Source organism: Anabrus simplex, chromosome 2 (assembly GCF_040414725.1).
Source record: "Anabrus simplex isolate iqAnaSimp1 chromosome 2, ASM4041472v1, whole genome shotgun sequence".
In the NCBI taxonomy this organism is placed as follows: Eukaryota; Metazoa; Arthropoda; class Insecta; order Orthoptera; family Tettigoniidae; genus Anabrus; species Anabrus simplex.
In genome coordinates, this window is record NC_090266.1 from 177,684,323 (window position 1) to 177,828,501 (window position 144,179).

The window sequence follows — 144,179 nt, forward strand, 5'->3', positions numbered from 1 at the left end:
TTGTATCGGTCAGGGTGGCTCTAATTAATGCCAGCAGTTTCAAATCAACTCCAAATTCATTTAAGATGTTTAGCAGGACTTCCCGGTCAAAGGAGTCGTACGCTTTCTTAAATTCCACAAAGACAGACACATACTGCTTGGACCTTAGTGTACAATATCTGATGATCGTTTTGAGATTCTGGATCTGTTCAGCTGTTGAGCGACCTTTTCTGAACCCTCCTTGGTATTCACCTATTGGATGTTCGACTTGTGCTTCCAAACGCTCCAGGATGGCAAGTGATAGAATTTTGTAAGTCACGGGTAGCAAAGATATTCCTCTGTAGTTGCTGATGTTCTTCATGCTGCCGTTTTTGTGTAATGGATGGATCAAAGCTATTTTCCAATCTTCGGGTAGGGTTTCCTTGTTCCAAATTTCTTCTATTTGCTTTTGCAAGATATCAAGTGATTCTTCTGGGGCATATTTCCATAGTTCTGCTACTACTGAGTCTTCCCCCGGCGCTTTGTTATTTTTGAGACGGGCAATGTGGCGCTTGATTTCATCTCTGTCGGGTGGTCTGGAATCTGGGTACCTGAGTAAGGGTTCCTTGGTCTCAATGGCGCTTTGCGGTTTAGAACAATTAAGTAAATTCTTGAAGTAATCTGCCAGAATGCTGCAATTTTCTTCATTTGACGTCGCCAGTGTGCCGTCCGTTCGCTCAAAGCATAGAGATGGTGGTTTATAGCCATTGAGTTTGCGTTTGAAGGCTCTGTAGTACTCTCTGCTTTCATTCTTCCTAAAGTTTTGTTCTATCTTTTCAATGAGAGATTTTTCGTATTTACGTTTCTCAGTTCTGAACACCCTTGCTGCTTGGGCACGTTGGGTTTTGTAGGTTTCCCAATCATTTTCTGATTTCGTAGAGTTGTACTGTTTCCACGCATTGAGTCTTTCTTGGAGGACTAATTCGCAGGTACTATTCCACCAGGCATGCTTTCTGCTTCTCTTGATTTCTGCAACGTCTTTGGTGGCTTCAACAAGGAGACTTTTGGCGTTGTTAAAGTCGCAGTCATTTGGTCTAGCCTTCTCCTGGAACTCCTCGACCCTTTGCCGAAGTTTATCATTGTCGAAGCGTGTGATCTGTTTGGTTGTCTTCCTTGTGTTTGCGGGAATTGGTTTGAATTTGATAAGAGACATATAATGATCTCAGGCCACATTGATGCCTTTCTTTACCTTGACATTCGTAATCTCAGGGCTGTTTCTCCTGGAGATCGCAACATGATCAATTTGGAACTCTCCGAGAGCTTGGACGGGAGAACGCCAAGTCATTTGCTTTCTGGGTAGATGGCGAAAGTGGGTCGACATGACCTGCAGGTTGTGATTTTCGCAAATGGTCACCAGTCTTTTGCCGTTGTGATTGGTTCTTTTGTGAGCAGGGTAATATCCTATAACTTTCTTGTACTTCTGCTCATGACCTAGTTGGGCATTGAAGTCACCCAAAAGAAGCTTGACATGGTGTTTGGGGATTTTGTTCAATTTTTCATCCAGTAGGTCCCAGAAATTATCAACTTCGTCTGGATCAGACTTGTTCTTATCGTTTGTAGGAGCATGTGCGTTAACTAGGGCGTAGGTTTTGTTCGCGCATTTAATTGCGAGTATAGACAATCTGTCATTCACAGGTTCGAAATTTGCAACCGATTTAAGGATCTTGGTTCTAACAGCAAACGCGGTTCCAAGCATCACAGCTCCATTGAGGATTCCTCTTTGCGCTTTGCTCTTGAAAAATCGGTAGCCTTCAGATTCAAAAATCTCTTCATCTGGGTACCTTGTTTCCTGTAGGGCCACTATGGATATCTGATTTTCGTGAAGAGCTTTGGTGAGGGTTTTTAGCTTGCCAGTTTGTGTAAGTGAATTTATGTTGAAAGTTGCTAGAAATGTTTTAGATTTTGGCCTGAGTTTTTGATTCTTCGGGGTACACTGAGACGCTCCGACTCGTCTCTTGCATGATGTCGAGTCTCCCCCAGAATCCGAACGAGACTCGTGCGCCGTGGCGTTCACGACGAGGGATTTATCCGAAGATTTACCACCTGGGGTATGTTTCTTGAAATGTTGTGCCATCATGCTTTTTGACTTGACTTTGCTTTGGACGGGTACCCATCCTTTTACAACTAGGGTTGTTAGCCCTAGAGGTTGCCTCAAGATGTTTTCTGGCTTCTGGTCATTTACCAGTCTTCGCCGTAAGCCTGGCAAGGGACCAGATTTTTTTTTTCATGGTGGTATTTTATTTCCCTACTACCCTCTGACTCTTCTGGCGGCAGAGCCAGCGAGCTTCCCCAATTCCAATGGGACGCGCCCGATGGAAGTAACCGGTAAATCCCCACACGGGATTATTATTATTATTATTATTATTACTTGTGAGGTGTGGCTATGAAGTTGTTAACGTCTATTAGTGTTATTATTTACGTAGTTATGTGGGGACTTCATTTGGTATATATCGTGGTCGTATCGTTTATTATTTGTGCGATGTATGCTCTGTGTTGTGTGATAAAACATGAGAGGTTATGTCACCATACGTCTGCTGTTTGGTTATTAATAAGACTTTATTTAATGTAAGAACACGTAATTAATAGTACATCATTTATTATTACCTGTAAATATTATGTATGAATCCAATGTAATATTGTGTAACACGAAGTAACAGTCCAGAACAACGCACCTTTCTCACTAGAGATTTACCTAGGTTATTGGAGACTCGAGAAGATACGAGAAAGCTTGTTGTGTCATACTTTTCTAGAAGCCCGGCCAGGCAAGGTATATAAAAGTCCGTCTTATGATTGACATTCTAATACGGCAGTCTTCTTCTTCTTCTTCTTCTTCGATTCAGTCAAGTGTTTTGTGTGTATATAATGTGCATATAATTTGTAAGTAAAACAGTGTACACACTTGACTGCATCGCATGTGTGTGTCTTTGTGAATACGATAATGCCTATTCGCTGGTTTACAAAGGCGCGTTAAAACGTTGTATATTTTGGATGTGAAGCAAATAGCAGTCATTTTACTATACACGTTCTATAGAAGGATGCATTTGTAAACACGCTAATGGTACTGAAAATAAAGTTTAATAACTCATTAATTTATGCATGCACACGCATTCCACACTACCACTACCATACCATGTGGTATGTGCCTTGAATGAACCGTTAGCTCTTAATTTCAACTTTGTTCGACGAAATACATGTATAGAAAGCAGTCGGCAATTCGGAAACTCCTGCGCAAACCGTCTGCGAACTTTCGCTGCATTCCGATCAGATTATCGATAGATTAAAATTAAGTCTGTGCATTCGCCATTGCTGAACACGCCAGCCATTTTCGATATGTTGACAGCAACCGTAGTACTAATGTACCAATTTCCAGGGTGCTACTGAGCTTTCGAAAAAGAGCTTACTAACGTAAGGGGGCTCATTAGACGGAAAGCGCTGAGGAATATGCAGCGAATGGTTGTTATCTCCTCATATCCTGACGTAAATAACATGCAGACAGTAATAACTCAGTGAAAATCAGTTATTAGACATCCAAGGACCTAGGGAAGGCTTTCATTCTCCTCCCCGAAGGGGATCGGCGGGCCACCTGGAAGGTAACCCCTTCTCACTAGTGCATGCGAGACGCTTGTAAGCACGGCGCTGGTGGGCCACCTGGTATAAGAGTAGGGGACAAGGAACCCCTGTTGCACAGTGAAGGTGTGTTTGCCTTACGTTCGTGCGCACTGACGCTGCACCTCATCGAAGAAAATGGCAGCCATTCCAGCAAGATTTCCTCTTGAACTGTGGGAGAAGTGTGATTTAACAAGACAGCAGATTATTTCCTCCTAGACGTTCGTGCTCATACTGAATGGAATATGGCCACAGTGATGTTAATGTGCTGAAAGAAGGACGAAATCACTGCTGTGAAAGATCCCAACAGGTCCGTCAAATAAATCTGTAAGAGGACAGATGTGTTTAGTTATTGTTAACTATGAAATCACTTCATAAGAATTCGAGAGTGTTCCATATCACTCGTCTCCCCATACACAGTTCTACAAAGTCTATGGCATCAGGGCTAATTTTCAAGGTCGGCCGGAACTTAGTCCCGCAAGATATCTTTAACGTGCCAGTAAATCTACAGACACGAGGGTGAAGTATTTGAGCACCTTCAAATACCACCGGACTGAGCCAGGATGTAACCTGCCAAGTTGGGGTCAGAAGGCCAGCGCCTCAACTTTCTTAGCCACTCAGCCCGACATAAATCTTTCTTCGGCGAGTGGCACCACTACCTATAACCAATTTCTCTTGTTTATTTGTGTATATTTGTGTTTATTTTATAGGAAGTGGTCTCCAAGGAAGTATTGATAACTGTCAATAGCGAATAACTTATTTTCCGTATGAAATAAAGAAATCTCTGAAATGGCCAATTCTCGTAGAGTTTGCAGTAATCACCAAGAAACCACATGCCTATGAGCAACTGAGAAGCTGATTTGACTCAATTAAAATGGCAGTTAGAACCATTTTCATGATAATAAATTTGTTGACGATCAACTGACTGGGAAACAAATGAAATCTAAATAAAGTTCAAGAAACTCAATCGTCAAAATTTACCAGTGTTTCGCCCCAGAGCGGCATGGTCTCATCAGTTGGATACCGCACCTTCCCAAGACACTGGCCGACTAGCACGGCGGTAGCGACACCACTGTCGAATAAGTTTCCATTCCCCGCCCGAAGGATGGGGCGGGCCCCTCAAAGCGTGACGCGCTCTCTCGGGCCAGGAGATGTGTTGTGAGAGTGAGGTGTGATGAAGGGGAAAGATGGGAAAACGATGTTACAAAGTCACGGAGGAGGAATTGTGGGGTCTCTTGGCTAGGGAGATGGGAAATAGAGTGGGTGTGTAGAAGGAGTGAAGTGTTAAACGGGAGTGCCAGGATGGAGGAATAGGTTGAGGACTTGTAGGGCTGCAGCGATGTGACTTAGGGAAGTTGTGAGGAGTCGATAGAGATCGGTATGTGGAGGTGGGTGGAAGAAGGGACAAGTTGCGAGAAGTGGTGCGCGTACGTAGTGACGAGACTGATAGGGAGGATGACCTGGCCGAGGGCGATAACGTGTAGCGATGGAAGGACGTCTGGGGAAAGGTCGAGGAGGGGTGAGAGAGAGTTCCACTGGATGATGACGTCGGTAGATGCGTGCTCCACTGGAGATGAGGCGGTGGGCTGGGTCTTCTGATGGTAGATGGAGGCGTACTATGATGGTTGGACCAGATGAGTTCAGAATGCGGAACGCCCGCCGGGCTGGGGCGCCTGCTGCTTGAAGTTCACGCAAGACTTCTTGTTCGGTGATGGTTGTGGCAACGCCGCGAATGACGCAGTAACATGGTGGGTTGAGGCGGTGGTGGTGGTGGTGGTGGTGACGAAGTTGGTTGTGCGGTGGTTGCAGTAGTTGAGGCTGGTTCGTCAGTGATGCGCTGGTGCTGGAAGTAGCGAGGTGGGATACGTAGAAGGCTGGGGCGTTCAGAGTTGGGTAGTATTGGAACAGATGAAGACATGACTGGTGAAGGATGGCAGTAAGTTAAAGTTGTGGGAGAGATGCATCGTAGGGTGAAGGTGGAGGTCGTGGTAGTTGTGGTGGTGGTGGTGAAGGACATGACGGAAGAACTAAGTGTATTACGGGATGGCAAACTTCCAGTGCGGAGTTCGGCCATGTGTTTTTTGAGGTCGGCAGGGAGTTGAAGTAAAGTTGACGAACAACCCGGCCGAGCAAAAATAGTAGGAGAAGCTGTAGAGATTGGCTATGTCCAACAACAGCAAGAAGATGGACACCGCTGCAAGCTATACATGTGATAAGCACAATGCAGTGCCGACGTACTATTGTAGGGGAGAATTGCATCTCCACTTGCTATATATTGCACCTGTCCAGGGTTCCAGTGCATAACAATTTATCTTAATTGGCTTATGAAGTGGCTGTAAGGATTTATTTGACGAGACCCTCGAACAGATCCTGGAATCGAAGACCATCACCCCTACTTGAGTCTTTCCTCGGGTGGCTCAAGAGCTTGGGTACGTGGTATGTCCGGAAAGGGGCTTAAACTACTTAATTCTAAGTAGGGGAAAGAGTCTCGGATATCAGAGGAATACGAATACACTACTAATGAGAAGGAAAATCATGTATTTTTGTACAAACACTTTTAATTAGATAAGGAAACACTTGTATATTATATTACATAAAGATATGCCGAGGTATTTACCGATATAATACATTGATTCATAAATTAGGCTTGAGCTTTGGATGTCTCTTTTCTGTCTATCTCAGATAAGCATCTATCACTTCATAACCTTCAACTGATTGAAAATATATCAAAAGGACGTCCCCTTTCAGAGCCACTTAACACACGGAAAAACCTTATTATAATTATATTCTATGATAACATTGTACACATATCTTTTCCAAAGGCATATCTCCTTTACGGCATGAATTATTTAATTCAGTTTATTCAGATCATGTTAATTGAGGTTTACTACAAAATTCCTGAGCGCATTTTAAACACATGATAGTTATGTCACATTGTCTACGTTGATGACCGTGTCTAACTTATCGTACGGAGTATTAACTCCTTCATAACGTCTGCTTCACTGGGATTATCTATATACTAATATTAATATATGACATTTCAACGATGTTCCTATAAACAGTGAATATAGCAATCAGCAACCAATATCTTACAGCATATGATACATGATAAACACTCACTAGAAGAAATAACATACCACTCTACATTGCATCTCCACGCAAAGAACAAGATCTTGGCACGATCCATCTCATTTGTCACTGATGGGCAACAGTCCTCGCCAGAATCTAGGACTTGAACCCAGGGACTTCGACATGTGGGGGTGTCACAACCTGAAAACCCTATAACGTTTTTTTACTTTAATAAACCAAAATAATAGAAAGGTGGGAGGATTTCATTCATTTATCACATCTGGGATCGATACGACAATGTTGTTTTGATTTTGTGCATGTCTCCGTTATACTAGAAGGAGAAAAGAGCGAACCAAATGTGTCTCCCTTCACAAAGTGGCAAACAAACTTTGCTAGAGCTTACCCTGATCGTTGCCTCATAAAAATGTCAGACGGGTCGGCCTGCTCGTTCTTTTTTTCTTTCCCGCAAAGCAAAGCCTCATACTTTACCTGCTATTCTTAAATATTCATATCATCACAAAGACAATCTCTTTCTTCGACTCATTAACATTATCAGCGTAACATCATATACTAGCCTACATTTGGCCTCAATTATCTTATTCTGAAGGCGGCATTCTACATCGCCCTAATTATATATATTCAGCTGGGGAACTCATATATTTAACACCACTACACTCTCAAAATTACGAACTTACATATCAGGTTCCGTCTTCTCATTCCTCATATCCCGAAAACATGCAAATTTAAATAGAAGATCATAACCTTCAAGAGGGAAAAATCACGGCTAATCGCGATCTACATAATTCACTTACACCCCCACAGTTGACCTTTGTTGTCGTCAAGTTTGCAGTCTTAAATCTAGACAGGAGTTTCTACCATTATGTGACGTGCAATCAAGAATGAATAATCGGAAACTCTTATGATGAATCATAGCATTTAATCGTATCTTCAAGACGACTGGATCATACTACGAAATTTCATCCCTTTACATTACGTCACGTCACCTATAAGTTATGCTAGGGTCTTATAACCATCATGCAATATTTCCCCATAATGAATGAAATAAGTGGTTCAACACCACGAAGAAAATCTCACAGAAAAATCTTACAAAAGACTATAATCCCTCTAAAGCACCGTTATGGCCAAATAGAATTCAGAGTATTTACATGCATGCGACATATTTACGTTACTGTGACTATCATGCTCATATGTTCAAAAAATTGTACTTAGCACTCAGATATCTGCCATCAGCTTTCCTCAGGAGGTACAGCCATGTATTTAAGCTGCCATCAGCATGCCTTCACTTGCGGTGGCTCCCAGAATCGTTCTCTGTCGATTCGCCTGCATGTTGGTTGAATCCTCGTCTGGCGTCTGAAGTTCTTGAATATCTACGCTGCGTTGGCGTAACTGTACGGCGGACTGCTCACAAGACGTCTTCAAACCCGGCACTCTCGGAGGTCAAATATGTAAATGAGGAAGACTTATTTGTCATACATGCATTAATTATGTCATGCATTATTACTCTGTTATGACTAAGGATACTTATAAACTCAAGCGCCGTATCTTTATATCGGTATTTGTCCTGTAGCCCGATATCGATACTTTCTTTTGCATACTCCAGTTCTCCACAAGTAATTTAATCTCGGAGCATCACGCACTAGCCGGTCACCACCACAGGATATGAATGTTAGGTATTAATATTTTTTACTGGTCATTAGTCGACCCACTCCGTTTCACTAATCATTGATACGATATAGCCGGGCTGAGTGGCTCAGACGGTTAAGGCGCTGGCCTTCTGGCCCCAACTTGGCAGGTTCGATCCTGGCTCAGTCCGGTGGTATTTGAAGGTGCTCAAATACGTCAGCCTCGTGTCGGTAGATTTACTGGCACGTAAAAGAACTCCTGCGGGACTAAATTCCGGCACCTCGGCGTCTCCGAAAACCGTAAAAGAGTAGTTAGCGGGACTTAAAACAAATAACATTATTATTATTATTATTATTATTATTATTATTATTATTATTATTATTATTATTATTATTATTATTATTATTATTATTATTATTGATACGATATACAACTCACTGCGTTTGAGAGAATACGGAGGATGCCGCCCGATCTACTAAAATGATAGCTAATAAGCCGCTCACTGTTATTGTAGGTTCAAGCCTTACTGTAACACTGCTACTGAACTATCCTTGTATTTAATTACTTCCTTCATTTAACCTCATTTATATAATTCGTATAATTTGGCATAATCCACCACATTCACTCAGATCAATTTTATAACTGTACACGTAATAATTCACTTCAATCGACCACCTCATTTTTTACAACCCCGTGCCGCTCTGGCACATAATCGAAGTAAATTTTTTTATCACATACGGGTCATAGCGAACTGAATTAAAGACGTAACGAATATTTGGTACTCAGCGCACTGTCACTCACTATGTGTTGTCATTTACCACTACACAATACTGTTCAATAAGAACCTTCACAATGTGAAACACTGAATATTGAAACTGACTGTTCACTAAAGAATGGGTCTGCTGATTAGACCGAATGCACTGGATATACTGTGTATACTACCTTCTTGCCACTCGCCTTTATAGGGAGAAGCCTTATTTTTTGGAGGGGGAGTCAGACCACGCCCCCTTGTCAAACAACGGTCCGTTGGAAGGTATATTTAAACGTTGAATTTGATATCAAATTAAAGCCTGTACATCCTTCTTTCCACTGATCAATTTTCGTTTCGAGTCCTTCGCGGGTTAGTCTGCAGTCATCAAAGCGTCAGTATCAATTCTCAGTAGGTGGAGCCTGACTCCTGGGATTTTTCAGTTTTCCTGGTCCTGTCAGAGTCGGGCATCTGGTTTCACTCTCTTCATGCCATCAACTATCTGCGTACTTCCTATTATTCTTATTATGTAGAATGGTTCTCGGCATGATAAATCCGCATAAAATCTCCTCATTCATCGAAGTCGTAACTCGAAATCCATCAAGTATTTCCGAGTTATTAATGTTAATATCATCGAAACAGTTGAAAGCTACGCATTGGTACCACTAGATATTTAGGGGAATATATGGGGTGATATCGTCTCATATGTTGAGACGACTTCTTTCAGGTTGTTTCGTGACCTCACTTCGCAGTCATGTGACATCTTTCTCGTTCCAGCTCTCTCGCTCAGAGAAAGAGCGAACTCCACTTACAAGCGCTTGTACTCCCTCTTTTTCCAATTGTGCGCAACGAGAGGAGGGGCGCGCGACTCTACAGCGGGCGGCTCGAGTCCCAGAACCGTCAAGAGTATCCTCGTTTGGCGTCTATTTAACGTAGAACTGCGCGGAAAACGGCATATTCTCCATGCAGGATTTCTCTATATACATATGACGATGTCATGAACGGTTACAATATGCCCTCCAGGGCTAGCATGCTCAACAATATGGCTTCCGATTGAGATAGTTAAATAAAGTTCAGGAAACTCAATCGTCAAAAATTACCAGTGTTTCGCCCCAGTGTGGCATGGGCTCATCAGTTGGATACCGCACCTTCCCAAAACACTGGCCGGCTAGCACGCCAGTAGAGACACCACTGACGACGACGACGACGACGATACGACGACGAAAGGTGTTTTATTCCCCGCCCGAAGGGCGTGGCTGGCTCCTAAACTGTAACGCCGTCTCCCGGGCCGGAACTGTGGGGTAAACTATGTGGTGCGTAGAGATGAGGAAGGGGGGTAAAGCGAGAGGGGAACGAGAAGGTTCAATTTATGTCGATGCCTGAAGAGCTATATACCGTTGGTAAGGAGATGGCGGACGTCTGCTTCCGTAGGTAGATGGAGTCGTACCAAGAATGTTGGTCCAGTGATGTTCTTGATGTGGAAAACTCGGCGTGCCGGAACGCTTGCTGCGTGGAGTTCTCGGAGCATGGCTGAGACAGAAATGGTAGGGTCTACTCCTCGGATGACACAGCTATACATTCCAAGGTGAGACGTAGCTGGCGTTGGTGGAGATGGTAGAGGTGCGTCGTCGGTCGTAATTTGTGGTGTGGCAGGTGTGGCTTGAAGTGGCTGACGTTGAATGTGACTGGGACGTTCAGGTGCCGTAAGGAGGAATGAGGACATGACCGGAGATTAATGGGAAGACGTAAGCGTGGTGAGAGATACAAAAGGAGAGACACAAGCGGAGGTCGTGGTTGTTATGGAGGTGGTGGTGGTGAACATTGTGTTAGGAATGGGGAGGCCAACTGCCAGTTAAAGAACAACATTAAATACTAATCTCGGCACGTACGGTTTTCACTTTTGGAGTTTACAGTGACTCAGCAAATCACATACATGCTTTTAACGAAATATGAGTATAACACCTCCTTCCAAGCTCTGAGTTGCCGAGGAGATCGTTAAGTGCTTTCAGTCTGGACAAAGTGTTACGAAAGCATGGCCGACTCCGAACTGGCAATTGGCCTCCCCAACTACAATCCTTTCCCACCACAATGTTCACCACCACCACCTCCACTACAACCACGACCTCCGTTCGTATCTCTCACCATGCTTACGTCTTTTCACCTATCTCCGGTCATGTCCTCATTCCTCCTTTCGCCACCTGAACGCCCCAGTCACATTCAACGTCAGCCACTTCAAGCCACACCACAATTTACGATCACCGACGCACTTCCACCATCGCCACCAACGCTAGAATAAAGTTACTTTATCAACAATTGACACCGCCCCGAGTCATACCCTACCGTAACACTTGGACGCTTTCGCTTACGTAGTAAGATCGCAGGTACGAACTGCGTTGCACATGTGGATTTGGCCATGTTTTACGGCCGGATGCCCTTCCTGATGCCAACCCTATATGGAGGGATGTAATCACTATTGCGTGTTTCTGTGGTGGTTGGTAGTGTAGTGTGTTGTGTGAACATGAAGAGGAGAGTGTTGGCACGGACACAAACACCCAGTCCCCGAGCCAGAAGAACTAATCAGGAGCGATTAAATTCCCCGACCCAGCCGGGAATCGAACCCGGGACAATCTGAACCGAAGGCCAGTACGCTGACCATTCAGCCGACCAGTCAGACTGCGTTGTAACTTCCGTGATACTCCTAAATTACAGTGGCCTGAGTATTTAAACTTTCTGATCATAGCGTAATGTTCAAATAGTGACATTTTATATTTCAGGCATGTGGAATCCTGATCTAAAGTCAGTTTTTCTCCATCACATCAAAACTGTTTGCAAAATCAAAATGAATATATAAGACTCTCACGCACATACATGATGAACACACTCTATCCTCATATGTACGGAATGTTTTTTTCTGGTTACTTTAATGGACAACCTTATATCACACTGTTATATTTATTAGAATAATATACAAATAAGTAACGTATTGCGTAAACACGTTTCAAGGAAACACTATACTAAAAGTATCTGTAAACACAGCTTTGCACTTACTGCTTTATCGGTAACATGTTATAGAATGACAAGTGCAAGTTTTCAATTTTATGATACCTTGACTTCCATTAACTTTTTTGCGTTGCTTTCCGCTTGTAAGATGTAGTCGTTTTTTCTATCTACTGTAATCAGCAGTAATCTGCCAGCATATGCGTACCATTTCCCTTAGATCCTAGAGGAATATTTATCCTTGCTCCGCGCTCAGAATTCCTAGATTTTCGGGGAAACAGCCCAAATGTGGATGCACCCTGTGCACATTTAAACTCATAGTGCAGTCTAAATCTTGGATAGAAGCAAGTATTCTGTACACCATTTGTTTGTAGTCTGAATCCTTTGTGTTGCCAAGGAAGTGTTTTACTATATTCCGGAATGCTTTCCATGCCGATCGTTCTGCTGCGCATATAACTTCTTCAGAATTAGTATAAATAAGTTATCTGATATCTGGACTAGTGAAGATATCCTCTTTGATTCTGGCATTACAGATGCTTACGAATCGATAACACAGGCACTGAAATCATTCACCTTCATTGTTTACATCCTTAACGAGTTGCTTCAAGAGACCTACCTAGTTCGGAGGTAACAATATATTCAACAGGACTTCTTTGTTTTATGGTTTTCGAGCCTACAATCCACTGCATGGGTGGCCTTTCCTTTCGTGTCCAGTGACGTGATATTGCTTGACTGTCCTACTCAAAATGAAAGTAAGGGTGCTTTGTGTAACCTGCTTATAGACCTAACGGAATACCTATCGCTTTAATGTCATCAGACACTTTCCACTTGTGTTCTTGGTATTTTATTCCACACATCATCATTTCAAGATTCCTGTACGTTCTTGCAAAATGATTGAATTTATAACGGAAGTTGATACAAGTTTGTTTTCGTTGCGAAGGACACACTTCAAAATACGCATGGAGCCATCAATGAAAAGTCTCCACTGGGTAGGATCATACTTTGGTACTTCTAGTTTCAACATTACCTCCAAAATGTTGTTGCAGTGAAGCGAAGCTCCCTCTTCAGAAAAGAAGGGTGCAAATTCTTCTTCGCGATTTCTGTACCAACAGTACGTACTCCCTGGTGCCAACATATTCCTTTCAGGGAGTCTAGATCGACAAATTACTTGGTAAGACCAAGATCTCGAGCAAACGCACTTTGCTTGAAAAGTTTGGGTTGATTTTCAAACACCTATTGACGAGAGGTCACAAGGAGAGGTACGGCCATTTTCGTGTCAAGTTCAGAACAGGAATAGTCATATAGGCCTAATTGTTGCGGACGCTGCGGTACTGGTTCATCAGGGCCATGGGGAACAAGTAAAACTGTGCATGAAGTATTTCTTGGATACACAATATTACTTCTGTCCCTACTGTTAAATCCCTTAACATTAACCGAGCAAAAGTAGCAGTGCGTAGTGTGGCCTGTAGGTTGTCACCACGCCACTGGAATTCCGAGTTGTAACGCTGTTCGCTCAACGTTCACCCACTACCGTAACTAATCTATACATGTACTCGAAGCCTTTAGTGGTGCCCATGGCTTGTCTTGGTCTCCCAGTTTGATGCTGAACTACGCACAGTAGGCCTTTCTCATGAGGTCGGTTATTTTGTGCCTCTGTTGTATTGGCATAAAACTTCCACACACACATAGAAGAATGTTTCGGGATTTTTCTTGCAGCCACGACGTTGCACGTTGATATATGTTCAATAAATGTACTAACACAGTACGTCACTCACGCATAGGACACTTACGAAGACAAAAATCTCCTTTCACTAGGAAGCGAAGTACGAATCAGACTGACGCACAACGCACTGCAACAGATGAGCGCTACTCAGCAAAACCTGTTATTGTTGTCGGCTCTAGGCTGTGAGTGTGATTATACAGGGTTGCCAGATGGCTGCAAGAGGCTTTATCTAAAACAACCCTTTTCTTAACAGCCAGGCTGAGTGGCTCAGATGGTTCAGGCGCTGGTCTTCTGACTCCAACTTGGCGGGATCGATCCTGGCTTAGTCCGGGGGTATTTGAAGGTGCTCAAATACGTCAGTCTCGTGTCGGCAGATTTACTGGCACGTTAATGAATTCCTGTTGGACAAAATCTCGGCATCTTGGAGTCTCCGAAAACAGTCAAAAAAGTAGTTAGTGGGACGTAAAAACAATAATATTCACTCATTATTAATCGTCTCCTAACAACATAGCGAGTGCATAAGTGCATGTGGCTTAAAATGTGAACAACGTAACATCAGATTTTAAATAAGCCTTATTTGGAAAAATTAATGTGATTCAGGAAGCAAAAATTGTCCTAGAAAACAATACAGGATAGCGGCAATGAAATCATCGCAGGTCATTTTCATCAGCCCATCGAGGCAAGTTGACACGGCACGTGAAAGAACTCCCGCGGGGCAAGATTCCGTCACCGTCTCCGGAAACGGTAAAAGTAGTTAGTGGGACATAAAACCAATTTCTATTAATCAACACGGTCATTTAAATACAGCCAGGTCACTGCCCCCATAACAACCCTCTGTAAACAAATAGATATTGCTTTCCTGAGAAAATCCCTCGCAGGTAACATTCATATAAACCCTTTCAAGCGCTTACAGCCGAACTATCGTTCCGCTCAAAGAGGTCGAGGTGTCTCCCTTTTCCCTCCATTTGCAAGAACAGCATCATATCAAAGTGGCTTCTTTAATCGTTCTGCTCGGCTGTGGAATGAACTCCCACCACAGATAAAAGAATTACCTGCTGAAAAACTTTGTAAAGAGGTAAAACGGATGTATAACGAAACCTTCTGTGCGTAACGTATTTTTTCTACTGTGTGAATGTTCAGTATGAGTGGGAGGACGGATGGAAGTTTATGGGATCCCGAGTGATTGAGACTGTATGTGGGTATGAATGAGCCGGCCTAGCTAAAGTATATGTGGGGATTCTAGAGATAGAGACAGAGAGAGAGAGAGAGTGTGTGTTTGTGTGTGTCGTATTACTTGAATGTTGAACACGTCTTGTGAGTACTATGTAAATATGCCTATGTAAATACGGTAACTGTATATAAGCACACTATGTAGAATGTAATTGTATATTTGAATATTTTAATTTTAAGTGGTGATGGAGGCACTTTCGTGTATTTGGGGCTATGCCCTTTCTCCATTCACCATTCCTAAATTGTACCTACAATTAGTGGAAAAAAAAAAAAATAAATAAATAAATAAATAAATAATAATAATAATAATAATAATAATTTCATTATTATTATTATAACTGTATGACCGTGACTCATCTCTCTCATCCTACTATACGGTGCGTTTCCGCGCATATTCTCAGCACTTTCTACGTTAAAGAATAGTGTTAAATGTTAGTCTGAGAACGTGTGGTTTTAACTTTTGGAATGGACAATATCTCAGCTACCAACATGGAAAATTTGAACCAAATCGGAAGGTAACGTCCCGAAGACTTCCCTTGTTAGTCGGGAGGAATAAATTTCCAGCTTTCTTTCATTGCAAAATTGAGTTTATTGAACGGTTTGGGCCGCATGAGGAAGGTGAGGAATCTAATTGGAATCTCAGTATAGCTGTTACAGATGCGAAATCAGCTCCCAAGCTTTTGAACTCTTACATTGATGCAGTCATAAGGAATGAAGTCTTGCAAAGCTGTACAAGTCCACCATAAGACTGAGGGAGGGGGCTCTAACTTCTGTGGTCCTTTCACATACAAAGTGTCTGCCGCCCGGCCCATGGCCTGTGAATTACGGGATACTGGATGTGAATGTAATAGTACTCTCAGTCACTAACCTCTACTTCATGTCTAACAACTTATAAAGTCAAACAACGTCCTAATTGTCTACGACAGACTCTATCAACCTGGCTGCAGAACTCTTACTAATTTTCATTTACAGTGAAGGACAAGAATTGAACTCGGGATCGTAATATAGCAGGTAGCAATATATTCTAAATAATGATAAAAAGATGGCAGATGTCCAAACACGGGCTAACTTTAACCCAAGTTAAGTATGACCTTACGCTGTTTATCAAACGGACCGTTAGCATGATAAACTGATATCAAAGGACATTTTGTGTAAATAACATATAGAATGTTTTCCATACTCTGAAAGAAGGCCATAAATGAATTTAAAAGCATGTACCGTAATGTGTACATATACAGAGTTAGTCTCTTCAATAACACTAAAACTTATAGTGACAGAAGAATCACAGCGGTCATAAACGTACCATGGACCGCACCTTCTCCAGCCTTAATACCAGTGGACTTTCACTTTCAACGAAAGTTAGAAGAAGTTTACAAAGAAGTACCGTAGAACTCCGAAGGTATGGAATAACGTATAACACGGGCATACTCTGTGACTAGTCCAGATGATTTCGACGTACACATTGTCCGCACATACACATTTTACAGCATTTATCACTACTTACAGTTACCATTTTTAATACATGATGCAAATCAATTCCCCAAATGTTTCACCTGTTCTTTGGTGACAGTATTGGTCATCATCAACCTTCAGTTATCTTCAATGACCTCCATCGCAAGCCTATTCAAACGCACTATTAAAATAATTACATTGATTTCCATATCATCTTTACCTCCTGGTTCCAGTCCACTTACCGACCTTAGTGAAGGACGACTCGGATGAAAAAGCTATTAATACAGTCACCCTCGAAGCAACTTTTAATATCAAGAATGTTCTTCTATCACTTCCCCCTAACTTCGATTTTTACAACGAGGGGAGAAACTATCGCGGATTATTAACTGGCAACAGTTGAAAAATAATACTCCTGTGAGATCCAGATGTTATCGCCCCTTCAAGATATCAATAAATCACTAGACGAATCCGTTCAAGTTAATGCTGTTACACGTGATTTTACTTTGATTTTGCTTCGGTTTTGCTTTGATTTTGGACCACTTCCATTCATGGCATTTATTAACGATTTTGCGGACAGCTGTCTAATATACATGAAAATCTGAAATTCTGGCGATAATGCAGGACAGATGTCTACACAGTTTGAGTCACGTAGCTGCCAGCTTGCCTTCCAGAGATAGTGCGTTCGAACCCCATTGTCAGTCGCCTTGAAGATGGTTTTCTGTGGTTTCCCATTTTCACGCCGGCCAATTTCTGGGGGCTGTAATTTAGTTAACCCATCGTCGCCTGAAGACCTGTCTGTATCGACACGACGTATGACAAATAGATTTAAAAAAGACAAAAGAGGAAGATGATGAAAAGATGCCATGTAGGCTAGCTATTACTATCTTGCTATCCTGGTAATACCGGGCAAGCTGACCGTGCGGTTAGGACCGCGCAGATGTGAGCTTGCATCCGGGACATGGTGGGTTCGAACCCCACTGCCGGCAGCCCTGAAGATGGTTTTCCGAGGTTTCCCATTTTCACACCAGGCAAATTTCGGGGATGTACCTTAATTAAGGCCACGGCCGCTTCCTTTTCACTCCTAGCTCTTTCCTCTCTCATCGTCGCCATAAGACCTACCTGCGTCCGTGCGATGTAAAACAAATTTTAAGTAAATACTACCCTGGTACAGGCCATGTAAGACAGACCCTCCGACAAAGGTGGGCAGCATCTGCCGTATATGGGCAACTGAGTGTTAACTGTGGTGGAGGATAGTTTTGTGTGGTGAATGGGTTGCACAGAAGTCGGTTACAGTACAAACAACCAGCCCCCGAGCGAAGAGAATGAAGCATTTTAAGGTTCAAACCTCCGACCTGACCGGAATCGAACCCATGCCCCAGGGATCTCTGAATCGAAGCCACTGTGCTGATCCGGACATAGACGATAGTAAATTATTGTAACGCGATCGAAAACTACTGTGTAAGTGGATACTCTGCAGAAAAATGAAATTAAGTGCACGAAAATGCGGCCTCATAACAATAGAGTGGAAACGAAGGCAAGAATGTGGAAAGGACGCTCTTGTGGAGAGTGACTCATCGAGGTGTCCGCGTAAAGAAAGGCTTGAAATGAGAAACTCACATAGGAAGTGTAATTAATAAAGCGTACAAGTCTGTAAGGCCAGCAGTTCCCAGACGACCTCGCCGTGCCATTCATCGCTCGTGAGGCCAATTTAGAGAGCAGTTGTATGGGATCCGGACCAAATACGGCTGGTTCAGCAACGTGCTTTCAATTCTAGAAGTACTGTGACGAGATTGATAGAGACACTTGGATGGTAGACGTTGAACGCTACGAGGAGAAACCAAGTGAGGTGGCTGAGCTATGCGGGGCCGTGCATTCGGGAAATGGTGATTTCGAACCCCACCACGGGCAATTCGCAAGATGGTTTACCGTGATTTCCCATTTGCACACCAGGAAAATGTGCGAGCTGTACATTAGTTAGGAACACGACCACTTTTTTCCTAGTCGTAGTCCTTACCTTTACCACCGTCACCGAAAACTTTTCTGCGAATTTAAACCACTACGAGCAAAAAAGGACGATAATGTGCCATGAACAGCTACAAGAATAAAGCAGCCTGGAGAGACCTTATCAAGGGACTAAAAATTGTAAACCTATCCCCATTCTGAGGTGGTACAGCTCTTTTCAGGAACACCCCCAGTGGAGGTGAGCTGCATGTAGCATTTCAACCACATACCAGCGCTGCTCTCAGTCCTACATTTCTGACAGTATCGGGAGCCGAACCCGGATCCCCAAGAAGGTGAGCAAATAACACTAACCGTTACGCTACGGAGGTAGACACCAAGGTGCTAGAATATCTCTGTTACATACTGAACACTTGGAGGTCCATATAGGATACCTACCTTCCTTACCTATCAGCAGTTAGCATGAGATCTGTCTCTTGGGTCGTTAAGGGGTTCTTCATCACTTGCTTAGGTAAATGAAAGATCAAATTTAAAGAAAATTTGTGGTTTATTTAAGAAATATGTAAATGAGGAAAATTCAGAAACACAATATTATAATTCGGACTTACCTTGTCCAGTCAACACAACACTAATTACAACGCAGAGGAGAGGTATACTGGTTTGAGAAGCTTTGACTTAACTGCCTGATGAGCATCCTTAATAGAAACCATTGTCACAACTTAAGAGTGAAGAAAAGAAAGTCTGGAAATCCTTAAATTCGGCTTCCATGTGAGACTACATGTACCATCATAATGATTCATGATGATCCAGGCCTCGTAACACGAACTCTGGACTCTTGGTATAATTAAGGCAGTCCAGTCGGTATGTGCCACACACTGGTTGTACGGCATGGACCCTTAATTGAATCGATGTGACCTGTGACTATATAATGGACTGACATCTAACTTTGTAATTTACTTTAAAGTCATTGTGGATGATGACCGCAAGGAAAATGATGCTATAATGGCATATGGCCTTAATCTAAGTCACTGAGGTTGATGACCCCATGACCATCCAAGTTTCTAAGCATAAGGCTGAACACAATTAAATTACATTGGTTGATGACCAAGGTTTCCACTTGACTAATAACAGCACACTTAATGCTCAATCACACAAAGTCAAATAATACAACAACAACAATGCCCACAATACTTTGCGGCAGTAAAATCCTTTACATTCAAACATGTCCCCTTAATCGTTACGTTGATTATTTAACTTTCCCAACAAAATAAACTAAGGGTACGAACATACCGAAGATGCATCGCAGCTCGCGGTCGCGGTTGAGGTTTACGTCGCGGTCGCGGTTTACGTCGTGGTCGATGGAGGGTGAACATACCGGGGAGGTTTACCTTTCAGTGTTCTGAGATGTGTTTACAGTGAGTGGACGTAATGTTTAGATCTCCGCGTTCAAGTTAAAGATAATTTATCCTCTACTACTGAGCTTTTACAAGTATAGAGTATGTATTCAAGTGACAGTGGAGATAGTGATTCATTGTGCATAAGCACACGGTGGTGGCTACTTTCAAATCAGTAAACCGCCGGGCTGAGTGGCTCAGACGGTTAAGGCGCTGGCCTTCTAACCCTAACTTGGCAGGTTCGATCCTGGATCAGTCCAGTGGTATTTGAAGGTGCTCAAATACGACAGCCCCGTGTCGGTAGATTTACTGGCACGTTAAAGAACTCCCGCAGGACTAAATTCCGGCACCTCGGCGTCTTCAAAGACTTTAAAAAGTAGTTAGTGGGACGTAAAGCAAATAACATTATTTTTTAATCAGTAAACCCGCCAGTGGAATGATCATCCTGTAATAAAAGAAGGCAGGCGCTGGGGGAATATCACAACTTATTTGAAGAACTTTTTTGCTATGGGCTTTACGTCGCACCGACACAGAGAGGTCTTATGGCGACGATGGGATAGGAAAGGCCTAGGAGTTGGAAGGAAGCGGCCGTGGCCTTAATTAAGGTACAGCCCCAGCATTTGCCTGGTGTGAAAATGGGAAACCACGGAAAACCATTTTCAGGGCTGCCGATAGTGGGATTCGAACCTACTATCTCCCGGATGCAAGCTCACAGCCTCTATGCGCACAGCCAACTCGCCCGGTATTTGAAGAACTGAAACACCACGCGGACAGATTCCATTCATACATGAGAATGTCCTTTGAGACGTTCCAATACATATACAACAATGTGGAATCAAAAATTGATACTGTGAAGTACAATAACTACCACACGAATACACACGCGGGCTCTGTGAACACCTGGATTAAGGGCAGAGTAGAACGGGGGGATATATCACGTGATCTCAAACCGGACAAGCCAATCAGGAGCAAGCTACATCGATGCCTCCCGTTCTACAGCGATGAGAACACAAACTTTCTTGTCATCGCGCTAGACCTCCTGGTAAATCGCGATGGTGAATGGAAGCGAGCATCTTTGACATGAACTGTTCCATTTAAAACTGTGTGTTTGTGTTACCAGGAGGTGACATCGAGGCATCGACCGCGGTGTAAACCGCGACCGCGAGCTGCGATGCATCTTCGGTATGTTCGTACCCTAAGATTCCAGAATATATTTCAAGTTAATCACTTGGATTTCAGTTATATCTCAAATACGGTTTCCACCACTGAGTTTAATAATTTAATAAATTGAACTGATTTTTGTCCGCCTCTGTGGTGTAGTGGTTAGCGTGATTAGCTGCCACCCCCGGAGGCCCGGGTTCGATTCCCGGCTCTGCCACGAAATTTGAAAAGTGGTACGAGGGCTGGAACGGGGTCCACTCAGCCTCGGGCGGTCAACTGAGTAGAGGTGGGTTCGATTCCCACCTCAGCCATCCTGGAAGTGGTTTTCCGTGGTTTCCCACTTCTCCTCCAAGCGAATGCCGGGATGGTACCTAACTTAAGGCCACGGCCGCTTCCTTCCCCCTTCCTTGCATATCCCTTCCAATCTTCCCATCCCTCCACAAGGCCCCTGTTCAGCATAGCAGGTGAGGCCGCCTGGGCGAGGTACTGGTCATACTCCCCAGTTGTATCCCCCGACCAAGAGTCTGAAGCTCCAGGACACTGTCCTTGAGGCGATAGAGGTGGGATCCCTCGCTAAGTCCGAGGTAAAAACCGAACCTGGAGGGTAAACAGATGATGATGATGATGATGAAATGATTTTTATAAATCCTAATTAACAACAAATTCTATCTCCGCAGACGAATGATTTCTTTAACAAGTCCCTACTCAAATTCATTTACTTTTATTTTAGAATGTTTATCGTCGCTTGATATCGTGAAAGCTGGAAAAAATTTACATATCATTTATTTCCAGTTTATATTTGTTTCATGACATCACACCATAAGTTTAATCTAACACAAGCAACTATTAACACTTGGATATCCCTAATTATTAAGTACTAAAAATCTGCATAAGTAAACTCGACGTGAAATATAAGCCAGTACTATGCCATCTCCCAACAGGGCCGATGACCTTCGATGTTAGGCCCCTTTAAACAACAAGCATCATCATCATCTCCCAACATGACAGTTAAATAAGGCTTTGTGCACCCCTCAAAACTAAAATCAATAATTACCACCAACACTCTATTTTGGACACCGTGGAAATGGTTAAATTCGCTCATTATAGTCTAACTTCCGTGGTTTCAAAATATACTTTCAGATCTCGGTTAAACAAATCAATATTATAGAATGCTATCTAATAACATACACGTTACTCACTGATAAAAATTTCAATTAATTTCTTGCAAAACTACGAACTCCATTCTAAAGAATACGGTCTGACTTTTAACACGTCGACAGACCACAAAGATACCGTTACTCCAATGGCGACCCCAAGTCAGCTGTGTGGCTGAGCCGCCCCTTCACTTGACAAGTTCCATATGTTCTCACTCGCGTTCAAACTGGTCTTAAAAGAAATGAAATCTACGATCTCACTGATAAAATTACAAATACAACCTTCCTGGCCCGAACAGATTATGCACAGAGATTTACGTTAGGATGTCATTTAATAATTATACACGTCACGAACTTACACTCATGTGGATCCCCTCACAATTTCCATCTCAAACATTATACAAATAACTTCTTCGGGTTCACGCAAAATCTCCCGGCATAATTATAGGCTTCCAATCACCTGATTCACAAAAATCCTACCTCAACTCACATCTTAACAAGACTTAAACCCCTTGCTTCAAACACGACAAATCTCAATGACAAAAAATGGAATAATAATCCTTAGGATCCACAACGCATAACCACACACAATAGGTAATGAAACATCTTCGCATAACATGACCTCGTATTTCTAAACTGGACTTAACAAACATTACTGACCAAATTTACTGTTATTTATTGTCAGTTATACGCAATTTAAACGGACATAGAAATAGCAATCCCTTCGTAACAGATATCCACCGATCTACATGGCTCAACACGACAGCACGCCTACATTCGATTGAAAATGGGTAACCACGGATTTCTTGCACAACTTTCGCCATAATTCAAACAGAAAAATTTTCACATCACATTAAAAAAATCTTAACTTGACACCACAAAATACAGGAAATAAGCTCACGGAAATGACAATCTACTTTAGACCCTCCTCTTCTTTTAACCCTCAAATTGACTATTTGCAACACATCTAATTTATAAATTGTATCCAAGCATGAAATATAAATGACCTTTCGTCATATTTTATGACATTTCACGAAATAAATGGGTGACAAAACTGCGTCATAAATACCCATTACAAAATATAAGTGTGACATCATAAAACAGATATATAGGTGGTGATGATGACAATTCCCCTACCTTAACAGTACGTCAGCTTCCATCATGTTAGCTCACCAGTAACCTTCTGGTATTTATTTTGCCATTTCAACTCTTCTGGCTTCACATTTTATTTTATTCATTATTGCTTTCCTGGTATAAAGGCACACACAAAAAAGAAATACCCTTCACTCGATATTTTTGCGGACCAAACACGACTGCTTGTACTGTCGACCGCACCTAGATACGTTTTACAACACAGTATTATTTAAATTTCACCAATACTACTGCGGCATTGATACGACCGTCTTTACATGTGATTAATACTCTCTAATGAACAAACGCTATCTCCACTTGGAGACAATACTCCAGCCACATCGACCAAAATCTAAGTTTCTGCTGGACTCGGTCTGTTACTTGCCGATCAATTTACCCAATAGTATGACCTCTCTCGAGCTCGAATGATTCAATGTAGGGTGATTTCAAGATGGAGCGCCCCTTTATTTATAGTCTCCATCTCCCCTCTTAGGCATTTTTCCTTGCCGCCAAGAAATTTTGCGTACATTTTCCGACCTTGTGGAAATGTATTTAAAGCAGTTTTTTCAGTAACCAAGTACTTGCTAAATTGCTAGTGATACTGTTCATGAACATTTTAAATTATCTCGTACCAAATAGACTGGTTAATTGATCTCGTTTGATAGGCACTATATTCTGACGACGTTGTGTGGGTTGAACAAACATGCGCGTCTTTCACCAGATTCCCTCGGAAACTACTTACCAACCTCAAATCTGTATTACTAAAGACCAATTGTCTCACAGATAATTACAGGACACTCATTACATTAGGTTCACTACTAATTCCTTTTAATAAATATATTTACTTAACCAACAGTTTATTTTGTATCCATCCACCTTCGGCACGTGCGAGTGACGTCACGTCTCACAGCGTGAGAAAGAAAGTGGCAACCTTCTCGCCTCGTGCCGCCTCTGCGAGATAAAAAAGGGTATTCGAGCTTCTCATTGCGATTTATATGGGGCCTCATGTGGTAACTTTAAGACTCTAATTTCTTGGGACACAAAGGTCATGGGTTCAATACGCATGGCCTATCATTCACGTAAAGTAAAAGGAATAACACGCAAAAAATGGTAAGTACTGGTTTGTGACTCACGGTGTTGATAATTGGAACGCATTACCTGGACCTGCTTTAGAGCCAAAGATGTAAGCAGCTAGAAGAATGTACTTGAACGTCCAGTAAATTTCCTTGTGGCGGTGTTGTATTTACGAGGTTAGGCCAGTAGTAGGTCCACCTCTGTGGTGTAGTGGTTAGTGTGATTAGCTGACAGCCCCAGAGGCCCGGGTTCGATTCCCGTCTCTGCCACGAAATTTGAAAATTCGTACGGGGCTGGAACGGGGTCCACTCAGCCTCGGGAGGACAACTGAGTAGAGTGGATTCGATTACCTCCTCTGCCATCCCGGAAGACGTTTTCCGCGGTTTCCCACTTCTCATCCAGGAAAATGCCGGGAATGTACCTAACTTAAGGCCACGGCCGCTTTCTTCCCTATCCCACCACAAGGCCCCTGTTCAGCATAGCAGTTGAGGCCGCCTGGGCGAGGTACTGATCATCCTCTCCATTTGTATCCTCCCGACCCAAAGTCTCACACTCCAGGACACTGTCCTTGAGGCGGTAGAGGTGGGATCCCTTGCTGAGTCCAAGGGAAAACCAACCCCGGAGGGTGAACAGATTAAGTCCAGTAGTAAGTCACTGTACCGCTCGATCTTAAATCCTGGTGTTAACGTACGATACTGCAATAATTTAGGTTGTCTGCGAATTTCTAAGCGATTAAATTGTAATTATTACGCTAAACTATCTGTAATGGAATATTTCAAGTCGTATTCTGTAAATCTTGTGCAAATATCACAACAAACGTACGTGCTATTCAGGTGGCGCATTTTATGGGCCTCATCCTTTACATTCGAAGTGAAGTATTCTTTTCTTTCAGAGGATATCCATAAAAGAGACCTCATTATTATTATTATTATTATTATTATTAATTATTTATTTCTTTCTTTCTTTCTTTCTTTCTTTCTTTCTTTCTTTCTTTCTCCTCCACTGAGTTAAGTTCCCTGAGTGGACGCCGTTCCTGCCCTCGTACAACTTTTGAAATGTCGTGGCAGAGCTGAGTATCGAACCCAAGCCTCTGGGGATGGCAGGTATTCACAATAACTACTACACCAGAAAAGCGGTTCATGGACACTACATTTCAAATTTTCAATCACAGTACCGAATAATTTTACAAATATTTTCTTTGTATGGATTTATGTATTTAAAACGCCTCACTCCTCTATTGCTTCAAAAATACTTTCCGCACCCTTGCACAGTAAAACAGTCCTCAACATCATTCCCCCCCCCCCCCCAGAAGGTGAACTCAAAGGGTTACTGCAGATAGGTGTAGTCTTTTTCGACCAGAAATTGGATATTTTTTTAGAGCACTTGTTTGAATTGATCAATTTTATTTTTGTATCCAAATAGTAATTTTCTTAATGTTTCAGTTCCAGACCTAATGTATAATATATGTTATATTCTAAGATGAGTTGATACCAGCACAAGCACAATACTAATGTGAACTTCTATCAAGTTTAATGGCTAATTTATTTAACATTATATTAATTTAGAAAGTATGTGTTTAGACCTATATGCTGTCTTACATAGACGCTAGGTAAAGGGCCATTTCAGCCTCATTCGCATGTAAATTATCAATGAATTCTATTCCTGGAGTGATGCTGGAAATTGGTCGGCTCATCGGCTTAATGGACACTTCAGAAGGCTCTGGTTTTGATCTTCGGCCGAATCAGAGATTTTAACCTCGTCTGATTTGGTCTGTCTGGTTTCGGAGCTGGTTATTTGTGTTACCCTTAATACACTCCTTTTCATTTCTGCACAACACACCACACTACCAACAGACTCATGCTATAATGAATAAATCCCTTCCCATAGGGATGAGCCAACGGCCATAGCCGTGTTGAAACACCGGATCCCGTGAGATCTCCGAAGTTAAGCAACATTGGGCGTGGTCAGGAGTTGGATGGGTTGCCACGCGCTGTTGGCGGGGGGGTAAGGGAATGGAGGAGTGGAAAGGAACTGGCCACCCTACCGCACGTAAACTCCGGCTCAGGAACACCTCTGCGGAGGTTCGGACCAGCCTTCGGGCAGAATAACCCTTACCTTACATAGCGATGACGCCAGGAAAGGAAACTGAGCTCAATCCAGATGAAATGCCAACCCGTAGTAATTGGGAAATTGAAGAAAGGGCAGGAAAAAGAATAAGATGATGATGATGATGATGATGATGATGGCTATTAACGCTAAAAACCATACATAGTGTGCCAGCTTTCCTACAAAATACCCGGTTAGATTCCATTGTCTCGACAATTTCTCATTACATTTTGTGGACCTTCTCTTTAATTTTTTGAAACGCAATATGATCAGCTGACATCAAGGATATCAACAATGTTCCTTTAAACAATTGTAAATAATTCACTCTAACAGACTCGCTTTGCCGGCCACGTGGTGTAGGGGTAGCGTGCCTGCCTCTTACCCGGAGACCCTGAGTTCGATTCCTGGCCAGGTCAGGGATTTTTACCTGGCTCTGAGGTCTGGGTCGAAATCTACTCAGCCTTACGTGATTACAATTTAGGAGCTATCTGACGGTGAGATGGCGGGCCCGGTCTAGAAAACCAAGAATAACGGCCGAGAGCATTCGTCGTGCTGACCACACGACATCTCATAATCTGCCATCCTTCTGGCTGAGCAGCGGTCGCTTGGTAAGCCATGGCACTTTGGGGCTTTTGTGGTATGGTGTTTGGTTTGGGTACTGAAAACCACCTAATACATTGAAAGTTTATTTCGAGAAGTTGAAACTCTCTCCGTCCACTCTGGACCGTATCTGACACCAGTGTAAGTTCTTCAGGTAGTGGTGATAGAAAAGAGGATGAGCATCTCTCCCGGCCCGAAGAACACTCCCACATTGTTGGCAGTGTGTATGAAAGATGTAATGACTTGCTATGTGACTAACGCAGCCAGATGAATAACAGATGTTGTCACACTCAGGTAGGAGAGATAACACTTCTGTTTGCTGAAGCCTGGCACGTAAAATGACGCGCTGCCGGTTACTACGTCAATAGCTTCTCATACTCAATAAATTTGGACTGCGCACAAGATTCAATCCGTAGCTTCTAATGGACTACAACTCTGGGGGATGTAGCAGCAGCTTATTGCTTGTAAGGAATTAAAATGTGGAAGAAACTGTTCTACGGTCAATGACTTAGGCATCAGAGGGGACTAAAATAATTGACCGGTAAAGGTGATAAGGCGAGATCAGACCCCCCCCCCCTACCGACAATGCTAATTTCTGTCATTTTTAACCCGTTATTTCTGAAACTATTGAAGATATCACTACCAAACGTTTACCAATCAGACAATTGGATTTATTTAGTTCACGGATCTGCAATGGGGAAGGTATACAAGTTGGGAAGTTGGATACACTTTTAATATGCCCTCCTTTTTGAAAAAAAATGTTTATACAACACAGCATCAATTATACAATTCTCAAAACACTTATTGTTGATCCATATAATTATCTCTGTTATATGAATTATTTCTGTTCCGGGGTATCTGTGGAACGCAGAGGTGAAAGAAGGTGCCGGGGTGAATGGGTCTAACTACAAAATTAAAGTTAATTTAAAACTGTAACAAAGGTTTTATATATTTATTTTTTTTAGAACTTCAAACTTAACAATCTTTCACTAGGTGAACACAACAATATATCAGGTACAATGGAAAGCAAGACAAGAAAGATCCCAATTTTGGTAATTTTGACACTCTTGGGCTACAAGCCCCAAGTTTTACAATTTTGAGCTCCTAGCTCAATTTAGCCAAAGCACAAATTTTAACGCAAGGGCAGAAAATCCCCAATACATGGAGCACTAGCTCCAACAGTGACAAATTCAGGCCTCCCAGAGGCACTATTACAACACCTGTAAAGTTGGAATTCAAGACGACAAACTGGGGCAAATATTCATTTATAGGAAGGGGAGTTAGGGATTGGAATAACTTACCAAGGGAGACGTTCAATAAATTTCCAATTTCTTCGAAATCATTTAGGAAAAGGCTAGGAGAGCAACAGATAGGAAATCTGCCACCTGGGTGACTGCCCTAAATGCAGATCAGTATTGATTGATTGATTGATTGATTGATTGATTGATTGATTGATTGATTGATTGATTGATTGATTGATTGATTGATTGATTGATTGATTGATTGATTGATTGATTGATTGATTGATTGATTGATTGATTGATTGATTGATTGATTGATTGATTGATTGATTGATTGATGGAAAAGAGCTGACACGCTCTCAGTTTTTCACGCCTATCCAAGGCAATATCAAAACCTTATAGTTAATTGCCATCAAGGCACAACTTGCAAAAATGAAACAGGGGTATCTTGTACCCAACCTACTGGGCCTTCATGGAACACGAATAATGGTTAAGTAAATGGCCTGTAACACCAAATAGAATGGAGGCGAGTATTTGCACTTCTAAACATGCATTCTTAAAACCTAAAGGGCACTAGGCCGAAGAAACAGGGGCTATTCCCAAACTATGGGGGTGACCCGTATAAGAAAGAAATTTAAAACATTAAGGAAGAGAAGAAAATCAGTTACCAAAACGTAGTCACCTCAAACCAAAATGAAGGGGAGCTCGAGAGGGTAAATCACTCTCTATCCCCGATTTACGGTTACAGATTTTATGAAGTTTTACATAAGCCGGCAGAAAATTACATTTTTAGGAAAGTAGGTTACATAGTAAAAGTTTAGGACCTTTCCCGCGAGTTATGCTGAGCTAGCAAGAAACAAAAATGTTAAACGGCCATTACCTTGCTGAAGACCTGCTGCCTGATGAAAGAGGCACCTCCCGCCTCCTGCTTCACATACACACACTTAGTTAGATGTTGATCAAGTGGCCAAGAGACATGAAAATCCGCAGTTTATAAACTCTCGGGGAAAGTTCGAGACCTTTCATGAATAATGAAGCCACACCCTCTTACTTTATTGGCGGATACAAGGTTACACACAAAATCGAAGAAGAAACCCGTGATTGGTTGGAAATTAATTACAGATATTAGGGATTGGCTGAACAAAACAGGCGGAAAGAAGAGATCAATATTACCAACCCAAAAATGAATGAACATAATTTAGTAAAGAACAAACTTATGAATACAAAATTTCTTCAAAGAAAATGCTTTCACTTCGAACCAGGGTGCATGATCATAGTTTTTGTAGTGATATCTATGAGAGAATGTCCACACTTATTGATCAATGGAAAACAAAACAAGTTGAAATTCGCACAGTACTGGCACCTTCATAAACACAAAATTACGGTAGTGACATCTTCTGAGGAAAAGTTTAAGTAGGTCTAGTTCCAAGTTCAGTGTTTCTCCCGAAGAGGAGGTTATAATTGGCGCAAGATTTAAATGTGCGGCGTAGAGGTGTACCTCTTGGTACAATTTCCACAAATTTTATGGTTATATCTCTATTAGTTCCTGAGAAAATGGGGCTTTTGTCAGACAATTTTCAGTTTTGAGAAGATTCAAGTTAAACAGTTGTTATATGGAAACATACATCTTTCTTCCTGAATAACTGGTGAAAAGCACCCTGCTTTATAGTCTGATCCTTCCTATTCATCTTTAAGGCATAGTTTTTCGTTCTTCTCCTTTTTCTTTCCTCTTTGGTCGTTTGATGAGCAGAAATTTCAGTCTTCCTCACTCCTAGACGGTCAAGAGTTTCCAATGTAAGTTACTTGCAGTATTCTGTCCTGTATTTATTCCCAGGTAATCCAAGACCTTTATTCTTCAGAATTCCCACCACTGAAGGAGATCACTGCGTCACACACACCTAATCTTAAAGCTTTTGTGCCTAAAAAGACATTTTTTGTATCCGAGTCCACACAAGATTGTTAAATGCCTCGTTTACATTCTGTGTTTTTCCCATGAAGGCATTTCTTTAGCAAGTTTTTCTTTCTTTTGCAAAGAATAATCACAATCAGTGCAGCCAATCTGTAATAAACAAATCCAAGGAGAAGCAAGCAAAACCAAAGCCTTCTAAATAATATACTATAGTTTCTGAGGTATGAACATAAATCTGAAAGGATGCAGACATTGATGTAGACATCTTGTTATGGCAAGTACAATTAAGAATTAAATTGAAAACACACAAACACTGATTTATTACAAAAATGATACTCCAAAATGTTCAGAGGAGTCCAAATATTTATATAGACCAAAGAAATGTAATTCGAATTCCTTGAAAAATGTGGGGTCTGATCTCACCCGCTGTGCAGCATACCACAAAATATATCAAACGGTTGCAAGCAAAACACATTTCCAGGGTTTTTTTTGCTAGGGGCTTTACGTCGCACCGACACAGATAGGTCTTATGGCGACGATGGCACAGGAAAGGCCTACGAGTTGGAAGGAAGCGGCCGTGGCCTTCATTAAGGTACAGCCCCAGCATTTGCCTGGTGTGAAAATGGGAAACCACGGAAAACCATCTTCAGGGCTGCCGATAGTGGGATTCGAACCTACTATCTCCCGGATGCAAGCTCACAGCCGCCTCTACGCGCACGGCCAACTCGCCCGGTTTTCCAGGGTTTTAAAAACATTTTCACACTACCCTACCTGGTTCTTTCTGGTCTGTTCATAATGTACGTCGTACGAGGTAATTTGCTTGCTGAATATTCTCGTTTTAATTTTCTTTCGAAGTTTAAAGACCGAAACTTAATTCATGTAAAATATATTAAGCGAGTGTGTTTAACCAGATTTAATCGTTATCTGAGCAGTGACATAGTTAAACTTATGTGTATTCTTCCTGTTAACGTTCATTGTTCTTTGAGACTTATTCGCAATATGGGCTTTAGAAGTCTGAGTTGTCTTGGTGTGGTGAGAAGTAGTATTCTTTGTGTTTATTGTTGGTAATTGTTTTTAGTTGATGGTGCCTTTCTGAATCATCTATCGCATTTATTGGTAGAAATTTAATTTATATTTTAAAATGTAAATCACCTTTAGAACAGACTAGCAAATGTTATTTTAACTGCTGTAAGTGTTGTACTTGGTGAAAAGCAAACTAGGCCAAATATGCTAAATCTACATTAAGTTAAATAATTCAATTTTTCTTCAACTACGTAAGACACGTAAAACACATTAAGTCAATAAGTCAGTGACATGGTCTGAAAAAACTGTTAGTTAAAATTAGACAGTCACGAAAAGTACAATTTAAGCTACACGTCGCTCTTCTAGTTAAACTGCCTTCACAAGCACCACTTTGTAACTACAAAACGGTGGTGCTTGAGTGGTTCGGCTGTGGCTACAATCGACCACTCTTAAGATCGTATCGACCACAAATTTTCCAACCACTCTACAGCCGTAAATATACAGTATTGAAATGGATTTCGAAGAGGAAACACTGCTGTGTTTCTTGTTACGTTGACGAATACGGCGTCATCAAAGTAAAGTTTATTGGGTTCATCCTATAATAGAAAACATGAGCTTTTCCATTTCTATTCGGTTGCTATAAAGAGTTGTATAATCCCAAATATGTATTTGAGGAGATACAGTAGGTGGTGGAGAGAAGGCAAGCGGTGGGGTATCCACTCATGTGGAAGCAGAATCATCGTGGAATTTTGACAGTACACTGCTTATGTGTTGAAACGGAGTGTGTTTCGGAGTGTCTTGGGATGTGAGTTACGGGGCCTCAAAATTTTCTTCCGAACATCTCGCTGATAGCTTATAGGCAACTCTCCAGTCATATCTATTGCATCCACTGAGGATTTCTTGATTTAATAACATAGATCAGTGTCCGCTGATGTAGGTATGAACAATAATGAAGTAGATGTAGATGAACACATTACTTGAAAAGTAATAAGCACAATTTAAAAAATTTAAATACACTTAATTTGCGGTTGATCAATATTGTAAAGATTTCCAAAATTACTCACAGTAGCGCGGCGCCCTCACACGTAGCCTGTAAGTTATATATTCCATAACACAAACACAAACCAAATTGATTGATAGCATAAAAGTGACTGGGGTATGAACAATGCTAGGAACACTGTTCCCTATGCAGCCAGTGTCTGTGATGAATTACACAAAAGTAATTGCAAAAGTTAGCTGGTGTATACATTTTAGAGGGTTTAGCAGACTGATCTCAAATAGCACATTCTGGTCCTGTGACGAAAGCAACGGGAAATTAAGTCATTTCTCATCTCATAGATGCCTGGGTTTGTACGACAGCTGATGGAACCGTTGGGAATAAACAATATTTTAGTTGAATTCACAACAAACAAATTTTATTTCCTTCAATCGATTTAACGTCGTGCTCTGACTCCATGGCTAAATGGTTAGCGTGATGGCCTTCGGTCACAGTGGCCCCGGGTTCGAATCCCGGCAGTGTCGGGAATTTTAACCATAATTGATCAATTCCTCTAGCACGGGGGCTGAGTATACGTGTCTTCTTCATCATCATCATCATTTCCTCCTCATCACGACGCGCGGGTTGCCTACGTGTGTCATTTCTAAAGACGTGCACCCGGCAAGCCGAACTTGTCTTCGGACATTCCCGGCACTAAAAGCCATACGCCATATCAATGTCGTGCTAATGCATTCGCTTGATAAGGAAGGGATAGGACTGAGAAGGAACCGACCGTGTCCCTCATTCATAATAATAATAATGTTATTGACTTTACGTCCCACTAACTACTTCTACGATATTCGGGGACGCCGAGGTGCCGGAATTTTGTCCCACAAAAGTTCTTCACAGTGCCAGTAAATCTATCGACACGAGGCTAACGTATTTGAGCATCTTCGAATACCACTGGACTGTGCCAGGATCGAACCTGCCAAGTTGGGCTCAGAAGCTGTGGCCGTTATAATGTACGGTTCCAACATATTCCTGGTGTAAAACTGAGAAACGTGGAAAAGCCACCTTCAAGGCTGCCGGAAGTAGCATAATAAATAAATAAATAAATAAATAAATAAATAAATAAATAAATAAATACATAAATAAATAAATAAACATACGTACATATTTGCCTACATCCTGGTTTAAGGTTTATTAACAATAATGCTATTGTTTATACGTAGCACATTTTTTGACGGTTTTCGGAGACGCCAACGTGCCGAAATATTGTGTCTCAGGAATTCCTTTACGTATCAACAAATCTACCGACACGGGGCTGGCGTATTTGAGCCAAGGTCGAACCTGCCAACTTGGGCTCAGAAAGCTAGTACCTTAACCGTCTGAGCCACTCAGCTGGCTGTTTGTTTGAAGAGTTACCCGACCTACAGATCATAAATTATGTTCTACTTCACGGAATGGCGCTGCCTTGCCTACCATACTCCATTTGCAAGGTTGGACCTGGTCCTTGAGAGCAGTGAATGATAATATTGATCTCAGGCATTCGATCCGATACTGATCAGACTGGTCAGACGTGTCCGGTATCAGTAAGCTGGAAATAGAGGAGACCGCTTCGCCTGCGGTGTGCTATTCTCCCACCAGAAGATATCTTATCTTCTGCACTTGCACGCGGCATCTCCAACAGAACAGCTATTTGTGTATCCACTATCTTACAAATATTAGTGCCGAGTGATGAATAATGACATTATTAAATGATAGCAGTCATCCTTCAGTCGATATTTAAGAATAAGAATAAGAATAAGAATAAGAATAAGAATAAGAATAAGAATAAGAATAAGAATAAGAATAAGAATAAGAATAAGAATAAGAATAAGAATAAGAATAAGAATAAGAATAAGAATAAGAATAAGAAAAAGAATAAGAATAAGAATAAGAATAAGAATAAGAACAGTCCGCCTGTGCAGTGTAGCGGTTAGCGTGAGTAGCTGCCACCCCCGGAGGCGGGGGTTCGATTCCCGCCTCCGTCACGAAATTCGAAAAGTTGTACGAGAGCTGGAACTGGGTCCACTCAGCCTTGGGAGGTCAACTGAGTATAGGAGTGTTCGATTCCCTCCTCAGCCATCCTCGAAGTGGTTTTCCGTGGTTTCCCACTTCTCCTCCAGGTAAATGCCGGGAAGGTAGCGAACCTAAGGCCACGGCCGCTTCTGTTCCTGTTCTTTTCTTTATCCCTTCCAATCTTCCCATCCCCACCACAAGGTCCCTGTTCAGTATAGCAGGTGAGGCCACCTGGGCGATGTGCTGATCCTCCCCTCCAGTTGTATCCCCCTGACCCGAAGTCTCGCGCTCCAGAACACTGCCCTTGAGGCGGTAGAGGTGGGATCCCTCGCGGAGTCCCAGGAAAAACCAACCCTGGAGGGTAAACGGATTAAGAAAATAATAATAATAATAATAATAATAATAATAATAATAATAATAATAATAATAATAATAATCGAGCAAGTTGGCAATGCGGTTTGGCGTTGAGCAGCAATGAGCTTGTATTCGGGAGATTGTGGGTTCGAGTCCCTCCATCGGCAGCCTTGAAGTTTATTTTCCGTGGTTTCCCATTTTCACACCAGGCAAATCCTGGGGCTATACCTTAATTGAAGGGTCAGGGGATAAAAGCATGAGAGTCAATATTTGTACAACTTGAGAAAAAGCAACTTTTGTGCTTGACTTCCCTCGTTCTTTCCCCTAACAGCGAAACTCTGAGTGCTAATTTCTCCTGACTCGCCTGCTTTTTTTTTTCCCCATTTCTGACCTTTGAATAGATGCGCATGTCACTCTGAAGCGGACTGTAACAATATCTCAATTTCGATGAAAAAGTGACTTACCTGGAATTTTCCCCGATCCTTCAATTAAGCCACGGCCACTACATTCTCAATCCCAGCCTTTTTCCCATCCTTGCGTAGCCTAAAACATTCGATATGTTATTGCAACGTTTTAATAATAATAATAATAATAATAATAATAATAATAATAATAATAATAATAATCCACGAACCTACTACAGTGTCGTAGCAGGCGGAGAAGTGATACTCCGACGTGGCGCGTCCCAGGTGGCGGATAGGAGGTTCCTCACCGGTTGCCGGCGGACTTGAGCGAAATAAAATTGCTCTCGTGGACCAAACACACAACAACATCAAGAAATCCACTAATGTCTCTTCTGGTATCCAGCGACTAGGGGTCTGCGTCTGTTCACCTAGTTGGTGCGGCAGTGAAATATGGCTTGATCTCAACAATCCAGTCTGTAATTACCGTGATTTTTATCAATAATCACCACAACCAACTTCAACTTGAAGTAATCATGATGGAACTAAAGGAAAGAAATCCGCTATCCCAGGCCCCAGTCAACTCACTGGACTTTCCTGGTCATCGGATTCTGGGGGACCAGGAACATTATGAGGAGAAGGAGTCGGAGCTTCTTAAAATCTCTTCGCAAACACTACATTGGCACTCTCAATGCAAACACTGTCTTCAAACTTGGAAAACTAAAACAACTCACAGACATGCTTGAAAAATTTCACCTTAAAATTCTTGCAATTCAAGAGACACGCTTCATAGATGAAAACCATTTCGACACAGAAAATTATAGGGTTTACAAAGGTAAGCCTGCTGTCAGAAGAGGCACACCATTATTGTTTGGTACAGGATTTGCAGTACACAAATCAGTCGTGGATAACATCATAGACTTCAATTCCATGTCATAACGTATCTCCATACTCTCCTTCAAATCAGGTAATAAAGCATACACAATTATCAATGCACATGCACCTACAAATGACCATAACAGAAAGAAGCCAAAAGGAATTGAAGACTTCTGGGAAGTCATGGAAGAAGTAACCAACAACGTACCAGAAAGACATGTGAAAATTTTAATGGGAGGTAAATAGAGGTAGGTAAAGAGAGAAAATACAGACAAATAAGAGGCCCGTACTCGGCACACATTCACACAAATAAAAATGAGGAACACCTCATTAAATATTGTCAAAATTTAACCTCAAAATTATGTCAACGCAATTTCAAAACCCAATACGAAAACTTACAATATGGAAAGCACCCAACACAGTGTGGGGAGAATTCCAGATTGACCTTGTGGCCATTTCCAAGAAACTTACGCGGGAAATTTTAGATATCAGAACGCGTAAAGGATTCTTCGAGTCTGATCATTATTTACTACAAGTTAAGATTAGGCCAATGCCAGGACAGGAAAAGACAGCGCAAAACAAAATAGTCAAACCTGATCCGGAATACTTGAAGACAAACAGAGATAAAATCGTTGAAGAAATTCATAGGCATTCAACAGACACATGGGCAGATCTTGCGAAGGCAGTTCAGAAGGCAATGCGCTGGGAACAACCTCCTAGAAAACGAAAACATAGATGGTGGAACATAATTTGTGATCAAGCCATTGAGAGAAGAAAACAAGCATGGGAGAAGTTCAGTAGTAACAGAACATCAGAAACATGGAAGGAATTTCACTTAGTTCAGAAACAATCATCGAAGGAAATCAGAAGATAAAAACGAGCATACGACAATAACAGGCTAAAAGAAATTGAGGAAGATTTCAAGAGAAATAATGCAAGAAATTTTTACAGGACTTTCAAAGAAAATAGTAAGGGCTATCAACATCCTAGACTCTGCTTCCGTAGAACAGATGGAACCCTGGAAATAAACATGAAAGAGAACTGTAAAATTCTCAAACATTACTTTGATGAACTTCTTAATTGCAAGAAACCCACAGAAAACTAACATTCCAAAGAACTACATCCGACCCCAATTCTAATCTACCCACAATGGAAGAGAAAGAGGAAATCATAAAACAAATGAAAAATAACAGAGCAGCAGGAGAGGATGGTATTATCGCCGAGATCTGGAAGCTCCAAGATGAAAACATCACCAAAAAATCCATAAGATTATCACAGAAATTTAGGTTATAGAGAAAGTGCCAGAGGAATGGAAATGTGCATTAACCCATCCATTACATAAAAAGGGTAAAAAGGCATATCCAAATAATTACAGAGGTATTTCGCTAGTACCAGTTGCGTACAAAATTTTCTCTAAGGTGCTATTAAACAGGCTAGAACCACAAGCAGATCCACAAATAGGGGAATACCAGGCAGGCTTCACAAAAGGGAGATCATGCATCGAACAAATCTGGAACTTGAGAACACTTTTGAAAGTCAGACAAACAAGAAACACTATAGTTACCTTTGTGGACTTTAAAAAAGCGTACGACTCTATAGACAGACAGAAGCTATTTGACATCCTGGACGAATATGGCATTGACAGAAAAACCAGAGCACTTATACAACAGGCGCTTACAGACACCACCTCCAAGATCAAGTTCATGGGAGAAATTTCGAAACTCTTCCAGATACACACAGGTGTCCGACAAGGAGACGGGCTCTCACCAGTCTTGTTCAACATGGTGTTAGAAAAAAATTATCAAGCAGTGGGAGGAACAAGTTAAAGGAATACAGCTGGGAAGAACACGTGGAACAAAAACCATCATAGAATGTCTGGCATTTGCATATGACATAGCCATACTCAGCAATAATACACAGGAGGCAAAGGACGCACTGGAACGCTTGCATGAAATAGCTACCAAAACAAGTCTACAGATATCTTACGAGAAAACCCAATACATGGAACGACGGAACAACAATATGCATACTGTATATGGATCCGTAAAAAGAGTCGAAAAATTTAAATATTTAGGGGAATGCATACAAACAGGAGGATCAAACAAGGTGTCTAACATAGAACGAACGGAAAAACTCCAGAAAGCATACAAACTCACATGGTGACATAATAATAAGAAAAGCATATCAAGACAGGCCAAACGTAGACACTACAAAACAGTCGTATTACCAGGAGCAGTTTATGCATCAGAAACGACCACAATTGGAGCATCAGGCATCGTAGAGACAGAAAAAATAGAACGTAAAATTTTCAGAAAAAGTATATGGACAATACACAGAGATGGCATATGGATGAAACGACCTACCGAAGAGCTGTACCACGAGTTTGACAGACTCACGGACATGATCAGGAAACGCAGACTAACTTTCTATGGGCACATACAGAGAATGGACAAAAACAGACTTACAAAGAAAATCTTTGATGTAGTAAACAGTTCAAGCAAGAAAACAAATTGGTATCATGAAATAGAGGAAGACTTAAGGCAGGTGGGGATCAACAGGCAAATGATAGGAGACAGAAAAGAACTCAGAAACAAAATTAGGAATACAAAATTTATAGTAAATGAGAAGAAGAAGAAGAAGAAGAAGAAGAAGAAGAAGAAGACAGGAACATTGTGGACAGAACAAAGGAAAAAGGAGCACAGCCAAAGGATGAAGAGATTTTGGGAAGAGAAGAGGAAGAAGGGAAAAAAGTGAAAATTGTGTCATCATGAGATATTCGAGTTCAAACACTGTCCATAAGGGCAAAAATGATGTGGATGAATGAATGAATGAATAATAATAATAATAATAATAATAATAATAATAATAATAATAATAATTTGCCCTCGGCTACCGTGTGAGGTGCTTTGATTTGACGACTTATAGGCTGCCTGCGTATCAATTTCTGTTCCACTTTACCACATGACAGGAAAAGGAATCTCTGCAGGGCGATCTTTGACTGTTTTAATTAATTTTGTCGTGTTAACATCAATGTGTTACAAGAGATATTTTACATGCCGACGTCGACATGGATGGTCAAATGGACTTTCTTCCACCGTTCAAAAATCTCTGCCAGATTTAAATGCACGATCTTTGGACCACTGATTCACAGAAGGAGCTTTATAGTCGATTTAGTCGTTTTGCTGTCTAAGCTTGGAAACTATTTTTGTTTTGCAATGGCAATTTCAAAATGCATGAAATTATTATGCGTACTGTACATGTTATGAACTTAGTATATCATTCTTAGACAGTCCATTCTTATCTATCCAAAGTCAAGTCACGTTCGTACAGACCATGAAGGTCCGTGGAGGAGTGAAAGGTGTGCGAGAGAGCGTTTCTCTCTAAGTTTGGCTGCCTTATTTCCGCTAGGAATTACTCTGGTATTCTTTTTTGTGCGGCCGTCTTTTTTCCCCTCAGGAATCAATCTGGATTTTGTGCGGCCATCTTTCTTCCCTAAGGAATTAATCTGGTATTCTTTTGTGAAGCAGGTTGAGTGAACCGCTCCAGGAAAGGAAATCTCATTCCTGGCTGGGAATTGAGCCGCCTCCTTCCAGGTGAACTGAGCACACCTTTGCTGCCTCGAGTAGGCGTCCCTTTATCTACAGTAAGCGTTAAACGTTGTTACACGTCCAGCGCTGGATATCAAGACAAGGCAGCTCTCTTTCCCTCATCTGTGGTTCTTAATCCCCTTCCTGTACCTAGGTGGTTTATTAACTCAGCCCAAAGTATCTTTCTGCACATGAATTGGACCCCAATAAGAACATACCTCCGTCTCCTTCCCCATTCCCATGCTGTCCGTATGAAGTGTTTTATAAATACATTGTTTTCCTACAAAAATATGAATTCGGCCCTAACTGTCCGATAGTAGAAATTGCCTTCCCATTTCGACCTGGCGTGTGTCTTCCGGAATGTAATTGTCTGTATGCAGGGGCGTAACTAACGGACCCGCAGAGCCCCCCTTGTGGGGCCGGGGAGCACGGGCTAATGGGCCCCACTAAGCCAGTCTCTAGTACAGTATACTCGAATACGTAACTTCATCTATATTTGAAACTGAAACCAGCGAGCGTATTCTGTGCCACATTAAATTATGATCTCTTTTTTTCTTTTTGTATTGACGTAACATCTAAACAGCTAGTTAGTGATGTGATTCACCTTGCACACGATGATGTACCTCTCTATGAGAACGTTGCGTGTACTGTTGCGACACAGGGTTGGTGCAGATTAGTGAATCCCCGAACTATGTATTAACTGGCTGTTGGGTGCACAAACCTGATAGTGAGTCAGTGTTGCCAGGTCTCCCGATGTACTTCCCTCATTCATTTTAGGTTGCAGGCTCGAATTACGTTATCTCTTCTTCTGTTGAACGCGAAACACACGCTTTATTGCATTGCATCATTGAAAGGGGACTCGCAATTTGAATCAGATCAGGATGGTAATTCACAGTCAGTTGTGATCAGTTCAGTTGGTGACTTAGTGTCGTGTGCATAAGTTTATACTGATAAATCTAAGTATTTAAGCTGTTTCCAAACACGCAAGGAAGAACGCGAAAATATATAATCTGTTAAAAAGTTCTAAAAAATCTATTATTTCTTTAAAACTGTACCAGAAGATTCCTTGCCACATTCCAATAGCGATAGTATTATAATAATAATAATAATAATAATAATAATAATTATTATTATTATTATTATTATTATTATTATTATTATTAATAATTATACAGTAGTCTTATAATAAATCCGAGTCCGGCGTGTGAGCGGAGAATGCAGCATATAATTCAAGGGAATGTTATGTTTGTGTTAGTGATATTTCAGCCCAGAGTGATTTAGAAATTTGTGTTAGTGACATATCACAACAACAGAGTGATTTTCAAACTTATAGTGCGAAAATTACAACCGGTACAGGGGTCAGTAAGATAAAGATTTGAAAATAAAAATTCGTGACCTTTCAATTGTAAAAGAGCTGGACGAACTTCTGGTAGTAGAAAACTCGATTATTGCTTGTAGTGTCCCTGATTTGAGTACACTGCTCTAACTTTATCTCAGTTTACCAGTCACAACAGCAACCGCCGAGCGATCGTTGAGCGAAAAAGAACGTATTAAAGTAGACCTGCGCAGTAGTTAAATTCATTGGCTTTACTCTCCATTGAAAATTACGAAACAAGCAGTGCAAAGTGTTGTTAACGAGTTTCTGTCAACGAAACGACGCCGCTTCGGAAAAGAATGATGGAAGGCAATTCTAGTGGGTTTCAATTAATTTTAATATGTAAGGATGCAGTAATTAACGGAGGAAACATCATTGGTACTGCACCCGCTCACCTCCTGAGTCCCAGTTTCCCATACTGATTAATCGTGTACCCCTTCCTCCTAAACCGAGTGAGTTGGTCGTGCGGTTAGGGTCGCGCAGCTGTGCGCTTGCATTCGGGAGATAGTGGGTTCGAACTTCACTGTCGGCAGCCCTGAAGATAGTTTCCCGCGGTTTCCCATTTTCGCACGAGGCAATTGCTGGGGCTGTACCTTGATTAAGGTCACGGTCGCTTCCTTCCCACTCCTAGCACTTTCCTATCCCATCGTCGCCATAAGACATACAGCAGATTGTGTAATCCTACCTCCCAAAATGCCACTAACATTTCCTTCAACATTCTGTCAGGGTTTGATGTTAAAGTATAATCTTAATTTTCAGGAAACTCTTGAGCACATGAAAATTATAGGTCATCACTTTGGAAACCGTTTCCCACTAAGTCAGAATATCTACGCAAGCTTACTTGTGCAGTTTAGCTTCTGAGCCCCAGTTTTGAACTCCCCTCCTTCGGGTAGGTTTGTGAGTTTGCAATGTTTCTAGAGCAGTTGGGGATATCGTGAACTATGTGGGTCGTAGGAAAATACGTTTAATATGTGTGAAATAACCCCCACCAAGTAAAGTTTTCCAAATTTGTTGAGAGAGAAGCCATATTTTCCAATGTAGACATAGTAAACGTAACTTCAGTTAGCGTATATTATTTACAGGTATGTTATAGTGGAAGAAGTAGATTATTTCAAGTATTTACGATGTGTGTTCTCCCAGGATAGTAAGTGAGATTGAATCAAGGTGCAGTAAAGGTAATGCAGTGAGCTCGCAGTTGCCAGCTCCCGGACGAAACGATATTTACTTCTGTCTGTTTTCAGAAAAACTTTGCTTTACGGAAGCGAGAGTTTGGTGGACTCAGTATATTTTATTCATAAGTTAGAAGTAACAGACATGAAAGTAGCGAGAATGATTGCTGGTAAAAACAGGTGGGACCAATGGCAGAAGGGTACTAGAAATGAGGAGATAAAGGCCACTTTAGAAATGAACTCGATGGATGAAGCTGTACGCATAAACCGGCTTCGGTGGTGGAGTCATGTGGGGCGAATGGAGGAGGATAGATTACATAGGAGAATAATGGACTCTGTTATAGAGGGTAAGAGAAGTAGGGGGAGACCAAGACGACGACGGTTAGACTCAGTTTCCAACGATTTAAAGATAAGAGGTGTAGCATTAAATGAGTCCACAGCAGTAGTTGCAAATAGAGGATTGTGGCGACATTTAGTAAATTCACAGAGGCTTGCAGACTGAACGCTGAAAGGCATACCGGTCTATAATGATGTATGTATGTGTGTTTTAGTGTTATATGTTTAGTAATTAGTGTTTTCGACAGACTTAAAAGCTTTTAAATTACATTAAGTTATCCAAATATAATTGCTTCTGTTTGACGTATACGTGAGGCTGCAGGCACTTCATTTCTTAAGCTATAAACTTTTCAATATGGGTTGTGCTACACTGAATGTCTCCCAAGTAACTTCTTATGGGACTTGATAAGTGACAACTTTTAGCATTAATTCTTACTCCACTTACTGAATTTGCTCTGTATTGTGTTGATTTTTTAAATATTATATTACGTAACTTGAAAACTCTGCCTCACGAATTTTGTCCCTTTCGATGCTTTTTTTCGATTCTGTTTTATAACTTTGCTAATTTTGCTAGGAAATATCAAAAGGGACTTCAAGAGAGCCGACAGTTGCTTTGCCACGTAATATTTCTTGCATACTGGCTCGATCCGAATCCCGATTATCACTCGGACCTTCAGCCCAACCCTCCCTTTTCGGGTCCTGCGGACGCACCTGAGCTATGCAGGTCTCTAGCAACGAGTTTGTTTTGTTCTTTCTATGGACTTTCTATGGATCGGACCAAATTCCTTAGCTTCTTTCATGGTCGTAAAATATGGATCAATTGGTGCGAGGTGAAGACAGGATGGTCCAGTAGCCTTTCACCCAGTGATGGTTTCTCTTCTTGGATAACTGTCCAGAGAGCGCTCACGGTTAGTATACGTTGATAATTGTGACGTCTGAGCTCGATCATCCATGGGACTGAAATGACCTCTCTTCGTCGGTACTTCTTTCTACTGGTTTAACGTCGCTCTAACACATCGAAGGTTTCCGGCGACAGAGGAATGGGAAAGGGCTAGGTTTGTGAAGGAGTCAGCCGTGGCATCAATTAAGGTAGAGCCCCAGCATTTGCCTGGTGTGAAAATGGAAAACCACGGCTGACAACGGTGGGATTCGATCCACCATCTTAGGTCGGTAAATATATATAGGCGCAAAGGGTATAACAAGGATACTGCAATAGGTGGTGAAATGGTTTTTGGCGCAGCCTGACATCAAAATGTGCAAGTTAGGCCTACACATCACTCAGTGTCACCATGGATGGCTGAGCCAAAGTTGGAGTTCGATCTCGGCTCAGTGCGGTGGTGTTTGAAGGTGCTCAAATACGTCAGCCCGATGCCGATACATTAACCGGCAGTTATAAGAAGTCTTTTAGGACATAACTCTGGTACCCCGGCGTTTCCGAATAGTTAAAAAATGTTAGTGGGGCGTAAAGCAACAAAAATAATAATAATCATCATCATCCCACGAACCTACTACGCTGTCATAGCAGGGGGGAGAGGTGATACTCCCACGTGACGTGTCCCAGGTGCGAATAGAGGGTTCCTAACTGGCTTGCCGGTCGACTTGAGCGAAATAAAATAGTTCTCGCGGATGAAAAGAGAGATATCCCAAGCGATATCGCGAAATCTATCAAATTACTGCTTTTCGCGAACTCGTACTATCCAAATTCATTCCCTCTCTTGCTCTCCAAACACATATTAGAGGTAGCTGACAAGCAGAAACCTAGAACAACCAGAAACCATCATGAGGCAACCTCTAAGGCTCATTACCTTAGCTGTAACATCGAGATCGACAATTGGCAGTCTCCCCATTACCTTCAACCTTTTAGCATGATTGAAATGTCAGCTGACAAAGAAACTACTCCAGGTCCTAGTAATTGCACTAGGTTTTATTGGTCATCGGATTCTGGAGGACCGAGAACATCATGCGCGTATGAATCGGAGCTTCTCAAATCTCTTCGTCCCAAACGCAATCATTTTATTGGCACCATCAACACCAATGCACTTCTCAAAACTGGCAAATTGAAGCAATTAACGAACATGTTGGACAGACTAACTATCCAAATTTTAGCTCTTCAAGAAACCAGATATACGGATGAAAATCACTTCAACTCAGGCAACTACTATACAAAAGTAAAATTATAAATTTCAGGCCTTAACACACCATTGCAATTTGGTACTGGGTTTGCAGTAAGAAAGAATATCATAAATTCAGTTATGAGTTTCACATCTCCCTCTGAAAAACTTTCAGTGCTAGCAATCAAGTCAGGAAACAAAGCCTATTCACTAATCAATGCTCATTCACCTACAAATAACTACAACCAAAAAGACCCAGAAAAGGTGGGAAAATTCTGGGAACTTCTAGAACAGTAGCCCGAATTCCTAAACATCATGTAAAATTTTTGTGGGAAATTTCAATGCACAAATAGACAAAGAAAAGAAGAACAACGCCACCCTAGGACCCTACCCTGCCCATAAAAAACAATAAAAATGGAGAACGGTTAATCAACTTCTGTGAGATCTTCGATCTCAGACTAATATCAACTCATTTTTAGCACGCCCCCCCCAGAAGAGAAAAACCTGGAAGTCCCCGAACATACATTCAGGAGAATTTCAGATAGACCATGTGGCTATTACAAAGAGAAACCTAAAGGAGATCATGAATGTAAAAGTCAAGAGGGGTATCATCAACTCTGATCACCATCCATCTCTAATCTAAGTGAAGTTTCAACCTAACAGACTCAAATGTACATCAGGGTGAAACCCACGAATCGACCCAGAGATTCTGAAGCAAAACTCAAGTTCTTTTCTAGCCAGTATCTCTGAGCAAAATGCTACTAGTTGGTCAGAACTTAAAGATGAACTTGTAAAAGCAGCCAAGTGCACTAACATGCCACCGAGGAAACGTAAACATAAGTGGTGGAACGATACCTGTGATAAGGCGTTAGAATAAAATCATGGCAAGGCTGGAATTCGCAGAAAACCACAGAGAAGTGGCATGCCTTTGTTACAATCCAGAAGAAGACATCAAAGATTACAAGATTCCGAAAACATCACTATGGGCAGATCAGACTGGTAAAATCGAGCAAGAGTTCAAGAAATACAATACTAGGAAATTTTATAGAACCTTTAAAGAAGAACTGACGAGTTATAGGGCACCCACTCTATGTTTTAAACGACCGCATGGTACTTTAGAAACAATTAATGAAGAAAACTGTAAACTTTTGGTACATTATTTCGAAGACCTTCTACATTCGAAACCTACTACTGACCAATTCACTTTTGAAACATCATAATCAAATCCAGATTCAGAAACTCCAACAATAGAAGAAGTTGAACTAATAATAGACGAGTTAAAAAACATCAAAGCTCCAGGGGAAGATGGTATAATTGCCGAAATGTGGAAACTAGGGGGTAAAAATCTGGCTCAAAAAATCCATAAAATTCTTACAGATTTCTGGACCAGTGAAACAATTCCTGAAGCCTGGAAGTATGCATTAAATCATCCATTACATAAGAAAGGAGATTAACCTGGCATAAATAACTACAGAGGCATTTCCCTGATAACAGGCACCTACAAAATTCTTTCAAACCTCCTCCTCAAGAGACTTGAAATGCAAACATATCACTTGATTGCGGATATCAGTCAGGGTTCAGGAAAGGCAGGCCATGCGCAGAACAGATTCTTAACCTCAAGACCATCCTACACATTCGTAAAAGCAGGAAAATGGTGATTACTTTTGTGGATTTCAAAAAGGCGTATGACTCTATAGACAAACACTTTTCTGTGTACTGGAAGAATTCAAAGTAGACGGGAAAACAATAGAATTAGTCCTGCAAACACTAATAGGCACCACTTCCAAGGTTAAATTCTTAGGATAATTAGCTGAACCATTTGATGTTACAACAGGAGTCCAACAAGGAGATGGGTTGTCCCCTTTAGTTTTTCATCTTGTTTTGGAAAAAGTTATTAGGACTTGGGAAAAATAAGTTAATTGGCAGATTAATTGAAAACAAAATAAATTTGGCCTTCGCTGATGACTTAGCAGTGTTGTCCAATAGCAGACAGGAAGCGACTGCATCCATTGAAAAACTGCATGAAATTGCATCCAGAACAGGACTGCAGATCTCATATAAGTAAACTCACTACACGGAAGGATCTCTTTGGTACCTAGGTGGACAACCAATTAAAATCCAATATGGCAAAATGTGTCTAAATTCAAATACCTGCGAGAATTCACCCAACTTTCTGCAATGAACAGTGAAGCAAACAAAGAAACGGTCCCTAAACAGACTCACTTTGGACAGATATAATAAAAAAATAGACATCCCGAAATGCAACATTAAGACATTATATCACTGTAATCAAGAATGACGCACTGTATGCATCTGAAACAATGATCACTGGGGGCAGATAATTGATTAAAGATGTAGAAAAGCAAGAAAGAAAATCGCAAGGAAAATGTTGGACCAATCTGTACAAGGGGAATTTGGATGATAAGGAAATCTCATGACCTATACCAACACTCAGAGAAAAACTCAGGAACATTCAGGAAAAGACGTATTAAATTCTATGGACATATTCTCAGAATGAGTAATCAGAGACTGATCAAAAGAATTCTGAATATTGCCCTATCAATGCGAGTAAAAAGCAATTGGCTGCTCGAAGTTGGAAATGATCTTCAGGAAATAGGCATCCCACGTCAAAAAACGTCATCCAAGTAATATAACCAACAAAACCTGGCCAGAAGATCGCAAGAAAAGCCACAAAGAGGAGATGAAGAGATTTTGGGATAAGGAAAAGGTAACGACGTCAGCTAAATAACTTCATTCACGCTCCTTAGTTGGGCATAACGAAGAAGGAATAATAATAATAATAATAATAATAATAATAATAATAATAATAATAATAATAATGATAATAATAATAATTGTACCGGGAGGTACACCCCAGAGCCGCGCATTTAAATCTAGCGCCTAAACGAACCCCTCTGCTGGTGAAGCAGTGAAATTAAAACCAATACCTACTTAGAACTTTACTCAGAAGACGTCACCACTAAAATCTGATGTAATTTTGTTATTGTGAAGTTTCCTGAACTGTGTAAATTTCTACTTATTATGTTTTCCATTCATCAAGAAGACTGTGATTGGTAGAAAATTAATTACAGAAATTAGGGATTGGCTAGATTCAAAACTGGCAGAAATAAAAAAGGAAATATTGCCAACCCAAAAATAAATGAACATCAATTAGAAAAAAGTTATGAATACAAAACTTCTTTAAATCAAAGGTTCTTTGGACATTCTCTCATAGATGACACTACCAAAGAACTATGATCATGCACCCTGACGTTGTAGCGGATGGACTTCGCCGCATGTTTGCTCATGATGTGGAGACCTCTGAACAGGAAGATAGTTCTTCTCTTCCCACACCCATACCTTCGGGTGCAAATGCCACTCTAATTGATGCCCCCATGTTGTTTAGGGATATTGAAAAATATCAACGTGAAGATCCATTGCTGGCCCCTATTATGGAAACCCTTTCTTCTGGGGAACATGTCGTCCCTTATGTGTTGAGGTACAGGGTTTTGTGTTGTCCGTCGAGGCATGACTAAAAGATGAAAGTAGTCGTTCCAGCCGTGCTTGTACCTATGATCTTCAAGTACTATCATGAGACCCCAGTAGGGGGGCATTTAGGCATCTTCAAAACTCGAGGAAAAATCCGAGAGATGTTTATTTGGAAAGTTATGAACGGCGAAATTCGAGAATTGGTAAAAGCTTGTAAATCTTGCTTGCTTAGTAAGCCCACCTTGTCTACTGAGCTAGGTCTACTATCTTCTCATCAAGCGTCGCGCCCCATGGAACGCATCTATATAGACTACGTCGGACCCTTCCTACAATCAAAGGGGAAAGCCAATAAATTAATTCTAGTGTGTGTAGATGGTTTCACTGGGTTTTCCTGGTTATTTACAACCAAGCTGGCAACCGCTCAGTCCACTATTTCTTGTTTGAATGCCATATTTGCTTCTTTTGGTCCGTGTAAATATATAGTTTCTGATAATCCTAAGGCATTTACATCCAACCTCTTCCGTAAATTCTGTTTTGATCTGTCTATATCACATGCAACTACATCGGCGTATTATCCTCAACCATCTCTGGCGGAGCGGTTAAACCGAAACCTTAGATCAGCTGTCATCGCATTTCATCATGAAGATCATTCCAGGTGGAATACGTCCCTGCATTGGTTGGCCTTTGCTTTGAACTCGGCAGTTCATGAGTCCCATAAGTTCACTCCTGCTTCTCTGATGTTTAAATTTGTTTCTAACACGCCGCTCTCTAACCTTTGGTCACTTAATGATATCTTACCACAGACAATAGATCCCGATAATATTAGAGATCTATGGAAGAAGGCTAAGGCCAATCTTAAGGTGTCACATGAAAAGGTTAGGGAAGGATATGATCGTGGACGGAGGCCCACCAATTTAAAAATAGGAGATCAAGTCATGGTTAGACACTTTGTTCCCGCGGGCAAGCTTGCCCCAGATTTCATGGACCGTGCATCATATTGGATTTCCTGACTCCCGTTACATTATTAGTGAGCAATCCAGCCACAGAGAGGCTCTTTAGAGTCCATCTCTCTCAGATTAAACCCGTATAATTAGTTTTTCTAATATTCATCGCCGCTAATATTTAGCAGGATTTTGAAGGTTATATTTTTTAAAATTAATCTCTCGAGGCCTTCTGCCCCGATTATCGTATGATATTTTGTATATCATCTGCATGTACGATCTTCCCCTCTGGTTTTCCTGCTGTCAATTCCTTTGTGGCCATTCCCAAGCCCCCGTCTCCTGCATATTCACACCATTGGTATAAAAAAGCTTTCCAAGCCGCCCGCCCCTCAGCATCACCAATATAGATCGTACCCTCTAATCTCAAGTCTCCAACAACACTTTTCTGTCGCCGAGATCTTACTGTTTCAGTGCCCCCGCAGCCGTTTGCCGTCGTACTGCAACAGAAGTGGGGTACGGGCCCACTCCACTCCCGTGAAGACTCTTTGGGAACTTCTCTACTGGTGAAACAGTGAAATTAAAAATATCTACTTAGAACTTTACTCAGAAGTTGTCACCACTAAAATCTGATGTAATTTTGTTATTGTGAAGTTTTCTGAACTGTGTGAATAATAATAATAATAATAATAATAATAATAATAATAATAATAATAATAATAATAATAATAATAATAATAATAATGGGCCGATGACCTTCGATGTTAGGCCCCTTAAAACAATAAGCAATAATAATAATAATAATAATAATAATAATAATAATAATAATAATAATAATAATAATAATAATAATAAAAGTGATAATAATAGTGATAATAATAATGATAATAGTAAAGCAAAGTCACCTCCGTACAGGCCATGAAGGCCCTTGGAGGAGTGGAAGGTAAAGACTTCCACCATTGTTAACCTCGGCACGTGATGGGGTAGAGTGGTTAGCTCTAGGCCCGGCCACCTTTGCCCCCAGGAATTAACCTGGTACTCATTTAGCTAACCATTTAGCCATGGAGCCGGACAATTTCAGCAATAATATCCATTTATAACATAGTGTGGTCGATGCTCGTCTGACAGTAAACTAATTAGTATCAAAGAGACTTAAATCACAACTCGGAGCATTATTATTATTATTATTATTTTTTTTTTTTTGCAAGCTGCTTTACGTCGTACCGACACAGACAGATCTTATGGCGACGATGGGACAGGGAAGGGCTAGGAGTGGGAAGGAAGCGGCTATGGCTTAATTAAGGTACAGCCCCAGCATTTGCCTGGTGTGAAAATGGGAAACCACGGAAAATCATCTTTAGGGCTGCCGACACAGGGGTTCGAACCTACTATCTCCCGAATACTGGATACTGGCCGCACTTAAATGACTGCAGCTATCGAGCTCGGTCGGAGCATATCAAGCCAATCAAAGGCCTTCGTCTGCTATGACGACTGCTGCCCAGCCAAATGGAGAGTCTTGTACTTCGCGCGATAATATCCTCAGTCATGCCCATGTCCGCTGTCTCTTATATCTGACAGCTCCTCATCGGGTCTCACGAGGCTGACTTAACCCCGTCCCAGTTCTCACTGCTGAATTAAAGTCTTTGGATTGGGCGAGAATCGCATTTGCGTCCCCCGGCTGGGTGGCAGGTATGCTACCCATATTCCAGGGAACTGGCTTCAATACATTAAGAAACTCCCGAAATTGTATAAAAGGAAACTGAAGAGACTGAAGACCGTACTCTCCCAAGTCCTGGAACAGAGCGTCACTTTGATCCAGCGCTCTCTGTAAGGGCAGTTTCCAGTAGAAACTTCAGACACTTCACACTAGAAAATCCCTTGTTGGAGAATGTAGTTCTTGTAGTTAAGGGAAGTGACGGGCTGAGTGGTACCGCCTGAAGGGAATGAGGTGACAGCGGGAGATTGACCTCGGTTGCTTGCATATCAAATTGGCATGGCGGCGCGTGGAAGGGCTTCTCATTCCGCGAACTCTACATTGTAAGGTACAACGAAACAAGGCATAAATACTGCTGCATAATGTGGAGATATGAATCTTAGTGAATGTCGTAACTGTCATCCAGCGACATGCTTGCCTCTGACCTTACACAGCAAGCAGTCAGGAAGAAGCACGTTTAGCAGCAATAATGGTCCTGAAAAGCAGATTGAAGTCATCATCTGCGGTGTTCCGTGAAAACCACCAGTTCTAGGCATCTCGTCTTTGCAATGTGTGGTAACAAAGAAGGACGTGATGAGTAAGTACCTACTTGTAAATATAAGGAAAGATCTTCATTCGGGTAATCATATAAATGGGAGTGTAAATAAAGGGTAAAGATCTCTGCAAATGGTTATGAGGGTATTTAGGGGTTGTAGTAAGGATGTAAAGGTGGGGGCATATAAGTATCTGGTAAGACCCCACCCAACTAGAGTATGGTTCCAGTGTATGAGACCCTCACCAGGATTACTTGATTCAAGAACTGGAAAAAAATCCAAAGAAAAGCAGCTCGATTTGGACTGGGTTATTTCCGACAAAAGAGTAGCGTTACAAAAATGTTGCAAAGTTTGGGCTGAGAGGATTTGGGAGAAAGGAGACGAGCTGCAAGACTAAGTGGTATGTTCCGAGCTGTCAGTGGAGATATGGCATTAGTGACATTAGTAGCCGAAAAGTTTTGAGTGGTGTCTTTAAAAGTAGGAAAGATCACAATATGAAGATAAGGTTGGAATTCAAAAGGACAAACTGAGGCAAATATTTGTTATAGGAAGGGGAGTTAGGGACTGGAATAACTTGCCAAGGGAGATGTTCAATCAATTTCCAATTTTTCTGCAATAATTTAAGAAAAGGCTAGGAAAACAACAGATAGGGAATCTGCCACCTGGGCGACTGCCCTAAATGGAGATCAGTAGTGATTGATAGAGGTGTGATTGTCAAACATTTGTTGACCATCATCTCAGTGCGAGGTTATCTTCCACTCTGCCACCCTAATGCTTAGAAAATGTGGGCCATATTTCCGTAGACTGGAGGGTAACAAGATACAGAAGGGGAGGTAGGAAGAACATGGCTCTAGCATTGGTAGAAATGGGCAATAATAATAATAATAATAATAATAATAATAATAATAATAATGTAGGCATCACACATGATGATATACTGGAGCGCAACCCACTTAGGAAGAAGCTTCAAGACCACAAGAGTTTCCAAGAAAAGCCGAAGCTCAAAACAGGGAAGGCGTGGACCGAAGATAGAAAGGAACAACACCAGCAACGAATGCGGGAGTACTCGGCAAATGTTAAAGCCCAGGGAAGGAGACAGTGGAAATTACGTGGTCCTTAGTTGGCCGAAAGGACAATAATAATAATAATAATAATAATAATAATAATAATAATAATAATAATAATAATAATAATAATAATAACAGTAACAGTAACTTTTGCTGCTGGTTCTACGTCGTTGCGACTTAGGCGGGTCCTAGGGCAACAATGGGATAGGACAGGGCTAGGATCGGGAAGGAAGAGACCGGAGCCTTAACTAACGTAAAGCTCCAGCAATTATCTATTCTGAAAATGGAAAACAATAGACAATCATTTTCAGAGCTGGCGCCAGTGGGATTCGAACCCACCATCTCCCGAAAGCACCCTCACAACTACGTAAACAAAATCGCGCAGCCAACTCGCTGGAACATCATAAATAATAATAATAATAATAATAATAATAATAATAATAATAATAATAATAATAATAATAACTAGCAGCTGGGCTTGGAAAGATAGTAACTGGCAAACAGGCAATTAAACAAGTGACGATTGTCTGTTCAAAAGGTGCTATTTCCACTTCGTACCCGGTCATGGTACGTTCCATGGCCCTTTTGTTCTATGATTTATGCGTATTTCCCACGATTCTCTTATGATTGAAATAGCACCTTTTTAACAGACACTCCTCAAGTGTCCACTTTTCATAAAGCAGATGCGATCTGTCCTCTAATGGTGCTAACGACTTGGAGAAGAAGTTTCCCCTATTTCAGTACTATATATTGTACTATTATATTTAACCGCGAAAATGGATATTTAACGCAGTAAAAATTTTGCAGTAGGACGCCGCTTGTGAGAGCATGATGCTATATGGGGCGCGGGAATCGAGAAGGTGATTTCCCGAGGCAAGGCGTGGTCATGTGTGACGAAGAAAGAATATCTGAGGAAGAAAGAAAGAGAGATGGGATTTTGTCTGGGGGAGAGACCTGCCATCTTAACAGAGATTTTTAGCGGGAGCAGACAGGCCCACCACATTACGGAAATTGAGTCGTAATTCCCGTAATTGGAGGTTTCTCAGGAAAATAAAAAGATGGAAATAATTGCCAGAATTTTATGAAGCTATAGATACCTCTAGGTTTATTAACATAGAATTAGATCAATAAATATGTAGCAAGCAGAACCACCGTGGGAAGCTCTGTAGTGGCCACATTCCAGACTTAAGTTGTTTCTCGGGGCTTTCCCTGGCGTCCTTTGGTGTGTTGCCTCATATAAAAGCTGAGTGATATGGGGGGAGATCATCCAGTCGACGATCATATTGCTGCCAGTACGCGTCGCACGTCTGCCTAGATTGCGCCAGAAACCTTTTGTTCAGAACAAAGACAGTGTGTAATTATTACAGTGCGATAACTTTGATCCAGTGGATCGGTGACTTACAGAGTTACAGGTGGTGGATTTATAGGTGGGGCGATGTTCAGATACCTATCAGTGAGATCGCGTGTGGTTAATTGTATCAGCAACAAAAGAACGCCGTACTTATAGACTCTGATAAATAGCGGTAGGGGCGAAGCTCCCGAGGTGCCGAGGAAGAGCGGACGATCGGCTAAGGAGGTCTATATTTATCCTCTGATAGACTGTGGAATCCAAATTAAGCGGGCATAAAAACACAATAACCGAGTGGATAGTCTCTAGAGCAGAAAATAGTTTGTGGCATAGTGCACAAGTTAGCGAGTATGCAGTTATACGAGAATGGAGGACGAGGAATGTATATTGCAAAGTGTTAGCGCTGTGTGCTAGCTCAACCTAAATGAAGTCCAGAATGTTGCGTTGTGTTTAAAGTGAATATCTCATTGTAGTAAGAAGTCGATATATTCCGAGGGAAGTGAGGTGCAAGAACTTCAGAACGTGGCTTCGAAGACGCTACCTTGAACGAGGCATCCCTCAAGAAGAAGACAGCACCATGGACGAGCGGGGCGGGAAGACCGGACTCCAAGAATGGACCCTGGCCGAGACCTCTACCATGATGGGCTAAATCATGATAGCCTACCCGGAGGGAGAGGGGAGGAGATCCTCATAATAAGATAAGTGGACCATGAGATACTAGACATGTAGTAGAGTTAGGGTGTCACGCAGAGATGGTAGAATTAAACTTGTAAATATTAACATAGGATTTGATTGTGGCCCATCAGGCTGCATATTAAGATAGTTTGGATATATCTAAAGGGTAAGTGTAGATAGGTTTTCTTTTCTTTATGTAAAGCAGACAATGATGTAAATTTGTTAACGCGGCAAGAGGTAGTGTGCCTAGTTGATACATATTGTTTGAGTACGATAGACCGGACATTTTTCTTTTGGGTCGGTTAGTAGTATACATGTCCCTTGTAGGATTAGGATCACTATGTGTAATTCCCATTATATCCCTGGGGGAAGGGCAGTCATACCTGCGTAAGGTAAGGCATGCATGCTGATGGTATTTATTTAGTTAAGTGGCTCTATTTACGTGCCTTAGACGGGCGTAAACTATAGCGGAGGCGCAGGTTTTAACGGTATTCGACTCTGTGCTACTCTGCCAAACGTTGGGTTTGAACCTCTGACCCCCAAGGTTACTGTTGACGCGCCGCATATTGACGGTGATGGTTTGATGTGATAGTATGGTAGAACACTTCATGTGATTCAACTGCGACCCGTGTGGGTGGTTAACTGAAGTCAGGTGCGTAATGTGAGATGTGTCTTTCCTCACTTATTTTGTGGCCATTTGCTGCTATGAGTAGAAGCTTGAAAGTCCCTTTGTGAAAGAATGTAGGGTAAGACGTCGAGCGGTAGTTTGTGTACAAGTTTTTTTGATATAGGGGAGGCTCCAGACCAGACTGTGGGTCAATGTTCGCCTGCTCTGTGTTGGGGTGAGCTCGGCCATTTTTAAATCGCTCTGGAGGTAGGTCATTCTCCTTTGGCAGAGAAGCATTTTGCAAACACAGTGCGTCATTTATTTTAACCATTTTACCTCCTTTTCCTTTCTTGTTTGATTCGCATTCTTAGGGTTGCGTATTTTACTAATGTGATCTTGGCACTATGCTACTGTTATGATTGCCCTGTTGACACAAAGTTCTGCCTGGTGGACGTGGGTTCACGTCCGTGTAAATATGTCATTGAGGGCGCTAGAGTAGGTTATCTGAGATTATTCTTATCACTTATTGTGCTGCTATTTTTGTGTATATAAATATCCCGATATGGGAGGAAACTTTCATAATAGCGGTAATCTCTGCGGGTATCCTTAATTCTACCATCATGTCATTTTATGTCGCAGGCATAGTGATGATGTTTTCCATGTTGGGGACACATCCGTTTCGTTTCCTGGTTCACAGATCGACAAACTTCAGCACAACGTCATAAGCCAGATTATGTTTTCTTTTGAACTGTAGACGTGATTAATAATCTTGACCATGATGGTCGGGATTGGATCCGTATTGACTTAGTAACAGTAAATATGTTGGAAGATAGTCCGCCTAGTCAATACTATTCATTTATTTACCTTTCACCTTAACATCTAGTACATGTTTCGAGAATATAATGCATTCTCTTCCTCAGCTAGTAGATTAAAATTCATTATACAATAAGACCTGACTAAAATACGGGGGCCCCCATTAAAATTCAAAACAATGAGTATGACTATGTGACATTTAAAATTTTTGGATAGTACAAACATAGAATTAAAATCCCATTTTGTCAAGTACAAATTAAAAACACAATATAGTCTAATTAATGTCTAATTAAATACAACGTCTTGTGATGGTATGAATTCACAGTGTCCTTGAAGTTGCCTTGCGTAGTTCAAAAATGTTGAGTTAAGGATGAATAAAATTGCATTAAAACGTGAAGTCCTGCCGATATCCACCGTTAATGGGTGTTAAAATGATGTCTATTTAAATTAAAATATTGGACACAGCGTCGTATAATGATGTGAAATTACGGTGTCCTAGGAATTATAATACTATCTTGCGTAGTTCAATTGGATTTGTACAAGAATAAATGAAGTTGTGTTAAAACTTGGAGTCCTGCCATTATCTTCGGTTGATAGATGTATTATGCAGCCAGGTTGAAAATAGGTTAAAATGGTCTATAAAAAGGAAATGAATTGAAAATTAACAAAAGGCTCCGACATGAACAAATGAGAATACAACGGGGTAAAAATATTAAACCTTACCAGTGTGATGATGTAAATATTACGTGTGGCATGCATGTGTTAGATAGATGTGAAGGCACCTGATGTTGTATGGCAACTGGTTACAGAATTACATTGGGTTGCGTGTTGGATGGAAGGAGGAGTGGAAGGAACCGCCCCTGATACTACAGTCATACTTCCCCCCTTACACGCCTGACATCATTTGGCCTCTTACTAGGGTATTGGGTTACCAATTTAAACAACTGATTGTCTTCTGCAATGTGTTCATTTAGGTTGTTCTCATAATCAAATTTTTGCAATTTGTATATTTCTAATTTCTCTAGGGCATTCATTTGTTTGCCTTTGCTTAATGAATGTAATAAAGTCATATCACGTTCAATATTTGTGAAATGATGGTTGCTTTCATGCATGTGTTCACACATTGCAGAGTATCTAGAATGTTTTCGTGCATTGACATGCTCTTTATACCGTACCACCACACTTCTACCTGACTGTCCGACATATTTTTTTCCGCAATCTTGGCACGACAGTTTGTATACTCCTGATTTACTGAACCTACTGTTGGTGTTTACGCTATTCGAATTGAACAATAAATTATTATTATTATTATTGTCTGTCCTAAAGGATACATGGATATTGTGTTTTCTAAATAGTTTAGCCAAACTATATGATTGTTTATTAATGTAAGTGAATGTAGCGAATTTCTTTTTTTCTTCCTTATTTACAAGTAGGGTGTTAGGTCTATTCACGACCTTACTCTTTATCCTATTGACATAGCTTTTGGGGTAACCGTTTCTTTTGGCAATATCTTGTATAATGTTTATCTCTTTATTAAAATCATTTATGTTTAATGGTATTCTTACTGCTCTATTGATGAAGCTGTAAAATGCCGCTTTCTTATGTTCTCCTGGGTGGTTCGAGTCTTTCCTAATAACAACATCTGTGTGTGTAGGTTTTCTAAATACTTGGTACATCAGGTTTTTATTGTCTCTAGTTAATGTTACGTCTAAGTAGTTTAGACTTTTATTATCTTCCGACTCGATTGTAAACATTATATGTTTATCAAGGTTGTTTAATTGGTCTAACAGTTCGTTTGGCTTGAGTTCTTGTTCGTTAATGATAGCGAACGCGTCATCAACAAACCTTAACCATAAGTCTAATCCTTTTATTTTACCGATTATTTAATTAGATTCCATATGGTCCATAAATATATCTGCAAGGATACCAGACGCTGGTGATCCCATGGCCAACCCATTAACTTGTTTGTACACGTTGTTGTTGAAAGTAAAAAAGTTGTTTTCTAATATAAACTTTAATAAGTTGATGAATTCATCAATTTCTACTTTACTCAACGAACTATGTGTGTTTAAGTTGTTCTTAACAATGTTGATAGTCTCCGTGATCGGAATATTCGAGTACATATCTTTCACATCAAAGCTATGGATAGTATTATATTGCGATAAAATTAATTTTTTGTCCTATCACAAAAATCTATGGTATTGCGGAGACTTGTATCTACATTAAATCTGTAATGTTTCTTTAAAAACGTGTGTACAAATTTGGCCGTTTTATATGTAGGACTGTTTCTGAAGTTAACAATCGGTCTAATAGGTATGCCTTCTTTGTGTACCTTAGGCATAGCCCTCAATTTCGGTAATCCTGGGTTCATATTTACCAAGCGTTTTGTTTCATTCGAATTCATCAAAAAATTAGTGTTAGCTAAAATTTGTTTGAAAGTCTTTTGCATGTTGTTAGTGGGGTCCTTCTTTATCTGACGAAAGTTGTCTCCCTTCAGGAAATCATTCGTTTTACTGATGTAATCATCTTTATTCATTAAAACTATAGTGTTACCCTTGTCAGCTTTCGTGACAATTATGTTATTATCTTTAATCTTCTTATTAATCTTTCGGAGATTGTTATTAGTGTGGGTATCTGTGATGGTTTTATGTTCCATTATTTTACAAATTTTATTTTTAGCCTCGAACCTCATGTTCTCTTGTTCGTCTATGGGTACCTCTGCAATTGCTACTTCAGATTCCGCTATCAGTTTCACTAGTTCTCTATTTTGGACAGTCTTACTCGTGTGTGGCCAGTTATGTTTGGGACCCTTATTTAAGATTTCGACTTCGTCATCGTTGAAATCAACGTTGGTCAGGTTTTTGAGTGGCGGATAAAATGTGTGTGTTGTCGTGTATGTGTTGTTATTTCGTATTTCATCTTTGGTGATGCATTTGTCTTCAATGAACCTCTGGTATTTTCTATCTAAAATATCTTGTTTTTTCTTTAATATTGTAAATAATGAGAGGTCAATGTTAAATTGCGCCTCCTCCCATTCCAGAGTCGAAATTTGACTAGTGATGAGTAGGTGTAATTCATAAAGCGTGTTGTTCAGCTTCGTTTTTTTAAGGTGTAAGAACCTGATTTCATTTTTAATCCACAAGTGATTTACTTTCCGCTGTGTTTTCATTTCATGACGCAGCAATCTACCTCTCTTTTGTACAGAATTCAAATGTTTAGGTATAACGTCACTTTTAATACATTTCTTAAGAAAGTTCAGGTCTTTTGAAATACTAAGAATTTTAACCTTGGTGTTCTTAAATTTGTTTATCATTTTTCTAGCCTGGCTGGCATAATCATTATTAATAATCTTGACCATGATGGTCGGGATTGGATCCGTATTGACTTAGTAACAGTAAATATGTTGGAAGATAGTCCGCCTAGTCAATACTATTCTATGTTTGTACTATCCAAAATTTTTAAATGTCACATTGTCATACTCATTGTTTTGAATTTTAATGGGGGCCCCCGTATTTTAGTCAGGTCTTATTGTATAATGAATTTTAATCTACTAGCTGAGGAAGAGAATGCATTATATTCTCGAAACATGTACTAGATGTTAAGGTGAAAGGTAAATAAATGAATAGTATTGACTAGGCGGACTATCTTCCAACATATTTACTGTAGACGTGAGCCTTTGGGGCATTTATTTTGGCACTACAGGTGCAATCCTTGTAAATAACTTGTGTTGTGAATACAAACTAATGCTCAAAAATTCTGATCACAGCGAAAGTGTTCCTCAATTCGTAGTTTAATGTAACTGTACTAGCCCCCATGATCCTCTCGTCACAAGAACCCAACTATCGACCATTTCTGCCGACTGCAGCTGAGCTGGTGCCCGTATGCAAGAGCAGGTGAGCAGGTAGGTATGATCCTGCAGTGTTGATGTGCCCTGTAGGGTACAATATATGCGGGAATGTGAAACTAAGCCTAAAAAATCAAGTACGACAAGAAATTTTTGATATATTATAACGCTATGGTTGTGCCAAACTCTTCTTTTTGGCAGAAAATTAAGAGAAAGACAATGAAATGAATTATCGGAATAAAGAACAATAATCGGAAATGGTAGGCCTATTTCTTAGATCCTTAAAAGGACACACCCTACAGGATAAAATAAGAACTGAAGACATAAGGCAGCACTTGCATAATTATACGTGTATTCTCACTTCCAAAGAAAGTCTTGAACAGTAAGAAAAACCATGAAGTGTGGATAAAGGAAGACAGAATTTCAAGCCTGTCAAAGAAGTTCCGGCTGTAGAAACTGTAGACTGGAACCAAAGTGTATTGGTTCGGTCCCAGGCCACTCCAATAGTATCCAAAGCTGCTCAGATACGTAAGTCTAGTGTCGCTAGGTTTACTGCCACGGAAAGAAACACATACAGGAGAAAATTTCGGTAATTCCGCGCCGAATAAAATATATTATTATTATTATTATTATTATTATTATTATTACATGCGAATAAGCCCATTAAGCCTACGCAAGGTACTTACAGGCGTGCATCTGCCTTCATTTGTACCCATATTTCTTTCATTTTTTTTTACAGTGGTCTTCCTTCCTGTCTTCAGACCAGGTCGTTCCAGTCGTCTTCTTTGGTTTTCCCCTCGGTCAACTTGCCATTTGCGAATTTCGATCGGAAGATTGCCCTTTTTTGGACATCTGCTCGTGTAATTCCTGCCTGTTTCAAGTCGGTTTTGATTTCGTCAATCCATTTCATTGTGTCTGTTGTAGCTGTACTCTTGTTTTCACTCAATTCGACACTTGTCTGGTAAGTCTGTCTGGATGAATTCTTTTAATATTTCCGTAGAATCTTAGCCTGCGTGTTTTAATGTCACTGTGAATATTTGTGCATTCTTTTATTTCCTGTCTGCCTCTACAAAGTTGATATTGTCCGTAGCTGAGTTTTGGGTCCAGAATTTGTCTTATGATTTTGAGTTCCTTTTTCTCAGTGTTTTCAGTGTATGCTTTCCTGTTCAAAATTAGTGTCTCTGATCCATAAACACATTCTGGTTTAATGACTGTATTGTAATGTCTTAGTTTTGTTATATATATTTTGGGTTAGTCGATATGCAGTTTCCATCTTTCGGCGTCTAATTTCATTGGCTTTCGTTTCGAGTCCATTTTCGTGAATTATTTCCACCACGATACTTAAATTGTGATAATCGTCTAATTTTGCCATATTTTGTCTCCGTGAATTTTGGTGCTAGATTTTGCAGGTTACGTATTCTTCCTTTTCAAAAGATATCTGAAGGCCGACTCTTTCCGCAATTTCATTCAGGAGTTCAATCTGATTTGGGCCGTTGAAATGTCTCGGGTTAATGATGATGATGATGCTTATTGTTTAGAGGGGCCTAACATCTAGATCATCGGCCCCTCTCTCGGGTTAATATTGCTAGCTCGTCCGCAAATGCTAGGCAACCTATCGCTAGTTTTCCAGTGCCTACAGTGATCGGTTGGTGAATTTTAAGGACCAGTTTCTGTTATGCCATTCGTGTATAACTTTTTAAAAGACGCAGTTGAAGAGTAAAGGTGACAGTCCGTCTCCTTGTCTTACTCCCATTTTGATTTCAAAGTGATCTGAGGTTTCCTCCATGAAGTTAACATTTCACTTCGTGCCTGTCAGTGTTTGTTTTATGACTGCAAGTGTTTCAATGTCTAAATATTGTTCTTTCAATATTTGGAAGAGTAATTTGCGATCAACTAAATCATAGGCAGTTTTGAAATCAACAAATGTGCAGACTAAATTTTTGATACAAACCCTCTGGTGTCTTAGGATTAGCTTTAGGTTAAAGATTTGACTTGAACACGATGGGCCTGGTATGTTTCCTGCCTGATATCCTCCGATTTGTTGTTCTAGTTGTTGTTATGCTCTATCAACAAGACATTGGGATATAATTTTGTATGCAACCGATACTAGTGAGATTCCTCTGTAGTTTTTTTTACATCTGTTCTGTCTCCCTTTCTCTGTAACGTGTGAATTAATGCATTTTCCAGTCTTCTGGGATTTTTTCTGTTTTTCAAACGTCTTGTATGATTTTTTATTTCTTTTATGGTGTTTGGGCCTGCTGATTTGAGAATTTCCGCTTTGACTCCGTCTTCACCCGATGCTTTATTCTTTTTAAGTCATTTGATCTGTCTTGTGATTTCTTCTTCATCTGGTGGTAATGAATTTGGATTAGTATTTTCATGTTCTTGTGGAGAGAATCTTCGTGTTCATTCTTTGCTGTTCAGTAATTCTTTAAAATACCTGGTGAGCTCCTCGCAGTTTTCTTGGTTGTTTAGTGCCAGCTGTCCATTTTCTTTCCCGAAGCAGAGACTTTGTTGTTGACATCCTGCAAGCTTGTGTTTGAAGTTCTTATAGAAATTGCGTGTGTTGTTTCTTTCAAAGTCTTTCTCGATGTCAAGCAGTTTATCCTTTTCAGACTTTCTTTTGGTGTGTCTGATCAATTGAGCTGTCTGTTTCCTCACTGCCAGGAATGTTTCTAGTTATTCTCCCTCTTTTTTTGCTGTTCCAATTGCTGTATGCCATCTGTCGAGATTGAATTGCTTGTTCACATTCCTCAATACACCAAGGGTATCTCTTTCTTATCTGCAGAGGAATTAGTGTGTGTGCTATTGTAATTAGTTTGCTTTTGAGTTGTATATATTTGCCTCCTTTCTCTCTAATTCTTCTGTGAGAGATGGTTGGATCCTAGTGTGGTTATATTTTGGAAATAGTGGCTTCTTTCTTTGTGAACCTCTGATGTTTCAACTGTAGTTCGATTCGTGTCAGGTAATGATCTGAGTCTATGTTTGCACTCCTTCTGACTTGAACATTCATAATGTCTCTGTGGTTTGAATAAAGGATTGCTACATGGTCCATTTGGAATTCGCCTATGAGTGTGTTCGGTGATCTCCATGTCATTTGTTTTGATGGTTTCTTTTTGAAGGGTGTTGAAATGATTTTGTGGTTGAATATCCTGCAGAGTTCGACTAACCTTTGTCCATTTTGGTTCGTCCATTTAAGTTCTAGGTATTTTGCAATTGTTTTTCTGCGTTTTCTTCCTTTGCCTACTTGTACACTAAACTCGCCTAGTAAGATTTTGACGTGGTTTGGAGGAATTTTGGATATTATTTCTTCTAGAGTTTATTATTATTTTTATTTCTGACCCGATCTTACCGCTACAGTAATACAGTAGACTGTACAGCCAGCGACACTACGCCGAGTGAAGGACTGCGGGAAATAACCTGACTCCCTAAAGGTGCCATTGCCTTCGGGCGGATGAGCTCCCTTAGGAGGATGATGGACCTCAGCGTAGGACATGCCACTGACAACCATCAAGTAGTATCTATACTCCAGGTTAAGGGCGACTATGAACAGCGTCTGCACCCTATGTTAAGGGAAGCACAACTGTATTCTGGAATTCACAACTCCAGTTTCAACAAAGAAATGAGAAACATAATTTCCACCTCTTGAATTTCATGTAACTATGCATGATGGAAATATCGTGAAGAAGAGCTACTCCAGAAGGCAGCCTGAAAATGACATTTTTCATCACCTTGAGCGGTGCAATTTGGTCTAAGGTCTCTGGAAAACCCAAACCGACATGCAAGTGGAAGTCGGAGCCTTCTGGTAACCCCCTTCAATATTCAAACCCAAAACGAAGTATCTTGTTTGGCTCATTAACTGTAAATACCCTTTTAAAAGTTGCAAAATCAGCTTCTTCTCAATAGTTCTTCAAGAAACCAAGTTCACTGATGAAAATAAAATAGAATCTGGAATCTACCGCATCTTCAAAAGCAAACCGGGGAACAGTCACATCCAAGTTACTCCGCACCTAGGAATAGCATTTGCAGTGAAATGTCCTATCCTATATTCCGTCACTAATTTCTATTCCCCTTCAGGAATATTATGCCTTCTAACAATACGCCGTGTGAGGAAAAACGTTATTCTCTCTCACGCTTGTACAAATGAGGATAATAGAAATGTATACGATATTTGGGAAACTTTAAAAAATTAAATTTCCAGACTATCTGAAGCAAACATAAAAATACCTTTAGAAGACTTTAACGCAAACATTGGGAAAGTAAAACTTTTAGAGAAGTCGTTTGGGCATATCCTGCCCACAGAAGAACAAGCAGAACAGGAGGGAGACTGATTCCTTGATCGAAACTTAATTTAAAATTTATTTCCAAACACTTTAAGAAGTTTCCTACGAAACAAAAGACTTGCAAGCTTAATAAAGGAGAATTTCGAATTGAACAGGATGAAATTTCCACAAAAATTGAAATAAATAATGAATATCAAGGTTAAAAGCAGCACACATTGAAAGAGTAATTACATTAACAAAATTAGGACTCAAAATAATGATACTCTAAACATTAGCCCAGAAAAATTATTGAACAACAAAGTGGAAGGAAACATGAGTGGAAGTACCACAGCACAAAAATAACAAAGGCAGGTAAAGAAATACTACCAATGGAAAAGAGAAGGCAGCATAGATGGTGGAACGAAGACTTCGAAGGCGCAATGAATGAAAGACTGCAAACAAAGAAAAAATAGGTATTCTACAAAGAAGATGATTACAAAAACTTCAGAAACGAAGGGAGCTAACAGCAAAATTTATAAGGTCTACCAAGAAAACATTTGAAAAATATCTACTGAATCAAACTGAAGATGATTTCCAAAAAATAATACTCGAAATTCCTAAGAAAAACATTTGACATTAATTCAATGAGATATTAGCAACATAGTTTGTGCTTACAAAAAAGAGGAGAACTCACTTTGAATAATAAAGAAACTGTCAATATTTTTTAAAATAATTCGTAAAGCTTCTCAGGTACGAAAATCCAAGACTAATGTTTGATAAACATGAATCTCAAAACACATTTCCAAATTCAGATACCCTTAACAAAACTTAAGTAAGAAAACAATCAAAGCACTCAAAAATAACAAGGAGTCCAGAAATGTGTCAGCACGAAATGATTGAAGAAATCCTACGTCTCCTAGAAGAAATTTGAGAAACAGAAAATGTTCTCGTTCACTCACTATACAAAAGGGGTGACTGAAAAGTTGCCAATAACCGCAGAAGGATCCCCTTGCCACCTATAACATACAAAATATTATTTATAGTCCTGTTGAATTGTTCATAAGAACACTTTGAGTGTCAAATTGGTGAATACCAATCAAGTTTAGGAAATGAAGGTTTTGTGCAGAACAAATTCCAAATGTTAAATTCATAATCAGAAACCACTGGCTTAGAAACAAACGTAAAAATCTTCGTAGACTTCAAGACACCATATGACTCTTGAGAGTAGTGCACTCTTCCATGTGCTGGAATAATTTGGCACAGATAAATAGACCTTAGCAATAATTCAGCAGACATTAACAAACACAAAATTCAAAATAAAGTTCCTCGGGAAAATTTCAAAACCGTTTCGAGTCAAAAGTGGAGTTAGTCAAAGTGACGGTCTTTCTCCAATACATTTTAACTGTGGTTAAGAGAAAGTGATCAGATAATGGAAAGTCAAACTCCAAGAGTAAGATATTCAAGAAATAAGAATTGGATGAAGAACTCCGAAATTATATTGAACTATTTAGCCTTTGCAGATGATTTAGCTATTTATCCGACAACGGAACAACTCAGACTTTTGAAAGAAACAGCGGAAACAAATCATGCCTGTTTCTCGGGAACTATTTCTGTTTCTATTTCTTCAATCAATCAATGAATAGTGATCTACACTTAGGGCAGTCGCCCAGGTGGCAGATTCCCTAACTGTTGCTTTCCTAGCTTGTCTTAAATGATTTCAAAGAAATTGGATTTTTTTGAACATCTCCACTGGTAAGTTATTCCAATCCCGAACTCCCCTTCCTATAAACGAATATTTGCCCTAGTTTGTCCTCTTGAATTCCAACTTTATCTTCGTACTTTTAAAGACACCACTCAAACTTATCGTCTACCAATGCCATTCATCGCCATCTCTCCGCTGACAGCTCGGAACATACCACTTAATCGAGCAGTTCGCCTCCTTTCTCCCAAGTTTTCCCAGCTCAAACTTTGCAACATATTTGTAACGCTACTCTTTTGCCGGAAATCACCCAGAATAAATCGAGCTGCTTTTCTTTGGATTTTTTCCAGTTTTTGAATCAAGTAATTCTGGTGAGGGTCCCCTACACTGAAACCATACTCTACTCGGCGTCTTACCAGAGACTTATATGCCCTCTCCTTTACATCCTTACTACAAACCCTAAACACCCTCATAACCAACCCCACAGATCTGTATCCTTTACTTACAGTCCCATTTATGTGATTACCCTAATGAAGTTCATTCCTTATCTTAACATCTAGGTACCGGTACTTACAATGATCCCGTAAAGGAACTTTCACCCCTATCAAGGCAGTAATTAAAACTGAGAAGACTTCCCCTATTTGTGAAATTCACCATCTGACTTTTAACCCGTTTACCATCATACCATTGCCTGCTGTCCATCACACATTATCGAGGTCATTTTGTAGTTGCTCAAAATCTTGTAACTTATTTATTACTCTATACAGAAGAACATCATCTGCAAAAAGCCTTACCTCTGATTCCACTTCTTTACTCACATCATTTATACATATATAAGAAGATATACAGGTGCAATGATACTGCCTTGAGGAATTCCCGTCTTAATTATTACAGGGTCAGATAAAGCTTCGCCTACTCTAATTCTCTGAGATCTGTTTTCTAGAAATATAGCAAGCCATTCAGTCACTCTTTTGTCTGGTCCAATTGCACTCGTTTTTGCCAGCAGTCTCCCATGATCCACCCTATCAAATGCCTAAGACAGGTCAATCGCGATACAGTCAATTTGACCTCCTAAATCCAGGATATCTGCTGTATCTTCCTGGAATCCTACAAGTTGAGCTTCAATGGAATAACCTTTCCAAAACCCGTACTCCCCTCTATCGTCCCAGTTATTAATTTCACAAACATGGCTGATATAATCAGAAATAATGCATTGCCAAAGCTTGCATGCAATGCATGTCAAACTGACTGACCTGTAATTTTCAGCTTTATGTCTATCACCCTTTCCTTTATACACAGGGGCTACTATTAGCAACTCTCCATTATGCAAAAAATAATCAAATAAGTACTTCAGATATGGTACTATATCCCAAGTCATTGTCTTTAGTACATCCCCGGAATACTTATCAATTCCACCCGCTTTTTTTTCAAATTTTGTATCTTATTGTAAATGCCATTGTTATCATATGTAAATTTTAATACTTCTCTAGCAATAGTCACTTTCTCTAGCTCAACATTATCCTTGTAACCAATAGCCTTTGCATACTGCTGACTGAATACTTCTGCTGTTTGAAGTTCCTCACATACACACTCCCCTTGTTCCACTTGTTCATTAAATGATTCCTGGAATGTCCTTCTTGTAACCTGTTTCTGCCTTAAAGTACCTATGCATACCCTTCCATTTTTCACTAAAATTTGTATGACTGCCAATTATGCTTTCCGTAATGTTATCCTTAGCTGACTTCTTTGGTAGATTCAATTTCCTAGTAAGTTCCTTCAATTTCTCCATACTTCCACAGCCATTCCTACTTCTATTTCTTTCCAATCTGCACTTTCTTCTTAGTCTCTTTATTTCTCTATTATAATAAGGTGGATATTTACCATTCCTTACAACCTTTTAAGCTACAAACCTATTTTCACATTCTTCAACAATTGCTTTAATCCCACCCCAGAGTCTGTTTACATTTGAAGGGCCCATGGGAAGAACTTGCTAAGTCCATTTTTCTTTTTTTTTCTGATATTACAGCCACCTTGTGGCTTTAATAATGTAGTTTCAATCCTCTATCTAATAAATGGAAGGAACCTGTTCAGATGTGAGCGGTTTTTGAAAATCATACAGAGGTGAAGAACATGGAATTATAAATTTTTAATAATGCTCTTCTGCAAAATTAGTAAAGTGTGACTTAGCATATTCTTCCCCTGGACCTTTCATTTTTATTTACCGTTTTCCACCGATCATAGTTACTTTCTAAAAACTCCCTCATGCCTGCTTTATCAGCCAAATGGTACTGCCTAATAGTCCTGCTTTTAAGACCTTCCTTTCTATCACATTTGTTAACTACGACAAAACAGCTTCATGATCACTAATACCATCTATTACTTCGGTTTCTCTATAGAGCTCATCTGGTTTTACCAGCACCACGTCCATGATATTCTTTCCTCTAGTTGGTTCCATCACTATCTGAATCAGCAGTCCTTCCCATATTAACTAGGAGATGTAGGAATTCTGCAATAATATTACTGCTGGCATAGTTCCACATTTCTGCAATAATTGTGTTCTCGAGAAGTCTTGTTGTTTTTGATAAGAGAAACATTAAAAGTGAGCCAACATCTCTTAACACGAAATATGGAAAAATTAAGTAAACACATCTAAGCACCTAGGAGAAATATTTCATCCTAATGGTCTGATAAAGATGCAAACAAAACGAGATCACCAGAGAATAACTAGCTCATCAATAACTAAAGATATTTACAACAATACAGCAATTTCAATAAAAGCGAAATTTCATCATTACAACACCGTCAAAAAACCGGAGTGCCTATACACAACAACAGAGAAGGAGGTACCACAGTTGAAGAAGAAAAGTAAAAGAGGACAAAAAGCTTGAAAAGAAAGGTCTCACCTATGCAGCAGGTGAATTCAATACTTTCAAATTGGAACAAAGAGGTCGAATCACAACGCAAAACGTACAACTAATTTACTCAAACAATAATGATTCAAGTTCTAATTCAGCTATCTACCTCGATATTGTCTGAAATTAAAGATCATCAAATTGTGGATGTCCTGTTATAAAACTGAAAACCCACTCGAAAACTGAATAAGTAGAAAAATGTGTTATATTTCCTGGGATAATTGTGATAAACTAAAAAATTTAGTAAAGGATATCAGGGACACTAATGCTAATCGTTATGTGAAAGACACATTAAAATGAATTCATTTTAGTCGTTGCTAGGTGATCTCAAAAAATGCCAATTTTGTCAACAAACGTGTTTTGATCACTGCTTAAATTATAAACTGAGCATTCTGATGGCACAACCGTCTTTATTTGATTTCCATTTAACTACTAATAAAATGTTAAAAGGTTCGGTTTAAAGTTGTGATAATTTTCTTAAAAAGGTATATGAGTAACTTACGGGAAGTGTGGCAGAGTTATTTATTTCCAAATATACAATTGAACAGGGTCAGTTTCTTATGCAGTACCTGAATATCTTTCATTGTATCATTCTTCTTCAAATTTGTGATGTTGCCAAGAATTACAAGGAATGTTTAACCTAGTTCTCTGTTCTTTTTGTTTTTGATTTTTTTACAACTTGCTGTACGGCGCACCGGCACAGGTAGGTGACGATGGGATAGGAAAAGCCTAGAAGTTGGAAAGAAGCGGCCTTGACCTTAATTAAGGTACACCCTAGCATGTGCCTGGTCTGAAAATGGGAAACCACGGAAAACCATCTTCAGGGCGCAGACAGTTGGGGCTCGAACCCACTATCTCCCGGATGCAAGCTCACAGCTGCGCCCCCCTGACCGCACGGCCATTTCGCCCGGTCTAGTTCTCTATGGTGGTGTTCCAAAATCGAAAACAAAGATAAATACATAACCTAATTGATTTCGTACAAGAATATACAGCGAATACTTAAAGACAAAATAAGTGCATAAAACTTAGAGTGTTAACTGGTTAATAACTGATGGAATATAGTTGATGTCGTAGATTGATATTGAAACTCTCAGTGGATGGACGTACTAGTTAATGAATCTTTAATTCCGTACCGAGCACGCGTTATTGGACAGTCTGAATAGGCTACTCCAACATACTACAGTATTTTTCGTGAGACTGGAGGAACAACTAACTTCTTCAAAGATCTCGAAAGAAAGACTGAGAGGGATTTTGGGAGCAAGTAGAAGAGCTGCTAAACTAAGTGGTATGTTCCGAGCTGTCAGTGGAGAGATGGCGTGAAATAACATTGGTAGACGATTAAGCTTCAGTGGAACTTTTAAAAGTTGGAGAGAGATCATAATATTTAACGCTTTAAGGTCCTTCGAAGGATACCTACCTTCCTTACCTTTCAGTAAATCGCCATGAGAACTCTCTCTAGGATCGTTGATGGGTTCTTCGTCACTTGCTTATGTAAGAGCCGGCTTGCAGTAATTTAAACTATTGTCTACAATGAGAGGACTCCCGTTAAAAGAAATGGGTATTTTATTTATCACTGATACGAAATCCGACAACTTGTGACCTTTCACAGCCCCTAATAAACGAACTCAGTACTGTCCGTTTAAAAAATAATAATAACGACGATTATGAGAGACGCTGGCTTTGGAGACATTAACTCAATTACCTGAGGGGCATCCTTACTAGAAACCACCGTCTTAATTAAAGAATGAAATAAAGAAAGTCTGGAGATCCGTAAGATCGGTTTCCATGTGAGACTGTATTCACCACCATAATGATTCATGATGATCCCGCCCCCGTAACACGAGCTCTGAACTCTTGGTATAATTAAGGCGGTCAAGTCGGTGTGTGCCACACAGTGGTTGTACGGCATAGACCCTTAATTGAATCGATGTGATCTGCGACTGTGTCATCGACCGACATCTAACTTTGTGATTTACGTTAAAGTCATTGTGGATGATGACCGCAAGAAAATGATGCTATACTGGAAGATGGCACTAATCTAAGTCACTGAGTTTGATGACTCCATGACGATCCAAACTTCTAAGCTGAAGGCAGAACACAATTAGTTACAGTAGTTGATGACCAAGGTTTCCACATGAATAAATCCCCAGCACATCTGATACTCAACAAATCAAAATCAAAATAACAACAAACTCTCACAACACTTGTGACAGTAAATTCCCTTGCCATCGGACATGTCACCTTAATCGTTGCGTTAAAAAGTTGAAATTTCCCAGCAAATAAAACTAAGATTTCCAGAATACAATTTCAAGTTAGTCACTGGTTTTGAGATAATTCTCAAAATACGGTTCCACTGAAGTTAATAAATTAATAATTGAAGTAATCTCATAATCCTAATTAACAACAAATTTATCTGTCCCGGACGAAGTGGTTTCTTTAAACTCCCTAACTGTTTTAATTTCATTTTCATTTATCATTTGGACATGTTTACCAGAAATATTCCTTTGAAGAAAACATTTATTCTGCTACTCGTTTATGTTCATAGTTTTCTTCACCATAGCTGAAATGCAAATACATTGTCATAACTACCGGTACCATTTATTTATTTCATGATGTCACTCAACAAGTTTACATTATAACACTAAAAATGATTAAGAAACTAGTTTGTATAATCCTACCCTTATATCTTTTAATCTGTATAAATTTTACACACGACGCAAATATAAAACAACACATGCCAAATCGCTTATAACGCCTACGGTTATCCCTTGACTAATTCCGGCACATCCTTCGATATGATTTCAGACCGATGAGACCCAAGTGTCGTAATGCGCCTCACCCAACTCTAGGGTGGATGGACTACTACACCCCATGTACTCCACAAGCATGGCCTCATATCACATGAACCTACATTTGTGCTTTGGTAACCAACAAAAACACAACACAATAATCCATCGCGAATTGTATGGATTGACATTCAAATAAAATAATCGCAAACTTTGGACATCCCTCAACAACACGAAGCCACCTCACTACGGATTCTCAAATTTTGACTGACACCTCTGAAAATTGTTATTCACAAAATAACACAACAATCGTGTAATTTCTGTCGCATGGATAATGAATCTCGAGTCCTCTACTAAACGATTCTCTTCTAAAGTACAGGAATGAAATCTAATTCCAAACATTTATTATAAATGACAAAATCTCAGTTACAATTTCTTTCTGACAATGAACTGGCTCGACCGCCCAACAGCTGGCTCACTACCTGGAACAAGACCCCTCCTCGCTATCTCTTAAAAAGCACATGTTATCTTGACCTGCATCAAATGACAACCTCGCCTCACTGACAACTCGCTTGAAATACAATTCTTGACCAACACAGAATATGCGAAGAGATTGAATTTAAAACGTCACTTGAAATAGTCTTACCCATCACGGACCTACGGTTTCACGTGGTATCCTAACTATGGAATGACCCTATTCCCATATCATTAAATTACACAAAATAAATCCTCGGGTTCCCTACAATGAAAATCCAGGCACAAAGTTTCTTCAAAACTACAGGATTTCAACAACCTCATCCACATTCCTTCCTGTTTCTGCAAGACTTGAACCACTTGCTACCATAAATTCTCCACACGAAAATAACATGGAATATCTCTTACGTGATCCACTATGTTGTTACATAAAACAATCTGTGACAAACTAACCATCTTTCCTCGCATATCTGAATTTGACAACACAATATTTCCGAAACCGAAACTCACAACTTAACTGACAAAAATGTTACCGTTATTTTCCTATCATCATTTCTACACAGATTTTAACAGACCTTTGGAAAAGCACTTCCCTTCCACAAATCACACACCGGTCTCGCCTCGTACCTTCCCTTGACAAATTTACATCGCCGAACAGATGACGGTGTGGCTTCCGCAACAGCTGACATTCCGTCTTTATCGCGCACTCGCTCTGAATGGTAAACCACGGATTATCCTTACAGGAAGTTCATCTTTGCACAGAACAGAATTTCGTGATAAATGAATATCTTAACTTTGGCAAACAACAACTATAGGAAATAAACGTACGGAAATGGTACTTTGCTCTATACATTATATTCGTTTTACAGCCATCCAATCTACTACTGTACAACATTCCACACGCTAGTTTCGTGGCTTTCCCGATTTATCCAAGAAACATTAAAAAAATGACCTTTTGTCGTATTCCTATGACATTTTCACGAAATAAAATGTTGACCAAAATGCGTCACAGATACACAAATAAAATGGTGACTTAATGAAATAAACAAGTGCACTTTATAAAAAGGCAGGCTGCATACCTGGAAGTCGTACGTGATCTTACATCATAACAGGCCCACCAGCCTCTCTCAATATTTATCTAGCCATCTCAGTAGATAGTGGCTTTACAAAATGTAATCCTCCTTTTATTGTATTTGGTATCATTCACCTGAAAATAGAGCCTCCGTGGCTCAGACGGCAGCGCGTCGGCGTCTCACCGCAGGATACCGTGGTTCAAATCCTGGTGACTTCATGTGAGAATTGTGGTGGACAAAGCGGAGGCGGGACAGGTTTTTCTCCGGGTACTCATGTTTTCCCTGTCACCTTTCATTCCAGCAACACTCTCCATTATCATTTTATAGCATTTATCACTCATTAATAAAATTATCTTGAGAGTGGCGACCCCATAGAAATAACAGCCTATATAAGTTTCATTCATTACATTCCTGACCCGGTCAATGACTGGAAAACAGGTTGTAGGTTTTCATTCACCTGAAAATAACGACATTAAAAATGCCCTTCACACGTTCTCTTCCTCGCGAACCGAACACGTTCGTCAAATCACCGATCCGCACACGCAATAAAGTAAAACAATGATATTTTCTAATTCAACTGCAGGACTTCGGCATTATAATGACCGTCTGTTGCCTGGGTGTGAATATACATGACGGTTCCACATTTCGGAATACCATTAATTTTACTGCAAATCTATCTCCACTTGGAGATGACGTTATATAGCCACCTTTGGCCAAAACTGCCTTCCCTTCTGGAGACTTGGTCTCCCCAACAAGTTTATAATGTTATTCTGAGTGACATGCGGTCGCTTCAAATTCACTGGAAACAATGCGAGAATTGCAAATGGCGTGGCGTGCTTTTATAAAAATTTCTCCCACTACTATACCATCCGCATTTACCGCAAAGTTTACTGATACTGTTTTCACCTCACAGAAAATGTAACTTTTTTGCTAGTGGCTTTACGTCGCACGGACACAGATAGGTCCAATGGCAACGATGGGATAGGAAAGGCCTAGGAGTTGGAAGGAAGCGGCTGAGGCCTTAATTAAGGTACAGCCCCAATATTTGCCTGTTGTGAACATGAAAAACCATGGAAAAAAGTCTTCAGGGCTGCCAACAGTAGATTCGAACCCAATATCGAAAATGTAATTATGGTTAATTATGACAAAGCCCCTAACACAGAGTTGCTTAGTTTATTGGCGGTGTTTACGATAAGCATTAAGGGCTTCTCTTAACAAACTGAGTCGTTAAATTAACTCATGACTAGGCACTATATTTTGGTCGATGTAACAGGGTTTAAACAAACAGGCGCGTCTTTCGGCATTTTCCTTCTGGAGCTATTTAACGGTCTGAAGTCTTTACCACTAACAACCAAATTGTTTCACTTCGATTTCCTGACGTTTACTACGGCGGTTTCGTCGCCAATTCTTCATGAAATGAACTTTAGCAAAAAATAGTTCCGCCAAATTACTTCGTATCCCTGCACATTCTGCACTTGTGGGTGACGTAATTTCTGTAGCACGAGAGTGAGAATCACTCCACCTGTTCTCTGGTCAGAGATAAAACTGCAACTAGGGCTCCTCATGACTTGTAATTTATATGGGGCTTCATGTGATGAATATTGGACTCTGGCTTCTTATTACTCAAAGAAGACAAATTGGGGCAAATATTCATTTATACGAAGAAGAAATACTGATCGAGGGAAATTTTCGATAAATTTCCAAGTTCTTCGAAATAATTATAGAAAAGACTATGTACACAAATGATAGGGAACCTGCCACCGGGGTGACTGCCCTAAATGCACATCAATGACGATTTATTTATTTATTTATTTATTTATTTATTTATTTATTTATTTATTTATTTATTTATTTATTTATTTATTTATTTATTTATTTATTTATTTATTTATTTATTTATTTATTTATTTATTTATTTATTTATCACATATTAGGCTACCTTAACCATAGCGCACTTTCAAGACATAACCTCACTTTTGTCCATCAACACCTTGACTTTGTACTAGCAAATCAAAGCATAGCGCCGGACTGAATAGCTCAGTCGGTAGAGTGCTGGTGTTCTGAGTCCAGAGTGGAAGGTTCGATGCTGACTCAGTCCGGTGGTATTTGAATGTGCTCAAGTACGTCAGCCTCGTGTCGGTACATAAAACAACTCCTATGGAACAACGTTCCGGCACCTCGGTGTCTCTGAATACCATAAAAATGTTGTTAAGGGAGCGTAAAGCCAATAATATTAGTATTAACGAATAGTGTGCCGATGACCTCGGTGTTTTGCCCGTCTAACCAACAACAAGTATCATTATAAAAACAAAGTAATCTCCACACAGAACGTCAAGGTTCATGGAGGAATGGAGGAGTTGAAGATAAAGACTTCCAAAAGCCACAACCTCAGTATCAAGTGCGAGAAAGTAATTCATTTTTCCATGCCCAACCATCAGTTTCGTCGAGACTGGTATTCATTTCTGTTATAGACTGAGTGAACCCCAGAATATTGCAGTGAAAATATTGTACTCTTCCAGCACGTCTGGTATCGTAGAAATATGGTGTTATACGATACCTGAAGTAGCAGAAGGGGGGAGATCCTTCTTTTATGCTCACCAGGAACCCATCAACCCACCCCAAGAATTATTCCTACTTATATAGAAAAGTTAAAAATGAGGCAACATAAATCTGCGAAATACGATAGAGCTCGCATCATGTCTGAACACGGGGCTGCCACATTTGGTGAAAATAAGAATGCCTCGAAGTTTGAAACTCTCATAGCGTTTGACGGATGAGGATCGTTATACCACTAATGAAGGTAAGTCGTTTATTAATTTAAATTTTGTCCACTCCCGAGCATAGAATCGCTAATGTCACTTATTATTATTATTATTATTATTATTATTATTATTATTATTATTATTATTATTATTATTATTATTATTATTATTATTATTATTGTTGTTATTGTACCGGGAGGTACGCCTCAACACCGTGCATTAAACTAAGCGCCTTAATAAACTCATCTATCGGTCAAAAGGTGAAACTGATAACGCAACAAGTTGGAACTTTAATCAGAAGATGTCACCACTGAAAAATTAAGTAATTTTGTTATTGTGAAGTTTCCTAAACTGACTGAATTTCTTCTTGTTTTGTTTGCTATACATCAAGAAGTTTGGACATTTTTCCACAGATGACACTACCAAATACTCTGATCATGCACTCTGGTGCAAGGTGAAAGTCCTTATCACTTAAAGAAATTTTGTATTTCTGGGTTTTCTATAACTGATCTATGTTCATTTATTTTTGGATTGGCAGTACTTTCTTTTCTCTCCGCCTATTTTGCATCTAGCCAATTATGAATTTTTGTAATTAATTTTCAACCAATCAGGCATTTCTTGTTCACTTTGAATCTGCCAATCAAAATTAAGAGGGTGTGTCCTGATTAGTCTTGAATGCTCTCGAACCTTCCTTGAGGGTATATAAACTGCGGCTTTTCACGTTTCCTTGTCAATTTATCATCGCCAATATGTGTGTGTGTTAAGGCAGGAGGCGGGGTCGCCTCTTTCTTCGGTCAGCAGAACATCTATAAGGTAATGGCCACATAAACTCATTCTTTCTTGCTACCTCCGCAGCTTTATTCGAGGGAAATATCCGAATCTTTAATTATGTAACAATACTTTTCTAAAATGTAACTGTTCTTTCAGCTAATGTAAAAACTTCATAAAATCTTTAACTGTAAATCGGGGATAGAGAGTGTGTTACCCTCTCGAGCTCCCCTTCATCTTGGTTTGAGGTGACTGCGTTTTTGTAACTGTGTTCTCCTGTAATGTGTTAAAGTAATTTCCATGCGAGCAACCTCAGTAGTTTGGGAATAGCCCCTGTTTCATCGGCCGAGAGCCCTGTAGGATTTTAATTTCTTCATTATCTCGGAGCGCAGTGTACACCGCCATTCAGTTTGTGTTCGGGCCGTTTAATTAACCTGTTCTATTTCGTAAAGGCCATGTAGGTTGGGTACTAGATACCCCTATGTAAAAACCTGTTTAATTTGTAAATTGTGGCTTAAAAGGCCAGAGATTTTAAATACCGATGTAATGTTGCCTTGAGTGGGCCGTGAGAAACTGAGAGACTGTTAGCTCTTTTTTCAAGTTTTTGTGATAGTAAAGAGTGCCTCTGGGAGGCTAGATATTGTAGTTTGGGAGCAAGTGCTCTTGAATTAGGGGGTTTCTGCCCTTGAGTAAATGATTCTTTGTTTGAATTAAAGTTGTAAACTGGATCCGGTGTCCCTGGAATTGTAACCTAGGGGCTTGTAGCTCAGAATTGTCAAGGTCTGAATCTTGAATTTTCCAATTTATGAAATTTTCATTATACCTGATGTTTCATTGTTATGCAAAATTGTTATGTTTGAAGTTCTAACAGAAATATAACCTTCAATTCAAGTTCTAAATTAATTTTGATATTGTAGACAGACCCATTCACCCCGGCACCTTCTTTAACCTCTTTCTGCTCCACGGGTATCCCCGTAGCAATTATTATTATTATTATTATTATTATTATTATTATTATTATTATTATTATTATTATTATTATTATTATTATTATTATTATTATCATTATTATGCTTTGCTTGCCGTGAAATTGTGGTAATCAGTACAAACCAATGGTCTCTGTCTGCTCGGCAAGAAATGAATTCTAATTTTAGCCACTCTCGAACATAGAATACGCTGTGTTGTGGCATGTCGCTTAATGCGCTGACGTTGGCAAGCCTTGCTTCGTGCATTGATACGCCAAGTTGCATCTAACCCACTTTTTAGGAGAAGCTTTATCGCAGTAGTTTCAGATTTCCTCGATTTCCTTATCGGGAAACAATCTCATATCCTGTTACGTTTCAAATCCCGTTACAAGCATTCATCTGTATTATTAACATTTTGTTTGTATTATTATTATCATCATTATTTGTATTATTATTATTATTAGTATTATTACTATTATTGTAACTATTATTATTATTATTATTATTATTATTATTATTATTATTATTATTTTTATTATTATTATTATTATTATTATTATTATTTGATTCTGTTCTATAATATTATTTCGCTGTGTATTGATTAATTATCGTTTGCTTCATTGTATTTAATTTATTATTTATGTGTGTGTATGTTAGCATTAAAATAATGTAGAGTGAGAGTTGCTGCCTAATATCAGATATGGATATATTATTTGTGAAACTACTTCTAAAACATTACAACATGTGGTGCAATACCGTTACAGTAACTGTCGATTCATCGCTCTGTCATTGTATGCATTTAGCAGCATGCGATAATTCAAGAGTTCCTACCTTGCCTGAGGCTATTTCATCACAGTCTGTAAATCTTTGGAGCTGGGTGGGTGTGATGTCATGTACTCTTTTAGAGATGACGTGGGTGTGACAACTTGTGCCTATATATAGAGGAGTATCCTATAGCGGCAGTTCAGTTGGAAGGAGAGACTTGTCATGGAGTGTTGTAGTCAGATGGAAGTGGACTCTCAGTGAGTCGGTCAGTGAGACGGGTGGTGAACAGTGAGATAGTCAGTCGTATGCAGAGTGAAGCCACAGTTGGTCAGTCAGTCAGTTGAAGATAGAGCAGTGGTATGGATACGTAGTCGTCAGTGACCAAACGGATTAGTGGTTCGGACTGTGTTTCGTGTATCTGTTCGGTCGAGTTTTTGTGTCAGTTCGGTGACAGCCGAATATTGAGTAGTCGTAATGAAGACTAACAGTTATCAGTGAATTACTTGTAAAGCTGATTGTGAAGAGTGAATATAATTTCACGCCATGCTATATCTCGTTTGTGAAACTAAAACGATACTTCACCAAATTAGGTTTGAGATACCTACAGCTGATACCAATTCAAAGGACTACGTTGTAATAACACTCAAAGTGTTCATGGTACAGTCAAGTGAAACAGTGAGGGATACATTTCTTGTACAACTTTTAAATGTCCGGTCAAGAGGATTTCAAATTTAATGCGTAGAGTTTCTTTCTGTTGTAATGTCAGAATTTGATATTATCATCTGAATTATCGCAGGAAACCTCACCATTTAAATGATAAATTTAAAGAATATATTTTGTTTAGTATCAAATACAGTTAATTGTTCTATTTCAATGGTGGATCAGATAACCTCAAGTGTTAATTGGGAAACCAAACGACCATGTCCTTTTCCCGGAACCTATGTGTTATGCTGTCAAAGTAAGTTTATTACTTCACACCCTAGAGCTTTTCAAGATTCTCATTCATATATCGTTATATTGATTCGTAGCTGGCGCCCATCAACAAATGTACGTGTAAGTAATCAGGTAAGTACTAAGTGAGACTACATAGTCCGACGATTAAATATTTTATTTCATGAATATTTTAATTATGTTTAATTCTAATTAATGAGTTAATCACAATCCTTCCGGGTGAAACAAGCAATTCTTTAGTATTTCACACCCAGGCAGCTCCGCTGATCTTGTATTAGGATAGATAGTATTCACAAAATCCTGCTCCTTGGCTGAATGATCAGCGGGTTCAAAGCGTCTCGCGTTTTTTTTCTCGGCCAAGTCGGGAATTTTAACCGCGGCCGACTAAGTTCTCTGGTTCAGGAAGAGGGTGTCTGTGTTTGTGTCGATATACACCGCGAAATACGCGCATAACATATCACACTAAAAAATTATAAATAAAAAAATGAAAATTGTAAAAAAATAAAACATAAAGAACAAAAAATAAAACATAAAAAATAAACACACTACTAGAAAAACTCAATAGCGAATACATACCTCCACTTGGAGTTGGTATCAGTAAAGATATCCGGCCGTAAAACAAAGCCAAGCCTACATGTGCGACACAGTTCGGCCCCGCCACCCTATCATGGTACTGGAAACGCCGCGGAAAGAGAAGAAAAAGAAATTCGCAAAATATATCGTATTTGACCTGCGAAAACCGTTATGTGATAATGCTGAGTGAGAAATACTGACCCGCAGCACATATGTTATGAGGAAGGAGAATTCTCTTACAATATTCGCACAATATTGAATCTTAGATTACAGACCATACCAGCCAAAGTTCTAAGCCGAAATATTTCACAGAGCGATTTTCGCAGGCACAAGGACGATATCGTAGGGAGAAAAGTTAGTTTATTTAAGAGTGAGGAAAGCATGTTCACTTCTCAATTCCGATTTATAAGCGCAAAACAAGAACATGTACAATTATAAAAATTGCTAATCTCAGTGGAGCAGTCGGTTAATCCTTGACTTTCTGTTCTCAAGATAACTATAGTGTTTTTCTTTTGAGGTTTTCGGAGATGCCGGGGTGCCAAAAATTATGTCCCCCAGGAGTTCTTTTACTTTTTTACAATTGGCTTTACGTCGCACCGACACAGTTAAGTCTTATCAAATCAATCAGTCACTAATTATCTGCATGTAAGGCAGTCGTCCAGGTGGCAGATTGCCTATCTGTTCTTTTCCTAGCCTTTCTTTAATGATTGCAAAGAAACTGGAAATTTGTTGAACATCTCCCTTGGTAAGTTATTCCAATTCCTAACACCCTGTAATATAAACGAATAATTGCCCCAATTTGTCCTCTCGAATTCTGACTTTATCTTCAAATTGTAATCTTTCCTACTTTTAGAGACACCACTCAAACTTATTCGTCTACTAATGTCAATTCACGCCATCTCTCCACTGACAGCTCGGAACATATTATTTAGTCGAACAGCTCGTCTTCCCAGCCAAAACTTTGCAAAATTTTTGTAACGTTACTCTTTTGTCGGAAATTACCCAAAACAAATCGAGCAGCGTTTCATTTAATTTCTTCCAGTTCTTGAATCAAGTAACCCTGGTGAGGGTCCTATACACTGGAACTCTAGGGGTCTTACAAGAGACTTATATGCCCTCTATTTTACATCCTTACTTGCTTACTTACTTACTTACTGATCGGCGCTACAGTCCTTGTAGGTCCTTGGCCTCCTTTAACACCTGCCTCCATTCATCTCGGTCCTCAGCTTTTCTTCTCCAACGTTTAACTCCTAACTTTCTAAGGTCGTCCTCAACATCATCAATCCATCTTTTCCTGGGTCTTCCTCTCCTCCTCCTTCCATCAAGATTTCCTATAAACACCTTTTTAACGGTGCAGGTTTCTGCCATTCTCTGAACATGACCGGCCCATCTAATTCTTCCCTGCTTAATTTTAGTAACAATATCTGGCTGGCCAAACAGTCCTTGCAGCTCTACATTTGTCCTCATTCTCCACCCATCCTGCTCTCTTACTGCACCGAATATCTTTCTCAATATCTTCCTTTCCCACCGTAACAGCCACTGTTCTTCTCTAGAGGTCATCACCCAGCATTCTGATCCATACATAACTATTGGTCTTAGTACTGTTGTGTATATTTTAATTTTTGTATTCCTGCTGACATTCCTGGACTTAAACATATTTTGCAAGGCGTAAAAGCATCGGCTTCCACTTGTTATCCTCTCCTGTATTTCCACGCAGGTTTTATTGTCCTCTGTTATTATATAGCCTAGATGTTTGAAAGATGTGACTCTTTGATATTCCTTCCCATTTAATCTTACTGTGGTCCTTCCTCTTACTCCCTCTGTATCTCCCATCTTCATATACTTTGTTTTGTTTATATTTGCTTCTAGTCCTAAGTCCCGTGCTTTCTCTTCTAATACTGAGTAGCTCTCTCCAAGAGCTCTTTCATTTCATGCGATTATTGCTACATCATCAGCATATGCTATCATTTGTACTAATCTGTTCAAAATGGTTCCCCCTGAGTTGATGGGCAACTGACGGATTACTTTTTCCAATGCTAGGTTAAAACGCAGTGTGGAAAGTACATCTCCCTGTCTTAGTCCTCTCTCCACTAAAAACTCCTCTGACAGATCCTGCTCCGCTCTCACCTTACATACTGTTGTTTTCAAGGTCATTTCTGTTAATCTAATCAGTTTCCTCGGGATTACAAATTCTTTCATAATCTTGTAAATTTTACCCCTATCTAGACTGTCATATGCCTGTTTAAAATCAACACACAGCTGATGTTAGCTGTTTGTCATATTCATAAAACTTCTCTAGCACTTGTCGTAATATAAATATCTGATCCAGAGTAGAGCGATGTTTTCTAAAACCTGCTTGGTAATCCCCTAATATTCTTTCCATCCATAATTCCAATCTTAAGGCTAGTACCTTACCAAAAATCTTGTACGTTCCATCGAGCAAGGTGATCCCTCGATAATTTCCACATACTGCCTTATCTCCCTTCTTATGTATTGGGTAAATTATACCCAATGTCCAATCCTTGGGTATTTCCTCCTTTGTCCAAACCCTATTAATCAATTCATAAACAGCCTTTTCTATTCCCTCTCCCCCATATCTCAACAGCTCTGACTCCATTCCATCTTCACCTGGGGCTCTATTATTCTTTAATGCATTAATTGCAGCTTTGACCTCTTCTATGTCTGGCTGTTTTACTGATTCCTCTTCCAATTCTCTTTCTTCCCCATCAACATTTATATTTTCCTCCTCTCTATCATCTTTATTATTTCCATTGAGTAACTCGTAAAAATACTCCTGCCATCTTCCAAGTACTTTGCTTCTATCACCCAGAAGGTTTCCATCTTTATCCTTGAAGAAAACAGCTCTTGGTTGAAATCCTCTCTTAAGGTCTTTTCTTCTTTCATAGAACTTTTGTACCTCATTTCTATCCTTCATTTCATCTAGTTCTTCAATTCTCTTTCTTTCAAAAGCTCTTTTCTTATATCTACAGATCTTATCTGCTCTTCTTCGTTTCTCTCTATACTCTTCTACTGTTTGTCTTGTTCTCCTTTGAAGCATTCTGTTCCTAGCATCATTGCTCTCTTGGATTAATGTTGAACATTCCTCATCAAACCATTCTGCTCTCTTTACCAATTTCTTCTTTCCCAGGGTACTATCTGCAACTTCACTTATAGTTGTTTTCAGTATCTCCCATTTATCATCCAATTCTCCTTTCTCCCATAATTCCATTTTTATTTCCAAAGATTCAGTCATTTTCTTTTTGTATTTCTCTTGCAATTCCTCATTTTTTAGACCTTCAATATTGTGCTTTGCCTTTCTTCTTACTTTTTCCGTTCTTGCGAATCTATTTTTGTCTGTACTTGACTCTGACAAGATAGTGGTCTGTATCTGCATCAGCACCTCTGCAGCTTCTAACATCCATAATATCTGATGCATGTCGCCTGTCTATGATAACATGGTCTATTTGATTTCTTGTCACACCATCTGGTGAAATCCAGGTCTCCTTGTGAATGTTTTTCCTAGGATGCCAAGTACTTTTAATTATCATCTGCTTTCCACTCACAAAATCAAACAATCTCAATCCGTTATCATTACTTACTTCATGCAGGCTTTCTTTCCCTACTAAGTGTTTGTACACCTCTTCTCTTCCAATTTTTGCATTTAAATCTCCAAGGATAATTTTCACATCGTGTCTTTGAGCTTTATTAATTTCTTCCTCCAAATAGTATAAAATGAATCTTTCTTCTCATCTTCTGCCTCCTCAGTAGGGGCATACACACAAAACACAGTTACGTTGAAGAATTTTGCCCTAATTCTCACAGAGCACATCCTATCATTGATTGGAGTAAAGTTGATCACGCTTTGCTTTACTGACTTATGGATGAGGAATCCTGTGCCATTACTGCCTGCTTCTTCTCCACTGTACATCAAGATATGTTGTCCAGACATCATCATCCCTTGCCCCTTTCTATCTTAGTTCCTGTAGAGTTGCTATTTTCACTCCATACTTATCCATTTCATTCCTTAATTCTTGCAACTTGCCAGGTCTCTTCAATGTCTTAACATTCCACGTTGCTAATATAATATCCTTTTCCCTTCTCTTTAGCCGTTTTTCTCGCCGGTTCGTCACCAAGTTTTCCAGTCCTGCTTTTTTCATTCTTAAGGTATCCGTAACAGTTGTTTTTCACGAGGTAGGGGAGTTAACCTTACGCTCAACCCCCAACCTGGAGGACCAGGGTATCACTCTTAGTCTGGATCATCACCTTAGACCTGTCCAGCTTGGGTGGCCCTACCAGGAGAAGATGCTCCCGCCGGCATAGCTCTAAGGATCATTTGACCACGCAAGCCTCCAATAAACACCCGGCAAAATACATTTTGCCTTCGTCAAGGTGGCGATACCTTCGGGAGGTTACATCCTTACTACAACCCCTAAATACCCTCATGGGCATGTGCAGAGATCTGCACCCTTTATTTACAATCCCTTTTATGTGATTACACCACTGAATTGGTTCGAATGGGTTCGAACCCCACTCTCGGCAGCCCTGAATGTGGATCTTCGTGGTTTCCCCATTTTCACACTAGGCAAATACTGGGGTTGTACCGTAGTAAGGCCACGGTAGATTCCTTCCCAGCCCTGGCCCCTACCTGTCCCATCGTCGCCATAAGCCCTATCTGTGTCCGTGGGACGTAAAAAAAGTTAAATAAAACTACTCTCGCATATGAAAACAAGTGCACTTGAGCATAGCAGCATACCTCTCACCTTTAATTCCAATTGATTAACCATCACCCAAAAGCTTAACAATAACAAAACCGCACAAATATTAACTCTGTAATGGTTGGTGGTGCTCATGAGAACCAATTTCGTATTAAAACAGTGCTAACAACTGTATAATACAGAAGTGGACGTATATATCACCACAATCCATCCCAGAACATCCCAACACGTCTATAAGGGTCATCTCACGTTAACTAAAGCATGCACTGTATTTTGGCACTTAAGGTAAGTGGCTGCTCAATGAACCACTATCCTATAAAGGGATAAACTGATGTTGTGGAGAACCTCGCCAACCCCCGTTTTATCATCGCATCATTTCGTCCCTTCCATTTTCACACTAGTTCATAGTCCGACATCTCTAGGTCAATAGAAACTGAGGCTAACCATCCTCAAATTGGTCTACCTCTACTCCTCTTGCCCTCCACAACAGAGTCCATTATTCTCCAAGGTAACCTATCCTCCTCTATTCACCAATATGACTCCAACACCGAAGTCAGTTTATGCGTACAGCTTCATCCATCGAGTTTATTCTTAACTTAGCCTTTACCGCCTCATTCCGATTTCTTCTTGCCATTGTTCCCACCTTCTCGTACCAGCAATTATTCTCGCTATTTTCATGTCTGTTACTTCTAAATTAGGAATGAGGTATCCTGACTCCACCCATCTTTCACTCCCGTAAAGTAAGGTTGGTCTCAAAACAGACCGATGTAAGGATAGTTTCGTCCGGGAGCTGACTTCCTCCTTACAGAATACAGGTACTGTTGATCGCAACTGCGAACTCACTGCATTATCTTACTACACCTCGATTCAATCTCTGCTGCTATACTACCAACCTGGGAGAACACACATCCTAAATACTTGAAATTATCTACCAGTTCCAGCTTTGTATCCCCAATCTGACATTCAATTCTCTTGAATTTCTTATCAAACACATAAATTTAGTCTTGGAAAGGTTAACTGTCATACCATACTCATTGCACCTTTTTTTTTCAAGATCGGCACAATCTGCCATTAAGACCAATTCGTCAGCATAGGCCAGACTACTTACTATATTTCCACCTAACCGAATCCCTCCCTGCCACTTTATACATTTCAGCAGATGATCCATGTAATATTTATGAACAAAAAAAGGTGAAAGATTACAGCCTTGCCTAACCCCTGTAAGTACCTTGAACCAAGAACTCATTCCACCATCAATTCTCACTGCGGTCCTATTGTCAACATAAATGCCTTTGATTGATTTTAATAATCTTCCCTTAATTCCATAGCCCCAGTACGGCGAGCATCTTTTCCCTCGGTACTCCGTCTATGCTTTTTCTATATCTATGAAACATAAACATAACTGTCTATTCCTCTCGTAGCATTTTTCAATTACCTGACGCATAATGAAAATCTGATCCTGACAGGCCTCTGTGGTCTGAAACCTCACGGGTTTTCATCCAACTAACTCTCAACCACTGATCGCACCCTCCCTTCCAAAATACCAGTGAACATCTTGCCTGGTATAGGCCTACTGATCAATGAGATACCTCGACAACTGGTGCAATCCTTCCTGTTCCCTTGCTCATAGATAGGGGCAATTTCTACTTTTGTCCAATCAGAAGGTATGTTACTAACATTCCGTTCTAATCTTATTACTCTAAGAAGCCATTTCATTCTTGCCTTCCCAATAAATTTCACCACTTGAAGCCTAATATCATCTATTTCTGCTGCTTTATGACAATAGAGTTCATTTACCATTCTTTCCACTTCATCAAGCGTAAGGTGTCCTCCTCCCGATGAGCTCTGTTGTTCGCGACGTCACCAGGAAGATTTCCTTTTACGTTGAGAAGCATTTTCAAAATATTTCTTCCACCTGTTCAGTGATTCTCTCGGATCTATTATTTCACCTGAATCACCCAAAACACTGTTCATTGCCTTTTCCTTACTTTCCTCAGATTCTTTATTACTGTCCAGAAAGGCTTCCTTGCTGCCTGACATAGCCTTTCCAGTTTATTACCAAAATTTTCCGACGACTTTTTGGATTTAACAACTATTTGTTTCGCTCTGTTTCTTTCAGCTACGTACAGTTCCCTGCCTGCATCAGTCCTTGTTCGGAGCCATTTCTGATACGATTTCTTTTTACGTTTAGAGACTGCTCTCACTTCATCATTCCTCCATGATGTTCGCTTTTTCCAATCTTTACACGCAGTAGTTCCTAGGCATTCCCTTGCTGTTACTACTACAACATCCCTGTTACTTCCCATTTTCTTTCTATATTCTGAATCTGCTTACTGCCCACTGTTTGGAATTTTTCACTAATCGTATCCATGTACTTCTGTCTAATTGCCTCGTCCTGGAAATTTTCTACCCTTATTCGTCTGCTGACAGATTCCACTTACCTTAACACAGTAAAAGCTTGAAGTAGTATACATAAAATAATTTTAAGATACAAATTTCTTCATGTTTCTCTTAATAATACCTAGACTCCACAGTCCGGCTCCTTGGCTAAATGGTTAGCGTGCTGGCCTTTGGTGACAGAGCTCACAGGTTTGATTCCCAACAGGTTACGGAATTTTAACCAAAATTGTTTAATTCCCCTAGCACGGGAACTGGGTGTATGTGTCATCCTCAGCATCACTTCGTCCTCATCACGACGCGAGGGTCGCCTACAGGCGTCAAATCTAAAGACCTGCACGTGGCGAGCCGAAGTTATCGTACACATCCCAGCACTATAAGCCACACGCCATTTCATTTCATTTTTTCTCAAATACACAAAAATACCGATGTTTTCGTGACTTGAACGAACGTATAGACAAGAATAAGTATTCAGCACAGCGGCCCCAACGCTCATTCTTACCCTTGAGTAGAAGAAATGCGGTAAGTTCCCGAGCACTCTAGTTATGGCAACCAGCTGATTTGTCAGCAGTGAAAAGGTTAAGAGCGACAACTGCGTGTTGTTGACTTTCTGTGGGACACCTCGGCGTCTCTTAAAATCTATAGGAATTGAGAAACATTACACAAATAACAGCCGGGCTGAGTGGTTCAGTTGGCGGGATCGATCCTGGCTCAGATCGGTGGTATTTGAAGGTTTTCAAATATGGCAATGTCGGTAGATTTGCAGGCACGGAAAGAACTCCTTTCTCTCTCTCTTTCTTTCTTTCTTTCTTTCTTTCTTTCTTTCTTAGTCCGTTTACCTTCCAAGGTTGGTTTTTTACCTCGGACTCGACAAGTGATCTCATCTCCACCGCCTAAAGGGCAGTGTCCTAGATCGTGTAAAATTTGGTCGGGGATACTACTGGGGGGAGGACCAGCACCTCACCCAGGCGGCCTCAACTGCTATGCTGAACAGGGGCTTTGTAGGGGATGGGAATATTGGAAGGGATAGGCAAGGAAGAGGGAAGGAATCGGCCGTGGCCATAAGTTAGGTACCAACTCAGCATTTGCCTGGAGGAGAAGTGGGAAACCATGGAAGACCACTGCGAGGATGTCTGAGGTGGTAATTGAACCCCCCCTACACAGTTGACATCCCGCGGCTGAGTGGGCCCCGTTCCAGCCATCGTACCACTTTTCAAATTTCATGGCAGAGCCGCGAATCGAACGCTGGCCTCCGGGGTTGGCAGCTAATCGCACTAACTGCTACACCACTGAGGCGGACACTAAACAAATAATATTCTTTTACTATAAACATTTTAGTCTAAATTGGTTCATCCGTTTAATAGTTCGTTAGAGTTTGGTAGTCATGTTTCAGACATTTATACCATTACAGTTTACAGTGACGGTGTTCCTGTGATGTTTCTTATACGTAACTGATTCATCGACCCTATAGACCAGTGTCCACCAACTGGCTGAGGCGTGATGATCTAGGGAGAGCGCCATTTTCAACGTTGCGAAACGCTGGATTTCTATGTATTCGTAGCCTTGGCACGTGGAGACGATTATTCTACGTTCTCACGGCAGGGACTCTTTCGAAACGCGTGGCGGAGTGATATGAACGTAATTAGCTGATTTTCTTGTCTTAATCATGTCCAACGAAAGAATTAGAGGTTAATTCACGATCTAACAATTTTTCTAGTTGTTATAAGTGCCATCTCAAAAATTAGGTCCCAAGAGGAGGCGAAATGCAATTTCTGTAAAATATCTTCTTCTTCTTAATCTGTTTACCCTGCAGGATTTGTTTTTCCCTCTCCCACTTCTACCACCTCAAGGGCAGTGTCCTGGAACGTGAGACTTTGAGTCGGGGGATACAACTGGGTAGGATGACCAGTACCTCGCCCAGGCGGCCCCATCTGCTATGCTGAACAGGGGCCTTGTGGGGGGATGGGAAGATTCAAAGGGATAGACAAGGAAGAGGAAAGGAAGCGGCCGTGGCCTTAAGCTAGGTACCAACCCGGTATTTGTCTGGAGGAGAAGTGGGAAACCACGGAAAACCACTTCCAGGATGGCTGAGGTGGGAATTGAACCCACCTCTACTCAGTTTACCTCCCGAGGCTGAGTGGACTCCGTTCTAGCCCTCGTACCACTGTTCAAATTTCGTGGCAGAGCCGGGAATAGAACCCGGGCCCCCGGGGGTGGCAGCTAATCACACTAAGAACTTTTGTAAAATATCATATCATCAAAATAGGCGGGTAGGTAAGCCGAGATTCATCGCTGGTCAGAATTTGAAGACTGAGCACGTCAAATTATAGGAGCTCCGAGAAGAGCCTGAGATATTTTTCAGTCACCTAGGGTGAACATTGAGTGAACTTAGACTGTGGAACGAGTTGTTCCCAGTCAAGACACGAAGTCAGTTGTAAAAGTTGTCTTTTTTTTTTTGCTTTACGTCGCACCGACACAGATAGGTCTTATGGAACAGGAAAGACCTAGGAATGGGAAGGAAGCGGCCGTGGCCTTAATTAAGGTACAGCCCCAGCATTTGCCTGGTGTGAAAATGGGAAACCACGGAAAATCATCTTCAGGGCTGCCGGCAGTGGGGTTCGAACCCACTATCTCCCGGATGCGAGCACACAGCCGCGCGCTCCTAACCGCACGACCAACTCGCCCGGTTTTAATATTATTAGGCAAAGTAATAGCCGAGGAAAAAACATTATATACTGCCTTGGCAGTGGCCATCGATATTTAAACAGATTAGACAGAAAGAAGGACGTCTACAATTTAGCGAGGTTTAGCAGCGCTAACTGCTATACAGTAACGACGGTGTGGTCATTTGTCTCTCTTTTAATAAACTATAGTATGCTCAGCCAAGCGGAGACTCCGTGGCTCAGGCGGCAGTGCGCCAGCCTCTCACCGCTGAGTTCCGAGATTCAAATTCCGGTCAATCCATGTGAGATTTGTGCTGGACAAAGCGGAGACGGGACAGGATTTTCTCCGGTTACTCTGGTTTTCCTTGTCATATTCCATTCCAGCAACACTCTCCAATATCATTTCATCTGTCATTCATTAATCATTGCCCCAGAGGGCAATTATCGGTGTGAAGAAGATTTGAATTTAAAGGTATATTTTTATATGTTCTATTTCAGATTCTTAATTGTAAGCAAAATATTGTAACAGGGGAATGATCAGAATGCCGAATATTTGGTGGAGATGTTCATAAAGGATGTCTGCAATTTAAAGATGGCTTGCTAAACATTTAGCAATGGATAGAAATGGAAAGTGGAACAAGTCTACAGTCAGGTTTGTGCATTATGCCATATTATTAAAGTAGTCCTGTGTATTTAAACCACGTCATTATTTGTTGCATGTGGGGATGGTTTATGCCCAGTTTATTTTTATTTGTGGAATTTTTTCCACATTTGATAGCTAACTTGTGCATTGAAGGACTCATGGGGAATTTTGGGATGTGTGCGTGGGTTAAAAATGCCTCTAGGTTATGCAGAATTTCGTATTATATTTGTATTCCGAAAGAGAATGTTAAATTTAGTTTCTTTCCCAAGAAATTCGTTCAAACGACGTAGAGAGTACGCTTGCGGTTGAATTGTAAATGTCAGAGTGTTTTTCAATGTATTCTGGCGATGGGGGATTGTAAACATGTCATTTTGAGTTATTTCATGTTCATTTAAAAGTTCACGAAAGTCTGTTAAACTTTGGTCATCCTTTATTCCGAATGTTGTTTATAATAATAATAATAATAATAATAATAATAATAATAATAATAATAATAATAATAATAATAATAATAATAATAATAATGGCAAAGGTAATGAGTAACGAGACGCTTCGAGGTGAATGTCCGTGTGATGAATGTTATTGTTTTTGGAGATGATAATTGGTGAAATTATTGTCAAGTAGTGGTATTACGGCGAAGATTCTCTTGAGTATGGCTTGGAGGTGTCGTAGTTTCAATGAGAGGTCCCTTCAGGTGTTCGAAATTTGTTTATTTACTGTCCATATTGTCTTTGAAGAAGCGATGTTTTGTCCATGGGGTTGTGAGACCACGAAGCGCAGAGAATGAGAGATATTCCTCGCGGGTAGTCCAAATGTAGTGCATGCCTGGTTCGAAATCCAGATGTAGTGTAATTGATACCGGGTTTATGGTGTAGAAAATCCGAGAAAAAAAGTAGTAGGACAGTGGGTTTTAAATGTGGGATATCCCAGGGTTTGGATTCCACGTGAAACTCTAGGAGAGGATTCACTTGTAAACTCCAGTAACTTATGTAACTGAGGCGAGTCTCATTAGACGTAAGTTTCTTAGTATGGGATAGACTGAGAAACCTAGTTACTATTAAAATAATGTAAGAGTTAGGACATTATAATGAGTGATTTAATCTGGTTAGGAATAGATTTCGTCACGGGCTGACGAGACAACCAGATTCCAGGTAGACGAACCCTTTCGCGAACAGCAACAGATGTTTTGTTTTATTTTTCACGCAAGCAGGGTCGGTCGCTGCAGAATTAGAATGGATGTCTTAAGACGGGTTGTGACAACAATTACGTGTTGAATTTATATTATGGAAGATTGATTTGAATATCATTTGCTAGTGGCTTTACGTCGCACCGACACAGATAGGTCTTATGGTGACGATGGGCTAGGAAAGGGCTAGAAGTTGGATGGAAGCGACCGTGGCCTTAATTAAGGTACAGCCCCAGCATTTGCCTGGTGTGAAAATGGGAAACCACGGAAAACCATCTTAAGGGCTGCCGACAGTGGGATTCGAACCCACTATCTCCCGGATGCAAGCTCACAGCCGCGCGCCTCTAACCGCACGACCAACTCGCCCGGTAAAATATCATTTGCATTCACCAGGCAAAGTTTTGAGTGGGGTCATTAGTAAGTCAGGTCGTCAAGACGTAATAGTTTACCTTCCGAGTTTGTTAGCTTAACACTCAGCGGTCGCATCCCCAGTGTGCATTTGTTGCCTTTCAATTGATGGTGAGATGAGGTTGTTATTATTTGAGAAGACGTTCATTAATTTCTGTAATGTATTTTGTTGTAGATAAGCCTTGTAGAGTTATCGATAGTTTGTGACAATGGTTAATGGTTGAAAGAATGGATAGTGTTCCTGGGATAGAGGTGCCATATACAGGACTAGCGAAGTGGTACAGTTAGACAATTCCCCCTGAGAGCGAGTTTGCTAGTTAGCACATGGGATTAGCACCATATGGAATTTCATACAATGGTGTAGTAACCAACCATTTAGTCGGAGGGATGTTATCGAGTGGTAAAAATTGTGTATATAAATCTAGTTGTGTAATTTTTATTATTCGCGTTTAATCAGGGTTATGATAGTGCAGTTGTACTTTGCGTTCGTGTTGTAGTAAAGGAGTGTCCATGAGTCGGACTAATTTAAATATTTTATTTTAGAGTTACTTTTAAATTGTGCAGTATAATGGTGACATGGTTTATTTCCTTATGTCAACACTATGATAGCACAGGATTTCTCTCAAAAGGTTTTTTTCGGATTGTATTCCGAAAACTTATTCCAATGAAACAAAATGTGTTAGCGTCAAGAATTGTTGATTGAGACGGTCACAAGAAATTAATTATTGTTGAAAACCACTAGCTAATACGGGTAAATACATATTTTTTTCACCCAGCAGGTGTTACTTGAATATTCATTCCGCGGTTTAGATAAAGTTAATACTGATTTGCGTGTGTTAACTTAAAGGCAAATATTCACTTGAAATTAATCTGGAAGACGTTTTTGTTGTTGTTGGTTGATAATTAATTGCATTTAGTGGATTTAATGGGATAACAGTCATGTCATGACACTGTGGTCATCAACCAAGTGTACTTAAACTCAGTAAGCTTATCATATTGTGTTCTTGCTTTGGACAGACACGTCGGTCATCAACCATGTTCATTTAACTTTAATTTAGTGGATGGACCCTGTAGTCATCGACCACGCAAACTTAACTCAGCTTAACCTCACTGGGTCAACAACCATGTTCACTTCACTCAACTTCAGTGATGGGACACCGCGCTCATCAACCATGGGTGCTCGACATTATTTTCATATTAAGGGGTGATGATGATCGGTCCATATTGTTAACTAGAGGTTAGTCATCCTGTGTGATCGTCAGTTAGTGGACGGCCTTAATTCAGAAATGTTTGGAAATCAGTTCGTGATGTTCAGGCATTTCAGCAATTGGAAGCTTACATCTCAGTTATTTATGGATTGCAATAGTAATACTTCCAGGTTGTTGTTGGTCTACGTTTAATTTAAGGTGGATTTTCGACAATGGCCCCTCAGGCATTTTATAGTAATAGTATGGCATCGCACCCTGAAATCGTCCAGCGCCATCATAACAGTAAGGTCATAGACCCCAGATATTTGGTCATAGTCGTTTGATAATTTTTTGTTGAATTTTTCTTTGTTCTTTCCTTAAATAAATAAAACTAACTTACCCACGCATTTGATTTCATAGTTAGTTTTTCTCTTGATACCCTAAAGTCATGTCAGCAAGTTACGAAGACCCTGTAACACACCCTGAAACAGAAGAATCTACTAAACTTACTCGAGACCTAGAATAGGTATCTTATTAATTAAGAGCTGAGTAAACGGTTCATTAAATGTTAATTGAAATTTCATAGCCATCGAAAGTTCATAGCAATAAATGTTATATAACTCGTCCAGAGCAATTAAAGTAAATGACGTAATGAAATCCATTCGAAATTGACTTTTGATGTTTCAGCCACCATCCAATCTACAAATGTTAGTTACTGGAATTACAGCGCCAAGTTCAAACAATACTTAGTGCGTGGTATGGCAGCAAGTTTCAGTGAGTGAGGAAACAAGTTGCTCGCATGCGAAGAGGCCACGAATAAATAGTATGTTAACTCATTAATGCTGATTGATGTTCATAATTAGTTCTCCTCATAGACTCCTGAACTTGTTTGGTTTTCTGAGTCCTATGTCTGTTACATACATACATACATACATACATACATACATACATACATACATACATACATACATACATACATACATACATACATACATACATACATACATACATACATACATACTGTACCGGTGAAAGAGCCCGACTCTCAGATTATATTTTAAAGTAAGTGAGAATATAGTTCTCAGGGCTAAACTGGGTGACTAGTAGCTAGGGCTCGGTACAGGAGGTAGGGTCCTATCTACAAGAAAACTTTGACTCTGACTGAACATGAGTTTATTCATATAAGACATGAAATTACACATCACCTCCAGGTAGATATAAGTTGTCTTCCACATAGTCCTATAATATGGCTCGGATTCTCCAGTTCACAAAGCCGAGCAGGTTGGAACACGTTTCAGAAGATTCCAGGGACTCCGTACAGAAGCATCTGGACTGTCTGGGTTGGTAGAAGGTAGAGATGCCTCGAACTTTCGAGGCCCAGGTTGAACCCCGATGATCCTGGTGATGTTGCAGATGATCATTTATTACCTCAGTCCAACATGACTGAGAGGGTTGATGTCTCCAAGGTCACTCGCAGTACTGATAAATCTGAGTTCATGAAAACCTTGGGTGATTAACCTATTAACGAAGTCACTGGTAATTATTTGTCAAGACTTTCAAAATTTAACACTCGTAAAATGATATGTCTCTGTATACGAGGATTATGAACACTTTCAAAGTTCACCACTAGCAAAGTCCTCGTCTCTGAATAAATGCTGGCAAACAAAACACAAGTCCCTTCTCATGAAACTATGACCAAATTTAAAGTTCATCACTGGCGAAGGTACAAGTATCTTAATGAACACGGACGAAAAACGTAAGTCCATCCACATGAAAATCTGAATAGATTTAAAGTTCATCACTGGCGAAATTTATAAAGTTTTGAATCAACACTGGCGAATGTACAAGTCTTTGTGTGAACACGGACGAAAAACACAAGTCCATCCACATGAATAAATTTACAGTCTATCACTGGCGAAATTTATAAGTCTTTGAATGAACATGGACGAAAAAACAAGTCCATCCACATGAATAAATTTACAATCTATCACTGGCAAGGTATCCAAGTCTTTGAATAAACACAGGTGAAATCCTAAATTTATGTTTTAAAGACGTTGACTGAAGTTAGAGTTCATCACCGGCAAAGTTTATAAGTCTTTGAACCAGTACCAGCAAAATCACAAATTGATGCTTACGGGAACTTAAAGCACATTCGGAGATCATCACTAGCAAAGTTTATAAATCACTGTTTATTAGAGGAATGAGTCTCTTAACACTCGCAAATATTGCAGATTCAATTTATGAAGAATTCGTTCTTTAACACACGTAAATAATACAAGTCCAATTATAAATTTAGCACACGTAAATAACACAAGTCCATTTCATGAATAATTGGAAAAATTCCAATCTCGAACACCCGTAAATATTGTAAGTTCAATTATGAAGACTTAGAAAATGTTCTTTAACACTCGAAATATTGCAAGTCCACTTGAGAATACTTGGAAGAAGTCGTTCTCCTACACTCGAAGAAAATACAACTTCACTTTATGAATACTTAGAAAATTACAGAGTTCCTTGTCGGGACTGTCACTACACGACGATAGTAGCAGCGAGAGTGTCCACGCTGACTACTCAGCTGTAACTGAGTGAACAGGCTACAGTGGGCCCTCCTTTTATTCGATCCGGGACGTCTACGTCACAATACGGCTTGACTGAATATCTCCTGAATCCCTCGATGGATTTACTTAAAACTCGAGCATTGCGATGTTCAGGTGATCCCAAACAAGATGACATATCGCTCAAGCCGCTAGCATAATTATTACGGGAGTTACAAAATTTTCCCCGTCGAACATTCTGGAAGATGTGACGTGGAATCTAGAATATACGAGTCCAGGCTGGGAACACGTGGTGTGACGGGCGGGCGGTCTAGCTAGCCCCTGTGGCTACGTCACAGCTCACAGCTGTCCTTCAGTCGCTTGCTTGCCCCGCTGACGGTAAACAAACCAGGCGTGCTCAGAACATCACGCGTGATAATTAAATGTTATTTATACTCAAAAAATACTCATGTACAGGTCGTAACCGGTACAATACATACATTATCATTATAGACTGTTATGACTTTCAGCGTTCAGTCTGCAAGCCTCTGAGAATTTACTAAACGTCGCCACAATCCTCGATTTGCAACTAGTGTTGTGGCCTCATTTAGTTCTATACCTCTTATCTTTAAATCGTTAGAAACCGAGTCTAACCATCGTCGTCTTGGTCTCCCTCTACTTCTCCTACCCTCCATAGCAGAGTCCATTATTATCCTAGGTAACCTATCCTCCTCCATTCGCCTCACATGACCCCACCACCGAAGCCGGTTTATGCGTACAGCTTCATCCATCGAGTTCATTCCTAAATTAGCCTTTATCTCCTCATTCCGAGTACCCTCCTGTCATTGTTTCCACCTGTTTGTACCAGCAATCATTCTTGCTACTTTCATGTCTGTTACTTCTAACTTATGAATAAGATATCCTGAGTCCACCCAGCTTTCGCTCCCGTAAAGCAAAGTTGGTCTGAAAACAGACCGATGTAAAGATAGTTTCGCCTGGGAGCTCACTTCCTTCTTACAGAATACTGTTGATCGCAGCTGCGAGCTCACTGCATTAGCTTTACGACACCTTGATTCAATCTCACTTACTATATTACCATCCTGGGAGAACACACAACCTAAATTCTTGAAATTATCGACCTGTTCTAGTTTTGTATCACCAATCTGACATTCAGTTCTGTTGAATTTCTTACCTACTGACATCAATTTAGTCTTCGAGAGGTTAATTTTCATGCCATACTCATTGCCCCTATTTTCAAGTTCCAAGATATTAGACTGCAGGCTTCCGGCACAGTCTACCATTAAGACCAAGTCGTCAGCACAGGCCAAACTGCTTACTACATTTCCACCTAACTGAATCCCTCCCTGCCATTTTATACCTTTCAGCGGATGATCCATGTAAACTGCGAACAGCAAAGGTGAAAGATTACAGCCTTGTGTAACCCCTGTAAGTACCCTGAACCACGAACTCATTCTGCCATCAATTCTTACTGAAGCCCAATTGTCAACATAAATGCCTTTAATTGATTTTAATAATCTACCTTTAATTCCATAGTCCCCCAGTATAGTGAACACCTTTTCCATCGGTACCCTGCCATTAGCTTTCTCTAGATCAGGGCCATCCAAACAGCGCTCCCCGAGCGCTAGCGCTCTGGCTGCGCTCTAAGCCAGTGCTCCGAGCTCTTTGGGGGAAGGTAGTTTTGGTAGTGGTGGGTGAAGCTTGGCTGGCTGAACGAGCAAACGATCGCTCAGCCGCTAGTCTAGTCCAATGCGCTTTGTTGACAGCGTTTAACTAAATCAGTTTCGCAGTTGTCATGACTGAACATCATACAAAAAGAAAAGGAGTGGTGAAGCATCAGCCTTTAAAGCAGAATGGGAAATTCCATTTTTCTGTACAGCTTATAAATGGTATGCCAAATGTTTAGTGTTCCGCCGAGATTTAATGTGTTTAAAAAAACACAATTTGGAACGGTACTACAGTGCCAACCACAGGGATGATTACGGTGATTTGACAGACGCCAGTCGCCAATCGAAGTTGGAAGAATTGAAAGAAAATTTCAAGTAGCACTATTCCGTAGGTATTATTGTTTTAATTTGAAAATGCTTGTTTACAAACGGGAATGAAGAAATTATTGAATTATCTGAAGAACACTAAAATTGTGACTTGCCGTATTTTTGTCTGACAGGAGATAGAGGAAAGTGAGGTCGGTGGAGCAAGCTACAAATGTTCGCTGCGAATCGCCAAAGCTGGGAAACCCTTCACGGAAAGGAATGTAATCAAGGAGTGCCTAATGGACGCGGCGGCATGTATTTGTTCTATGGAGCTAGTTGAGAAATTTGACAAAATCTCTCTTTCTCCTCAAACTGTTGCTCGCAGAATAGACAATATGGCCGTTGATATGGAACAGCAATTAATGGAGAAGGCAGCAAATTTTGTATCCTTTACCATTGCCCTCGGCGAACCAACTAACATTGCGGACACAGCTCAGTTCGTTATTTTCATTCGACGGGTGGATGACGATCTTCGGATCACAGAGAATTGCCTAGACTTGGTAGCTCACAAAGACACGGCTACCGGTTTCGATATTTTCCAAACTGTGGAGGATGTTTTTGAGTCAGTGGGATTAAAATGGGAGCGGTAAACGAGCGTAACGACGGATGGAGCTCCTGCTTTACGTGGTATACGCACGGGGTTCCTCCGCTATGTAAAATTAAAAATGGCTGAGGGCGGTAGTACCCTAATGGCGGCGATCCATTGCTTGATACAGCAGGAAGCAATCTGTGCAAAAGTTGCCAAGCTTAATTAAACACGTAATGGGAACAGTTGTACGAATGATAAATTTTCTTCGCTTTCATGGACTCACGCACCGTCAATTCAAAGAGTTCTTGGATGACATTGAAGCGGAGTATCCGGATATCCCGTACCATGCAGACATAAGATGGCTGAGTGAGGCGAAGGGTGCTTCATCCTGGTTTATTTGTTGCTTGTGGAACGCAATAGATAACTTTTGTGACATGAAAGGGCGGCCGAAGTTCTTTTACGTGATCCTAAGTGAGTGGAGGACTTGGCATTTTAAGTGACATGACTGCCCATCTGAATACTTTGAACACATCTCTTCAGGGCGAAAAACACAATATCTGCGATTTGGAGGAAAAAATTCAAGCGTTCAAAAGAAAATTGATTTTATGGGAAAACCAGTTGCGTGCAAGGAATACAGGACAATTTCCAGTGCTTGAAACAGTGAAAGAAGGTGTCGACTTCGATGAGTACTTGCAGGTAATTCGCCAATTACAAGAACAGCTTGAAAAAAATTTTCAGAATTATCAAAACTCCAAGCGATGTTAGATGTATTTGTTTGACCATTTTCTCTTAGTGCAGACAGTGTTCCACAGCTATTTCAATTAGACTTGATTGAACTGCAGTGAAATGTTCGTCTTAAAGACCGGTTTCAAATGTCACGAAGTTTAGACGAACTTTACAGCAGCTTTCCGCAAGAAAAATACCTACAAACATAAATGTGAAGTTCTGTCAATGTTCGGCTCAACGTACATTTGTGATCGTTTCTTTTCGGTTCTTAAGTTTACCAAAAGTAAACATTGTGCAGCGATGAGCGATAGAAACTTGCGCAATTGTTTAAGAATAGCTGTGTCCAGAAATATTGTACCCAATTTGGGGAAGATTGTTTGCTCCAAAACTGAAAGCTCGTAAAAACGACTTAGCAAAAGTGACAAAAGGTCTGTATTATCTGTTCGTATTGGTAAAAATTTTGTTGAATTTTCCTCTCAGAGATGTTCAAATTTCAGTTTTGAATAAATCACACTATTCTTTACTTGACACTTGATTTCGTTTCCTGCATATTCCATACATCGGAATACCTTTCGATTTGTATATGCGGCATATTTGTTATGGCAAAACAGCCATATTAATATGTCAATAAACCCACAAAAGCCATCGACCGCACGACTCTACGTACGTATCTAGTCGGTGCGGTCTGAACATCGTCCGTCCGTCTCAGTTCTCCTCGCTGCCACAGTGTAGTGGTGATAGGAGAAGGAGCGCTAGTCTGACTGTCTAGTGCCCCCCGAGCGCGGGCGCGCTCTCGGAGCGCAATTGGTGGATGACCCTGCTCTAGATCTACGAAACATAAACACAACTGCCAATTCCTCTCGTAGCATTTTTCAATTACCTGGCGCATACTGAAAATCTGATCCTGACAGCCTCTCTGTGGTCTGAAACCACACTGGTTTTCATCCAACTTCCTCTCAACGACTGATCGCACCCTCCCTTCCAAGATGCCAGTGAATACTTTGTCTGGTATACTAATCAATGAGATACCTCGATAGTTGTTGTAAACCTTCCTGTTCCCTTGCTTATAGATAGGTGCAATTACTGCTTTTGCCCAATCTGAAGGTACCTTACTAACACTCCATGCTAATTTTACTACTCTATGAAGCCATTTCATCCCTGCCGTATCACTATACTTCACCATTTCAGGTCTAATTTCATCTATTCCTGCTGCCTTATGACAATGGAGTTTATTTACCATCCTCTCCACTTCCTCTAGCATAAATTCACCAACATCATTTTCCTCCTCCCCATGAGCTTGGCTGTTTGCAACACCACCAGGATGATTTCCTTTTACATTGAGAAGATGTTCAAAATATTCCCTCCACCTCTCCAGTGATTCCCTGGGATCTATTATGAGTTCACCTGAATTACTCAAAACACTGTTCATTTCCTTTTTCCCTCCCTTCCTAAGATTCTTTATTACTGTCCAGAAAGGTTTCCCTGCTGCTTGACCTAGCCTTTCCAGGTTATTACCTAAATCTTCCCATGACTTCTTTTTGGATTCAACAACTATTTGTTTCGCTCTGTTTCTTTCATCTATGTACAAATCCCTGTCTGCCTCGGCCCTTGTTTGGAGCCATTTCTGATAAGCCTCCTTTTTACGTTTACAGGCTGCTCTCACTTCATCATTCTACCAAGATGTTCGCCTTTTCCCATCTTTACACACAGTTGTTCCTAGGCATTCCCTTGCTGTTTCTACTACAGCATCCCTGTATGCCACCCATTCACTTTCTATATCCTGAACCTCTTTACTGTCTACTGTTCGAAACTTCTCACTAATCATATCCATGTACTTCTGTCTAATTTCCTCGTCCTGGAGATTTTCTACCCTTATTCGTTTGCAGACAGATTTCACTTTCTCTACCCTAGGCCTAGAGATACTTAGTTCACTACAGATCAAATAGTGGTCTGTATCATCGAAAAGTCCGCGAAAAACTCGAACATTCCTAACAAATTTCCTGAATTTAAAGTCTGTTAAGATATAGTCTATTATGGATCTGGTACCCCTAGCCTCCCATGTGTAGCGGTGAATAGCCTTCTGCTTGAAGAATGTATTCGTAACAGGCTAAACTCATACTAGTACAGAAGTCCAGCAAACGATTCCCATTCCCATTAGCTCCATATCTTCCCCACATTTACCAATCACCCTTTCGTATCCTTCAGTTCTATTCCCAACTCTCGCATTGAAATCGCCTATTAGCAAGCACTATTCTATCCTTGCTGTTCACCCTGACCACGATGTCACTCAATGCTTCATAAAACTTGTCAACTTCATCCTCATCTGCACCCTCACATGGTGAGTACACGGACACAATTCTTGTCCTAATTCCTCCAACTGACAAATCTACTCACATCATTCGCTCATTTACGTGCCTAACAGAAACTCTGTTGCGTGCAATGGTATTCTTGATAGAGACCTACCCCGGACTCTTCCCTTCCCTTTCTAACACCCGTCAAGTACACTTTATAATCTCCTATCTCTTCCTCATTATCTCCCCTTACCCGAATATCACTTACTCCTAGTACATCCAGATGCATCCTCTTAGCTGACTCAGCCAGTTCTACTTTCTTTCTTCCATAACCCCCATTAATATTGATAGCTCGCCATCGAATTCCATTTCGTTCGCCAAGTTGTTTCCAAGGAGTCCCTCGCCTGTCAAATGGGAGTGGGACTCCATTACTCCCATAGGTCCGAGGCTTGCTTAAAATGTTCTGACCGGGCGATTTGGCCGTGCGCGTAGAGGCGCGCGGCTGTGAGCTTGCACCCGGGAGATAGTAGGTTCGAATCCCACTATCGGCAGCCCTGAAGATGGTTTTCCGTGGTTTTCCATTTTCACACCAGGCAAATTCTGGGGCTGTACATTAATTAAGCCACGGCCACCTCCTTTTCTACCCCTTTTCTATCCCGTCGTCACCATAAGACCTATCATCTCGGTGTGACGTACAGCAAATTGTAAAAAAATCTAAGGAATTTGTGTAATGTTTATTCAGGTTAGGCGTTAGAAACCCCTCCATTCAAACTTCTGTTCTTTGAACAATGCAGCTTCTTAAACTATCATGGAGCTAGCTATGAACTGTACGGGACGCTAAGACAATGGTGGTTGGAATACTGGTCATTTAAGTTTTAAGATCTTCACCTTCGTCCGCAAGAATGTATTAGATCCGTCTTCTTTTTCTTCTTCTTCTTCTTCTTCTTCTTGTTTCTGAATCTTTTAACATTTCTTGACGTCGGCATTGAATGTGGATTAACCCTTAACCATGGACGCATGGTCTGTGTGACCGGTGTACAAGAATAAACTAATCATTTCCCTCATTTATCCCTTCCAGAGTTTGCTCGTTTATAGTACATTCATGGCTTAATCAGGTCTGTCACCCATGTTCATCTTGCTGCCGTTACTATCAATATGGGCGTGATAATAAGCAGTTACGTCTTACAGTGGTTCGAGTGATTGCACGTCTATGGCTTGTACAGGCTGCGGCAGAAATACCTGAAGAATTTCAGACGTAAATAACTCAGGAACGCAACAAGCCATTCACAATTTTGTTGCTCAGTTTAAAAGAGCAGGTTTTCCCATTTATGTCAGATACAGTAGATTGGAGCGAATCAAAGGCCGTATTGGCCACAGCTTTCAAACAAGTGTTATTGTCGTGGTGCGCGCGGTCTTGGCCTTCGCCTTGAAGAACACGTGCATCGTCTCGTCCGGGCTAGTCAGTCAGTCAGCCAGCCAGTCGCTAGCATTGCGTGGAGTGGTGAACACCGAGGTTTCGTGATTGAGACTTATTTAAAAAATGCCGACTCTGTTACCACAACACAGCGTTTGTTTCACAGACTTAGGTCGACATGAGGAAGTTCCGAGCAGGAACACCATTCTGTTATGGGTGAACAGTTTGAGAAACGTGGTTCGAGTGTGAAAACGAAGCCGCCTGGTAGGTCTCGTAGCGTCCGAACACCAGAGACCGTCCGTGCAATGAGACACGCCGTTACGCAATATCCTCAACGTTCGGCGCGTGGGCATTCATGTAGTCTACTATCAATCAATCAATCAATACTGATCTGCATTTAGGGCAGTCGCCCAGGTGGCAGATTCCCTATCTGTTGCTTTCCGAGCCTTTTGGACCCTCGGATCGCACCGTAAGGAGGATTTTACACGCAGCCAATCCTCAACAGCTCCATGAAGAACCTCTCCACAGAGAGCGTGTTACTGTTTGGTGCGCTGTTGCTGATTTCGGAATTGTAGGCCCTTACTTTTTTGAATACGAGGACAGAACTGTAACAGTAACATCGGATCGTTACGTACAGCTGTTACGCAACTTCCTGCAGCCGACACTCACCAACTTAGAGAATTCTGCTGTGTGGTTCCAACAAGATGGTGCCACTACACACACAGCTAGGGCGTCGAAGAGGTCTCCTCAGAGAAATGTTTCCGGGACGTCTCATCTCCTTACGGGGTGACGTTCCATGGCCAGCCCGTTCCCTTGACCTCGCCCCATGCGATTTCTTTCTCTGGGGATATTTGAAGGATCGCGTCTTCCGACGTAAGTCGCGAATACTACATGACCTGAAAGCTGCTATCCGTGAAGAAATCGAGGCATTACCACAAGACATGCTCAAGCGAGTCATGCGGAACTTCAGGGAAAGGCTTCAGAGGTGCATCGAACAGGACGGTCGGCGTTTGGATGACATTAGTTTCAAAACCTAGTGTGTATGTGTATGTGTACGTGACGCAAATGGCAAACACTACACTTTCAAACTGTGCAATAAATCTTTAAATGGCTTGTTGCGTTGCCGAGTTATTTACGTTTGAAATTCGTCAGGTATTTCTGCCGCACCCTACTTGTAGTAGTCAGGACTGTTGTAAGTAACATTGCGCCAACAAGCAGGAACATCAGCACATGATACGTAAATTAAGTGACATGAATTATGAGGACATAGCTTGCACTCGGGAGACAGTGGGTTTGAACCCCACTGTCGGCAACCCCGAAGATGGTTTACTGCAGTTGCACATTTTCATACCAGTCATCTATTGTGGCTGTACAGTAATCAAGGCCACTGTCGCTTCCTTAGCACTCCTAGCTCTTCCCGATCCCATCGTCCCCATTATGACCTATCTGTGACGGTGCGACGTAAAGCAACATGTAAAAAAAGAGGATTATAACTATACAGAGTTTTGAAGAAGATATAGGTGATAGGGAAGAGACAACGAAATAGAAAGTGATCATATTACCAAAACAGCGACAGAAGCCGAGGAAGAAAAAGTGGTGCTTCACCACCAGTAACCGAGAGTATACGAGCTTAAGATTTTTATTTTTATGAGAGGAGCAGATACAGATGGCAAAATTAAAGAGAGATATTTTAAAATAAAAACAGGCTCTGGCTCTTTTTCCTCCACCGGTGGCATAAGAATAGCGAGCCTGCTTCTCACCCGGAGGCCCAGGGTTCGAATTCCGGCCAGATCAGGGATTTTCACCTGGATCTGAATACTAGTTCCAAGCCCACTTAGCCTTTCGTGAGAACAATTGAAGAGAGTGTGGCTCCGGTCTAGAAAGCCAAGAATAACGGTCTATAGGAATCGTCAAGCTGACCTCGTAATCTGCAGGACTTCGGGCTGAACAGCAGTAGCTTGGTATTCCAAGGTATTCTTAAATGAATGCAAAGAAATTGAAAATTTATTGAACATCTCCCTTGGTAAGTTATTCCAATCCCAAATTCCCCTTCCTAAAAACGAATATTTGCCCCAATGTGTCCTCTTAAATTCCAGCTTCATCTTCATATTGTGATCTTTGCTACTTTTAAAGACAACACTCAAACGTATTCGTGCTGGACTTAGTGTCTCAGACGGTTGAGACGCTGGCCTTCTGGTCCCAACTTGGCAGGTTCGATCCTGGCTCAGCCCGGTGGTAGTTGAAGGTGCACAAATACGTCAGCCTCGTATCGGTAGATTTACTGGCACGTAAAAGAACTCCTGCGTGACTAAATTCCGGCACCCCGGCGTCTCCGAAAACCGTAAAAGTAGTTAGTGGGACGTAAAGCAAATAACATTATTATTATTAAACTTATTCGTCTACTGATGTCATTCCACGCCATCTCTCCATTGACAGCTCGGAACATACCACTTAGTCGAGCAGCTCGTCTTCTTTCTCCCAAGTCTTCCCAGCCCAAACTTTGCAACATTTTTGTAACGCTACTCTTTTGTCGGAAACCACCCAGAACAATTCGAGCAGCTTTTCTTTGGATTTTTTTTCCCGTTCGCGAATCAAGTAATCCTGGTGAGGGTCCCATACACAGGAACCATACTCTAGTTGGGGTCTAACCAGAGACTGATATGCCCTCACCTTTACATCCTTACTACAACCCCTATACACCCTCATAACCAAGTGAAGAGATCTGTACCCTTTGTTTGGAATCCCATTCATGTGATTACCCCAATGAAGATCTATCCTTATACTGTATTAACACCTAGATACTTACAATGATCCCCAAAAGGAACTTTCACCCCATCAACGCAGTAATTAAAACTGGGAGGACTTTTCCTATTTGTGAAACTCACAAACTGACTTTTAACCCCGTTTATCATCATGCCATTGCCTACAGTCCATCTCACAACATTATCGAGGTCATGTTGCAGTTGCTCACAATCTCGTAACTTATTTATTACTCTGTACAGAATAACATCATCTGCAAAAAGTGTTATCTCTGATTCCACTTGTTATACTAGTTATGATCTTTAGACTTGAGAGGAAGTTGTATAATAGAGGAGAAATTCTATGTTTTTACTTCCTCATGGAGCAATGAGTATAAGCTGCAACACTGACTGCCCTTCAGACGTATCATGGCAACATAGCTTGCGTTACCATGGGAAGAGCCACGCAGTTACCACAGAACTGTCAGGGGGAGAGATCTAGAAATAGTAGACACTCGTTCATCGCCACAAAATACGAGTTGATCACCTGGTAGCCATGATCGCTAGTGCGTGAATTCTATATGGTACGACACCGAGGTCATCAAGTTCGAGTCCCGTTGATGAAAATATGTTCACCAACAGTATGTTGGCCGGCAGGGTAGAAGCGGTTATGGTATAATCACTAGATTGCTTGCCAAAAGCCTGAATTTAATTCCAAACCTCCCCACAGTGTTCATATGGAGTGAGGGTTCATGACGCTGTTGATGGTGAATCGTCCGTCGGATGGGGACGTTAAGCATTGACCAGATCCCTTGTCATTCGACAGGCGTAGGCTACGTGCCGACAACCGGTTTCACCTTCTTCCTACGTAATTACCATCATCACCTTACACCCAGATACGTCGGTTGTCGACTTACTGTTGCTTTCCTCACCTATCAAGCAATCTAGTCACGTGGTTTGATGTATTTGATGTATCATAAAAGCTACATTGGTTCATTCCATTCTCCCCAAGAAGTACAGGGTATCAAGTGTTTTGGGCCAGTGGTATTATATAATACAAAGGCTGCCACCGATGTTTGCCATCTCAGATACCTACTCACTAGTTGAAAGCGATAAGCGGTTTTCACCTAGCTGAATAACAATAGTGCTTGAAAGAACGAGTAATGCGTGCCCTAGGCAGCGAGTCAGTGAAGCCAAGTTGCTCTTTTCTATTCTTTACATGAAATTGTACCCATTTCTGTCATATACAGTTTGTCGTATACAGCCACATTCAACGATGCAATTATTGATTCGAGGTCCGGCTCCATAGCTAAATGGTTAGAGTGCTGGCCTTTGATCACGGGGTCCCGGGATCGATTCCCGGCAGGGTCGGGAATTTTAACCATCACTGGTTAATTTCTCTGGCACGGTGACTGGGTGTATGTGTCGTCTTCATCATCATTTCATCCTCGTCACGACGCGCAGGTTGCCTACGGGAGTCAAATCGAAAGACCTGCACCTGGCGAGCCGAACATGTCCTAGGACACTCCCGACACTAAAAGCCATACGCCATTTCATTTCAATGATTCGAGAACTGGAAAATATCCAGAGAAAAGCTGCTCGATTTTTTCTGGGTGATTTCCGACAAAAGAGTAGCGTTACGAAAATGTTGCAAAGCTTGGGCTGGGAAGACTGGGGTGTTGAATTCCGTAAGCTTTACAAACTTGCATCCGGCGGGTGTGTGCTGACAGCAATATATTTATAAATTCGATGAAGAGGAAGAACTTGATAACTTGAATTTAATATCACCGCTACAACGACTGATGGGACGATATCCACTAAAAAAGGCTCCCACAGCAATTTTGAAGATGGGTGGCCAGCCATTGGCCGCACAGTTGACAATCAATCAATCAATCAATCAATCAATCAATCAATCAATCACCACTGATCTGCATTTAGGGCAGTCGCCCAGGTGGCAGATTCCCTATCTGTTGTTTAAATAGACTTTTCTTAAATAATTGCAAAGAAATCGGAAATTCATTGAACTTATCCCCTCGTAAATTATTCCAATATCTAACTCCTCTTCCTACAAACGAATATTTGCCCCAATTTGTGCTCTTGAATTCCAACTTTATCTTCATATTATGATCATTCCTACTTTTGAAAACACCACTCAAACTTATTCGTCTACTAAAGTCATTCCAAGCCAACTCTCCACTGACAGATCGGAACGTACCACTTAGTCGAGCAGCTCGCCTCCTTTCTCCCAAGTCTTCCCAGCCCAAATTTTGCAACATTTTCGTAACGCTATTCTTTTGTCGGAAATCACCCAGAAAAATATCAAGCAGGTTTTCTTTGGATGTTTTCCATTCTCGAATCAAGTAATCCTGGTGAGGGTCCCATACACTGGAACCATACTCTAGTTGGGGTCTTACCAGAGACGTATATGCCCTCTCCTTTACATCCTTACTACAACCCCTAAAGTACAGTACCTACCGTTTATGTGATTACCCCAATGAAGATCTTTCCTTATATTAACACATACGTACTTACAATGATCGCCAACAGGAACTTTCACCCCATCAACACAGTAATTAAAACTGAGAGGACTTTTATTATTAGTGAAACTCACAACCTGACTTTTAACCCCGTTTATCATCATACTATGGCCTGCTGTCCATCTCACAACATTGTTGAGGTCTTTATGAAGCTGCTCACAATCTTGTAACTTATTTCTTACCCTATCTCTACACAGTAAAACATCATCCGCAAAAGGCCTTACCTCTGATTCCACTTCTTTACTCACGCTTACTTACGTTTCCTGATACAGGGTCGGAGATGAGAGGAGAAGATTCTTTTTTTCCTAAATGTTTAAAGTCGCACTAACAAATCGAAGGTTTTCAGCGACGGAAGGATGGGAAAGGGCTAGGATTGGGAAGGTAGCGGCCGTGTCCTTAATTAAGTACAGCTCCAGCATTTGTCTGGTGTTAAAATGGGAAACCGCGGAAAACCGTCTTCAGGGCTGCCGGCGGTGGGATTCTAACACACTATCTCCCGAATAGAAGCTCTCAGCTGCGAGATGAAATTATAGGGCATGTTTTACAGCTAGATATCACACCGACTTCAGTTGAAGAAATAATGAAGATAAAATGAATGTTGAACGAGGGTAAAAAGGTGGAAGAAATCGGCTGTGGCCTATGAGTAGGAGCTATACCGGCATTTGCCTGAATGTGAGAATGGGAAAACAGAGAAAGCCAATCCCGGCACAGCCGACGTCTTCCGAATGTAGAGCTTGGCTCTATAGCCGAGCGTGGCCACTCCACTTGCTCTGTGTAAAATGATATTAAATTGAGATAAAATTCGCTTTACGTCGCACCGACGCAGATAGGGATAGGTCTTATGACGACGATATGGTAGGAAAGGGCTGGGAGTGGGAGGAAGCGGCCGTGGCCTTAATTAAGGCACAACCCCAGCATTTGCCTGGTGTGAAAATGGGATACCACGAAAAACCATCTTCAGGGCTCAGGGCTGACAGCAGTGGTATTGAAACCCACAATGTCCCGATTGCAGGCTATCCGCTTCGTGACCGAAACCCCGCATCCACTTCCTCGGTATTAAAATGGTTAAATCTTGCTATAGCTGCTGGTCGGGTTCTCAGGTGGCGGGCGGGATTAAGTTTGTGGCCTGTTGCAGTCAGAACCCAGTAATTGCTTCTGTGAACTGTGTCGTTAAAGTGAGCGCTGTGCTACCCCTCGACTACCGCCGTTACTAAATGAGGCTCGACTAAGGAAAGGTTCAGATGAATTAAACCGAGCGAGTTAGCTGGACGATTCTGCTCACATAAATGTAAGATGGTGTGTTCGACTCCCATCATCGGCTGGTGAAGACGATTTTCCACGCTTTCCCATTTCCATGGAAGGCAAATGCCTGGCTCTACCTCAAATAAGACCACGACCACTTCCTTCCCAATCATAGTTCTTACCTATCCTGGCGTGGCAGAAAACCCTCATGTCTTAGTGCAATGTTGAGCCACTAGCAAAAAGAAAAAGTGAATGAACACACCTGAATTTGTCTTCATGGAGCCATTGCTGACGTGATTCATGATGAATGAATATGCTGTAACTTATATTCATAAAGCGAGCGCTAGAAGGTATATGTCTTAACAGACTTTAGCTTTTTTCCGTAAAACTAATACTAGAAACGATATACGATAAGTCCGACTCGGTGGCTGAATGGTCAGCGTACTGGCCTTGGATTCAGAGGGTCCCGGGTCGGGGATTTTAATCGCTTCTGATTAATTCTTCTGGTTCGGGGACTGGGTTTATGTGTGCGTCCCAACACTCTCATCATATTCAGACACATACCAGACTAACAACCACCACAAAATCACGGAATAGTGATTACATCTCTCCATACAGGGTTGGTGTCAGGAAGGGCGAAATCCACACATGCGACGCAGTTCACACCAGCGACCCCACAGGTGTGGGCAAAGCGGTTGGAAAAAGGGAAGAAGAAGAAGAAGAAGAAGAAGAAAGGACTTACGATAAATTAACATAAGCATAAAGTCGATACTGAAAGAGATTTAAACAAATTAACACACGTTTACTTCTCTTCATAAACCCAATCTCCGGCTCCGTGGCTAAATGGTTAGCTGGCCTTTAGTTCAGGGGGTCTCGGGTTCGATTATCGGTCGAGACGGGGATTTTAACTTTCATTAGCTGATTCCTATGACTCAGAGGCTGAGTGTTTGTGCCCACTTAGATTTTATCTTAAGTAGGGCCCCGTCCTCAGAGACGTGCAGGTCGCCTACACTTCGTCAACTCGAAAGATCTGCACCAAGCCCCTCCGGAGGCCACACGCCATGATTATTATTATTATTAATATTACCATTAACTTTTTTTCAATTTGCTTTACGTCGCACCGACACAGAGAGGTCTTATGGCAACGATCGGATAGGGAAGGGCTAGGAGTTAGAAGGAAGTGGCCGTGGCCTTAATTAAGGTACAACCCCAGCATTTGCCTGGTTTGAAAATGGGAAACCACGGAAAACCATCTTCAGGGCTGCCGACAGTGGGGTTTTAACCCGCCATCTTTAGAATACTGAATACTGGCCGCACTTAAGTGACTGCAGCTATCGAGCTCGGTATTATTATTATTATTATTATTATTATTATTATTATTATTATTATTATTAATATTATTATTATTATTATTATTATTATTATTATTATTATTATTATAAGCCCAATGTTGGGAGACGGTCTCCAAAGCCCAGAATAACGGCCGAGAGGATGCGTCGTGCTGACCATACGCCCCCTCGTAATCTGCAGGCCTTCGGGCTGAGCAGCGATCGCTGGGCAGGCCAGAGCCCTTTCAAGGACGTTATGTGCCGCGGGAGGGGGGTGATGTTGGGAGAGATTTAAGAGGAATCGATGCATTTTATCCTTTCTTCGTGAAGCCAAAGCTGAATGAGATTGAAGATTAATTACCACACCGGCTTCTAATCATATAGCTAATGATTAAATAATTATGTTTAAGTCTTACAATTGGCGGTTCGAGCCGTGTAACAGCTTGCGTTCGGAAAATGTTGGGATCGAACCCCATTATCGGCTGCTCTGAAGACGGTTTTCCGTGGTTTCACATTTTCATACCAGGCAAATTCTTGGGCTGTACCTTAATTAAGGCCAAGGTCGCTTCCTTCCCAGTCCTATCCATTTCCTATTCCACCCTAACACAAACATCTCTGTAAGCTGATGCGACGTTAAACCACAAGAAAAAATAGATTTAACACACTTTCGCCTTATCTTCATAATGTTTGGCGTGTACGAACGTTTTGGAATGGTTCCTTAAATCCTTGCGGAGCGAATGGCGCCTTCCACTGTTCAGCTCAGACGAGAGCACGTGGACCCACGTGTTCCCGCTTGGCAATGAGCCGTACATACTAACCAAGCTCACGGAACATCCATGTTAAGTAGGGAGAGCCCTGCCGGGAACATTCAAAGTAAACACAGAGTTCCGAGAGCCTTCATTTCCACGACATGGACAGAGACCTTCCAAATATACCAATTATACGTTTATATGAGGAATTGTACTGGGCTGGTCGGAAAACCTGAACGGTCTCTCAGGTGCAAATGACGCAAACTTTGTATGTATGAAACTGTACGGTGAATTACCTAAAACTACCACCACAAATATTTTCGAAACAACGCGTTCAATTGACACTATTTTTTAAGAATAGTAACGTTATTTGCCTTACGTCCCACTAACTACTTCGTTATTTTTAATGGTTTGTTTAACGGAATGGAAGTGCAGACGGGATCTCACAAAATAATGTAGCCCGCATAGAGCTTAAAATGCATCAACTGACTAAGCGCCATTTTATGAAAATAGAGATTTTAGCTCTGTCGTGTAAAGGAAAGGTTAAACTATTTGTAAAAAAAACCTAAGTGACTTAGCGGGAAACAGTTCAACTGTAAATTGTATCAGTAGAGTATGTGACGTTCTATTTTACGTCTTTAGACCAAGCACCACATTCCTCACATTAATTAATGACAGCGAGGGAGCCCGCGTTTTCGATAGTTTTAAGTTATTGACCTGTTGCCCGACTCATTGTCTGAATGGTCAGTGTACTGGCCTTCGGTTCAGAGGGTCCCAGGTTCGATTCCCGGTCGGGTCGGGGATTTTAACCTTAATTGGTTAATTCCAATGGCTCGGGGACTGGATATTTGTGGCGTATTCAACATTAGAAACCATCCTAGGTAGGGCCGTCATCTTCACAGACATGCAGGTCGCCTAATAGGCCGTCTACTAGAAAAAGACCTGCACCAGGCCTCTCCGGAGGCCATACGCCATTATTATACATTGACCTGGTGATACATTGAATGGCTTATCAAGTCACGAAGTTCAACAATGTTTTCCGAAAGTAAGGAGAAGGACAAGGAAAATTATCGTGAATCGTAAAAAGAATGCGGACGGTTGCAAGGTAAACTGACATAAACTAAATGGAATCCAGCTCTTGACATAACGGCCGTTTGCTATGTACGTCAAAACTAAATTTGATGGCGAATCTCACGAAGTAAATCCACAAAAGTCAAGACTGCGACGACACGGTAAACTGGAGTTTCTTTTCATCAGGCATTATTACCTATGTGGCCGAATGGGAAACTTATCTCTGAAGCTAAACTTGGCGACGTTAAGTCGCCGATGCACCTGATATCTGCAGATACCAAACAATTTTACCAGAAACTTGCAGGAGATTCTGGTATCGTGGACGACATAGGCGGAATCCCGATTGTGGTCACATTATTTTGTGAGTTAAGCTCAGCAGATACACAACAGTGAGGGGTTATTGGTGTTGGCCATGCTGTTTTTATCGTGCGTGAGAAGTACCTTAAATTGCATCAATAGATAAAGTGCCATTTTTAAACATCTATGCACTGTGAGTAAATAAATGTTGAAATTTGGAGAGACGGTACAATCTATTATCCTAAAACACAAAAAACACCAGATTTAAAAAAAGTATGTTCGTTTGAATTTATACAAAAACCAAATTAAACGCGAATATCTCGAAACCAACTTCTGTCGCTTGGTCTTATGATGCATAACGGCATACAAATAATGATCAGAATGTGGTTTTCTGATGCTTGTTAACTTGGTGTTTAAAGGGGCCTAACATCTAGGTCATTGGTCAGTTTGTTAAAGAAACAGTGCTTATTGACACTGAGAAAATAGAAGAAATAATAATAATGTGATTGGCTTTACGTCCCACTAACTACTTTTTAAATGGCTTTCGGAGGCGCCGAGGTGCCGGAATTGAATCCCGCAGGAGTTCTTTTACGTGTCAGTAAATCTACCGACACGAGGCTGTCTTATTCGAGTACCTTCAAATACCACCGAACTGAGCCAGGATCGAACCTGCCAAGTTGGGGTCTGAAGGTCAGAGCCTCAACCGTCTGAGTCACTCAGTCCCGCAAAATAGAAGTAAATAATATTTTAATCACAATGGTATTTTTCTATCATCTTAATAAATTTATCTATATACTGTATATACACTGCTCAAGAAAAGTTTTGCATATTGCAAGATTTTGTATTTCTGAACAAGTCCGGTAAATTATGTTGCACGTCTTCGTTTTGTATGATCTCTGAGACGCGTTACATTATTGTTCTCCTGGCAATGTGCTCATACATTCACTACTTGGTAGAGATTCTGATCACCGGGCGAATTGGCCGTGCGGTCATAGGCACGCGGCTATGAGCTTGCATCCGGGAGATAGTGGGTTCGAGTCCCACTGTCAGCAGCCCTGAAGATGATTTTCCATGGTTTCACATTTCCACACCAGGCACATGCTGGGGCTGTACCTTAATTAAGTCCACGGCCGCTTCCTTCCAACTCTTAGTCCTTTCCTATTGTGACCGTATCGGTCAGGTACATATTTATTTAATAATGATTTTAGGAGGTGAAAACTTTTGTTAAACTCCCTTGTACATATTACAGAATGTTGCATTAGGTTGCATCTGTTTGCACAACGCCTCTAACTTGGTAAACACGAGTCCGTCATAGCTGGAGGAATCCCCAGGTAGAGAGCGAGCTATGAAAAATGACAAGGAAAGAAAATCAACACTAATAACTCCGCCCACCAAAAATGGCCGAAACACGGCAATGCCAACGTGCAAGCTTGATTTGTATGGTAAGATTTCGAGATATGCATTCAATTAGTAAGGGAAACCTCGGCACGTCATGTGTTTTCATAATAGACCTCTGCCAAAATTCGAGTTGTTTATAAAATGTTAACATGTGGAAAAAATACGCTACCATCTGATTATATAACCACTATACTGAAATTCAAGTCAGGAGCTTAGGAAAAGTATCCTTCCGCATGTGAGTACGTCCCCTGTTCCCCCTTCCCGTCTCGTCCCGGTTCTCTATCTCCGCCACAACCAGCTTATCATAACGCCGTGCGTCCATCTGACAAGTACAGTACTTCATTCTGAAATAGTGAAGCATCAAACGAAATCACTTCCTTTCACATAGCTGTACTTTGATTTCGTACCATACCTATTTATTCCTTTATTGACCATGTTAAGCCTACAGATTACTGACGAATACCTAGGCAAAATAAGCAAGGTTTATTTTTATTTCATAATGCAATTTGTGTGAGGCACATGGAGACTTACAACATAAGTATACGATTCCGCTCTCGTGCAACGACTGTCAATGGCAGTTTCTTACAGTTAAAAAAAACTGAAAAACCCACCCGTGAGTGGGATTGCAAAATATAGTGCTTCCAGGAATGTTGTAAATATTGTAGTCTCGTCATTCGGAAGGTAAAAACGAACTCATGATCCTCTCATGACAACATTTCTGCAGGTAGAGGTCGGTTACGAATATAAAGTAAAGTACACATTATTATTATTATTATTATTATTATTATTATTATTATTATTATTATCATCGAATACGCCAAGGATCCTATTCCCATATCGTGTTAAGGCCCTTCCCGTTTTATTTACGGCGAGTGCTGAGCTAACACATCGATATTTCGCTGGAGACTTGGATTTTCCGTGGAGTTTAAATTCAAGCGAGCGGCGTAAACACTATACACAGAAACGCCGATCAGCTGCGCGGTCTTTTTCACGTCTTCCACAGTCCACAGTGGATTCTAACCTCGTAGGCTACTGTAAACGTTTAAAACAATTTGGTTTAGATTTTCTACATTATTTTTCTCCACTTTTGTTAGCTTTAAAGTATTTCACAGGGGACTCAAGTGTCACAGCATCACACACGTCTTGCTCACAACAGGCAGCCATTATGAATACTGAACACGCTGTTGCAGCCAGTATTGCGAACAGTTTTCTTGGATTCATTTTCAACGTCGCACATATTATACGAACTTATCAGCAGTGGAATGAACTCGAACGAACTTACCAAGTACACAGTGCAATAAGATATCAATATCATATTAAATAATTATTATTTTGCTACATACACCACTGAGAACAATAACTATTCATAGCCATCTACGTATGAAATATAAGAGCTGGTAACGAACCCGAATAACATACAACCTGTGATATATTTTCCATATTTATACAGGGCAAAAATTTTAATTCATCAAGTCAGTTCACCAGAATATCTAACCAAACTAGAGAAAGCTCCTGACTTCAGGAACAAGTAACAAACCTAGGGAACTATTTGGCGCTGCGTAAGCTATTTCACCGACCAGAAGTCTGACTAACAACAAAGGGACCGCTAAGGTCTTGAGTTGACTCTCAGTATAGTAGCGTACCCACGCCAACTAAGTACGCAGACTCCGCACGGGGGATCCCCATAAAGGCATCATTTTGATAATAAATTTTAAATAAACCGCCGATCGATGCGTGTTTCGCGCATAACAAGAGTACTTAAGAGTCTGAGTCACACATTTGAGCGCATTACCGATGTCATACAACACGTAGAACCACTAATTTAAAAAAAAATGTGGTGGGGACTGACCGCCGTCTATTGTGTGTGTAGGGGTAATGTTATAAAAGGGGCAGCCATGATGACACAATATCCACTTGACGCGAAAGATTGAAGGCAGACCCACGGACCGCTGGTGTTCTGATCATACCTGCATTTGGGAGTGATAAGAAACATTTTGCAAATACGCGGTGTGAGAAACCTTGTCCGAGTGACGGTATTGAAAGTATTTAAGTAACGTGACCGCGAGAACTGTGTTACAGTTTTGAAAAATTGTGTTTTGAGTGACGCAACTTATTTCAACGTCATTAGAGTTGTTACAGTGAAGAAGAGGACCCTGGGATTATGAACGTGCTCAGCAGGAATAGAAGTGGATTCGAACCTGTGATCCACGTCAGCGCCATGAGAGGCTAAGCGACGATAAGGGCCTTTTCCTGGGCCCGAACCATGGATTTCACGACATGATGATAAGTACAGAAAATATAAATTTTTATCTAAATAAATGCACGGTTATGTAACATGTAGATCACATAAATTAGGTTAGAAATGTAAATTGCGAGTATTCCTGAATTAGAGAGAGGACTTGTGAGTGGTCTTCATATTGTTTATATATTCATCTAGATGGGAATTGAAATTCTATTATATGGGCTAAAATTTCGGGCCTGAAAAATATAATTTTAATGTAATGCATGTACGTGATTTAATGGAAAAATATCAGTAAGTCTGAGAGTTCTTTAGATTAGGTGGGAAAAATGCAGATTTGTATTATTGATGATTTCAAACCGTGATATGTATATTTTATTTTATGGAATATTGAAGCCTATTTTGGTAATCCATGCTGACAGTGTCTTCAAAATGCACTATCGGCATAATAATCATGAAGATAGGAAGGCACTCTTGTTTTAACGTAATTTTGCATGATAAGAATATGTAGATGGCTGTATTAATTATATGTGCAACTTGTGACAAGCCTGGACAACGAACAAACGCCCTCCCATTTTAGATAAATGTTTTCCTTTTATGTCAAGTGTTTGCTTTTCTGTAATATGAGAATAACATTATGGATATGTTTAAATCCATGCTTGATTTTTGTCTGAGTTCAAACTGTAGGGAAACATAGGCTGAGATATTCTATGTAGTCGGATGGATGTGAACCTGAACATTCTAAGTCCATGGATGTGAAATTGAGAAGATGAACAGTGGCTTGATACTGAATTAAAGAATTGTAACAGGGCAGTGCATTAATACGCCAGTGGAGCTTTGGAATATGATATGAGGATATCAGTAGAAATTACATTATTTACCATGATGTATTTTCAGGGAGACGATTGGACTCGCCTTGAGTTGTTGACAAGAAGTATTCTGCTGCCAACCGTTATTTGGTGTGGTTAGACGTATGATTTATGATTTTAGAAAGGGTGCATTACCACTTCCCTTGTGAGCAGGGTCACTGCCAACATAATTGTTCAAGCCTGTCCACTAAGACTGAATGCTGGGAGTTTCGCATTAACCCGATTACATTTAAAGGATTCGTTTAACTCGTTCATGTTCATTTCTATAAAGAAATTAAATAACTGGAACGCCAGTATTATTATTGATTCTTGACCTTATGAATAATTGAGATAGGGAGTTTTTAGAGACCCGTTTGTCGATGGCATCTTGATGATCATCGGTTCGAAATCCAAGGCAGACCATGGATTTTCTCTGTCACATAATATTTCTTTTACGTTATACAGCCAGTTGCATGGGTATATTTGTTTATAGTTTGTTTTAAAATATGTGTACATATTTTTTGAATATGCTCCTTGAGTTGTGTTTAATTTTTTGTTTGGATTCCAAAACGGGTTCTGTCTCGTTATTTGTCATCGGATTCAAAGTGATGTGGGTTCGATTTCTGGACCAGGCATCAGTCAAATATTATTTTGATGATTATGATTTTATCCACTAGTATTCGCTTATTCTTTTGTTTATTTATTTAGTAATATAATTATTTAGTTAGGCGACCATTCCAAGTTGTCCCCAATTTTTCGCATAGATAATTGTTTCTTCTAATAGTGAATAAGGATTGTAATGAGAACCGTCGCATTTATATGGATATTTCTGTTCTTAAAAAGGATTTTGTACCGATTATTTAATGTAATACTTATTGTCATGTCAAGAACGGAATGGAACCAATTTCGACATTTAATCTCCAAATTTGTATTTAGTCCATCGAACATTGTATATTTCATTTTTTATAGTAGAATTATTCAGGGTTAATTTCAATTAATCGTGATTTTATCAAGAAATAATAAATAGGTTTTTAAACTTTTCTTTGCTTGTCATTTTGCCGGAAAAACATTGCATCCTAAATTTCCCTCCGTTCATTTATGCCTTTAAGTTAGTTAAGTGTTATATTATGATCTATTGTCGCGAACGCACCATGGCCCTGGGAGGCCGTTGGTTTGATTATTGGGAACGGAGGAGTGCAGTTGATCCTTGCACGGTGGAAAGAGCTCTTGCTCACCCATCACTTTGAAGTTTATTTTTCTTCGTTTTCCAGATGAGGTGGCATTTGACTCTAGACTAAAAAGGTCCCTTACCATCGAACGCCTTGGCGTATGGTGCTATATAACGGTAGCCAGAAATTATAGGGAGAATGATGCTGTCATGTGGTTCTATAGGGCAATGGCGTGGGTGGTAAGGTTGCACTATCCCATCGTCGCCATAAGACCTATCTGTGTCGGTGCGACGTAAAGAAACTAGAAAAAAAAAGAGATTCTCATCAGTTGAGAAGTTGAGCTCATGGAGTGCAGTTGAAAAAGAATTGATAAATAGTGTTTTACCGTGTAATTCACTGCACCACAGTAACAGCAATGTCACGGCACACGTTTTCAGCAGCAGATAGAGTTTGAACAGTGACTTAAATGCAACATGGTCAAATTGCTCAAGTGGTGCGATGCAATCAAAGTGACATTTCCAGACTGTGGCGGAAATTCCAGCAGACACAATCCATAGCTGATAAGCCTAGTCGACTACACAAAACAACCGCTGCTCACGACCGATACATCAATATTTCCGCTAGAAGACAACCTAATAGCATAACAAACTCCTTACGGAGGGAGCTTCGAGCGGCTACAGGAGTCAATGTGTCTACATAAACTGTTAGAAATCGACTCCACAATTTAGGACTACATTCTCGAAGGCCATTCAGCGGACCACGCCTCGAATATCACCACAGACGTCAGCGTGTAGAATGGGTAAGAAGATACGAAAATTGGCCCCGGAAAAAATGGGCCCGAACGTTATTTACAGATGAGGTACGCATTTCGTTGCATCCAGACGACAAAAGTAATCATGTCTGGAAGGCAAATGGTCAACGTTTAAATGAATCTTTCATCGCTGAACGCTACCAGCATCGTGGTGGTTGAGCATTCTTCTGGAGAGGAATAATGATGGGCCGCCGGACACCACTAGTCCATATCCAGGGCAATATGACGTCCAAAAATACGAGGACAACGTACTTGGACCAATTGTTCGTGGATTTAGAGCTGACACTGAAGCAGATTTCATTTTTAATGGACGACAATGCTCGTGTCCACCGCGCACAGGCTGTGAATAGTTTCTTGGTAAGACATGGAATTCAAAGGATAGTCTGGCCACCATCGTCTCCTGATTTGAACTGCGTGGAGCGTGTATGGAGATTACTGAAAACAGCGTCCGGCTTCATGGCTAAATAGTTAGCATGCTGGCCTTTGGTCAAGGGCTCCCGGGTTCGATTCCCGGCAGGGTCGGGAATTTTAACCGTCACTGGTTAATTTCTCTGGCACGGGGGCTGGGTGTATGTGTCGTCTTCATCATCGTTTCATCCTCATCACGACGCGCAGATTACCTACGGGAGTTAAATCAAAAGACCTGCACCAGGCGAGCCGAACATGTCCTCGGACACTCCCGGCACTAAAAGCCATACGCCATTTCATGCACTGAAAACAGCAATTTCCAACCGTCCCCAACCACCACGAGCTCTACAGGACCTTATCCCTGCTGCCATAGAAGAATGGGACTATCTTCCACAAGATGTACCGGATACCCTGGTATTGAGCATGCCACACCGCCTCCAAAAATGTCGCAGGGCTCATGCAGGCCACACACATTACTGATTACGCAGACAATCGACTTAAATTGTGGTTTAAGGATTACGTGAGTTTATGTTTACATTGCTGTATGACATTTTTTTTCACATTGGCTCATGTGTTATCCCTAAGATAAAGTGATTTTATGTATGTCCGTGCTGTACAATATTACAGGATAAACAACGTTGTATTATATTTGGTCCAGAAATGCAGAATCTTGAAATATGCAAAACTTTGTTTAACCAGTGTATTTAAAATGAGAATTTTGTCTGTACGGGCCGATGACCTAGAAGTTAGGCCCCTTTAAACAGCAAGCATTTTGTCTGTACATTGCTCAGAATTTTAAAAGAATGTCATTTGTGTATCGGTAGTGTCCACAGAAACAAGGATAATCACTTTTCAATTTTCTGTCTGTCTGTCTGTCTGTCTGTCTGTCTGTCTGTCTACATGTATATACGGATGGATGCGCATCACGAGAAAATGGCTGAAGAGAATTTAATGAAAATCGGTGTGTAATGTCGGAGAGTAAAATGATACAATCTAGGCTATAAATAATTCTATTCACGCCGAATGAAATGGTAGTTTAGGGGAAGGTCTAACATTTAATCCTCACACATCTATGCCATTAGTGGTTTCTATCGATTAATACTACATAACTGAAGTTATGTAAAATTAAATTTCCGATCATTTGTGCCCCATACATTTTTAGCGTACCGGCTATGATAACAGCGATATTCATGAATTTCTGTTTTGTGTTCGGGAGATCGGGGGTTCGAACCCCACTGTCGGCAGCCCTGAAGATGGTTTTCCGTGGTTTCCCATTTTCACACCAGGCAAATGCTGGGGCTGTAACTTAATTAAGGCCACGGCCGCATCCTTCCCACTCCTAGCCCCTTTCTGCCTCATCGTCCCCATAAGACCTATCAGTGTCGGTGCGACGTAAAGCAAATAAACAAAAAAAAATGTTTTTGTTGCTAAGTCCGTATCAACGCCGAACCACGAGAAAGAAAGTTTAACGAAAAGCGGTATGTAAGGACAGGGAATATGGTACTGAAGTCTGGGATATAAATAATTGTATTCACGCTGGTTGAAATGGTAGTTTAGGAGAAGGCGCCTAAATTCAATTTGTAAATACCTATGTTATTCATCCTATCGAAAAGTACTACATAACAAAATTTACAGAGAATACAACTCCGATCGTTTATGTCACATACAGTTTTACCGTACCGGCTATGATGATAGAATTCATGAGTTTAGACTTAGCCTACGTTGCTTGGTCCATATCACTACTGGCTTTTACGTCGCACCGACACAGATAGGTCTTATGGCGACGATGATGCAGGAAGGGGCTAGGAGTGGGAAGGATGCGGCCGTGGCCTTAATGAAGGTACGGCCCCAGCATTTGCTTGGTGTGAAAATGGGAAACCACGGAAAACCATCTTGAGGGCTGCCGACAGTGGGGTTCGAACCCACTATCTCCCGAATACTGTGCACTGGCCGCACTTAAGCGACTGCAGCTATCGAGCTCGGTAACATTATATTAACCATTGTTGTGATGTGACTTGTCTCTTCTGCTGCCACTCATCTCCGATAGATGGGTTTACTGCAGCGTCCTGAGTAAAATAGCATGCGGATAGTAGCTGGGAAGTTAGATAACTTTGCATATCCTATTTGATTGTTCAGTCAACGACGGGTACTACATGGCGCAACAGCCCCGAAGAGCCATGGCTTTCTAGACCGGGATCACTATCTCACCGTCAGATAGCTCCTCAATTGTAATCATGTAGGCTGAGTGGACTTCGAACCAGCTCTCAGATCCAGGTAAAAATCCCTGACCTGCCCTGGAATCGAACCCGGGGCCTCCGGGTAGAGGCAGGCACGCTATCCCTACACCGCGGGGTCGGCCTTGGCACTACAGCTAGTCAAATAATAAAAAATCGTCATTTGAATGCACAGTTCGAGTATGGCAAGACATATAAGCCAACCTAGGAAAAAATCTGCGGATGTCTAAAAACATACCCTACCTCTCGTTGTGTTGGAAGAACATAACTTTCCTGTCAGTTAGTTCCGGTTTATTGTGTAATCCCTCCAAATGCTGCTATATACCCCAAAATCAATCTTTAATGAACTAAAATCAGGCCACTGTAAGGAAAGTGTTTGAAAAATTCTCTCAGACATAAAAAGTATAATTACACTGACTGACAGAGCAAATGCAACACCAAGAAGGAGTCGCCAGAACTTTATGCCACTTGCAGGGTAGACTGACGTCACTGAGGTATGCTCATGATGTGAAATGCGCCGCTGTGCTGCGCACGTAGCGAACGATAAATGGGACACGGCGTTGGCGAATGGCCCACTTCGTACCGTGATTTCTCAGCCGACAGTCATTGTAGAACGTGTTGTCGTGTGCCACAGGACACGTGTATAGCTAAGAATGCCAGGCCGCCGTCAACGGAGGCATTTCCAGCAGACAGACGACTTTACGAGGGGTATGGTGATCGGGCTGAGAAGGGCAGGTTGGTCGCTTCGTCAAATCGCAGCCGATACCCATAGGGATGTGTCCACGGTGCAGCGCCTGTGGCGAAGATGGTTGGCGCAGGGACATGTGGCACGTGCGAGGGGTCCAGGCGCAGCCCGAGTGACGTCAGCACGCGAGGATCGGCGCATCCGCCGCCAAGCGGTGGCAGCCCCGCACGCCACGTCAACCGCCATTCTTCAGCATGTGCAAGACACCCTGGCTGTTCCAATATCGACCAGAACAATTTCCCGTCGATTGGTTGAAGGAGGCCTGCACTCCCGGCGTCCGCTCAGAAGACTACCATTGACTCCACAGCATAGACGTGCACGCCTGGCATGGTGCCGGGCTAGAGCGACTTGGATGAGGGAATGGCGGAACGTCCTGTTCTCCGATGAGTCACGCTTCTGTTCTGTCAGTGATAGTCACCGCAGACGAGTGTGGCGTCGGCGTGGAGAAAGGTCAAACCCGGCAGTAACTGTGGAGCGCCCTACCGCTAGACAACGCGGCATCATGGTTTGGGGCGCTATTGCGTATGATTCCACGTCACCTCTAGTGCGTATTCAAGGTACGTTAAATGCCCACCGCTACGTGCAGCATGTGCTGCGGCCGGTGGCACTCCCGTACCTTCAGGGGCTGCCCAATGCTCTGTTTCAGCAGGATAATGCCCGCCCACACACTGCTCGCATCTCCCAACAGGCTCTACGAGGTGTACAGATGCTTCCGTGGCCAGCGTACTCTCCGGATCTCTCACCAATCGAACACGTGTGGGATCTCATTGGACGCCGTTTGCAAACTCTGCCTCAGCCTCGTACGGACGACCAACTGTGGCAAATGGTTGACAGAGAATGGAGAACCATCCCTCAGGACACCATCCGCACTCTTATTGACTCTGTACCTCGACGTGTTTCTGCGTGCATCGCCGCTCGCGGTGCTCCTACATCCTACTGAGTCGATGCCGTGCGCATTGTGTAACCTGCATATCGGTTTGAAATAAACATCAATTATTCGTCCATGCCGTCTCTGTTTTTTTCCCAACTTTCATCCCTTTCGAACCACTCCTCCTTGGTGTTGCATTGTCACTGTCAGTCAGTGTATGTAGTAACCAGAACCTGTAAGAGAGGCCGCGCAGGGTTGATATCACTCATGGGGGCCGTGATAGCTGAGTAGTAATCGGTTGTCCTTCTTGACGCCAGCCTTCTGAAGAGGGGTGTAATTACTATTGTGTGTCTCTGTGCTGATTGGTAGTGTGGTATGTTGTCTCAATATGAAGAGGTGAATGTTCGGACATACAAAAACACCCAGTCCCTGAGCCAGAAGAATTAATCACATGCGATTAAAATCCCCTACCCGACCGGGAATCAAACCCGAGACCATCTAAACCGAAGGCCTCAACGCTAACCATTCAACCAAAGAGTCGGACACTTTGTGCTTAATTACTGAATTAGTTATTCGTTTGCTATATATCTGTTAATCGCTTTCGGCTAAGTAACTATAACACAGGTACTTAAGTACCTCACTCTACTTTGTGAAACTTTCATTAAGTTAGATCAAATAATTTATTTTCAACATATAAGCCACGAGTAATACTTAAGTTGAAACTTACGTACATTCTCCTGCCTTAGACCTGGGGAAGTATCGAGAAATGTCAATTGCGAGGGTAGGCTATGATTAGTGCTCCGAAACAACAAATCGCTGGATTCAATATGCTTATTCAACGACTTCTTTAGTTCAAATATACGTTAATAATGAAATTTCCTGTGAAGCAAGCAAGCTCAGTAAACACCAAGGACAGAAATGAAACTGTTAGCAGATATTGACTAACTAACCTTAAATGATAACGGACCATGCTGGGATTTAATCTGACAACCTACCTAACTACGCTTTGCAGTCGTTTGTGCACTTGTATGTATTAAGTTATTAGTTAACTTATATTAAGTTTGTATCCCTTGTATTCTTTCTTTCTTTCTTTCTTTCTTTCTTTCTTAACCCGTTCCACCCCTCCACGGTTGCTTTTTCCCTCGGACTCAGCGAGGCATCCCCACTTTACCACCTCTAGGGCGGTGTCCTAGAGTGTGAGACTTTGGGCCGGGGGGATACAACTGTGGAGGAAAACCAGTACGTCGCCCAGGCGGCCTCACCTGCTATGCTGAACTAGGACATGTAGGGAGATGGGAAGATTGGAAGGGATAGACAAGGAAGGGGGAAAGATGCGTGCTTGGCCTTAAGTTAGGTACCATCCCGGCATTTGCCTGGAGGAGAAGTGGGAAACCACGGAAAACCACTTCAAGGATGGCTGAGGAGGGAATCGAAACCCACTCTACTCAGTCGACTTCCCGAGACTGAGAGGACCCCGTTCCAGCCCTCGTACCACTTTTCAAATTACGTAGCGGAGCCGAGAATCGAACCAGTAGTGGAAGCTAATCACACTAACCACTACACCACAGAGGCGCACTTCCCCTATATTCACTCGTACAGACTCGTAAATATGGCACATCAATTCGCAGGCCCAGCTCTCTCAAGATATATACGTAATAATATGCACTGTATGTATTCATGTGGAATTGTACAACGAGGTAAACTGTAAAAATAAAATATCTTATATAAGAATATTGATGTATTGTTAGTTTCACGTCCTACTAGGTACGTTCACGGTTTTCGGAGACGTCAGGATTTTGTCCTGCGGGTGTTCTTTCACGTGCCAGTAAATCTACCGACACGAGGCTGACGTATTTGAGCACCTTCTAATACTCCCGGACTTAGCCTGCTCGAGCCCCAGAAGGCCAGCGCCCTACCGTCTGAGCCAATCACTCCGGCTATTAAATAAATAAGCTGATTAAATAAATAAGCTGAAAGAAACTGAAGGACCCATCAACAAAATTGAAATAACTTGTCTCTAACATTTTAAGTGATCTGATTTCTTTGCAGTTGTCTTTGAGGAGCTTATTTCCGACAGAAGTGAATGCCTCCTGAAGAGCCTGTAAGTTTCCAGTGTAACATGGAGTTCCTTTTAGGACATAGAATAACATCAAGATGATTCCCTAGAAGTAGCTTACTGCGTGTAATTCTCTGGACGTGTGTTGCAAGATATCCCGCCCTCCGGCTAAGTACCATCTGTTAAACTGAGGAACTGCCTTGATGTATATCAGCGCTAGCATCTCTTTGTATATTTCGAGAAACAGACCTAAAAAGAATACAATAGCAGGTAACGTATGCAACTTATGAATACAGATTTTAGCTTCTCGTTCTCTTAGAATTCTAAAAGAATCCAGCCGTATTCTGAGATCTCCCCGTTCTCTGCATTATAAACTTACGTTTATATGGACATACTTCTTGTTCAAGGCTTCTTGGCAATACGTACAGACACCATGGTTTAAATCAAAATTCTACCATCAGTTTTTTCTCCACCATTTCGTAAGGATTACAGTGATAAATCAGGTGCTCATTGTCCCTTGAAAACCGAAATGTCGTAAGCAATATTTGAGTTAACCTGTGGGACAGGAACCTTTGTCATAATGTTTTTTATTTCTCCTCTTGTCTTTTCCTTGTCTATCCTGAGAGCTTCTACTACGTGAAAAAGTTTCTGTTGTCACTGCGTTAGGTATCAGTGTGTGAGCTATTTCCTTGTGTATAATCATCAATATTGTGGGGCTGTATCCTTCATCAAGGCCACGGCAGCTTCCTTCCCACTCCTTGCCCTTTCCTATCCCATCGTCACTATAAGACCTATCTGTGTCGGTGAGACGTAAAGCAGCTTGTATTATTATTATTGTTATTATTATCTCTCGATGGATACAGTATTTTTGTATCTGTCTCTTTGCACAAGCCTGAGTATAATGTAGCTTCCACGGAAGTCTCAGACTCATTGATGGTTCTGACAATATGGAAGCTGGTGAGTTATGAATGGGGCTACGTAGTAACTTGTGAGTCTGGAGGTTACGAAAGATGGTACTCGTTGGCCCGTCGTGCTCTTCCATAGCATTTTTTCGACCAGTGAGGAAAATAATGGGGAATTACTTCACTCATCATGCCTAGCACACCACATTTTGGCGTCCGCCATAGGTTATTTTTTTCGGTTTCGCTAAAACCGTATTAGAGGATTCAACCAGCGCTTGGTCTGACAACTTATTAGACGAATAACTCGCAAACTATTTGAACACTTTTTCATAAATTCCCAAACAGTAAAAACGCATTGAATCTAGAACATAAAATAATGTACAGATAATGCGTCAGGAAGTCTATATAATGTTCGTTATCGTGTTCCTTCTGACATTAAATTCATAGCGAATGTATGGAGAAGATCACACCGATAATCTCACCTCTGGCCTGGTGGTGGATGACTCGGTACTTTAACAGAATACCCTTAAAATAACGCGTAGTCAAACGTAGGCTTAGTAGTTGAACTGGGGTGGCAGTAATGCTGCCTGTCGTCAGTGTCCCACCGGGGTCGTGTACTGAGCGGAGTGCTGTCTGTGTACTGCCTTGAAGTACTGTGTGTGTACTACTGTGGACTCTAGTCCGTCTTGGAGTCTGTGTGGAACAGTTGGTGTGAGGAGAGTTGGGACAGAGTTAATTGTCGTTATTGTGAGGAATACCGTAGTGCTGGTTAGCACTTTTGAGTGGTCACTGTTGTGTGACCGCTGTTTTTCAGATGTAAGTGTTAAGAAGTTCACTGTGTGGAGCGATCACGTGAATTGACTGTACTGGCTGTGTGGGTGGCGGACTTTCTCTGGAGTCGAGCCAAGCAATAGTTGTTACGTGTTGTGGAGGCCAGTAGCCCCGTATTTAAACCTGTCTGCGTGCAGCTGTTGAGTTAGGTGACTGAGTGTGTGAGCGAGGGTGGAAGTTGAGGCCTTTTATTGGGGATTATAGCCTGTTCCAGGTAAAATCTGCCCAGCTGGGGTCCTGCTGTGGGAGACTTGTAAATAGACAGAAATAAGTGGAGTGTGGTAATTCATGGTTGAGTACAATTTTGTGTGTACTGACTGGATTATCCTGAATTGAATTACTGTAGATCGATAAAACAGACAGTGTTTTATTCGCAACAATACGCATTAACTGATATATCGAGCCGAAGTCCATGTTCTGTATGTGGCTGATATGCCAATACCTAAATGCCTCGCTTGCTTAACGTGATTATACTACCATAACGGTAGCCCACATTTAGCAGCCAGTCAATTTATGTGTACTAAGGGATGCATTAGTCAAAATTCAAAGGGAAATGTGTTATAAAATCAATACACTTGTTTAGGGTGATCCTTAAATTATTTTGAGGACGTTTAAAATGAATATTGATGAATCAAAATGGCACATGCTTTTCAAGAAGAAATATTATTTTACTGAGGGAAACGTTCTAAACATGTTAACCAACCGCAAGAACACTAGGGAGATGCGTGACATCCCTAACTTATCTCCATCTGACAACTTTCTTGTGAGTAACAAAGGAATTCTACACTTTCCTTCGGTATGCTCTGTACATTATGATCACGATTTATTCATTTCAGGCTTACAGTTTCAGCTAATGTACCTACACCAAACGTTTATATGGCGGCACCTCTCGTCCGTGTTGTAACATGTTGTAAAGGAATGGGTCAGACATTTTACCTGTTTATTTTGCCGAGAAAGGGATACCTCTTTCCAAAATGATATGTAAATAACTTTACTTGTTTTGTACAGGAATATTACTTCTGAAGATTCTGAAAAGTATTTCGAAAACTGTCATATCTCAGTCCTGAACTGAGGTCTGGGAAGGAGTTCAGTCAATCTCGCGAATTCAACTGAGGAGCTGCCTCATAAGAGATGCAGTGAACCCGGTCAAGGAACCCGACTAAGTAAGATGTTACGCTGACTACGTGGCACTCTAATAACTGCCGGCCACCTGCCTGAACAGCAACCGTCTAGGCACGCTAAGGCCCATAATGGGTTGTAGGCCTATGATCCAAGGAGCAAAGTAAGTGAGGGAAAACCTGGAAAACTGTTATTTTTGCTTGATAAAGACGGAACTGTCTAAGAAAACTGGAAATCAAATTGTGCATTCCAAAAACCTCCCTTCATCCATACCACCTTCATCAAATCCAATTCATTTTCTATTGCTATCACTTCACCCAGTTAAAAATATGCTCTCCTTGTAGAGAAACAACAATTCCCTTCCAATACAATTACAAAACCATCAGTTTCTCTAAGTTCTATTCCAATTTCCAACTGACAGTTTCATTTCTCGTGTTTTTATTATTATTATTATTATTATTATTATTATTATTATTATTATTATTATTATTATTATTATTGTTATTATTATTATTACCAGCAACAGTAATAGTAGTAGTAGTAGTAGTAGTATTTTCGTAGAAAATCTCCAGCTAATATCGCATTTACATTAAATGATAATGTACCAATTAGCTGATGCACCCTTTTTTGACGGGAAATGTCTTCGCACGTTTACTGTGTTCAAATGGCGGCGATTTTCCGAATCCTTTCAGAACAATCACGGTACAGCTGTAAGCAGCAGTGTTAACGAAATGAAACAGGTCAGTAATCACTCCAGATCAATTCGATAAGCAATGGCACCCAGTAATACAACAACAACAAAATGCCGGGCTGAGTAGCTCAGACGGTTGACGCGCTGGTCTTCCAACCCTAACTTGGCAGGTTCGATCCTGGCTCAGTCCAGTGATATTTGGAGGTGCTGAAATACGTCACCTTCATGTCTGTAGATTTACTAGCACGTAAAAATACTCCTGCGGGACTAAATTCCGGCACCTCGCCGTCTCCGAAAACCGTAAATAAAGTAGATAGTGGGACGCAAAGCGAACGACATTATTATAATGCAAAAATAAAAACGTTTGCTGAACGCACGGGACTACGCACAATAAAGTAGAAGATATGAATGACTGAGGCAGGAAGTCGGGCTCCCTGGAAGACGTACCTGTCGAACCCCTCTCTTATCTCCCCTTCCCAGTACGTCTCACCCAGCGCTAGGACACGTCCTTTCTTTATTTATCATATGAAAAAATGAAGTGAAAGATGGAAAATAGGGAATACTATAGCCTCAGTAATACAAATTATTTCGATTAGACTAACATTTCCGACCGACTGAGTTAGCCGTGCGGTTATGGGCACGCAGCTGTGAGCTTGCATTCGGGAGATAGTGGGTTCGAATTCCACTGTCGGCCGCCCTGAAGAGGGTTTTCAGTGGTTTCCTATTTCCACAACAGGGAAATGCTGCGGCTGTGCTTTAATTAAGGCCATGGTCGCTTCATTCCAATTGCATCCGGGAGATAGTGGGTTCGAACCTCACAGTCGGCAGCCCTGAAGAAGGTTTTCGGTGGTTTCCCATTTTCACACCAGGTAAATGCTGGGGCTGTACCTTAATGAAGACAACGGCCGCTTCCTTCCAACTCCTAGCTCTTTCCTATCCCATCATCACCATATGACCTAACTGTCTCGGTGAAAAGCAACTTGTAAAGAGGAAAAACAAAACTAATATTAGTGACTCTTTTGTTCTTTGTGTTCAGTCCTTCCTCTCAAATCCCTCTTCCTTTTAACACGGATCGCAGAATGAGTAATCGCTCATACCCTTAGCTTAAATACCAAGTCTCAGGAAATTCCACTCAGCTGTTTTCCCGTGATTTTTAACAGACAGACAGACAGACAGACAGACAGACAGACAGATTAAATTGAGCCTAAAATTGGTCATTACTTGCCCTGTCCGATAAAAGAGATAAAGAAAAGCATGGTAGATGATATTTCACTGACATGTTCCCAATATTGTTAATTTAACATGCTCAGAACAGGACTATCCAAAGTTCCGAATTGATTGATTGATTGATTGATTGATTGATTGATTGATTGATTGATTGATTGATTGATTGATTGATTGATTGATTGATTGATTGATTGATTGATTGATTGATTGATTGATTGATTGATTGATTGATTGATTGATTGAAATACTCTACTTAGACAATATTGAAAGCGTTCCTTCGGACAATTCCATAGACGGCTTTAAACAAATTCATTCAGTTACTTATCTCCGATATCTTTGTGTTACATTTGTGGAGTGCGAATATGTTGAGGATCACTGTGAGAAATATTAATATAATATTTCAGTAGCAATCGATCCACGCGCAGCAAAGGGAACCGCTACAGGAAGATTTAATGGGACACAAAGCTATTCAATGGACGCTTTATGAGGTTTCCGGCGATTCTCTGGGAGGTCTCCGCTTAGCACGTTCCCAGTAGCACGCGCATACCGCGCCCATGCGGTATCAGTCATTACAGAGCATTGGGACCACCTTCAATGCTCCATAGTTTACATGAATGAAAGTACTCTTGACAGCTATTGTAACTGAATACTGTGAATAGCTTTACCCCTTTGGCCTTCAAAAAACATGATCTATCCACCTCCGTTAGGTTATTATTATTATTTCTTTTTATGAAAATATAGGCTGAAGAACTTCTAGTTCTGAGAATTTACAGAAGGCTGAAGTATTCAGTCAGCATTATGTAAATATGATCGAACCTGCAAAGTTTGCGAAGGAAGGCCAGCTTCTCAGCCGTCTGAGTCACTCAGCCTGGCAGGGTAAGGTAGGTGGTGGTATACAATTTCTAATTACAAGATTGTGTGACCAAAATGTCTTGATTACATTTCAATCTTCTCCGCAGTGCTCATATGGAGTGAGGGCATATAACGCTGGTGATGGTTATTTGTCCGTCGGATGGAGACGTAAATCCTTGAACAGACCTCTCGATGCAATTCGACAGGAGAAGGCTATGCGCCACTACCGGCTTTTACCCTCTCCCTTCATACCCATATATCATGTCATTCATTGTCCTACCCGTTGGCTGAATGGTCAGCGTACTGGCCTTCGGTTCAGAGGGTCCCGGGTTCGATTCCCGGCCGGGTCGGGGATTTTAACCTTCATTGGTTAATTCCAATGGCCCGGGGGCTGGGTGTTTCTGCTGTCCCCAACATCCCTGCAACTCACACACCACACAACACTACCCTCCACCACAATAACACGCAGTTACCTGCACATGGCAGATGCCGCCCACCCTCATCGGAGGGTCTGCCTTACAAGGGCTGCACTCGGCTAGAAATAGTCGCACGAAATTATTATTATTAATATTATTATTATTATTATTATTATTATTATTATTATTATTATTATAGTAGTATAATGCAGGGATTCGGCGGCCTCCGCCCGCGGGAAATTTGAATTCTGGCGGGAAATTTGAATTTTGGCGGGAAATTAGAATTTTGGCGGGAGATTTGAATTTGTAAACAAAGCCACGTGCTTTTTGACAGCTGTCATCGACAACAACGCATCGCTAACCTCACTGCTGCCATCTTGACGGGCCTAAACCTCACTAGTGCCAACTTAACCTAACTAGCGTGAGGTAAACAAATCCACGTGCTTTTTGACAGACAACAACGCATCGCTAACCTCAGTACTGCCATCTTGACGGGCCTAAACCTCAGTAGTGCCAACTTAACCTAACTAGCATGAGGTAAACAAAGCCACGTGTTTTTTGACAGCCACGTGCTTTTTGACAGATTTGTAAACAAAGCCACGTGCGTTTTGACAGACAACAACGCATCGCTAACCTCAGTACTGCCATCTTGACGGGTCTAAACCTTAGTGGTACCAACTTAACCTAACTAGCGCGTGGTAAACAAAGCCACGTGCTTTTTGACAGCTGTCATCCGCCATCTTTAATCCAGAGAGAACAGTGCTGCCCTCTTTAGCTACTTACCTTTGACAACTGTCATCCGCCATCTTTAATCTAGAGAGAACAATACTGCCCTCTATGTAGTGGCGGCAAATTCCACGTGCTCTTGTTTGGAAACAAAGCCACGTGCAGCTGTCATCCGCCATCTTTGAGCACCGTGCTGCCCTCTTTAGCTACTTACCTTTGAAATGTGGTACGTCATCCGCCATCTTGCATCGCAAACCTCAGTGCTGCACTCTATGTAGTGACGACAAATTCCACGTGCTCTTGTTTGGAAACAAACCTATGCGCTTTTTTGTCAGCTATCATCCGCCATCTTTAATCTAGAGAGCACCGTGCTGCCCTCTATGTGGTGGTGGTAAATTCTACACGCTTTACAAACCCATGTGCTTTTCTGACAGCTGTCATCCGCCAGAGAGAACAGTGCTACCCGGTGGCGGCAAATTCCACGTGCTCTTGTTTGGAAACAAAGCCATGTGCTTTTTTGACAGCAGCCATCTTTAATCACCGTGCTGCCCGGTGGCGGTAAATTCCACGTGCTTTACAAACCCATGTGATTTTCTGACAGCTGTCATCCGCCATCTTTAATCCAGAGAGAACAGTGCTGCCCTCTTTATGGCTACTACCTTAAGCACGTAGTAGCGGGCAATTTGAAAAGTTCTGTTAGCTATCATCCGCCATCTTTGAGCACCGTGCTGCCATCTTTAGTTGAAATGTGGTGGCGGATAATTTGAAAAATGCTTTTTGACAGCAGCTATCTTTGAGCACCGTGCTACCCTCTTTGTGGTGGCGGTAAATTCCACGTGTTTTACAAACCCATGTGATTTTCTGACAGCTGTCATCCGCCATCTTTAATCCAGAGAGAACAGTGCTGCCCTCTTTATGGCTACTACCTTAAGCATGTAGTAGCGGGCAATTTGAAAAGTTCTGTTAGCTATCATCCGTCATCTTTGAGCGCCGTGCTGCCATCTTTAGTTGAAATGTGGCGGCGGATAATTTGAAAAAAATGCTTTTTGACAGCGGTTATCTTTGAGCACCGTGCTACCCTCTATGTGGTGGCGGCAAATTCTACATGCTTTACAAACCCACGCGCTTTTTTGACAGCCATCTTTAAGCAACAGAGTACAGTGCTGCCCTCTTTGTTGTGGCAGCAAATTCCACGTGCTCTACAAAGCCACATGCTCTTTTGACAGCTGTCACCCGCCATCTTTAACCAACAGAGCACTATGCTGCGGGCAATTTCGTTAACTGTCATCCGACATCTTTAATGAACAGAGCACCGTGCTGCCCTCATGCGGGGTAATTTCGTTAGCTATCATCCGCCATCTTTTAAGGAACAGAGCACCGTGCTGCTCTCTGTAGTAGCGGGTAATTTGAAAAGTTCTGTTAGCTGTCATCCGCCATCTTTGAGCACCGTGCTGCCCGGTGGCAGCAAATTCCACGTGCTACGCGCAGCTGTCATCCGCCATCTTACATCGCAAACCTCAGTGCTACACTCTATGTGGTGGCGGATAATTTTAAAAAGAAAAATTCTACAGCAGCCATCTCTCGACGCTAATTGCACAAGATGGTGGCTATACATGACTCCTTAAAGGTGCTTATGCAAGATGATCGCTATACATAGACGCCCTTGGGATGCTTGCGCAAGATGGCGGTTATACAAGGCTCCTTATGAGGGATGCTTGCGCGAGATGGTGGTTGCTCTTATGAGGCGGCTTAAGGATCCATGGCTAGAGACGCCCTAAGGATGCTTGCGCAAGATGGCGGATGCAAGATGGCGGCTATACATAGCTCCTTATGAGACAGCCAGTACTCGATACAACATGTGATCAGAACATTGATTGATGTGTTCAGAACACAAAATAAGTAGAATCGAACACTGTACTCGATACAACATGTGATTAAAACATTGTGTGGTGTGTTCAGAACACTACATAAGTAGAATCGAACGCTGTACAACATGTTAGGGGATACCTTTGTTTAGATTGAAACATAACAAGACTAGAATTGAACACTGCACATTGATTGATGTGTTCAGAACACAAAATAAGTAGAATCGAACACTGTACTCGATGTCGTTAACTTCAACATGTGATTAAAACATTGTCTGGTGTGTTCAGAACACTACATAAGTAGAATCGAACGCTGTACAACATGTTAGGGGATACCTTTGTTCTAAGAAGATCAGATTGAAACATAACAAGACTAGAATTGAACACTGCCCTCGATGTCGTTACATGCGATCAGAACAATGATTGATGTGTTCAGATCACTAAACAAGTAGAACCGAACACTGTACAACATGTTAGGGGATACCTTTGTTCTAAGAAGATCAGCTTGAAACATAACAAGACTAGAATTGAACACTGCACTCGATACAACATGTAATCAGAACATTGATTGATGTGTTCAGATCACGAAACAAGTAGAACCGAACACTGTACAACATGTTAGGGGATACCTTTGTTTAGATTGAAACTAACAAGACTAGAATCGAACACTGCACTCGATGTCGTTACATGTGATCCGATACAACATGTTAGGGGATACCTTTATCCTAAGAACCGAACACTGTACAACATGTTAGGGGATATCTTTGTTTAGATTGAAACTAACAAGACTAGAATCGAACACTGCACTCGATGTCGTTACATGTGATCCGATACAACATGTTAGGGGATACCTTTGTTTAGATTGAAACATAGCAAGCCTAGAATCGAACATTGTTTGATGTGTTCAGTACAACTTCAATGATTAACACACACTGTGCACATATTGCATAGCTAAAAACACACTGTGCACATATCGCATACCTAACACTTCAAATGATTTGCTTAGTACGAAAATAAAAAAATCTATACCGCGTAGCTAACTCGTTCATCACACTGCTAAGACGCTTAGTAATTGTGAATACACTCATACGAAAATCAAGAAAGCACACTGCGTAGCCAACTCGCTCGGCTCACTCGCTTAGTAATTGCAACACACACGGATAAGAATGTTCCGAGATACTTACATGTTTTTTAAGGGGGGGTGAAAGATCATAAATTATATGTACACATGTTGTCTCCTCCAAGTTGTAAGATGAAATAGACGCAGTACTGCGAGTTTCCGCTCTAGCTGGCGAACGGAAGTAGCATGATATCTCAGCAAAAAATAATACGCGTGAGCTTGCAAGTCAGACATAATGATGGATACCGCGATTCAAATCCTGGCAACTTATGCCGTCGGGAAGGGTATCCGGCGAGCATCTAGCTGTAAATCCCCGATTCTCGACAGATTCCTAATCCCAGTTCTTTGACGTCAGGAAGGGCAACCGGTCGAAAACAGTAGTGTATGATGTAAGAGGCTAGATACTGCTAGTTTTGCGTCAGGAAAGGCAACTCAACAAATTCTTGCGATTTAAAATCTTAGTCAGGAAGGGCATCCGGCTGTAGTGATACAGCGATTTAAAATCTAGCTGTAAAACCCCCGATTCTCGACAGATTCTTAATCCGAGTTCTTTGACGTCAGGAAGGGCAACCGGTCGAAAACTATAGTGTATGATGTAAGAGGCTAGATACTGCCAGTTTTGCGTCAGGAAGGGCAACTCAACAAATTCTTGCGGTTTAAAATCTTAGTCAGGAAGGGCATGCGGCTGTAGTGATACAGCGATTTAAAATCTAGGTGTAAAACCCCCGATTCTCGACAGATTCTTAATCCGAGTTCTTTGACGTCAGGAAGGGCAACCGGTTGAAAACAATAGTGTATGATGTAAGAGGTTAGATACTACCAGTTTTGTGTCAGGAAGGACAACTAGTCTTAAAACAAAACAGATTCTTAATCCGAGTTCTTTGACGTCAGGAAGGGCAACCGGTCGAAAACTATAGTGTATGATGTAAGAGGCTAGATACTGCCAGTTTTGCGTCAGGAAGGGCAACTCAACAAATTCTTGCGATTTAAAATCTTAGTCAGGAAGGGCATCCGGCTGTAGTGATACAGCGATTTAAAATCTAGCTGTAAAACCCCCGATTCTCGACAGATTCTTAATCCGAGTTCTTTGACGTCAGGAAGGGCAACCGGTTGAAAACTATTGTGTATGATCTAAGAGGCTAGATACTGCCAGTTTTGCGTCAGGAAGGGCAACTCAACAAATTCTTGCGATTTAAAATCTTAGTCAGGAAGGGCATCCGGCTGTAGTGATACTGCGATTTAAAATCTAGGTGTAAAACCCCCGATTCTCGACAGATTCTAAATCCGAGTTCTTTGACGTCAGGAAGGGCAACCGGTCGAAAACAATTATCGAACACGCATCGCGAAGGCAAGAGTGTGCAGCGATATGCTTGTTTAGACTTGCAGATTACGAAAGAAACATAACAAGACTTGAGTCTTAAAACAAATTCTTGCGATTTAAAATCTTAGTCAGGAAGGGCATCCGGTAGTAAAACAATAGTTCGTGATACTGCGATTTAAAATCTAGCAGTAAAACCCCTGATTCTCGACAGATTCTTAATCCGAGTTCTTTGACGTCAGGAAGGGCAACCGGTTGAAAACAATTATCGAACACGCATCGTAAAGGCAAGAGTGTGCAGCGATATGCTTGTTTAGACTTGCAGATTACGAAAGAAACATAACAAGACTTGAGTCTTAAAACAAATTCTTGCGATTTAAAATCTTAGTCAGGAAGGGCATCCGGTAGTAAAACAATAGTTCGTGATACTGCGATTTAAAATCTAGCTGTAAAACCCCCGATTCTCGACAGATTCTAAATCCGAGTTCTTTGACGTCAGGAAGGGCAACCGGTCGAAAACAATTATCGAACACGCATCGCGAAGGCAAGAGTGTGCAGCGATATGCTTGTTTAGACTTGCAGATTACGAAAGAAACATAACAAGACTTGAGTCTTAAAACAAATTCTTGCGATTTAAAATCTTAGTCAGGAAGGGCATCCGGCAGTAAAACAATAGTTCGTGATACAGCGATTTAAAATCTAGCTGTAAAACCCCCGATTCTCGACAGATTCTTAATCCGAGTTGTCAGGAAGGGCAACTGGTCGAAAACAATAGCGTATGATGTAAGAGCTTAGATACTGCCAATTTGCATCAGGAAGGACAACTAGTCTTAAAACAAAACAGATTCTTAATCCGAGTTCTTTGGCGTCAGGAAGGGCAACCGGTTGAAAACTATAGTGTAAGAGGTTAGATACTGCTAGTTTTGTGTCAGGAAAGACAACTCAACAAATTCTTGCGATTTAAACACATTTTTATTCCCAAGAGAATCGAACCCGAGACTACCGGGTGAGAGGCATGCATACTGTAGGCTATGGGTTTGTTCTACTGTCCTTGAAGTATCGGCACAGTCATTCTGAGCGAGTGTGGAATGCATGTGTTAGCTGAAATTGTACACGTATCTTCCGGCTTGTGTAACCTTGGACGAAGACACGGTGTGCTGATAAGCGACTTGTAACTCACGAACGTCTTCTTAGCTGAGTACCATTCAGCCCATGTAAGCTCTTAAAACACAGTACTAATTAAGGTTGTAAAATATTCTGAAATAGTCCTCCTCTGTAGTGTAGTAGTTAGTGTGATTAGCTGCTACCCCCGGAGGTCCGAGTTCGATTCCCGGCTCTGCCACGGAATGTGTAGCATTTAGCCTATGTAAGTTCCTAACGTAAACTATCATGATTGTACGGAGAGGTTAAAACACACACAGTGCCCACCCCTATCGAAAGAGCCTGCGCGGTGCCGGCATGTAGGCTTCTCCTGATGAAGGAGCCTGCACAAGGTTTAACGTCCCCATCAACAGCCCTTACTTAATGCTGGCTTTTTTGCACACCCCGCCGCTTAGTAGTTTTACACGACCGGTTACCCTTCCTGACTAGGATTTTAAATCGATATCCCGACATAGCCTACTCCCACCGAAGAAGCCTGCACAAGGCTTATTGCCTCCATCCGACAGATGAATCACCATCAACGTCTTGTACTCAAAAATCATTTTCGAAGGTGTCTGCACAAGGTTTAACGTCCCCATCAACAGCCCTTACTTAATGCAGGCTTTTTTGCACACCCCGCCTCACGCCATAGTTTTACACGGCCGGTTGCCCTTCCTGACTAGGATTTTAAATCGATATCCCGACATAGCCTACTCCTACCGAAGAAGCCTGCGCACAGCTTAACGCCTCCATCCAACAAATGAATCACCCTCAAACACTCTTCAATCATTCTCGCTACTTCGGAAGATAGCGGGTTCGAACTGGAAGCCGTAAATGCTAGGCGAGGGACCTGCGCGATCGACATTACATGATCTAGCTAGATGCCCTTCCCGACGGCATAAGTTGCCAGGATTTGAATCGCGTACCCTGACTAGAAGAAGCCTGCACATAGCTTAACGCCTCCATCCGACGAATGAATCACCCTCAACACTCTTCAATCATTCTCGCTACTTCAGAAGATAGCGGGTTCGAACTAGAAGCCGTAAATGCTAGGCGAGGGGGGCCTGCGCGATCGTCATTACATGATCTAGCCGGATGCCCTTCCCGACGGCATAAGTTGCCAGGATTTAAATCGCGGTATCCATCATTATGTCTGACTTGCAAGCTCACGCGTATTATTTTTTGCTGAGATATCATGCTACTTCCGTTCGCCAGCTAGAGCGGAAACTCGCAGTACTGCGTCTATTTCATCTTACAACTTGGAGGAGACAACATGTGTACATATAATTTATGATCTTTCACCCCCCCTTAAAAAACATGTAAGTATCTCGGAACATTCTTATCCGTGTGTGTTGCAATTACTAAGCGAGTGAGCCGAGCGAGTTGGCTACGCAGTGTGCTTTCTTGATTTTCGTATGAGTGTATTCACAATTACTAAGCGTCTTAGCAGTGTGATGAACGAGTTAGCTACGCGGTATAGATTTTTTTATTTTCGTACTAAGCAAATCATTTGAAGTGTTAGGTATGCGATATGTGCACAGTGTGTTTTTAGCTATGCAATATGTGCACAGTGTGTGTTAATCATTGAAGTTGTACTGAACACATCAAACAATGTTCGATTCTAGGCTTGCTATGTTTCAATCTAAACAAAGGTATCCCCTAACATGTTGTATCGGATCACATGTAACGACATCGAGTGCAGTGTTCGATTCTAGTCTTGTTAGTTTCAATCTAAACAAAGGTATCCCCTAACATGTTGTACAGTGTTCGGTTCTACTTGTTTCGTGATCTGAACACATCAATCAATGTTCTGATTACATGTTGTATCGAGTGCAGTGTTCAATTCTAGTCTTGTTATGTTTCAAGCTGATCTTCTTAGAACAAAGGTATCCCCTAACATGTTGTACAGTGTTCGGTTCTACTTGTTTAGTGATCTGAACACATCAATCATTGTTCTGATCGCATGTAACGACATCGAGTGCAGTGTTCAATTCTAGTCTTGTTATGTTTCAATCTGATCTTCTTAGAACAAAGGTATCCCCTAACATGTTGTACAGCGTTCGATTCTACTTATGTAGTGTTCTGAACACACCAGACAATGTTTTAATCACATGTTGAAGTTAATGACATCGAGTACAGTGTTCGATTCTACTTATTTTGTGTTCTGAACACATCAATCAATGTGCAGTGTTCAATTCTAGTCTTGTTATGTTTCAATCTAAACAAAGGTATCCCCTAACATGTTGTACAGCGTTCGATTCTACTTATGTAGTGTTCTGAACACACCACACAATGTTTTAATCACATGTTGTATCGAGTACAGTGTTCGATTCTACTTATTTTGTGTTCTGAACACATCAATCAATGTTCTGATCACATGTTGTATCGAGTACTGGCTGTCTCATAAGGAGCTATGTATAGCCGCCATCTTGCATCCGCCATCTTGCGCAAGCATCCTTAGGGCGTCTCTAGCCATGGATCCTTAAGCCGCCTCATAAGAGCAACCACCATCTCGCGCAAGCATCCCTCATAAGGAGCCTTGTATAACCGCCATCTTGCGCAAGCATCCCAAGGGCGTCTATGTATAGCGATCATCTTGCATAAGCACCTTTAAGGAGTCATGTATAGCCACCATCTTGTGCAATTAGCGTCGAGAGATGGCTGCTGTAGAATTTTTCTTTCTAAAATTATCCGCCACCACATAGAGTGTAGCACTGAGGTTTGCGATGTAAGATGGCGGATGACAGCTGCGCGTAGCACGTGGAATTTGCTGCCACCGGGCAGCACGGTGCTCAAAGATGGCGGATGACAGCTAACAGAACTTTTCAAATTACCCGCTACTACAGAGAGCAGCACGGTGCTCTGTTCCTTAAAAGATGGCGGATGATAGCTAACGAAATTACCCCGCATGAGGGCAGCACGGTGCTCTGTTCATTAAAGATGTCGGATGACAGTTAACGAAATTGCCCGCAGCATAGTGCTCTGTTGGTTAAAGATGGCGGGTGACAGCTGTCAAAAGAGCATGTGGCTTTGTAGAGCACGTGGAATTTGCTGCCACAACAAAGAGGGCAGCACTGTACTCTGTTGCTTAAAGATGGCTGTCAAAAAAGCGCGTGGGTTTGTAAAGCATGTAGAATTTGCCGCCACCACATAGAGGGTAGCACGGTGCTCAAAGATAACCGCTGTCAAAAAGCATTTTTTCAAATTATCCGCCGCCACATTTCAACTAAAGATGGCAGCACGGCGCTCAAAGATGACGGATGATAGCTAACAGAACTTTTCAAATTGCCCGCTACTACATGCTTAAGGTAGTAGCCATAAAGAGGGCAGCACTGTTCTCTCTGGATTAAAGATGGCGGATGACAGCTGTCAGAAAATCACATGGGTTTGTAAAGCACGTGGAATTTACCGCCACCACAAAGAGGGTAGCACGGTGCTCAAAGATAGCTGCTGTCAAAAAGCATTTTTCAAATTATCCGCCACCACATTTCAACTAAAGATGGCAGCACGGTGCTCAAAGATGGCGGATGATAGCTAACAGAACTTTTCAAATTGCCCGCTACTACGTGCTTAAGGTAGTAGCCATAAAGAGGGCAGCACTGTTCTCTCTGGATTAAAGATGGCGGATGACAGCTGTCAGAAAATCACATGGGTTTGTAAAGCACGTGGAATTTACCGCCACCGGGCAGCACGGTGATTAAAGATGGCTGCTGTCAAAAAAGCACATGGCTTTGTTTCCAAACAAGAGCACGTGGAATTTGCCGCCACCGGGTAGCACTGTTCTCTCTGGCGGATGACAGCTGTCAGAAAAGCACATGGGTTTGTAAAGCGTGTAGAATTTACCACCACCACATAGAGGGCAGCACAGTGCTCTCTAGATTAAAGATGGCGGATGATAGCTGACAAAAAAGCGCATAGGTTTGTTTCCAAACAAGAGCACGTGGAATTTGTCGTCACTACATAGAGTGCAGCACTGAGGTTTGCGATGCAAGATGGCGGATGACGTACCACATTTCAAAGGTAAGTAACTAAAGAGGGCAGCACGGTGCTCAAAGATGGCGGATGACAGCTGCACGTGGCTTTGTTTCCAAACAAGAGCACGTGGAATTTGCCGCCACTACATAGAGGGCAGTATTGTTCTCTCTAGATTAAAGATGGCGGATGACAGTTGTCAAAGGTAAGTAGCTAAAGAGGGCAGCACTGTTCTCTCTGGATTAAAGATGGCGGATGACAGCTGTCAAAAAGCACGTGGCTTTGTTTACCACGCGCTAGTTAGGTTAAGTTGGTACCACTAAGGTTTAGACCCGTCAAGATGGCAGTACTGAGGTTAGCGATGCGTTGTTGTCTGTCAAAACGCACGTGGCTTTGTTTACAAATCTGTCAAAAAGCACGTGGCTGTCAAAAAACACGTGGCTTTGTTTACCTCATGCTAGTTAGGTTAAGTTGGCACTACTGAGGTTTAGGCCCGTCAAGATGGCAGTACTGAGGTTAGCGATGCGTTGTTGTCTGTCAAAAAGCACGTGGCTGTCAAAAAGCACGTGGATTTGTTTACCTCACGCTAGTTAGGTTAAGTTGGCACTAGTGAGGTTTAGGCCCGTCAAGATGGCAGCAGTGAGGTTAGCGATGCGTTGTTGTCGATGACAGCTGTCAAAAAGCACGTGGCTTTGTTTACAAATTCAAATCTCCCGCCAAAATTCAAATTTCCCGCCAAAATTCAAATTTCCCGCCAGAATTCAAATTTCCCGCGGGCGGAGGCCGCCGAATCCCTGCATTATACTACTTATTATGTCATTCATTTCATCTTATTATCTTCCCTGATGAGACTGACGTCAGGAAGGGCATCCGGTTTTTAAATAAACCATCTTAAAATATGCATCTCACCACAAACCCGACATCGTAGAGAAACGGGACAACGAATGGACACACGATGGGTTATAACGTCATGCACCCTTAGCCGGCAGTCAGCATTTCTAATCACCCACGCTGTGACGTCACAGGTCTGTCAGGAGAAGGCCTGCGCGTTCGGTTATCTAAAGACAACCATGCATTTTTAAATCGCCCGCGCTTGTTACGTCACAGCTTTGTCACTACACCAAGGGCGAGGCCGACGAGAAAGACAGGCCGCAGCGCGCACGTCATACACTGAATGTCACGTGACTCGGCCGGTCTTACTGTAGAAAATTCATCTCCAGACTCTCCCGAGAGACTATCGCAGCATGGTAAATAAAATACATTTCAGCGCATTTCAACCTACTAAAAGAACACTACTGAACTACAGATCAAATGAAACATAGTGTCTCTTACTATCCTTGGTTGAACAAACACTAAAAATCTTACTGAGGTAAAGATATGCACACTCAGGTAATATTAATGGTTAATGTACAAGTAAGCCTATATTTGCAATAACATTCATGTAAGAAATATCTTATTGAATTCAGGGTGAAAGGTAGGCCTGTTGTAAGCTATTTACAAGTCTTACATTTGTTCTACTCCAAACCTGGCTTCAGCATCATATCTAATACTTAAGTTTTGCTACCTTCTTGGAAGTTATCTTGGAACCACCCTATTCAATTAGAAATTAAATGAAACATAGTGTCTCTTACTAGCCTTGGATGACAAAAACTAAAAATCTTACTGCAGTAAAGATATCCACACTCAGATAAGTCAAATGTTGCTAATGAATGTGGTTAATGTACAATTAAGCCTATATTTACAATAACATTCATGTAAAGAATATCTTATTGAATCCAGGATCAAAGGTAGGCCTATTTTAAGCTATTTACAATCTGATTTCAGCATCATATTTAATACTTAAATTATGCTCCCATCCTGAAAGTTATCTTGGAACCACCCTATTCAGTTAGAAATTAAATGAAACATAGTGTCTCTTACTAGTCTCGGATGACAAAAACTAAAAATCTTACTGCAGTAAAGATATGCACACTCAGATAAATCAAATGTTGCTAATGAAACTGGCTAATGTACAATTAAGCCTCTAGTTACAATAACATTCATGTAAGGACTATCTTATTGAATCCAGGGTGAAAGGTAGGCCTATTGTAAGCTATTTACAAGTTTTACATTTGTTCCACTCCATACCTTGCTTCAGCATCATATCGAATACTAAATTTTTATTTTCATATATCTGTAATTAAATAGTGTATGAATGTATTACCTCTAAATCCTCAGCACTGGTATTGCGATTTATCCAAGTCGTGTACTGCAGCCCAACATTGCTGAATGAAGTAAAGAACGTTGAGTTTATATACACATTTTTGTAAATAAATACTTACTTACACTTCTGCACACAACACTATGAACGTAAGGATCTGTTGCACAACACCAACATATTCACATAAACACAAAATCTATCTCCTTTATTTCCTTCCATAATCCTTAACAAACTAGCTCTAACACCGCAAGAACACATGTAATAACCGGCTTCACTCTACCATTGCTGGGACTGGCCTTGTCACGTGACTTTAACGGGCCATGGCCTGTCTTTCTCGTCGGCCTCGACCAAGGGGGAGACGGGCAAATAGCCTGTGAATGCGTAAGTAATCCGTTTTACATTAACTTGCAAACTCGCCGTCAGAGTGTACCTCAAGCTGAGGTACCATGCGCACATGCGCACTAGCTATTCCCCCCCTGTTTGTGTCTCTAGCGGGATCTCATAGTCATTTGTTTACAGTAACTTACGAAGTCGCGGCGAGAGTGCACTGTTATGTCTAGCGGGATCTGATAGCCTTTTGATTAGAGTAACTCATCAAGTTGCGGCTAGAACGCGCTGATATATCTGTAGCGGAATCTGATAGTCATTGGTCACGTTGTGGCATCACAGCTCTGTGAGGAGAATGCCTGCTCGTTCGGTTATATAAAGATAAGCATGCATTTTTAAATCGCCCGCGCTTATTACGTCACAGCTCCGTCACTACTCCAAGGGGGAGACGACAAAGAACCTGTGTGAGGTTAGGTTACCATTCGTGG